The sequence below is a fragment of the Trichomycterus rosablanca genome, chromosome 12 (assembly GCF_030014385.1).
Source record: "Trichomycterus rosablanca isolate fTriRos1 chromosome 12, fTriRos1.hap1, whole genome shotgun sequence".
NCBI classification, from domain to species: Eukaryota; Metazoa; Chordata; class Actinopteri; order Siluriformes; family Trichomycteridae; genus Trichomycterus; species Trichomycterus rosablanca.
Window position 1 is genome coordinate 9043889 of NC_085999.1, and position 144179 is coordinate 9188067.

At 39.3% G+C, this 144179-nt stretch overlaps 3 protein-coding genes across 6 annotated transcripts; 2 read left to right on the forward strand and 1 right to left on the reverse strand.

The window, feature by feature from the left end:
- Positions 1-2010: 2010 nt before the first annotated feature.
- On the forward strand, positions 2011-40374 carry dync1i2a (dynein, cytoplasmic 1, intermediate chain 2a). 3 transcript variants are annotated; one of them, XM_063005532.1, is made up of 17 exons: positions 2011-2090; positions 3859-3970; positions 4796-4910; positions 9508-9598; positions 13383-13436; positions 13827-13942; positions 26156-26242; positions 27005-27167; positions 27254-27353; positions 29369-29494; positions 32176-32322; positions 32576-32689; positions 33310-33443; positions 35845-35989; positions 37195-37335; positions 38114-38239; positions 39327-40374. In XM_063005532.1, exons 2-17 carry the CDS (start codon positions 3863-3865, stop codon positions 39438-39440), a joined length of 1881 nt encoding a protein of 626 aa, XP_062861602.1. In that variant the 5' UTR covers positions 2011-2090; positions 3859-3862; the 3' UTR covers positions 39441-40374. The 3 variants fall into 3 exon arrangements, with proteins under 3 accessions (XP_062861602.1, XP_062861604.1, XP_062861603.1); XM_063005533.1 differs by lacking the exon at positions 2011-2090 and adding an exon at positions 2228-2284; XM_063005534.1 differs by lacking the exon at positions 13383-13436.
- Positions 40375-41208: 834 nt separating this feature from the next.
- LOC134324232 (electrogenic aspartate/glutamate antiporter SLC25A12, mitochondrial-like) lies at positions 41209-81336 on the reverse strand. The gene is made up of 18 exons (XM_063005948.1): positions 81313-81336; positions 79265-79318; positions 73729-73874; positions 72193-72308; positions 71304-71443; positions 70145-70291; positions 69661-69799; positions 68241-68334; positions 66082-66166; positions 63316-63394; positions 60119-60277; positions 54958-55010; positions 54640-54720; positions 47529-47669; positions 44112-44250; positions 43711-43869; positions 43458-43548; positions 41209-42126 (listed from the first exon to the last, which is right to left on the reverse strand). The coding sequence occupies exons 1-18, from the start codon at positions 81322-81324 to the stop codon at positions 41919-41921; spliced, it is 2043 nt and encodes a 680-aa protein (XP_062862018.1). The 5' UTR covers positions 81325-81336; the 3' UTR covers positions 41209-41918.
- Positions 81337-85313: 3977 nt separating this feature from the next.
- On the forward strand, positions 85314-101768 carry hat1 (histone acetyltransferase 1). 2 transcript variants are annotated; one of them, XM_063005822.1, is made up of 11 exons: positions 85314-85381; positions 87893-87964; positions 88260-88335; positions 88552-88672; positions 91080-91259; positions 91484-91605; positions 93614-93718; positions 94281-94387; positions 97866-98017; positions 99788-99904; positions 101250-101768. In XM_063005822.1, the coding sequence occupies exons 1-11, from the start codon at positions 85369-85371 to the stop codon at positions 101415-101417; spliced, it is 1233 nt and encodes a 410-aa protein (XP_062861892.1). In that variant the 5' UTR covers positions 85314-85368; the 3' UTR covers positions 101418-101768. The 2 variants fall into 2 exon arrangements, with proteins under 2 accessions (XP_062861892.1, XP_062861894.1); XM_063005824.1 differs by lacking the exon at positions 85314-85381 and adding an exon at positions 86579-86598.
- Positions 101769-144179: the final 42411 nt, after the last annotated feature.

A 144179-nucleotide genomic window follows, 5' to 3' on the forward strand; every position in this document is an offset into this window, starting at 1 on the left:
AAATGTGTTATAATCAGTAAAGTTAATCTCATGTTTCTCAAAATTTCTATGTGATACAGACAATCAGAAACTACATTTGTGTTCAGATCAAATGGGTCTGTCACAATCACCAAAAAAATTCAAGGTAACAGAACTTTGGCAAAAAATTGTTGTCCAGTGTAATCAGAAGGTCGCTGATCCACTCTCACCACTGCCAGGTTGCTGCTGTTGGGCCCTTGAGAAAGGCCCTTAACCCTCAATTGCTCAGATCGTATACTGTAACTGTACTGTAAGTCGCTTTGGATAAAGGCGTCTGCTAAATGCTGAAAATGTAAATGTAATGATTTCTTATAGATGACCCTCCGCGCCCCTGACCAGGATACAGCAATCGAGAAAAAAAATCTACAAATTACTAAAATACGATTAGAAAATGTATTCCTTTATTCATTAATAAATACATTAACACACACAGACAAGTCTTTACACTTGTCACTGGGCCCACCGCAACCCTGATCAGCATGCTGTGGCTATTAAAGATGCTCCTGTAACTGGGTTTGTTCGCCTCTGTTCACTCTCTTTAGGACGTTTTGAATGTTTACCCCTAGTGTGGGTATGTGTGTGTGTAAGTAATGTTTAAGGTAGTAGTACCCTGTGATAGATTTTACTCTGTCCAGAGTGTCTCCTGCCACGTGGCTGGTGTTTACGGTTGAGGCGGGGACCACGGCGACCCTGATCATAAAGCTGATGTTGCAGGTAAACTGAGCCAATACCAAGCGTTGTCAGAGTCAACCGCAAGAGGGAGCCATAATGCATCAAATTGGAAATATACTAAAGTAGGTAACTTTTTAAGACTACTGACTGTCATATTCTGTGACCAAAAGTATGTGGACACCCTATGTCAGTGGTCCCCAACCACCGGGCCACGGACCAGTACCGGTCCGTGAAGAAAGCTACAAGAGCACTTACATTTTCAATACTCTTTGGGTGTTATTGTCCTCAATCACCACTAGGTGGGAGCAGCGTCTCGTTGCAGTGAAAAAAGCTCAGGATTCACACTGATTTTCCATTCTATAGTTATTCTTTTTTAAAACCACTACAGATACTATTAAACGCTATTTGCCTTAAATATTAAATATACAGTATCAGATTCTGTTTTATATTATTCTTAGATATATATAGAAAATGTTTCTTTATCAGATGGATTCATATTACGTGGAGGGTGGCTCAGTGAGTAGCACTGTCACCCCAAACAAGAAGGTCCTGGGTTAGATCCCCAGGCGGGGCAGTCCGGGTCCTTTCTGTGTGGAGTTTGCATGTTCTCTCCGTGTCTGTGTGGGTTTCCTCTGGGCGCTCCGGTTTCCTCCTACAGTCCAAAGACATGCAAGTGAGGTAAGTTGGAGATACAAAATTGTCCATGACAATGACTTCAACTCCCTCCCAGACCCTGACAAACTGCCCCACCTACTGGGGGAGCACAGAGAGAGCTGCACACTAGCAGCCCTCTATACACATGCCTGCCACCAGGTGAGGGACAGTGGGTGACCATGTCTCATACACACACACACACATACACCCACACAATCAAATTTTCATGACTACCTCATTATTGTAAAATGTAAATGTTTTTTTAATTGTAAATTTAAAGTTTCATTAACATTTTATTCTATTTTAATTTTTGCACCTGTAACTGTTTTGTATAGATTTGTTCTTTCTTATTGTTATTGTTTTTTTTCTCTGTAACTGAGCTTTGGAAATACGAATGTCCTTATTTGCCATGCCAATAAAGCTTCTTTTGAGTCTGAGTTTGAGTTTGACAGTGTTTGATATTAAACTTGTGAACTGATTAATCTTGTGTAAGGAATATTTTTCATTCTTCATGAATATAACTAAAGTGTAAAACATGATGTTAAAATCCTAATAAATAAATAAATGAATAATTAAAATGAACCGTGTTGAGTATTCTGACAGCAGGTCAGGCGCGAAGATGGTTTGTACCTCTGCGGTACCCGTTATTCGTCACCTCTCTCTTCGTGTACCCGGAAGCTTTTTTCTATGGTCCTCGCTAACAACAACAACGGCTTCTATTGAAAATAGAGGAACTTACACAGCAGGTAAAAGTCTGTAAATTAAACTGCTTTTATATTTTAAATACATTGTTAATACAACTCGCTTTATTTTCCACACGTTATTTGTACATTATTTATTAGAAAAATAAGTTTAATGGCTTTTTACATTAATGAATGACGGGACTGTGACATCGGTTGCTAACTTGGCAGCAGTGTAGCAGATAGCAGCTCGGCTAACTGTCAGTACTGCCCTGAGTTAAATTAATACACTGTTAGTATGGTAGCTAAATGTCATTATTTGTAGTTGGACCTCTGCATTATTATATTCATATTTTGTAATTTATTATTTATTTATGTATACAGTGCTCAGTCAATTTGGCTAAAGTGGTTCCACACACACACACACACACACACACACACACACACACACACACACACACACACACACACACACACACACACACACACACACACACACACACACACACACACACACACACCGAGGGCGTGTACAGAGGTATTAATTTATTATGCATAGTTGGTTTAAAGTTAATATTTCTTTAATATTTGCAATTTTAATGCTTTGGCGATACTTGTCACGGTCATGCTAATAATTCTTTGTGAACTGAATAGAATAGACTGAATTTCTGTGATTTCTGCAACTGTTTCCGTGACTGAATTCATACATTTTACTGTGGCTTTTTTAAAAGGACGTTTATTAGGATTTAAACGTCAGGTTTTACACTTTGGTTACATTCATGACAGGATCGGTAGTCACTCATTACACAAGATTCATCAGTTCACAAGGTTATATCAAACAGTCATGGACAATTTAGTGTCTTTGGACTGTGGGAGGAAACCGGAGCACCCGGAGGAAAACCACGCGGACACGGTGAGAACATGCAAGCTCCACACAGGAAGGACCCGGTCCGCCCCACCTGGGGATCGAACCCAGGACCTTCTTGCTGTGAGGCGACAGTGCTACCCACTTAGCCACTGTGCCACCCAAAAGGATGTATGTAACGTGGCTGGGTTCAAAAATATACAAAACACAAATTAGATCATTCATTAGGTGAATTCCAACATCCTAATTTAACTTGTTACTGAGCTTTGTGGCATGTTCGTAAAGTTCCTTGTTAGTGATTGATTGAAGTTACTGACCGGTGCCTATATAGCTGCTTATATAGAGCTAGTTTGGCTACACCCATGAAATTGAGCCACAAGCATCAAAATAGTAGAGTTTGTAAAGCTCTTTACTAATTTTATAAGACGGATCAGCAATTTTAGTTACAGTATTTACTATTTTCTAAGCCACTAAGGATCCCAGTGTCCTCTGTACAAGCAACTGGCAATAACTGAGAAGTACATTGAACAATAGGGCTTCTTTCATGAATGACCACCTCTAATCCCATGGTGATGTAAAGCTTGCTTGACTGTAGACAGTATGACCTGTGAGCATGTTCTAACTAATGGCAGATCGGTATTTTAACAGTTAAATTTCCCTTTTTTATTTGTACACATAGAAGTCACCAGCAGTAGTCAGTTTTAACTGCTTACAGGAAATTAGAAGGGTATTCCACAAGGTTAGGTGACATTATATGACCTAATAATCGTCGCACAAAATCATCACATTTTGAAACCTAATCAGTTATTTTACAGTATATTCGACTACAGAGCCGAATGTACATCAAATTGATGTCGGACCCTTTGAGATGGGGGGAGGAGGGGTCTGTTTGGACAAGGGTTAAATTGAACCAAATGTTTAAGTAAGTGTTAAATGTACATGTGAACTCTTTTTTTTCCTGTTCTGCAGCATCATGTCAGACAAGAGTGAGCTGAAGGCTGAGTTAGAGAGGAAGAAGCAGCGTCTCGCACAGATCCGAGAGGAAAAAAAGAGAAAAGAAGAGGAGCGCAAGAAGAAAGAGGTGAACAAACAGCACTGTTAGCATTAGAGAATTAAAAATACATTTGTTGTTATTGCTGATAGTGCAGGCCTAGAGTGACTCTCTGTACATGATACATCCCTTTGTAAGGGAACCACACACTGGTGATAAGAAGCGGCTGGTCAGTGGGTGTGTATCAGAGGGGGTGTGTGATGGTTTACAGCTCTGCTTGGCCAGAACGGAGGTAGTGCAAGAGGCAACAGAGTTTAAATTGGCAATTAAAAATTACTATGAATATAATGATCATAATTGTAAGTTGCAACATGACGTTAAAATCCTAATAAAACAAACAAAATTGTAAGTTCCTTTGGATAAAAGCATCTCCTAAATACTGTAAATGTTAAGCAATATAAAAACACAAAAGTCTATATAAAGTTCCTGACACTGTGTTACTAAAACAATGTGTTTTTAAAAGCCTTAGCATAATATATTAGTTCCACTATTAAAAATGGCTTTAGGGCGCTCGGGTGGCTCAGTGGTAAAACACGCTAGCCAACCAGTTCTGAAATCTCGAGCTTGTGAGTTTGAATCTCAGCTCTGCTTTTGGCAGGTGCCTGTCGGGTTTGAGTCCACACTTCTTGTTTTTCCATATTGAATGTAAACGTAAGAATATAGTAGTAGCAACAGAGTACTACCTAGCATGTGACACTCTATTAATTCAAGCAGAAGCTTTGTTATACAGATACGACACAGATTGCTGAATGCTGAAATGTGTGTGTTTCGATTGATTGTATAAAGCCTTGATGGATAAAGGTGTGGGGTTTTTTTTGTTAGCACTAATAGAGTAAATGTGTTTTTCTTTGTCAGGCAGTGCAGCTGAAGGAACCTGTGGTACTGCAGGATGACTCTGATTTGGAGAAGAAGAGGAGAGAGGCTGAAGCACTGCTGCAGAGCATGGGAATCACACCGGATGTTCCTGTGGGTAAGACTCTTTAGACCACATCACCTTTGTTCATCTGTACTTTCCATCCGTCAACTCACACTTATTCCGTATCACATACATACCCTGTATACTTGGAGTTAAAAGTTATTCATATACAGTGTGTCACAAAAGTGAGTACACCCCTCACATTTCTGCAAATATTTCATTATATCTTTTCATGGGACAACACTATAGACATGAAACTTGGATATAACTTAGAGTAGTCAGTGTACAACTTGTATAGTAGTGTAGATTTACTGTCTTCTGAAAATAACTCAACACACAGCCATTAATGTCTAAATGGCTGGCAACATAAGTGAGTACACCCCACAGTGAACATGTCCAAATTGTGCCCAAAGTGTCAATATTTTGTGTGACCACCATTATTATCCAGCACTGCCTTAACCCTCCTGGGCATGGAATTCACCAGAGCTGCACAGGTTGCTACTGGAATCCTCTTCCACTCCTCCATGATGACATCACGGAGCTGGTGGATGTTAGACACCTTGAACTCCTCCACCTTCCACTTGAGGATGCGCCACAGGTGCTCAATTGGGTTTAGTCCATCACCTTTACCTTCAGCTTCCTCAGCAAGGCAGTTGTCATCTTGGAGGTTGTGTTTGGGGTCGTTATCCTGTTGGAAAACTGCCATGAGGCCCAGTTTTCGAAGGGAGGGGATCATGCTCTGTTTCAGAATGTCACAGTACATGTTGGAATTCATGTTTCCCTCAATGAACCGCAGCTCCCCAGTGCCAGCAACACTCATGCAGCCCAAGACCATGATGCTACCACCACCATGCTTGACTGTAGGCAAGATACAGTTGTCTTGGTACTTCTCACCAGGGCGCCGCCACACATGCTGGACACCATCTGAGCCAAACAAGTTCATCTTGGTCTCGTCAGACCACAGGGCATTCCAGTAATCCATGTTCTTGGACTGCTTGTCTTCAGTAAACTGTTTGCGGGCTTTCTTGTGCGTCAGCTTCCTTCTGGGATGACGACCATGCAGACCGAGTTGATGCAGTGTGCGGCGTATGGTCTGAGCACTGACAGGCTGACCTCCCACGTCTTCAACCTCTGCAGCAATGCTGGCAGCACTCATGTGTCTATTTTTTAAAGCCAACCTCTGGATATGACGCCGAACACGTGGACTCAACTTCTTTGGTCGACCCTGGCGAAGCCTGTTCCGAGTGGAACCTGTCCTGGAAAACCGCTGTATGACCTTGGCCACCATGCTGTAGCTCAGTTTCAGGGTGTTAGCAATCTTCTTATAGTCCAGGCCATCTTTGTGGAGAGCAACAATTCTATTTCTCACATCCTCAGAGAGTTCTTTGTCATGAGGTGCCATGTTGAATATCCAGTGGCCAGTATGAGAGAATTGTACCCAAAACACCAAATTTAACAGCCCTGCTCCCCATTTACACCTGGGACCTTGACACATGACACCAGGGAGGGACAACGACACATTTGGGCACAATTTGGACTGTGGGGGACACATTTGGGCACAATTTGGACATGTTCACTGTGGGGTGTACTCACTTATGTTGCCAGCTATTTAGACATTAATGGCTGTGTGTTGAGTTATTTTCAGAAGACAGTAAATCTACACTGCTATACAAGCTGTACACTGACTACTCTAAGTTATATCCAAGTTTCATGTCTATAGTGTTGTCCCATGAAAAGATATAATGAAATATTTGCAGAAATGTGAGGGGTGTACTCACTTTTGTGATACACTGTACATACCAACATTAACATTCAACTATGCTTCCAAATACTATTTACACAATGTAGTATTACAATTCCGGCTTATTTAAATATGCGCAAATTGTCCATAGTTTAATGCATTTAACAGTCAATTCTATTAATACACTTGCAATTTAATAGTAACAATTCGGTATCCTAAAAAACATATGCTGGATAAAATGTCTCCCAAATTTAAAGTACAATGGGTCCCTGTTGAGTCTGGTTCCTTTCAGGGGTTTTTTCTTACCACTGTTGCACTTGGCTTGCCCAAGTGGGGGATTTTGATCCTGGATTTTGTAAAGTTGCTTTAAGACTATCTACTGTAAAAAGCACTATATAAATAAATTAGACTTGACGAAGTTAAAATTGAAATCTAGCCAGAATCAGCAGCACATCAGAATCAGCAGTGACCTATGTAATTAATAATTCACTTATACTTTTTCATACTATGCAGTGCATAGAAACCAGAAAGAAATGGTTCAAACAACGTGTTAGTTAACATGTACCGTTGAAGTTGATCTGCAACCACTCATTCTCTGACTTTGGCCAGAAATGAGAAATTAGAGATGGGCCTATAATTGAAAAAGTGTGCAGGGTCAAGTCCTTGTTTTATTTAGTATGGGGGTGACTGCTGCTGCCTTTGAGTGTGATGGAACGTAACCAGAGGAAATGGAGGTGTTCACAATCTTAACAAAGAGGGCACTGAGTTGAGAGGCAGTGGGACAGGAGAGCTGCAAGTAGATTTCAGTTTACTAATAATAGCACCCACTGAGGTCTTAACAACAAGGGCAAATGCACGAAGCGAAACAGCTAGAAAAGCTATTGTAATTCACATTCTGTATTACATAAAGTTGATGTACAGCATGATTAAACAATTGGAAACTTAAAAACGACCCTTCTTGTGATTCAACTATCATATGTTTTATAAACACCAGAGATGTGTTCAAGATGTGTTTCAACCATAGTGAAAGCTAAGGTGAGAGAGAATTTTTGTGCACCACAATGGCAGTTGGAATCAGAGGATTTCTTAGACCTTGTACATTCCTAGAGACCCCATTAGGAGTATTGTCCAGTGTTCCAAACTAATGGTGCAGTTTAGCTAGGGTGACCATATGTCCTCTTTTTCCTGGACATTGTAATGAATTTCCCCTTTCTAACAGCGATAAATATACAGTAGATGTTTGATGAGGTTCACGCTGTAGACACCAGGGGGCAGAAGCACTCTAGGTTGTAGTAAGGGACAGGATAACACTGAATACTTTCTACATGTCTGAGAGAAATACAGATAGATATATTCATAATGTACTTGCAAATACCGTTTTAGAGTTAATACTTTTTCAAAGCATTCTTTGTTTTTGTATTTTTAGTATGTATTAAAGTTTTTGTGAGTTTTATTATGTATTTGCTTTTTCAACTCAAAAACAGGAACTGCATCACACCCAAGTTATACAACAGGCAGAATGCTCTTAATGTCATGCTGATAATTTCTGAAACACTTTTAATAATTTCTCTGACAACATCTATGTTTTAAACAGTGCTTCATAGGGCACAAACTAAAACTAACCTTTAACATGTAGGAAGGACCTGGACAGACTTTTTATTCACCTAATGAGCTGTTTTATTAACCACCTTAAAGTAATGACAATATAATTGCTACCAAAGCTCAATGAAAGTGGCTTTTAATTCTTATTATTGAAAGCTTCAAGTAGGAAACCTCCATCATGAATCATTCATAAATCATTGTAGCCAACTGATTATTTCAAGCAATATTTGATAAAAATATGGCAAAAATAAAAAAACAAATTGTAAGCATAGTAAAAAAAACCTCTTAATTTTGGCTCCCTGTGGTATAACTACGTTGTCATGATTGTGATGTCAGCAAATAATGGCATTTCACTATTTGTTTGTCTTCTTATGATTTTAACAACGCATTTGCCTATATTATGTAATCTTACATCACATAACACTGTAATACATGTGTGTCTAGTAAACAAATTTATCACGTCATGATGTTAAAACGCATCCGATCTTTATTAACACAGTTTGACCGTGCCTGTTACACATTAAAAAAGTGTGTGTGTGTGTATATATATATATATATATATAAATAAAAATATATATTACATAAAACTTGAGTTCTGTATTATATTTATTATTATATTAATTTAAGAAATAAGAAATTACATTCATTAGATTTTATATATCATATTATCCAATTGCATTAACTTATTGTTATTTTTATTATATTAAATTCAATAAATGAATTAATAATAAATAAATTTAATATTATACTATTAATATAATATATATATATATATATATATATATAATATATATTTAATATTAGACTATTAAAAATTAATAAAAACTTGAGTAAATAAAATGATTGAGTAAAGGGAACGGCACTTAGAAAAGCCTTCAGAGCTAGCTGCTCATGTCTTTTTTTACTAACATCATATTACTATAAGCTGATGTCACCTTTCTACTTGATGTACACCAATCAATTCATCAGCACACTGCACAGCAGATGTTTTAAATGTCTGTCAGCTTTATACCACTTCATTGCTTATAGTTCATACTATCTAATGCAAATGTCTGGACTAATTTGTCTAATTTCATGGTTTGTAACACATCCCATACAGTTAACAAGCTTAAAGATGTGGTTGTGTTACAAACAAATTTCATTGTAGAAGTTTATTTATTTGTTAAATTGAACATTGTGAGACTCCACAAACAAAATTGTTTGATGTCATTTAATTGAATGTGATAGCTTTTCTGTATTTTTTAGATACGTTTTGCATATTCCTCAGAGCTACTGTTTTTAATGGCTGTGTTTTTTCATTTCCTTCAGTTTCTGCACCCATGTCTCCTACTGCCAAATCTGCAGGCACCCCGAGTGAGGCAGGTAGCCAAGACTCAGGCGATGGCGCCACGGGACCTAGGTATCACCACCAACGATTTTCCGTCTCGCTTTCTCTTTCTTTCTGTAATTGTACATGCTGGAGACGTGCACGATTGTGGGATTGCACGAGCGACAGACAGTCTGTCTGTGCACCAAAGCCAAAATGTTTATGTTGTTTAAAGGCTTTGTGTGTGTGCTTTTGGGAGCAGGTTTGAACAGGTTGAACTTTTCTTTATGCACACCCATGATATTACCTGCTTTAGGCCTGAACCTTTGCCACGTAGTGAAAGCCCTAGTGTGGAACTTTAACATTACTTGTCTCTAACCTATTTCTCAGTAGACTCCAGCTTTATTTGTTATTTTTTTTATTTCACATAGCTAAATATAAAAAATGAACTCTATTATTCCAGGCTGTATTTGGGTTGATGGATTGATCTTGTACACCTGCCTTAAATTTGGTATATAATATTTTACTGTAGGTGACTCCTGTTAGAAGAAACTTATTTACAATTCTTTCTTTAATTATTTGCACTCATTTTAATATTTGTGAATGAACTATATAAAACATGAAGCAGTGGACAGAGAAGCTAAAAATCCCTTACTGCAACAAGTGCAATGTGTTTATGCTCCAGTTACGGTGTGTGAAAGATGTACAGACACCACGTAAAATAAGTGGCCACATCTCGCTAAACGCAGTTTGGGTGCAGTAAAATGCATGTGACAATGAAAGTGTGCTATGTGTCACATCTGGGGGAGGGGGGGCTTCTCAAATTTTTCAGAAGCGCGTCAGGTTTTTTATTTTTAATGATTGAATTTTAACTATATTACAATTTCAAGCAATATAATAGCTTTTAAAGTGCTTTACAAATATGGTCATTTAAAATTAAAATGGTTCAAATAGCCAATCATTATTGTAAAATCCCAGCTGATTATTCATTTTCAATTGGGAACAAAAAGGTGCCGTTTTTAGTTAATAATAAATAGTTGTGCATAACGTCTGATTAGATATGAGCTGCCTGAGGGACTCTTTAACCTCTAATTAGAGTTTTGGACTTATGTGGAAACTTGAACCCCCCCATGCGCATACACACACATACACAGTGTGCAGCCCCGGGGGGCTTTTCTGCCTGAGGCCTTCCATGTCCACTCATTTCCCTCTGCTGCAACACTGTTTCCTACACACATGGAGGTCATTTTTCTTACCACGTACTTCTATACACACTTACACATCCACAGCGGCTCATGTACACTCTCATGGGGCGTTCTCTTTTGCACATTGCCACACACACTCAGAGATTAAGCTTCTACTCACTTGTGAGTCAATTCCGTGCCGGTGATGCGGCTGGTCAGTAGACATAATGTCTGTGATGCACAGACGTGAATTCTTGGCAGGCGTGATTCACTCATACAGTGCTTTGAAAAAGTATTTAGACCTTTCTGATTTCCTACAATTTCCTCCATGTTTGCTACACGAACTGTTTTTAGTTTCTTATGTAATAGAACACAAGGAAAAGACAATAGAAGACAGTTTAAAAATGATTATTTTGTTTATTTAAACAAAAAATAATACTCTTCAAGCCCTTTTATTATGTACACCCACCAGGTACATGCATTTGTTGATTATTATATAAGCTGATCCTACCATACAGATAAACTTTGTGTCCACAAACTCTGACCAGCGCATCTTTTGCTCTGTACGCGTCGTCATCCCTCTTTTCTTCATTTGGTAATCAAAAGGTACCGCCATACAACCCCCACCAACCAGATGACATTTGGGTGATGGACAATTCTTGCACTGCAATTACACTAACATGGTAATAACATGATAGTGTTTGTTGTTCTGCTATAAGGGTATCAGGTTCAGCTGTGTTGTTGGGATTTATTGAAATGCTTCAGTTTCAATGCTAGGAAGGTATAGTGCTTCAACCAAAAATACAAAGCCAACAGTGTCCTGTAATCAGAAAGTGTCCACTAATAAAAGGCAAGCATACAACTCTAGTCTCTAACTGTCTTCCTAAAATAAGTGATCACTGGATGTGTTCTTAATAAAGATACCAATAAGGTTAAACAGCATTTAAAAAATCCCAACACTGCTACACCAGTTGTCTCACATGTTAGTGTCATTGCAGTCCTGAGAATGGTCCTTCCCCCTAACCATTATCTGGATGGTATGGGTACCTTTACATTGATAAATAGGACACAGGGTAATCTATCGATTGATTATCTGTATTGTTGGTTTAGGTTCTAAATAGGGCCCTACTAAATTTACGGGAAAATTTGCTCAATTTTGCAGACCTCATTTTTCAGACTTTCAAAGAAAAGTGCCACATTTCACAGCAATCATTAAATTACACTCATGAATTAAATGGTAGACGAAAAAGAAGCTACAATACACAGCACAGTGTACCTTATCGGTGAAATGTAAACATAGAACATCCAGTGACTGTCTCAAAGATGAAAATTCTCATCCATGTTTTAACACCCCCCCTCCCCCCGCGTCCACAGAATTGTTTGGGAGTTTTCCAAACGTAGTTACCCAAGTCGTATTTTTAGCTGCTTTCGACTTCGACATCTTGGACATTTTGACTAAGTAATTGCTAACTGAATTGCTAGGACCGCCTCGTAGTGCAAATTAACAAGTAAACGTAAGGCACTTGAACGCTAAGCAAGAGAAAAATGTTAAAGGGCGTGAATTAGGTTGGGCCTTATTGATAAAATAATCAATGAATGTGCATACCATCTAGCTGTGTATATCAACCGTGCGGAAAAGTGACACCCTTCATTTAATAACTGACCTATTTTAGCAGCAGCAACTGCTAATAAATGCTTATGATGACTACAGATCATTCTTTCACATTACGCTTATTCACAGAACTGTCTAAATTTAGCCATACTGAAATATTTTCAAAAGACCTGTCGTAGCATCTCAGAAGGGTTGTATCAGAACTTTGATTAGGACATCGGAAACCTTAATCTGTCTTTTTTTCAGCCAATTTAACTGTGGGCTATTTTATGTGCTTTGCCTTGCTGTCTTGCTTCGTCACCCAATTGCACTTAAGCCTTGGGTCACTGACTGATGACCAGACATTCTCCTTTAGAATGAAAAATATGATGTAGAGAACAGGATGAAGGGTTCCAACAGTTCCACAGGCTCTGAAACATGTTAAACAATATGTTCTGTTCCATCAAGGAACAAGAATAGTTGCAATCCCAAAACTTTTCCGACATCAAGTGCATGTGATTTATTTATTGCGCTGTAATGAAATATGATGATGCTTTTATGACATTCAGTCATACACTGTAGTAGATGCAAATTACACTAATGCTCTAAAATAGCATATATACACTATATGGCCAAAAGTATGTGGACGTGCCACACCTATTGCGAAAAAAAATTTGAATGAAGTTTTATGGTTTCGGCCATGTGACAACAGTTTGGCGAATGTCCTTTACTCAATCCAGAATGACTGTGCTCCTTGAATTTATAATTGAATCTGTTTTTGTGAAGCTCCAACCGCCCCTTGAAGATCCCGGTTATGAATTGACACGTCGATTGCCAGCTGTGTTTTTTGTTTATCATCGAGGCCTGACCTCACAGATACTCTTGATTGAATGGGCATAAAGTTCAACAGACATGCCAAAATGTTGTGGAAAGATTTCTCAAAAAAGTAGAGGCTTTTATAGCCTCTATTTTATAGCCTCCATGGTTAAGTGGCCATATAGTGTAGAGTAACGTTTTTCTAGCCATGCTAATAATCTGTTATAACCTCTTTTATATATTCTTTCTCACAATAACAATGGCTTGCTGCTGTGATACTAACAAGGACTCTCCACTGGGACTCTGATCCTTCTACACTACTGCTTCACTCCGAGCTGGGGTACCACACTCTTTTTTCACTTTGTACCGTTTTTACTCTTTTCACATCTCTCTTTCCTGATTTATTATAATGTCCCATTAATGCTAATTATTTCCCCTCATCTTTCTTTCTTCATCAAATAGACAGCTAATTGTAGTTTTCTTTAGCTGAGGATCGTATTGTGTAGCCATTTGAGCACACGTGTTTCTCACTATTCCCATGTGTTACTTATAAAGAAGCATTCTAAAAGAACAAGGGATGCAGTAGTGCCATTTTGTGATGGTCGTGTGAACGTTTGGCGTCAGCGCCTTGCTCTTACTCATTTTGACTGGCAACTTTCTGATGTCTTCGTTTAGAACAGTTTGTTTATTTGGGTGTGTTTCTATGTGTGCCATTGTTCTCTCCTCACAGACGAGGCCCGATGAAGCTGGGCATGGCGAAGGTGACTCATGTAGACTTCCCCCCTAAAGAGGTAGTGTCCTACACCAAGGAGACTCAGACCCCCTCCATGAGCGAGCAGAAGGAAGGTAGGTACTGACCTTAAACACACTGCCCAATGTCCTTGCTGTTTCTGCATTAAATGTCCTTTAACGCCTCTTGGAGTTTTGTTGTTGCTGTTGACTCTTTGACCTGTTACTCTTGAAACAGGCGTTTTTATTGCTGCCTGTGTTCTGTTTAAATTTTAATGCTGCTCTACGCTTAAAGTATGTTCTTAATACCCCAAAGAAATGAAAAGCAGATTTCCAACCTCATTAAAAATAACAATATCTGGTGCTCGGGTGGTGCAGAAGTCTTACACGCTAGCCCATTACTGCTGAGATTTCAAGCTCAAGAGTTTAAATCCCAGCTGTTTAATCGACTAACCGGGAGCCTACACAGGTGCACGATTGGCTGTGTGTCTATAAGAAGGAGGGACAATACATGAAGCAGGGTTCCTTGTCACTGCTGCAATCAAAACCATTGCTGGCTGTTGAAGATGTCTGCGTGGGGGGCGACTATTCACGGATGGCGGTGCGTGACTCTCTGCACGTGATACTGCGTTCTCTGAGACTTTGTCCCTGGCAGCTGCATGTGTGTCGTAGGGAAGACCATGGCCCTCTTTAATCAGGGGAGGTGGCACAGACGAGAAAGAGAGCGAGGCTTCGATCCTTATATATCATATTTCATATATATATATATATACAGTGTATCACAAAAGTGAGTACACCCCTCACATTTCTGCAGATATTTAAGTATATCTTTTCATGGGACAACACTGACAAAATGACACTTTGACACAATGAAAAGTAGTCTGTGTGCAGCTTATATAACAGTGTAAATTTATTCTTCCCTCAAAATAACTCAATATACAGCCATTAATGTCTAAACCACCGGCAACAAAAGTGAGTACACCCCTTAGTGAAAGTTCCTGAAGTGTCAATATTTTGTGTGGCCACCATTATTTCCCAGAACTGCCTTAACTCTCCTGGGCATGGAGTTTACCAGAGCTTCACAGGTTGCCACTGGAATGCTTTTCCACTCCTCCATGACGACATCACGGAGCTGGCGGATATTCGAGACTTTGCGCTCCTCCACCTTCCGCTTGAGGATGCCCCAAAGATGTTCTATTGGGTTTAGGTCTGGAGACATGCTTGGCCAGTCCATCACCTTTACCCTCAGCCTCTTCAATAAAGCAGTGGTCGTCTTAGAGGTGTGTTTGGGGTCATTATCATGCTGGAACACTGCCCTGCGACCCAGTTTCCGGAGGGAGGGGATCATGCTCTGCTTCAGTATTTCACAGTACATATTGGAGTTCATGTGTCCCTCAATGAAATGTAACTCCCCAACACCTGCTGCACTCATGCAGCCCCAGACCATGGCATTCCCACCACCATGCTTGACTGTAGGCATGACACACTTATCTTTGTACTCCTCACCTGATTGCCGCCACACATGCTTGAGACCATCTGAACCAAACAAATTAATCTTGGTCTCATCAGACCATAGGACATGGTTCCAGTAATCCATGTCCTTTGTTGACATGTCTTCAGCAAACTGTTTGCGGGCTTTCTTGTGTAGAGACTTCAGAAGAGGCTTCCTTCTGGGGTGACAGCCATGCAGACCAATTTGATGTAGTGTGCGGCGTATGGTCTGAGCACTGACAGGCTGACCCCCACCTTTTCAATCTCTGCAGCAATGCTGACAGCACTCCTGCGCCTATCTTTCAAAGACAGCAGTTGGATGTGACGCTGAGCACGTGCACTCAGCTTCTTTGGACGACCAACGCGTCGTCTGTTCTGAGTGGACCCTGCTCTTTTAAAACGCTGGATGATCTTGGCCACTGTGCTGCAGCTCAGTTTCAGGGTGTTGGCAATCTTCTTGTAGCCTTGGCCATCTTCATGTAGCGCAACAATTCGTCTTTTAAGATCCTCAGAGAGTTCTTTGCCATGAGGTGCCATGTTGGAACTTTCAGTGACCAGTATGAGAGAGTGTGAGAGCTGTACTACTAAACTGAACACACCTGCTCCCTATGCACACCTGAGACCTAGTAACACTAACAAATCACATGACATTTTGGAGGGAAAATGACAAGCAGTGCTCAATTTGGACATTTAGGGGTGTAGTCTCTTAGGGGTGTACTCACTTTTGTTGCCGGTGGTTTAGACATTATTGACTGTATATTGAGTTATTTTGAGGGAAGAATAAATTTACACTGTTATATAAGCTGCACACAGACTACTTTTAATTGTGTCAAAGTGTCATTTTGTCAGTGTTGTCCCATGAAAAGATATACTTAAATATCTGCAGAAATGTGAGGGGTGTACTCACTTTTGTGATACACTGTATATATATATACAGTGTATCACAAAAGTGAGTACACCCCTCACATTTCTGCAAATATTTTATTATATCTTTTCATGGGACAACACTATAGACATGAAACTTGGATATAACTTAGAGTAGTCAGTGTACAGCTTGTATAGCAGTGTAGATTTACTGTCTTCTGAAAATAACTCAACACACAGCCATTAATGTCTAAATAGCTGGCAACATAAGTGAGTACACCCCACAGTGAACATGTCCAAATTGTGCCCAAATGTGTCGTCCCTCCCTGGTGTCATGTGTCAAGGTCCCAGGTGTAAATGGGGAGCAGGGCTGTTAAATTTGGTGTTTTGGGTACAATTCTCTCATACTGGCCACTGGATATTCAACATGGCACCTCATGGCAAAGAACTCACTGAGGATGTGAGAAATAAATTGTTGCTCTCCACAAAGATGGCCTGGGCTATAAGAAGATTGCTAACACCCTGAAACTGAGCTACAGCATGGTGGCCAAGGTCATACAGCGGTTTTCCAGGACAGGTTCCACTCGGAACAGGCTTCGCCAGGGTCGACCAAAGAAGTTGAGTCCACGTGTTCGTCGTCATATCCAGAGGTTGGCTTTAAAAAATAGACACATGAGTGCTGCCAGCATTGCTGCAGAGGTTGAAGACGTGGGAGGTCAGCCTGTCAGTGCTCAGACCATACGCCACACACTGCATCAACTCGGTCTGCATGGTCGTCATCCCAGAAGGAAGCTGACGCACAAGAAAGCCAGCAAACAGTTTGCTGAAGACAAGCAGTCCAAGAACATGGATTACTGGAATGCCCTGTGGTCTGACGAGACCAAGATAAACTTGTTTGGCTCAGATGGTGTCCAGCATGTGTGGCCGCGCCCTGGTGAGAAGTACCAAGACAACTGTATCTTGCCTACAGTCAAGCATGGTGGTGGTAGCATCATGGTCTTGGGCTGCATGAGTGTTGCTGGCACTGGGGAGCTGCAGTTCATTGAGGGATACATGAATTCCAACATGTACTGTGACATTCTGAAACAGAGCATGATCCCCTCCCTTTGAAAACTGGGCCTCATGGCAGTTTTCCAACAGGATAACGACCCCAAACACAACCTCCAAGATGACAGCTGCCTTGCTGAGGAAGCTGAAGGTAAAGGTGATGGACTAAACCCAATTGAGCACCTGTGGCGCATCCTCAAGTGGAAGGTGGAGGAGTTCAAGGTGTCTAACATCCACCAGCTCCGTGATGTCATCATGGAGGAGTGGAAGAGGATTCCAGTAGCAACCTGTGCAGCTCTGGTGAATTCCATGCCCAGGAGGGTTAAGGCAGTGCTGGATAATAATGGTGGTCACACAAAATATTGACACTTTGGGCTCAATTTGGACATGTTCACTGTGGGGTGTACTCACTTATGTTGCCAGCCATTTAGACATTAATGGCTGTGTGTTGAGTTATTTTCAGAAGACAGTAAATCTACACTGCTATACAAGTTGTACACTGACTACTCTAAGTTATATCCAAGTTTTATTTCTATAGTGTTGTCCCATGAAAAGATATAATAAAATATTTGCAGAAATGTGAGGGGTGTACTCACTTTTGTGATACACTGTATATATATATATATATATATATATATATATATACAGTGTATCACAAAAGTGAGTACACCCCTCACATTTCTGCAGATATTTAAGTATATCTTTTCATGGGACAACACTGACAAAATGACACTTTGACACAATGAAAAGTAGTCTGTGTGCAGCTTATATAACAGTGTAAATTTATTCTTCCCTCAAAATAACTCAATATACAGCCATTAATGTCTAAACCACCGGCAACAAAAGTGAGTACACCCCTAAGAGACTACACCCCTAAATGTCCAAATTGAGCACTGCTTGTCATTTTCCCTCCAAAATGTCATGTGATTTGTTAGTGTTACTAGGTCTCAGGTGTGCATAGGGAGCAGGTGTGTTCAATTTAGTAGTACAGCTCTCACACTCTCTCATACTGGTCACTGAAAGTTCCAACATGGCACCTCATGGCAAAGAACTCTCTGAGGATCTTAAAAGACGAATTGTTGCGCTACATGAAGATGGCCAAGGCTACAAGAAGATTGCCAACACCCTGAAACTGAGCTGCAGCACAGTGGCCAAGATCATCCAGCGTTTTTAAAGAGCAGGTTCCACTCAGAAAAGACCTCGCGTTGGTCGTCCAAAGAAGCTGAGTGCATGTGCTCAGCGTCACATCCAACTGCTGTCTTTGAAAGATAGGCGCAGGAGTGCTGTCAGCATTGCTGCAGAGATTGAAAAGGTGGGGGGTCAGCCTGTCAGTGCTCAGACCATACGCCGCACACTACATCAAATTGGTCTGCATGGCTGTCACCCCAGAAGGAAGCCTCTTCTGAAGTCTCTACACAAGAAAGCCCGCAAACAGTTTGCTGAAGACATGTCAACAAAGGACATGGATTACTGGAACCATGTCCTATGGTCTGATGAGACCAAGATTAATTTGTTTGGTTCAGATGGTCTCAAGCATGTGTGGCGGCAATCAGGTGAGGAGTACAAAGATAAGTGTGTCATGCCTACAGTCAAGCATGGTGGTGGGAATGCCATGGTCTGGGGCTGCATGAGTGCAGCAGGTGTTGGGGAGTTACATTTCATTGAGGGACACATGAACTCCAATATGTACTGTGAAATACTGAAGCAGAACATGATCCCCTCCCTGGGTGAACTGGGTCGCAGGGCAGTGTTCCAGCATGATAATGACCCCAAACACACCTCTAAGACGACCACTGCTTTATTGAAGAGGCTGAGGGTAAAGGTGATGGACTGGCCAAGCATGTCTCCAGACCTAAACCCAATAGAACATCTTTGGGGCATCCTCAAGCGGAAGGTGGAGGAGCGCAAAGTCTCGAATATCCGCCAGCTCCGTGATGTCGTCATGGAAGAGTGGAAAAGCATTCCAGTGGCAACCTGTGAAGCTCTGGTAAACTCCATGCCCAGGAGAGTTAAGGCAGTTCTGGGAAATAATGGTGGCCACACAAAATATTGACACTTCAGGAACTTTCACTAAGGGGTGTACTCACTTTTGTTGCCGGTGGTTTAGACATTAATGGCTGTATATTGAGTTATTTTGAGGGAAGAATAAATTTACACTGTTATATAAGCTGCACACAGACTACTTTTCATTGTGTCAAAGTGTCATTTTGTCAGTGTTGTCCCATGAAAAGATATACTTAAATATCTGCAGAAATGTGAGGGGTGTACTCACTTTTGTGATACACTGTATATATATATATATATATATATATATATATATATATAAGGATCGAAGCCTCCTATATATACAGTGTATCACAAAAGTGAGTACACCCCTCACATTTCTGCAGATATTTAAGTATATCTTTTCATGGGACAACACTGACAAAATGACACTTTGACACAATGAAAAGTAGTCTGTGTGCAGCTTATATAACAGTGTAAATTTATTCTTCCCTCAAAATAACTCAATATACAGCCATTAATGTCTAAACCACCGGCAACAAAAGTGAGTACACCCCTTAGTGAAAGTTCCTGAAGTGTCAATATTTTGTGTGGCCACCATTATTTCCCAGAACTGCCTTAACTCTCCTGGGCATGGAGTTTACCAGAGCTTCACAGGTTGCCACTGGAATGCTTTTCCACTCCTCCATGACGACATCACGGAGCTGGCGGATATTCGAGACTTTGCGCTCCTCCACCTTCCGCTTGAGGATGCCCCAAAGATGTTCTATTGGGTTTAGGTCTGGAGACATGCTTGGCCAGTCCATCACCTTTACCCTCAGCCTCTTCAATAAAGCAGTGGTCGTCTTAGAGGTGTGTTTGGGGTCATTATCATGCTGGAACACTGCCCTGCGACCCAGTTTCCGGAGGGAGGGGATCATGCTCTGCTTCAGTATTTCACAGTACATATTGGAGTTCATGTGTCCCTCAATGAAATGTAACTCCCCAACACCTGCTGCACTCATGCAGCCCCAGACCATGGCATTCCCACCACCATGCTTGACTGTAGGCATGACACACTTATCTTTGTACTCCTCACCTGATTGCCGCCACACATGCTTGAGACCATCTGAACCAAACAAATTAATCTTGGTCTCATCAGACCATAGGACATGGTTCCAGTAATCCATGTCCTTTGTTGACATGTCTTCAGCAAACTGTTTGCGGGCTTTCTTGTGTAGAGACTTCAGAAGAGGCTTCCTTCTGGGGTGACAGCCATGCAGACCAATTTGATGTAGTGTGCGGCGTATGGTCTGAGCACTGACAGGCTGACCCCCCACCTTTTCAATCTCTGCAGCAATGCTGACAGCACTCCTGCGCCTATCTTTCAAAGACAGCAGTTGGATGTGACGCTGAGCACGTGCACTCAGCTTCTTTGGACGACCAACGCGAGGTCTTTTCTGAGTGGACCCTGCTCTTTAAAAACGCTGGATGATCTTGGCCACTGTGCTGCAGCTCAGTTTCAGGGTGTTGGCAATCTTCTTGTAGCCTTGGCCATCTTCATGTAGCGCAACAATTCGTCTTTAAGATCCTCAGAGAGTTCTTTGCCATGAGGTGCCATGTTGGAACTTTCAGTGACCAGTATGAGAGAGTGTGAGAGCTGTACTACTAAATTGAACACAACTGCTCCCTATGCACACCTGAGACCTAGTAACACTAACAAATCACATGACATTTTGGAGGGAAAATGACAAGCAGTGCTCAATTTGGACATTTAGGGGTGTAGTCTCTTAGGGGTGTACTCACTTTTGTTGCCGGTGGTTTAGACATTAATGGCTGTATATTGAGTTATTTTGAGGGAAGAATAAATTTACACTGTTATATAAGCTGCACACAGACTACTTTTCATTGTGTCAAAGTGTCATTTTGTCAGTGTTGTCCCATGAAAAGATATACTTAAATATCTGCAGAAATGTGAGGGGTGTACTCACTTTTGTGATACACTGTATATATATATATATATATATATATATATATATATATATAGTCATGTTCAATTGGAGCCCCTCTCTCTTGCTCACTTTGCGCCCAGTGATTTTTGGGATAGCCAGGCCCACCGTGACCCTGACTCAGATAGATGGTGGTAAAACATGAAAATGAAATAAAATATGAAGAATGTTACTTTACTCTACAGGGACTAATTTCACCCATAATATAATGTTGAGCATGAGTACCATCCATCATAAGTAACATGCCAGTGATAGGTGTAATATGAGGCTACTGTGTCTGATCTAACATCAGGGCCCCAAACCTTTCTGATCAGAAGAGTGTGTATGTCTGTCTGTGTGTGTTTGAGAGAGGAGAGAACTTTGGAAATGATCTGACTTAGGGATAAAAGAGAAAATTGCCTAGTCTCGAGAAACATAAGTAGCCAAGGAAGATTAAATGCTCGTATGCATGCCTCATGTCTGTCTTACCGAATGCATGTGTCCTTGTAGCCAATTTGCATGTAGAATGAGAAAAGCAGGCATGGCATGTAAGAAAGAGACTCATGAAGAGTGGGTAGGGAAACGGGAGTCTTAGGGAAGATATGATGAAGTGGGCCATGCCTGAATTCCACCATATGTAATTGTAGCTGGTGTCTTTGAGATGCTCTGCATTGGAAAGCTCTAGTCCTGGTTTGCATGTGCTGCTTGACACAAAGACCAATATTTGGTCAAATTAAACTGACTAATATTGTGTCAAATTAATGGAACACTTATTTTACCACATGTATGAATGATTCCTTTCAGCTGCTCCTGTTATGGAATATTTCCAGGGCACCATAAAACTGTTTAACAGGCCTGATATCTACAGACTTCACCACACTAAAATCTCCCTTTACTTCTCCTACTGTTCCCACTTCCACCATGTAATCATTTCATCAACTTTTTTGCTTTCTCATGCAGGCACATAACAAAATGCATTGGGTGACATTGAGAGCTTTCACGCCTCTTGTCCCTGCCACTCAGAGATAGCTTTTTTTTCTCTCTTTCTCTTGCTGATTGATTAATTTGTCCTGGTCTGTTGAGGTGATAAGGGGCTGCTCTCAGTGGGTGGTATGCCACAGAAGCTAAGGGCACTGGACTCTGCTGTGCTGCTCACACAGACTGGTTGGCACACTTGCTGATTAGGGTCCTTGATTTGCACTATTCAGTATAGATTCTGTGTGTTTTCTGTCTGCAGGAGATCTAACTGCACTTCTTTTTCTGTAGAGAGTTGTACATATAACAGAATGTTGCTGATTCCAGTGATGTAGGACACCTGAAAGATCCCAAGTAAAAAGAATCTGAATTTTTTTAGAAAGAAAAAGGGTGCTCGAGTGACGCAGTGGTCGAAGATTTGAACTCTGCTACTAGCAGTGAACCAGCCATCTACACAGACCTGATTGGCCCTGTGATCGATTGCTGCCCTGTCTAGGATATTTCTGCCTTGAAACCAGACCTACCACGACCCTGATGAGGATAACGCTATTGATCAGTGAAAATGAAAAGAAAGAAAGTAAATTTTTCAGAGTGAATGCTTGCCCTTAAATTTCTTTGTGTAAATCAGCCAATATTGCAGTGAATTCAGTAATTTCAGTACCATATTGGATTTCTTAGAGGTGAGGTGAGGTGAGGTGTTTGTTTGTTTGTTTTTTATTAGAATTTTAACGTCATGTTTTACACTTTTGGTTACATTCATGACAGGAACGATAGTTACTCATTACACAAGATTCATCAGTTCACAAGGTTATATCAAACACAGTCCTGGACAATTTTGTATCTCCAGTTCACCTCACTTGCATGTCTTTGGACTGTGGGAGGAAACCGGAGCACCCGGAGGAAACCCAAGCGGACACAGGGAGAACATGCAAACTCCACACAGAAAGGACCCGGACCGCCCCACCTGGGGATCGAACCCAGGACCTTCTTGCTGTGAGGCGACAGTGCTACCCACTTCGCCACCGTGCCACCCCTAGAGGCGAGGTGTATGCAGAAAGCAGGTGCTGGGGAGTAATGTGACCATATCGTTCAGTCGATGGACTTAAAAATGAAAGCTCTGTCTGTTTCATCAGGCTTTAGAACTATTTAAGATTGTGAAACATTTTCCCTGTGAATATGAACATTAATTAAAGGTGATTGTTTTAATAATCCTCTCTCCACACCAGGAGTACTACTCTATTTTAATCACTCGGGCACATGAGAGGCCTCTTATGGAGGGCCTTTCTTTAAACTCAGGCACCCTTAAACCAGCACTCCACTGCCACAACCACAAAACTGCCAGCCTTGCACAATTCAACTTCTTATTTAAATTTGAATATAGTAGATACATTAATTTTATCTTTCTTAAAATAATTGTACGTTGCTTTGAATAAAAGCATCTGCTAAATACTGCAAATGTAAGTGTAGAGTTGGCGGCTACAAAGTTGGGCCAACATTAAGTTTATGACCATGGTTTTGAAATGCAATGTCCAACTAGCTCGTTGTTGTGTGTTTTTCTAATTCTGACCATGTAGTTGTAATGCTTGTAACAATAATTACCTTTATATATATATATATATATTTCGAAATTTAGTTGAATTTAGTCCCAAAGTACTCACAGCCGACTTTATTGTGTTGTTTTGATAGGAAAGTTCATTCTGCCTGAGCACCCCACCATAATCAAAATCCTGAAAGTCCAATTTAGGAAGCCCACATTTACATTTCTTTTGGTATACAGACATGCAGAAGTCATGCAGGTTTTTAGATTCTCTCTGTGTCTGTTTTACCCAAACCCTGTGCACCTGCACTGCAGATCAAAGGACAGTAGACTTGTACTGGAACAACCTCTGAACCCTTGGAGCGTTTGCATTAATATATTGTCCTTTCACAAAAGCTGGTGATTACTCCTTCGGTCCCTCTGCCCTCCCCCTTTTCTCCTCCCAAAAGCTTTTATTCCTTAAATGATACAAAAGCGATAATTGGGTTGCTTTGAGATGAGGTGTCGATGGGGAAGGGGATATGCCATCAGGGTGAATTCTGTTAAACGTTTCAGTACTTCCCCCCCACCTTCTAATCCCCAATCTTGCTTTCTTTCTTTGTACCATTGCTCTCCTTTTTCTCCTGCATGGGGTCATCAGGATCACTAGCTTTTCTCCAAATGGCCATTTTGGCTGGCAGGTGCATTATACTTTTTATTTTTAGATTGTCTTAACGTTGCTAATGCCTGGCAGGTTGATTGCTTGGGCTTGCTTGGCAGAGAAAGGGCTGTGCTATGCACTTGGGCCTTGCACTGAAAGACACTGATTACTGTTTTCGTCTCAGCCTGATTGAGGCCCTTGAAAGAAAAGATTTTAACCTTCTCTCCTCTATCCTTTCCTGACTAAGGGCCCAACGCGTTGAGATGGCTTGTGTCATCAGCGTGACTCTGTAAACTCATCAGAACAATTCCCTGTCTTCTACCCCTCCCCTTTTCTTCGTTTTTTAGTCTTTTTCCTGCTTTCGTTCCCTCCCCTCACTCAAAGCTCTTGTTTCAAAGACCGGGTTGAAGACATTCCTAATGGAAGATCTGACAGATGACATTATCATTTTGATTCTCTCAGGGAAGAAAAAATCTACCCTCTGATGCAGTCTTTATAATCACTCAAAAAATATCCGACTAATTTCGGAAAAAGACGTCTATATAGTAATCTTCTTTTTGTGCTTTTTGCTTCATCCCGTGTATGTTAACAGTCCCCCCATTCGAGTTTACAATAGGTAGTGGATTTGTTTCAGATGATTAGGATGTGTGCATGTGTGTGTTGTAGAAAAGCTTGACCTTTTGTTGAAGCGGTGTGTGGTTTGCCAGCTGGTCAGGGCCACAAGCTGTATTTTGTTGCACATCCTCACGGTCTGAATAGCAGTTGTCGGACCCCCTGGCGTGTCGGTAATTGCACAGGCTTGTGGTTCCGGAGAGAGTCTTCAGAATGGGCAGTCAGGCAGAAAAAAACTCAGTGCCATCTTTATGCCACCTCTCTCTTACACACAATCCCAACAGAGACATCTGCCTCGCACACCCCAGCCGTCAGCTGGTCTAACCAATGGCAGCGGTTTGGGGCACCTGCTGACCGCCCTGCTGCTATGTGTGTGTGGGATGTATGGATGCAAGTGTTCCTGTGTATGTTCATGTATTCAGACGATAGTGAGCATAGCAGTGCTAACAAGTGAACTCCTTTTATAATTGTGTGTCTTATTAACTGTGGTACAGGGAGGGGGGTGGACCCTGGCTGTGTTCTAACGTGGTTTAGTTAGCAATACAAAGAGAAGCAACTTTGAGAGAGAGGTGACGTTGGGATGGAAGCGTGGCTAACTGTGAGAAGCTTTGTTTCATTTTAAAACCAGTGTTTCCACAGTAACAATTCAGACACACTATCTCCATCAAACTCATTGTTTTTTTTTTATTCACTATTAATCCATTTTTTAAATAGTAATAAAATACTACATTTTCGGTATGACTGCTAAGTTTGGTTCTACAACTGCTGTACATTAATCAACACATTTGAAATTATTTGGATAAACGTAAAGTGTTACATTTTTTTTTTTTTTTTTTTTTTTTTTTTTTTATAAATATCAGGAGAAACTGTGTAACTCCAAATCTTTAAATTAAAGATCTTCTTGAAATTCTCATTTTGTATAAATCATCAATGACTGCCAGACTGCGTTTTTACAAACAAATCTCCTGGTTTATGCGACAGCATTACTTCTTGGCAGCATGAACTCTAATATATATATATATATATATATTCTTTTGTGAAACCCGGAAAATAAAATATGGGTTTTGAGGAATGACCTAAAGAAGCATGTCAACTGGTGTCAATTTTGGCAAATATATTTTGTATGTGATTTGTAATAATTAAAGGTTAATCATGTGATTTAATAAACTAATGCCTCGTTATTGTCTCAACAGATGAAGATGATGAGGAAGAGCTGGCTCCTGCAGAACCAGTGACTGAGGTAAAGAAAGAAACACAGGAGGAGAAACAAGAAGAGGAAGGTAAGATTTAAAGAATGCAAGCAGGCAAAATGATTAGGGCTTTTCCTGACTCAGGTCATGGAATTGTTATTATTATTATATCACAACGTTATCTGCTACATGTAATACACATATATCCATATGTAATAACATAACGTTTCTCGATAAGGTGTAAATAAGGGGGCCAACATGAGCAGCCTAAACACCTTCAATGTGTGTTAACATCCTGGAAGTTCACTTGCCATTAGGATGAAAAAGTGGTCCCAAATCATACCAGTAAAATGTCGCCACTATATTAGCATTTGTATTTCTACATACTTTTATTCATGCTTTTTTGTCACCCAGATGTACAAAACAAGACAGGTGAACAAAAACAATGATGTTTTTCCCATTTATCCCCCAGTTTAGTCATTTCCTATTCCCAATTATGAATTTGCTGTTGCTTGCACAATCCCCGATCTGGTCAAGCATAGTGGGCAAACAACCGTTCGACCTTCCTTCCCTCAAATATGGCATAATATGTTTGTATGTTATGTTTTGTCATGTTACTTCTTTTTATTTTAAATATTTAATTATTTGGATTTTTCATTTATTTCATTAATATTTTGAGAGAAGCAAAAAAAGAAGATAGTAATACAGATTGGCATTTATACATTTTGCTGTTCTCCAAAATGACCTTTAAGTTACGTCTTCCTTAATAAAAATGAACAGATTTGAAAACTTAAGTATATTTAGGTAACCAGTATGTCTAGAAAAAATAACCATCACGTTAACATTCTCTAGTGACCCCTCATGAGTTGACTGAGGAGGAGAAGCTGCAGATCCTGCATTCAGAAGAGTTCATGGACTTTTTTGACCACAGCACACGCATCATTGAGAGAGCTCTGTCTGAACATGTGGATGTTTTCTTTGACTACAGTGGCCGTGACCTTGAGGAGAAAGAAGGGTACATTATAAAATTGCCTACAGCTTTAAATACATTGACCAACGTTCTTTAAATGACTGAGCATGTTTATGTTGTGTGTGATGCAGAGAGATGCAGGCTGGATCGAAGCTGTCCCTGAACAGGCAGTTTATGGATGAACGCTGGTCCAAGCACAGAGTGGTCACCTGTCTGGACTGGTCCCCACAGGTAATTGAGCATTAAGCACACCCTTAAAGATTGACTTGAGGCCGCTCAGGTGGCGCAGCGGTAAAAAGGACACGCTGGGTTGGATTCTGAGTACGTAGTATCGAATCCTGCTCTGCTTCACCGGTTCGAAGCTGAGTGGCTGTATGGGCAACGATTGGCCGGTTGCTCAGTTGGGGGGTGGGACAAAGAACCGGATGTGGGTCTCTCTCTGTCAGAATGCGATTACGACCTCTGCCGGCTGATTAGAGGCGCCTGAGATGAGGAAGAGTGCCCTTAGGGTGTGTCTCTCTGCATGCAACGCTAGGTGGCGCCAAACTCATCAATCTGTGGGTGGCAAAAATGCATCTGGCTGCTGTTCATGTTTCGGAGGGGATATGGGTTAGCTTCGATCTCCTCGGTCAGGGCAGGATTCGGCATAGACACAGAGGAAGCACGATGCAAATTGAACGATTGGATGCGATAAAAGGGGGAGAAAAAAGGGGAAAAAGATTGACTTGAGTGTACAGTTTTTTATGGATCCAAATACTCAAACAACTCTTCTATGGTACTGATGTAAAGAACCTTAACTGGCACCTATATTTTTAGATTGTATTCTGGTGCCCTGTTGCTTTTGGTACATGATCAACAGTTCAAAACATTTGTTTGTTGGATTTATGTGTCTGTGGAAATACACAGTCTTTTTGGCTCCCCATGTTTTGGTTTTATTGGCTTTTAAAATAGGGATGCAAATTATGCAAATTTCTTTTATACATTAACCGACGGTTATTAGCTGACGGTTAAATAACTTCCAAGCGTTTAGTATTCCATCCAAATATAAAACACATCACTGAGTTCATATCAACTAGTCTTTGCGCTTTATTTAATAAAAACACTGTGATGTAGTGAAGGTGGCACTGGTGCAGAACAGGATCGTTAAAACAAAGTCTGTAGCAAACAGTTCATTGCCAGCTGGGTGTCTACTCAGACATGATTGGCTATGTTGAGGGTGGGGGTTTATGGCAGAAACTCTGTAATGAATTGGCACCCTGTCCAGGGTATTCCTGCCTTTTGCCCATTGTTTGCACCCTGACCCTGGTCAAGCAGTTGATAAAAATGCAATGAAACATAATAAAAGTCATTTTGTGTTGCTGTTACGAGAAGTCTGCAAGCTCTGTGCTACTCCTTTCACTTATGTATGATCTACTGATTTCATATTTTAACTCCTCAGTCTCAGTGGGATGTATACAGTTTAAACAGACGTGGGTTATTGTTTTAGTTGCCATGATTTTTTTTTTTATAATTGGCTCTGCTTATGTGTTCGTATTTCTTATATTATTATTATAATTATTATTTTACATTAGACAATTTATTCTCCACCCAGAACTTGAGGAAGACACGCATCAAGGCTCTTCTCTGTACTTGCACCCAAGTGGTGGAACGAGCTTCCTGTCTGTCCCTCACTGTCCTAAAAAGATGATTAAAAACCCACCTATTTACTAAGCACTCAAGCTGAGAACTAACATGTATTTACTAACGCTCTTATTTATTTCTTATAAAAAAAACTTTCTTCTATTAGAGTTTCAGCAGATTTGTGTCCTTGGGCTGTTGTCTACTTAGACTATAGTAGGGAAATGTTTACTGTGGAAGCACTTTTGTAAATCGCTCTGGATAAATGCAGAAAATGTAAATTAACAGTTTGGTTTAAACGTTTTACGTTGAAGTGTTTACATTCTAATAGCCTTACAGCAGTATTTGTGCTTAAAACTGGAGCATGTTTCAGTGCAGTAGTCAGTGGCATTACTTCTCAGCACCTCTGATGCAGCGGCTGCAGATCTGTCGCTGGTGTATGTGCTAGCGTTTATTTACCACTGCTGTCACCACTGCTGAGGAAATGTTTCCCTGTAATAAATCTTGTTGAAACAGTGACGTTTTCTGGCACACACTCAGCTTGCACAAGGAAAAGCTCCTATTGGATTGTGTGTTTGTGTGTATCTGTGTGTGTACATTCTGACTGTGTTTTTTGTGTTTATCTACAGTATCCCGAGCTGCTAGTTGCCTCCTATAACAACAACGAGGAGGCTCCTCATGAGCCTGATGGAGTGGCACTGGTCTGGAACATGAAGTATAAAAAATCGACTCCGGAGTATGTCTTTCACTGCCAGGTAGAACAGATAGCACCACCCTGTCAAATCAACACCTCACTAACATTCACACGTGACCTGCTGAACTAAAATGACATCACACCCACACCTACACATGCACGTTGCTGTTTCGACTGACAAACACTGTTTACTGCCTGGTTTGGGTGAACTGGGATTTCACCAACACTTGCATACCCATTTACACACTCACATACGTTCTCACTTAATTACACCCACATAAAGTTTGAAGGAGAGCAGGTTATTAGAACTGTGCTTTCCAAAGCTGTATGCCCTAGCTCGAGATCAGAGTTCATCATCTGCTAAGCTTTGCTAATTCTAAACTGCTTAAACTGACTTTACTGCACTATATTTAGCAAGATTATGTGGTCACAGAGAACAATCACAGATTAAAGAAATTTGGGATTTCAAAATGTTGGATGCAGAATGCGTAATTTGACATTACATTTTCCTCTCCAAGCTTGCTGGTATTTGAGAGGTACTATCGCCCGACAGAGTATCTACACAGTCGTTATTGACTTTTTTTGTTAAGTGGCTGAAGCCCTGTGATGGCTTGGTACCCTTGCGTCCCATGTTTCCCTGTAAAAACTGGACCCGTTGCGACCCTGACCAGGATGATGCAGTTGATGAAAATGAAATAAAAGGCTTTTATGGTGACTATGCAGCATCCATCACACGTCTCATAACCATATGTGTTTAAACACGTCGATCAGGTCAGTCTAAGAAATACCATTCATGACCTGTTTTACTGTGGTATGAATATGAGGTGTCACAGAAACCAAATTCACTTCAAATGTAACAGTATTGAAAAGGATGTAGTATGTTTTCCCTATGTACAATGAGGCAGATGGTTCGAGAGTTACTTTTTCCCAAGGATACTGATTATTAGGTCTTTAAACCTACAATTAGATGCCACGTCACTTCTAATTTGGAATGTGTGGCAGGTATTTGTAATTTACAAATGTGTTAGACTAAATTGAACTGACCTAGTTTTAATGAATATAATGCTTTTTGGCCGCAAGAGTAAAAATAAGGATGGTTATACAGTAAAAAATGACCTTTATTGGAAAGTATGGTGGATGTTCCTTAGAATGAACACCCTGAAAAAAGAATTTGCCTCTTCAAGTAGCTTTGGTTGACATTGGTTTGTAATCTCTCTAAATCCTCTGGCTATCTCAATCTCCTGACCTATACCCTATTAAAAGCTGAAGAGCTGAGAAGAAGAGTCCACTAGATTTAATCATGTGATGAAAATCTAGATTTTGGAGAGCTATCTTGTTCTGAGTCTCATTGAGCTATGTTCTAAATTTTATAGACTTTTCTTTAGGCAAATCTTTTGTTTATGACCCTGTTTATCATATTAATTTTAATCCTTACTTCCTGTTACCCTACTGACACATTCTTATGTTCAAATCTACTGTCTCTTATTTCTCCCAAGTACTTTTCTTCTCCAAACTAATGAAAATGTTTAAATGTATCATTTAGCTGTATATATCTTGTGGGGTGCTCTCGGTCTGCAGTGGTCAGTATCTATCAAAAGTGGTCCAAGGAAGGAACAGTGGTAAACCAGCGACAGGGTGATGGGCGGCCAAGGCTTATTGATGCACATGAGGAGTAAAGGCTGGCCTGTGTAGTCCAATCCAACAGACGAGCTTCTGTAGCTCAAATTGCTGAAGAAGTTACTGCTGGTTCTTATAGAATATTACAGTGATGCATTTTGTGTATCAGAAAAATCCTTAGTGTTGTGAAATATATAATTTACTGTAGTTTAAATGTCCTGTTGCATTCTTCTAAACCTGAATTATTATAGATTATAGAAGTAAAAACCAATTCTAATTAAAAATAATCAGCTGTTGAGCTGAAGTGAAAAAATAGAAACACTTGTTAAGTTGAAATTTCCACATGCTTTACCGTACATGTTTTTGCTTTGTGTGTGTGTGTGTGTGTGTGTGTGTGTGTGTGTGTGTGTGTGTGTGTGTTTGTGTGTGAATGTGTGAGTGAGTGTGTGTGTGTGTGTGTGTGTGCCCTAAGGTGCTGTGCTGTGGACAGGCTGAGTAAAACCACATGTGCTGGCATCCAAAACGGATACATGGCTCACACACACTATATACACTTAGTGAACAGCTCTGCACATACATAAATGCAAACTTTTTCAAGTGTGTGACTGTTAGAGCACAGTGAAGTAAAAAAAATAAGTTTGCCTTCCTCTAAAAGCTATTAAAAAATTGAAACGGTAGTATTAAAATGCAGCTTTTGCTTAGATGACTGATTATTTTGGAAGTAATGGGGGAGAAATCTGAGTAAAATTGCTACTTATTCTGACTCTAAATCTTAAATAGTCAGCTCGACAATTAACTAATAAGACAGAGGAAGCTTAGCAGTGAGGGTCTTGTAATATTAATAATATGTTCTAGTATTGAAACCCCATTACCTCCGGGACCACTTACTACCTCTGATCTTAATTTTAATTTGCTTTGTATACAACTGTCTGCCCAGTGAAGAACTGTAAATGTATAGTTAGGCATGAGTCCATTAGCACTGTGTGAGTGATGATTGGTTACACACACAAAGATATAACAGTCTGGTTTGTTAATGATCCTGCCAAAAGCGTAAATGTGCTATTTTATTACTTGGACTAAACCACTCTCTCTCTCCTTTCTCTGTCTCTCATTATCTCTCTCTAGTCTGCAGTGATGTCAGCAGCATTTGTTAAATTTCATCCTAACCTGGTGATAGGTGGCACATATTCAGGACAAATTGTGCTGTGGGACAATAGAAGTAACAAACGGACTCCAGTGCAGAGGACCCCGCTTTCAGCTGCGGCCCACACGGTAACCCTCCATACATCAAGAAAAGCATGAGCAAAGGCTGCTCTTACTATAGCTGCCTGTTGCTGTTGATTAGTATGTCTGTAGGAATTTGTGCCCATTCAGTCAAAAGAGCATTAATGGCACAGCGGTAAATTATGCTAGCCCACTACTGCTGGAATCCAGGGCTCAAATCGGCCGTCTACATACAGATATGATTGGCTGTGTCTGTGCATGATATTCTAGTATAACTGATGATGTTTTGCTCTCTCTGTAGCATCCAGTGTACTGTGTGAATGTGGTTGGTACACAGAATGCCCACAATCTGATCAGCATCTCCACCGATGGTAAAATGTGTTCCTGGAGTCTGGACATGCTTTCTCAGCCTCAGGTAGCCAACATTTTTATATTATTGTTAAAATACTCTTTGTAGAATTTCTTCTACCACCGTTTGCACTCTTTCTTGCTTCTCCTGTTGAGCCCACTTTGGTACGTCTGGTCCCTAGACAAAAACGATAATCAAATTTAGCACAGGCACTTGGGTACAATACGGGTCACTTGGCAATGCAAACAGCCACTTAATGTGAGATCACGATCGGGTACCATGCAGTAAACAGGGTCATAAGAGAAGACTTGCTGATATAATGGCTGAGGAACAAGCGTTAGTGAAGAATGAGTGTCAGACATGCACTCAAGGGGAAGTGGTTTGGAAATACTTCTTCACTTGGAAAGCAGCTCCCCAACCCTTCAGACTTTGCACATTTAGAGCAAATTTGTTGATCTCATGTCTTAATATATTGTAGGCATGAATATGATTACCTTCACTTATTCGTTCCATAAAGTTTGCCAAACCACCGAGTCAGATGTGAAACATTTACGATGTGCTAGCTGAATTGACATCATCCATATCTAAACTGCCAAGTAAGCTGGAGATTTATTTACCAGAGGACGCTTACTGTGCCAGGAGATTAAGTGTGTTGTGGGTGCTAATGTTGCCCCCTTTTTTTACAGGACAGTATGGAGTTGGTCTTTAAACAGTCCAAGGCAGTGGCAGTCACTTCAATGTCTTTTCCTTTGGGTGACGTCAATAACTTTGTGGTAGGCAGTGAAGATGGATCAGTCTACACGGCCTGTCGACACGGCAGGTAAATTGCACACTTCAGGTTACAGGGTACTGAATTTCTCTGCTGCCATAAATGATACTGCGACTGCTGGTTATCTTCAGTAATAAACACACACACTCACCTACTGGAAACATCTCAATTCACTGCTGTATTTCTCGTTGTTACATAGCTGCACTTTCTTTTCGGAATGCACTTTTAAAGTTGTTTACAAGGGGGGAAGCACACAGTAATCAGCTCCAATAAAAGGATAAAGGAAGTGGGATGAATTTCCCCTGTATGTCAACTGAACTATATTTTGAGGCAGTTGGCGCAGTCAGTCACTAAGCTGTTTATCTGCATGTTTATCTTCAGCAGTGATTAGGAGAGCTGCAGTGTTTCCACTTCATTTATGATGCTATGATTATGATATTCTCATCTCAACCCAGCTAATAGGACAGAAGCACCTCTCACACTGGCACTTTACCCCAGAGTAATAACACACAGTGCATAGTACACACATGCACACATGTCTATTTGAAGGGTTTATTTCTTAATCATTTTACCACAGAATTATGCTGATATCCTTCATTTTTAGAGCGAAAAATGCTTGCTGCATGAAATAACCCATATTTGTATTAATCAAAAATGAAAACAATCTGAAAATGATTTAAAAAATCTATAATTTTACCTTTTGCATTGACATCATAATGTCAATTTTTTAAAGTTTTGTAGTCTCAGATGATGCCATTTGTTCACTGAGGTGCCAGGTACAGCCCTGCACCTATAACAATTAAAAATGCACCCTATATACATGGCCAGTAATAATCCACTAGCACACCAGTGCCGAGATTCCAAACTCCCGGGTTCAAATTTCGGCTCTGCTACCGGTAGACTGGGCACCCTCTAGCAGACAAAATTGTCTTCCAGTCTGCTGGATGGGAAAAGACCAAACTGGGGTTATTAACACGGTGTAAGGATCTTGGTTACCCAGGGCACCTGTACAGAAAGTGGAGGAGTGCAGAGATCGGGGCGTGGCTCTCCGAGTGTGTGTCAGATGAATATACACCCTTCCTGGACACCGTCAGGGACTCCAGCAGCGAATTGGCTGTGCTAAAAATTGGAAGAAAAGCGGGTAAAATGCATTAAAAAATGCACCCAATATGCAGGATGCTTAACCAAGTTAAAAAGCCACAAGCAAAAAGGGTAAAGGAAAAATGAAAATGGTGGCCAAAAGAACAGATAAAAAAGGACACTTAAGTATCTGATGAAATCCAACAAATGACTGTCCGTAAAAGCTTTAAACCTTGGACTTTAAATTCCCAGAATTCTGTTGCCCTGTGGCATTCACACTCCCTGCTGCAGTACCCATATTACCTATTACGTTAGTTTTTATATTTTTGCCTCACGTAAATATCGTCTTAAATAATGTTATCACCAAGTCCTTAATAGTGCTCCTTTTAACTATGCAATACCTGCAGACAACCTTAAATGAATGTACAGGAAATTGGCAGTTCCTATTTAGAGCAAGGACCTGCATTCCACTTGGTGTTAAGTCTGATAGCACTTAGTTTATTCATAGTCGGGTGCTAACAAGCTCTTGAACTGTTAAGAAACCCTCAAACATATTCACTACTAATAACATAATGTACCGTGGCTGGATTTGAAGGAAACCCACATGTACATGGCAAGAAAATACTAAACTCTTCACCAGCAGTGATTGCAAGTCAAGATGAAACCTGTTATGCTGTCGGGCGCTATTAAATGAGTTGAGCTGCCATACTGCTCCTATCCACATTTAAATAATTACAGTTCAGAATTTCTTTATTTTATACCACTTTGTCTTTGTTGGCCTGTTTTTATTTTATTCAGTGCTTTCGACAAAAGTTTAGTCATTTGGAAAATGCTTGTCCAATAAATTAAGTTGAAGCACATTTTACACAACAGGCCGGCTGCTTAGCATTGTCAGAACCCTTGCTGCATTTTTTTGGGAAGACATTTACTTTGAGTGGGTGTTAATTAATGCCTCATTTGCACCTTTCCATCATCATGCTTTAAAATGCAAGGAATATAATTGAGCTGATACAAAAGCAGCAGTCCACTAGCAGTAAGGTCTAGACAGGCAAGTTTGTTTTTTCCCATTTTTTTCCATTGGAGCCTTGTGTTTGGGTCGACTGTTTATATGTCTCATCTCAACTGATGGAAACACACCTAATTCACATTCCGTGTTGTGCATCAGAAACATATGATTGTGGAAAGTAACGATTCTGCCAAATAATCATGCCTGATTTAAATAATCACAATCAGGTGATCACATCAGGTATGTCAGACCTGTGAGCACTTTTTGGAATTCTAGGATGTATTTATTGCATTTCTTATGTAAATTAACAAACCTGAATATAACTGCTGCAATGACTGTGTGTCTGTGTGTGTGCATAAAATGCAGTAAGGCAGGTATCAGTGAGATGTTTGATGGCCACCACGGGCCGATCACAGGAATACACTGCCACACTGCAGCTGGTCCTGTTGATTTCTCCCACCTCTTCCTCACCTCTTCCTTTGACTGGACCATCAAACTCTGGGGTACTAAGGTAGCTAAATTCACAACTTATACATCTGTGTTACATCAGTGAAATACTGATTATTAAAGTCCTTGGCAACAAATTTCATTATCAATTATTATTGTTCATAACACGCCTAAATTTATTACCAATGATGAATTTTCTTGTTTGCACACAGCATAAACTGAACCCCAAATTCACTTCTAATTTTACTTTCTTGCACTGCATTCGACCAAAGATCTCCAAAATATGAGGACACGTCACATTAGACTCCACAAAGTAGCTTGTAAGCTGCAAAACATGCCAAACTATTTATGTACACAAATCCATGCTCAGTATACAGCAGCTGATTTTACAATTTTACTGTATTGCTATTTATTTATATTAATTCTAATGAATATATTATATGGGGTTTGTGGGTGCTCGGGTGGCACAGCGGTATAATATACTAGCCCATTTCTGCTGAGATCTGGTGTTAAAATCTCAGCTGTACTATCGGCTGGTCAGGCATCTATACATACATACATACATACATACATACATACATACATACATACATACATACATGCATATATGCATGGGGGGGGCACGGTGTCTCTGTGGATAGCACTGTTGCCTCACAGCAAGAAGGTTCTGGGTTCGATCCCCAGGCGTGGCGGTCCGGGTCCCTTCTGTGCGGAGTATGCATGTTCTCCCCGTGTCCGAGTGGGTTTCCTCCACGAGCTCCGGTTTCCTCCCACAGTCCAAAAACATGCAGTCAGGTTAAGTAGAGACACTGAATTGCCCTATAGGTGAATGGGTGTGTGTGTGTGTGTGTGTGTGTGTGTATATGTGTCTGTCCTGCGATAGACCGGCGCCCCGTCCAGGGTGATACCCCTGCGCGACCTTAATTGGATAAGCGGTTAAGAAAGGGCGTGAGTGAGTGAGTGAGGTTTTATATTTTTTTGATGTTGGCGAATTCCGTTTATAGAAACATTTTAAAAGCGAAATAACGTGGATGTCTGAATTATTAGCATGCATGCTCAGTGTTTTTTTTTCCAGAAATTCTGAACAGACTTCATGATTTGAAAGATCTTTTTAAGGTCTTTTGGTTTAGTGTGTGTGAATGGAAAATTCACATTCAAATTGTGGAAAACCGTGCTGGTTCTATTTGCATTCTGATTGAAATGTTGTGGCTGTGCAATCCAGTCATCCAGTCTTTCATTTTTGTTTTTTGCTCTTTTTGTGTCGTGCAGAATAACAAGCCGCTGTACTCGTTCGAGGATAACTCGGACTACGTGTATGATGTGATGTGGTCTCCTGTTCACCCTGCTCTCTTTGCCTGTGTGGATGGAGTCGGCCATTTAGACCTGTGGAACCTCAACAATGACACAGAGGTCTCTATAACACACATATACTCTGTCTGTCTATCCTAAATACAGTGGTACCTTGTAACTCAACGTTCCCTAAACTCAATATCTTTGAAACTCAGCGCCCTGCATCAAGAAATTTGTACCCTTAAACTCAACGTTCCCCTTAAACTCAACATGTTCAGTTTTTTTTTAATATATTTATTTAATTTCAAATTAACAATGAGCAGTCTCTTTGTTCAGTGCTCGGTGTGCATATGAGACAGATCTGCATTTGTGTGGAATAACCATCAGATTCACTCTGAAAGCACCACATGTATCTGTGTTTAACTGGATTTTCCTCCTGTTTCACTTTTAAACTTGTGTTATAGCTCAGGGTTATGAGAAATTGTAAGAATCAGCTTTAATTTGAGTGTTTTTATATTATATTTGTGTTATTTTCAGTGTATAAGTGTCAAAAACAACTCCATTATTTTACATTAGCTTAAAATATATGCAAGTCCACAGGACCATGAAACGCATTAACAGGTTTCCCATACATCGTTATGGGATAAAATACCTTAAACTCAATGCCTTTTAAACTCACCACCACTCCCAGAACCAACTGACGTTGAGTTTCAAGGTACCAATGTACATTTACTTCAGTAAAAGGTTGAGTTTTTCTCTTTTTTATGGTAAAATTACTTATTAGTAAACTGCAACACATGCATTTTAGTGCATTGTTAATGCATTTGCGTTAACATATTGTAAAAAGAAAAAACATCAGCCAATTATGGAACATTTGCTTTATTTTGTGTGTTTAAAGGTCCCCACTGCCAGTATTACTGTGGAGGGCAGTCCTGCACTGAACAGGCTGAGGTGGGCACAGTCAGGCAGAGAGATTGCAGTGGGAGACTCTGAAGGGCAGGTCCTCATCTATGACGTTGGAGAGGTAAGAGCCTAGCTTTACATAAAACTGCCAACATTATGGCAACTGTAGGAAAGAAGTTCATAACCTGAAATGGAATGTATTTCTTACTTTATTAAAGCTTGTAACTCTTTGAGTACATGTATTGCAGTATCACCACTCCACCAGGATCGTTAACACTCTTGTAGTCAGTGCAGTTAGTTATGTAGCTGTTCCTTTCTGTTATCAAGGCCAACATTGTAAAACTGCACTCTCTAAGTGTAAGTGTAAGAGACGCAAATGAAGGGTCCCAGAGGACCAGCCCTCTCAGGGCCTTCAGTGTACCCGAAACACACAAATCCAAACATGGAAAAGAATGGAAAAGATTACACGGTTGCTTAAATAATTCATTTCTCAGCAAATCTCATTCTAGTGCATCTGTAATGCATGTGTCACAAGTACATCTATCCCTTACAGAAATATTACAGGCAGAATCCATTTCATTTTCATCAGATGCCTTATCCTGGTCAGGGTGGTGACGAGTCTGGGAAATGATGGGGACCAAGTCAGAAATACCCTGGATAGGGTGCCAGTCCTTTGCTGGTTTATGTGCCATAAACAGAAAACAACTATATTTTAGTTGACATAAAAATAAAGACTGTGCAGTCCAACAAGTTTTCTTTACAACATAACCATGTTGTGTGGGGCGGCATGGTGGCTTGATTTGTAGCACTGTCGCCTAACAGCAAGAAGGTCCTGGGTTCGATCCCCAGGTGAAGCGGTCCAGGTCCTTTCTGTGTGGAGTTTGCATGTTCTCCCTGTGTCTGCATGGGTTTCCTTTAGGAGCTCCGGTTTTCTCCCACAGTCCAAAGACGTGCAAGTGAGGTGAATTGGAGATACAAAATTGTCCATGACTGTTTGACATTAAAAACTTAGACTGATGAATCTTGTGTAACGAGTAACTAACTGTTCTGTCATTAATGTAACCAAAGTGTGTAAAACATGACGTTAAAATCCTAACAAATTAATAAAAAATGAATAAATCTGCTGTGTGTGCTCAGTCGCTGTACTGTTTAGTTCTGTGGTGTTATCTCATACTGCATCTCCACATTTTTCTTTTTTCTCCCCACAGCAGATCGCTGTGCCACGTAATGACGAGTGGACGCGCTTCGTGAGGACGCTGACAGAGATTAACGAGAACCGTGATGATGCAGAGGAGCTCGCTGCCCAGCGCATCCCCTCCTAATTCTCAGAGTACATTCCACAACCAGCTCCCAGGTTTCTTATGCAGCAAAAGCACGTACATCTCAACCAGGCATGATTACTATGCTAATGATTATAAAGGCCTCCTGCTCTAAATAATACAGAATATGATTTTCAATGTTTCCCTTCATCTAGAGTTTGAGTAACAGGTCAGAGTGGTAGAAGGAACTGAACTTGATTTAGTTAGTTCTGTAACAGATAAGGATGTCTCTTCAAGTACTGGAAGCTGTAAAGCTAAAGTGGTCATTTGGAAACTTACTGAAAGGGAGATGTGGTACATTACAGAAGATTTGGCTGGTACTATACCTAAGCTCCATTCCCAATCTACAGAGAGGAAAAACCTCTAGACTGAAGTGCTGTGTACAGTATTTTCTCTTGTTGATTGAGTTTTAAGGGTCTTCATAAATCCAATCCTGTCGTTGTGATACACATTCATCAAATTATTCGTCACATTATACATGGCCACAACCAAAGATTTCACAACATTCGAAAATGCAATACCAGATATCAAACACGGTTTATATTGTACCAGGATTTCATTGTGCGATTCCTTTCTAACAGAGCTCCTTAACAATCAGTGAGCATAAGTGTGACAGAGTGAATTTATGAACCCATGCAGCTAAGGACCCCCACCTCCCCACTATTAGCTGTAAGTCCAACTCCAGTTCCATCTCTGGCACTTGAATGTTAAACTTAGTCTGTCTTGATAATCTGTGCCAAATTTCGAGCACGTATTTATTATACACACTGAGATGCTGGATGATTATCATTGAATTGCTGAGCATTTAAAAGCCATTGTTCTTCAGAACTTGATCCTTTTCTTCCAGCTTTACTACTCTGTTTGTAACCTGAATGAGACTGTAGCTTCCTCTTCTCTGAATGTCTTTGTACATCTCGATAAACTTTCTAAACCCAAACCGTTTCATGTGTTCATTCGAACGTCTGCATTTCATCTATCAGAAAACAAATCCTAATAGGTTAAGCAAAGCTTTACAGTCAATCATTTCAATTTCATCAACCTCTTTATTCTGGTCGAGAACGGGGGGAAAACACTGGGCACATTTCAAGTTGAGCTGGGGCAGTTCAGGGCTTGTAATTAAATACAAAAATTCTCTGAGGAGCAAAGATGAGCAGAGGCTCTCCAGTTTGTCAACAAATGCGTGAGAACCTTATTAAAATGTTTTAAAATAGTGTTCTTGAAAGAAAGATTTGAATGGATTTGATTATTTCTCCATCTACAGTGCATAATGTCAATAAACAATTTCTGGAGGATTTTTTAAATTTGCATTTTCCATACTGTCCCAACTTTTTCTGATTTGACGTGGTATAATATAGAAGAAACACGATCTGATAGGAAGATTATCACACCGTGTCAATTTCCATAGTACTGTAGTATTGCATTTAAACAAATCCAAAATCCGGTTATTTAATTTAAGTAGCACTAAACATGTTTGGACCTAATCACAATGTTCAGTGCAGAAGCACATGGTGCAGAAGTGCAGCCGTTGATATAAAACAGACAGCATAAAGCAATAAGCATTTACCAGTCATGTGAGTCCAGAGCTGCAGTCAGTAACCTTAAAGAACAACCAGAGGGGAAAGAAACTAAAGAAAGTGAAACACAGTAGTGATTATCCAGGCAGCACTGCTGTTCACCCAGTTGATAACAAAGTTTAACTCATTTTAAGCTACTGGTTATAATAAGGCGTGCTAATACCACCTCACTTCCTTTAAGCAGCTCAACAATACTGTTTTTAGAAGAATGAAGAATGCCTTTATTTGTCATATATACAGATACATGAGTACAGCACAATGAAATTCTTTTTCTGCATTTCCCAGCTTGTTGGAAAGCTGAGGTCAGAGTGCAGGGTCAGTCATTGTACGGCGCCCCTGGAGCAGACAGGGTTAAGGGCCTTGCTCAGGGGCCCAACATGTTCCGATTGATAGCCCAAAGCTCTGTCTACTAGGCTACAACTTTACCTCTGGTGAATATACTACAGAAATAAACCCAAGACGCATGTAGAACTGGACTGCTTAATGTTTCAGTTATATAAAGTTAGTTATATCTTAGACATTTAGGAATTTTGTCCTTTGTGTTTCAAATAATACCTAAAAAATGCACACGTTTAAAATAAAACTCAATTTATTTTAAATAAATACAATCAAATGCATAATCATCCCCACACACGTCGTCTGTGTTACATCAGCGTTCGATTCGGTTACTAATGTGTTGCTATAGTTGTAAAGGCGGAACAAAAATCAATTTGCACACGTTACCTTGGCAGTTCTTTTCATTTACCATCATACACCAGTGCAAGCCACACGGTAATAAATAAACAGAGCGCTATTCATGCAGCAGTATGGACAGGGTTGAAATGCATTGCAGTGTCACTGCATATAAACACCCTGAACTGAGTTGAGAGAAAACAGCAGTAGACAGACAGCGAGGGTGAATGGACTTTTATAAGGTCTCGGCCGTGTGCTCTGTAGGAGCCGCTTTTACTGTCACACTGCCTGATGGTTTGAACTTGGGCAGATGCAGACCAAACTTGTTCTCTACACCTGCAAATGTAGCAGCAGCCAGTTGGTAACCTCCGATGTGCTCTTCTCTCAGGGGAGGAAGCTCAGAGATTCGAGATTTCGGCGTGGGCTCCGATCCTGCAGGACGGCTGTTCAGAAAGAGAAGTCAGTTAGACATTGGCGACTAAGGGCTGTGACACACAAAGCCAAACTGGGGATTAATGCCATGGATTAATGAGACAGACAAGCTTAAATAAACACAGTTGGTATGGGCGCTCGGGAGGTGCAGTAGTAAAACATGATAGCCCATCAGTGCTGAAACCTTGAGATCAGCCGGGCGCCTACATAGACAGACGATTGGTTGTGTGTCAGTATGGGGCAGGACAATGCTAAAACGGGGATCCTCATCGCTGGGCAACTATCATGGATGGCAATGCTTTCCACACAGGATACTGTGATCTGTGCGTGTCAGAGTGGGCATGTAAGGTCCATAAAGACATGGTTTAATGACCTTTGGTTGCCAGCATAGCCCTAACCTCAACTCCTGTTTAAAACCCATTGGATGAATTGGAACACTGATTGTGCAGACCTTTCAATCAGACATCAGTGCCAACCTTACCAATGCTTGTTTGACTAAATAGGCACAAGTTTTTACAGACACACTGAAAAAAATCTCATGGAAAGTATTACCAATAGAGTGAATGTGGTTATAGCCATAAAGGGTGGTCCATGTAGCTAGTGTTGTTGTAAGGTGTCAAGGTGTCTGCTTACGCTAAGCCTTATAGTGTGTAGTGTCAAGAGTTAAAATGACCTTTCCGTGGTCATATAACCCCCCCCCCCCCCCCCCCACACACACACACACACACACACACACTTCCCCACACACACAAACATACAAGGGGTAGATTGTCTACTCTAAACTGGTCCTAGATGGTAGTGACAAGGATTAGCGTTGTGTTCATTATGTTTTTCTCTCACTCGTGTGCCCAGTGTTTTCCAGGTTGGGCTCTGGACTCTTTGTGACCCTGATCAAGAGTAATAAACCCAACAACATGCTGCATTTGTGCCAAGAGGACAAGTTAAAATGTCATCAATTTATTAAATATTGTCCAAAGCGACTTACAGTAGTGTGACAGTAAATTGTCTAAGCAATCGAGGGTTAAGGGCCTTGTTCAAGGGCCCAACTGTGGCAATCTGGCAGTGGTGGGGCTTGAACCAGCGACCTTTCGATTACTATTCCAGTACCTTAACAACTAGGCTACAACTGCCCAATACGTCTTGTTGTTGTTAATGATGCCAACATGTAATCTCACTGTTGAAAGTAAACCCCAAGGTAAAGCCAACAGTGCAGGATAGACCAACACAAACTGTAGTGGCCTGATGGCCTCAACAACATGACCACACACACATGGCTTAGTGCATCAGAGCCCTCAAAAAAGGTCAAATAAAAGTGAAACACAGCGCTGAATGCTGCACTTACTGTCCTCCAAAGTCGACATAGAACCACCTCTGCAGGAGCTCGTAGGTGACCAGGGTAACACCGAACTGAGGGGAGGACCTACAAACACGCGCTGAGAGAAGAATAGAAAAGCTGCATGACTACACCTACAAGTATGCAGTGGCCTTCAAGAGCACGATTACAGAAGCTGAGGTGTGCCTCATTCCACAGTCATGAAACCTCTCATTTGGGTCCTGCGTGCACCGTCTGTCTGCATGTGTGTGTGTTTACGTACCTCCTGCTCCTTTCCAAAACGCTCTGAATCCCTCTTCTCTGAGAATTTTCCTAAAGCAGTCGATCACGCCGCTGTATGTGGTCTGTCCCGCTCGGGCTGCCACCTGCAGACGCGTTTTGATCACATCAGCAGGAGTCACCAAAGAGGCAGCAGGGACACCTAAACAAAACGCGTTCAGTTAATCACAGGACAGTGAGAACGACCAGAACGGGAAAAGCTGGCCGGGCTGATCCGAATTTCTTACACTGCAGTGTTACTGAGAGTCGGACGACAAACAAGAACTTTAATGGGACGGATTTCCAGCAGTGTGGTGAAAACATAATGTCACTTCCTGCTAAGCTTGGCAAGCCATTTTACCAGTCCTTGTACATATAGTTATGAGGATATTAGCTGTTGGGTACCTGCAATAGCACCAGCGGTGAGGAGCTGCAATGCCCCAAGTCTGCCCTCATCATCAGCCAGCTTTGTCTTGGCATGAGCGTATACAGGAAAGTAGATGGCAGAGAAAGGAATGTCTCTCAAAAAGCAGGCCTTCGCTCCCTGCCACAAAAACATACAAATGCATAACACAGTAATTAGGTGTGATGGCAGATTTAAGAGGAACACTGTTCACCCTGATCATGGATTCTAACATGTGCCATGAATTCTTTAAAGCTGTGCTATGTAACTTTCTGGCAATTCTTTTGAAACTTGCTGAAGAAAACATTTTCCAACTGGTTTGCCACACATTTCTCTTGTACAGAAACACTAAATGGCCACACTTATGTAGACACCCCTTCTAATAAAGTGTATGCCTCCAATTTTGTAGCAGCAGTTGGTGGAAAGCCATTTCCAGTTCCTGTTCCATCACGAGCAAGCTCCATAAGGAAATGGTATGACTAGTGTGGTGTGGTCTCAATACCACTGAACATCCTTGGGATGAAATGGAGCATTAATTCTGAGCCAGGCCTTCTTGTGCAAACACTCAGCTATGCTCTTTTGACTAAATTGGCAAAAAATTTCCACAGACACACTCCACAATCTAGAAATCTTTTCCAGAGAAGTAAAGGCTGTTATAGCCCTAAAATTTGGCATGTCTGCATGTGTTTCTGCATGTAATCTGAATTCCTTCCATGTCAAAAACATTTGCCAGTAAGTGGATTTGCCTGTCCTGAGTGTAATCCTGCCTTGCACTCAGTTAGGTGGCTCTGGACCTATCACAGTCTTAATCAGGATAAAGCAGTTACTGATAATAGGATGATGTAGACACAGGTGGGAGGGGCAATTGGCTCAAGAAGAAGAGGAACACAAGAGGTTAAAAATAAAAGGTTTTAAAGTTACCCAATGAAAAAAACAGTGTAATTATTTATTCACTGGCTGCACTGTTGAATATTGGCCTGTATGTAGCGCTGTTTATGTCTGTGTGTACCTGAGTATAAGTGTGTGTATGGTTAGTACTACTGGCTCTTTCTGTTTCGACATTGACTGTGACACTGGGTACAAAGTTTCGGGTTTTGGAATGGCACGTCCAACAAGCTTATGGTCAGGTGTCCACAAAATGGGACTGTAGTCCATCTGTTTCTCCACATACATTTTTAGCCTGATTTCATGCTGTTCTTCAATGGTCAGGACCCCCACAGGACCACCACAGAGCAGGTATTATTTAGGTGGTGGATCATTCTCAGCACTGCAGTGACAATGACATGGTGGTGGTGTGTTAGTGTGTGTTGTGCTGGTATGAGTGGATCAGGCACAGCGGCGCTGCTGGAGTTTTTAAATACTGTGTCCACTCACTGTCCACTCTATTAGACACTCCTACCTAGTTGGTCCACCTTGTAAATGTAAAGTCGGAGACGATCACTCATCTATTGCTGCTGTTTGTGTTGGTCATCTTCTAGACCTTCATTATAGTCACAGGATGCTGCCCACGGGGTGCTGTTGGCTGGATATTTTTTTGGTTGGTGGACTATTCTCAGTCCGGCAGTGACGGTGAGGTGTTTAAAAACTCCAGCAGCACTGCTGTGTCTTATCCACTCTACCAGCACAACAGACACTAACACACCACCACCATGTCAGTGTCACTGCAGTGCTGAGAATGATCCACCACCCAAATAATACCTGCTCTGTGGTGGTCCTGGGAGAGTCCTGACCATTGAAGAACAGCATGAAAGGGGGCTAACAAAGCATGCAGAGAAACAGATGGACTCTTTTCACAATATTATGTACAGTAGATGGTGAAAGACCTAAATGATTTGCAATCGTGCTATGGGAAATGTTCTCTTTGAACTAACTGACAATTCTCTTATAAAGATAGACTAAACCATTGATGGATCCTCCTTTTATACCCAATCATGATTCGTTTGCCTGTTACCAATTCACCTGCTTACTGTGGAATGTTTCAAATCAGTGTAACTTTAATATTCCACACACTTTTCTCTCATCCCCCCCCCCCCCCTTTTTTAGTAGGTTTATATTCAAACCTTAGAAATCTTTATGTACCATTTGATTTTTAGACTTTCTCAAAAACGAATTTCTGTTTGAGCCTAAATCCCTTTCCCACGCACGCATATGGTACAATAAGACGTCTCTCAGTTGCAAGCACATCATCCAGCTCAAGGCACTCTGAATCAGAAACAGAGCACAAACAGCTTGTGTTTGTATCTTCTCATGCAGAGAAGAAGTAGTAGGTGTGCTCATTTTAACAAGCTGCACATTGTCTGCTCTTCATTAGAATACGGTGTACGAGAACACTCCAGGAGACCTGAGGTAAAAGCCACAAGAACTTGGAGAGCAGCAGCAGCGTAATCTTTCCACTGGCTGCACTGTTGAATATTAGCCTTTATGTTGCTCTGTTTATGTGTGTGTGTGTGTGTGTGTGTGTGTGTGTGTGTATATGTGTGTATATGGTTGTAAGTGTGAGTGTGTGTAGTACTATTTTATGTTTTATAAGAGTGATACGATTGACATAAATAGTCACAATCGCCAGGTCTGATACGTTCTCGTGTTCTCATGTAGTCATTGAGTATTCAAACGCACATCATCACCAGTTCTGCTGTGTGTCTCCAGACTACACAACCAAACTCCAACAAACTAGGTCCTGACAGAACAGGGAGTCAGGCACCTTTGTGGAAACAGGACAGCAGCATACATACTGTAGATTAACGTAGAAGTACATGGGTCACTGGTAACCAAAAGATATTAATACACATTCAGAACCAGGAATTAGTGGAATTTGGATTTTCCTACTGAATTAAATGATTAATGGAGCACAATTTTTTGTGACATTGGTAACGAAGTGGGTGCTCGGGTGGTGCAACAGGGAATTACGCTAGCCTACTACCTCTGGGATCCAGGGTTTGAATCCAAAGCAGTGTTATCAGCCAGTCAAGCGTCTACATACAGACATGATTGGCTCTGTCTGAGGGGAGAAATAAAGGTTGGCCTAAACCCCATGATGGATTGGCATCGTGTCAGAAGTGTGGGCCAGGTTCATTACTAAAATACAGTGAGGTCTCTTATTTACTTACAAGCCAGTGGGACATTTAACAAACTGTTAACATCATCATAGCGACCACTGGAAAGTAGTAGTAGAAGCCTGTCACTTTTTTTAATGCAACCATGTTTAGATCTATAAGAACGCACTGCTAGATTTACCCGTTATCTGTCCTGTGTGTGCATTTGTGTGTCCCAAACACTTGTGCAATCAGCTGCTGTGTCATTTAATGCCGTTATTTTAGCCGTACAGTGTAGTTGAAATGACTGGTAATAACTACATAATAAATAAATCAGCATTAACGTACAGTTATTAACTATATAATCAATGTTGGAATTGAGCTCACCTTGTAAAGGCCGAAAAATCCGAGATCTCGCATCACATTGAGAGCACTGACCCGCGGTCCTGTTGTTATCTCACCTGCCACCTGCAGACGGATCTTCACAATCTCCAAAGGGTTGGTGAAGATCACCTGAGACCCCCCGGCCTACAGAGGAAAAAAAAAGGATGTTGATTTACCTTTAACTTGTAAATTAAGCTGGATCAACCACACCACTGAAGCATACAGCCACAAATGAACTGTAAAGGCAGAACAAATAACACTTAATGACTTCCAACATGACATCATATAGACAGCATCTTACCAGCAGGGGGATGGAACCACTTCTAGCCATTTAATATACATTGTACAGTATATTTAGACACACGGTCATTTGTGTTTACACTTCTAAATATGAATAAAGAGTATTTCTAATTATATGATTTACAAATGAAAAATTTATTTAGACTCAAATTATTACAGGACCTTATTCCAAAGCAGCTATTTTGATTCTTTGAGACAATTCCATAATAAATAATAGTTTTTGCAGCACTGTGGTTTACACTCAATTTTCAATTACTTTTTTAAAGAAGACTAGCTTGATTTGACTAATGCCCCAGTGCCTTTTTGCTATGAAGCATCTGCATATCATAGTGTATTCACTGTGAGTATGTTGTTCTTGTGATGAAATGCACAATGGAATGCACAATTCCTCTTTTGTCCCTGGCTGTACTAAAAATAATGCTTACATCGGTTGGGAAGATGTCTTGCAACAAGCAGCAGTCAGGTGAAAGAGCTTTGTCACATTAAGTCAAAATAAATCTACACTGGTTTCGAAAATAGAGGTGAAGATGCCTGTATGACCCAGCGGATCTCTTTACTTGTATTCTATTGATAATAACTATAAAATGTTGACATTGCAAGTACAACATAGGGATATTAGTCACCTTGGAAAATTGAAGATAATTAACCATGAGTAAATGGGTCAAACTGATTCCACTATGCTACAAAATGGCTCTATTTTTTAACAACTGGCAACAACCGATTAGCAACAAAGTACTGATGTTATTAATTGATGTTAATGCTTGTAAAAATTTAGGGCACTTGACACTATTTGCATTAATGAGAAAGTCTTATTTCCCTACATTAGTGTCCAAAATGCACGTGATTGTTCATATAGTAAGGATTTGGAACTGACAATTAAACTTATACATTGAAGTGACTTAAACTGTTATTTGAAATGTAATGAGCCCTATGTGTTTGGGCGGGTAACTGAAGGAACAACACTGGTTATGTTTGTTTGTTTGTTTGTTTATTAGGATTTTAACATCATGTTTTACACTTTGGTTACATTCATGACAGGAACGGTAGTTACTCATTACACAAGATTTATCAGTTCACAAGCTTATATCAAACACAGTCATAGACAATTTAGTATCTCCAATTCACCTCACTTGCATGTCTTTGGACTGTGGGAGGAAACCGGAGCTCCCGGAGGAAACCCACGCAGGCACGGGGAGAACAGGCAAACTCCACACAGAAAGGACCCGGACCGCCACACCTGGGGATCGAACCCAGGACCTTCTTGCTGTGAGGCGACAGTGCTACCCACTGAGCCACCTTGCCGCCCGAATAACACTGGTTACCATACAGACAGTTTAAAATCAAAGATGGTAGATTTTATTGTACTTGGGGGTTCAAGTTCATTAATTTAGCTGTAATTAACCAACACATACAGCAGATTCCAGTGCAGTTTTACTTTGCCAAGTATAAAGCACAGCTTTTTAGAACACCCAAGACCACAAAACCAGCAAAAGCAACTCTGGTAGAATGAGTAACCAGAAAGAAAATATTGATACATAGTTCTAACCTCTGTATAACCACCCGCTTTCCATTTCTGGCACAATTTCCTAGGTTCCCTAAGGTCCGTTCACAGCCAGAGATCTTACAACACACACACTAAGTGGGAATGATATAGTTATGAACAAGTAGTGGTTTTTGTACATACTACACAGATTTAATATGATTTAATATTTTTAATATGACTACCCAAACACCACTGCTGGTCACTTGGCTTTCGAAATACAGTTGTCATTTGTCCCCATAACAGAATTGTGTGAATGCTAGGAGATGCAGCACTTTAAACATGAGTGATAACCAGTGTTGAATGGAAGTAAGTCATTACCAGAAAAATGGAGGATGCTAAAGTAGTAAAAGTGTGACTGTAATTGTAAGACACATGATTTTGTGTTGGGTGTCCACAATCTTTTGACCATATTGTGGACCTTTCATTAAATATATAGCAAGTCTGTGTCCTTAGAGCAGCACTTAAAAGCCTGAAAATGTAATCTGCCCCCCAACTGTGTATGAGATTCCTACTGCCTTGCATGGTTATATAACCAAATTATAAAGACATGCTGAGAGTCGCAACATTAAATCAGAGGTCTTTTTGGGTTATCATATATGGGGTCTGTTGAGGTTGACAGTCTGCCCTTCAATTTTGTCCCATCAGCATTCTCCTCCCAATAAGCATTTCTAAATTAGCTACATAAACCTGAAAACAAGGCTCTCTTTAACAGTGTGATGTCACTGTGTCAGGGTGTAGTCTTCATGTCGGCACAACTACACTGGTGTCCATTCACAACAGAAACTTGGGGGTCACATCAGAGCAGCGTTGGTGTGAGACGGAGCCTAGCAGACCTGACCCTAACAGCAGCCCTCTCGCCCCTCTCTGGCCTTTCCCCAAGGCTGCAGCTCCATCCCCTCATCCTCCTCACCCCCTTTCCCATCACTCTCCACGCGCGTGCTGCCCAGCCTCCCCTTCTCCTCCCTGGGGATGGGGTGCTCTGAGCCTCGGGCTTTACGCCCTCTGACTCTGCAGCATCTATCACCCCTGCAGAGCCTAATCAGGGCCAGGGGTGACACCCAGGGTCGGGGCTGATTCTGTAAACATCCGAACTTCTTCCTTAAAAAGCACAGAATTGGTCCGTCATGATCAACAGGGTAAAGACTTCCGCTTCTCTAACTAATTATTTCTAGAGATCAATTGCTTGTCTTTTTTTATCCCGAAACGAATAAATCAACATAAATATATACATTATATTTTTTATGGAAATGGGCTTTTCTGGGCTCAATGGTGCATTTTTGCTGTAGTCCAAGATGACCCTTTAACAGTTACAGAAAGATGACAGTGTTTCATACAGTTAAACTGAAGTTTTAAATTAGTTGACCATAAAATTCAAATGTTTATGTAAGTGCAGTTATGAATGGCTGTTACAATTAAAATGTCAACAGCTGTTTTTGGAGTGCAGTTGTGTGTACTGTTGTTAAGTAACGTTAATATCATGTAATCAAATCTAACGGTCTATTATGTTAGCCCACCACCACTAAGATCTGGGTTCAATCTCAGAGGTGATATCAGTTGGCTGGGCGTCAGAAATGACAGAAATGATTTGTTCCATCTGAAGAGGGTTTGATGGCACAAGCCCGGCAATGGATTGGCGCCCTGTACAAGGTATTCCTGCCTAGCGTCCAGAGATTCCTAATGAAACTGGGCCACCTGGCACCTGATTCGGATAAAGCAGTTGATAAAAATGACTAAAAACCAGAGCTGCCAGTTTGGTAGTCACTACCAGACCATCACAGGGCTTCGACCATCCTTCACCCTTTAGATATATGACTGTGTAGATGCCTGGCCGACAGCATAGCTAAGATTTAAACCCAGACCCTAGTAGTGGTGGGCTAGTGTAATAAACCACTGCGACTACCCACAGGCCATAAAGCTTTATTTTAATCATAAACAAGAACCTTGTTTCAGCTTTAGTTTTGAGAAGAGAGCAGAGTCTCAAAATGTTCACAAGATACACAGAATAGAGACAACTCAAACCAGAAGAGAAAAAGTCGACCTGTGTGTGGGCTTTTCTAATCTGTCATTAATATAGTTTAACCACAGTGGAGTTTTGGGGGCATTTTTCTCCTTTTCTCCCAATCTGATTGCAAAACCTCTGCTGCTTTACCCCTGAGCTGGCCAAGGAGAGCTGCAGATGAGCACTTGCCCCCTCTGACATGCGTGCATTTGCCAGCTGCTTCTTTTTACCTGCCAGTGGCAGATTTTTAAAGAGAGCCATAAAATGTATGGCGAGACGCTACGCCCCAGAATTGGTTGAGGCACCTCAACCAATTCTGACTACTGAATGAATCATGTAGAGTCTGAGGTCTATCAGATTACTTGTGCTTGTAATCCTAAAGCTCAAAGTAAAGCAAAATCTATTATATCAGATCATTTTTGTGCCGGATGCCCTTCCTGATTCAACCGTCCTATTTCTGACAATCATGTCAACAAGTGTGCCTCTCAATGGCTAGGCTGTTTCGGCCACCCCCCGAACATTAGCAGATCATGTCCATGCAGACGCCCGACCAGCCGATAGCACAGCTGAGATTTGAACCCTGGATTGCCATATCTCAGCAGTAGTGAGCTAGTGTACTTTTATATCTGATATATTGCATGTAAATGCACATAATGTCAATGGAACAAGAGCGAGGGCAGTTCAAAAGTGGTTAGCTATACTAACTAAACAGTTCATGTACAAATGTGTACCGTGGGACAACAATCAGCAACTGTGATAAGCATCATTACTGAAACTTACTCTACAGCTATGGGCCACATCATCCTAACAATGCTGTCCATTAGACCATTATAGTTTGGATCATTTTGACAGAAGCTGATTTGAATGATCTCTGTGAAGTTTACATTTTATCAGATCTTAAAATGTAAACACGGGAATGCTACCAAAGCTATTCTATTTTTGCAAGACATCATAAATGTGTGCTCGTCTGTGTACTGGCTGTCCCGTCCGTGCCCGAGGCTTAGGAACAGGTATGCCTGCTGCTGTCAAACTCAATAAGATCGAGCTCCACAGTTTTAGACCCAGTCCTCCGGGGCATCTTTCGCCAATTAGGCCCTGACAGAGGTTGCGACCTTCTAGACCTGACCTTCTTTGTCCAGCTCCAGCCCTTGCCTCTCTCCTCTATCCGGCCAGCCTGGTCTCTGTCAGCAGGAATCATTACACAGAGTACCTGCATCCTCTAGTTCGTACCTACCAGGCAATGTCCGCGTGTGCTAAATTAGAGCGCTGGGTAAAAATAGTACTCTCACAGTCCAGCATCATTTTTCAGATCGTGGTCAATTAGTAGGTTCAGGGTGCAGAGGAAGAGTGGTTAGAACCAGGTCAGAGGTTCCTGATGATGGTTCAATACAAAATCACTCACTCACTCGCTGAGAAGTGCATCGAGCAGGGAAAAAATCATTTACAGGATTATCATTTGTAAGCTTGTGACTGTAGTTTCACGTCTGTCAGAACGAGTTTTTAAAGCAAAGGGAACTCACAAGCCGCTGAAGTTTTCAATTAGCCGTCCTACATTTTCCTCCTCCTTTTGGCCTTGTTTAACGCTCCCAATTTACTCATTTACCAAAGTAAATATTCAGTAAAAAGCAAGAGGAAAATCAGGCATAATGCATGAGTTGAAGAAACAGCATGTTTGACGTCCACCACATCAGAATCAATTATGAGCTGAGCACTGAGAGGGGAGCAGCTGCCTCACTCAGACCTGCTTAACTTGAGGGACAAGAGCTCTTTCAGCTGAGTACTGGCACCACACACACAAAGCCAAGCACCAACGCCACACACTCATAAACCCAGTATTTATATTCTTCCCACCCAAAACTACACTCGCATGGAAATCTTTGTATACCGTGCAGGAAAAATTGTACCCAACCACTGTTGTTTTTGGTATTTTATATACTTCTAGATGCCACTGGTTGGAAAGATCAAACAGTGAGTAGAAATTATAAATGTAAAGCTGCATATAAAAGTTTGAATGTAAACAAAGCTACACAGCGATTGCAAGCACCTTAAACATTCTTGTACGATTGGTTTGATAATCGCCAAGAGGAAAGTTCATGAAGCTGCAAATCATCCCTAGATATGCTCCATCTGACTAATGCCAAGCAAGCTAACAGCAAAGCCAACAGTCACTCAAAATGTGTTGCAGGATGACCTTAAAACATCAGAAGCAACAGTTGCAAAATGACCAACAAACTAAAAAATGTTATCCATTGCATATTTCATTCCAACACCCCATGCAAAACTTCTCTGCTAAAAATGAAGCATGTGCAGTGAAAATCTGCACAACAGCCAATCAAAACTAGAAATAGAAATCTTTGGCAATAATACAGCTCATTATGTTTGGAGAGTATGGATTTAAACCAACCACAGTGAAGTGGAAGCATCATGATATGGGGCTACATCTCTGCAAACAATACTGGGATGTTACATATCATGGAAGAATATAGAGAAGAACTTTATGTCATCAGCCAAGAAACTAAATCTGGATATTTTAAGACAACACCACCAAACACAAAGCCAAAATGATTTGGTCCTTGGTCTGGCCTAGCCAATCGTCTGAATTCGTTCATTAATTAATTGCCTGTTTTGCCACTGCTTTATCCATGCAGTGGGTCTGATTTATTGGGCAAAAGGCAGGAAACACCCCAGACAGGTCGCCAATCCATCACAGGGCAGACAGACACACACTTGGTGCTAGTTTTAGTTGCTCTACTTGCCTGACTGCATGTCTATGGACTGGAGCACCCTGCGGAAACCCACAAGCAGATCCTTGAAAATTTTAAGACAATTTGGGGCAGCACAGTGGCTTGGTGGGTAGCACTGTGGCCTCACAGCAAGAAGGTCCTGGGTTCAATTTCCAGGTGGCTCAGTCTGTGTCCTTTCTGTGTGGAGTTTGCATGTTCTCCCTGTGTCTGCATGGGTTTCTTCCGGGAGCTCCGGTTTCCTCCCACAGTCCAAAAACAAGTGAGGATTGGAGATACAAAATTGTCCATGATTGTTTGACATTAAAGACTTAAACTGATGAATGTTGTGTAACAATAATTACCTGTCCTGTCATGAATGTAACCAAGTGTGTAAAACATGACGTTAAAATCGGAATAAAATAAAATAAATAAGACAATGTGAAGCAGAATTGATGACAAAAACAAACTGGTTAAATACTTGCTTTCCCCTCACTATGTCTGTTCTATTGATACATAGTATAAACAGTGTGTAATCGCACCCATACTCACACAGCCTCCTGCCAGCACCTCTGCAGCCAGTGGAATGGTACCATCTATATCAGTGAATTTATCTCGCACAAAGTCATTAACCTGCAGGCAGGCAGAGATCTTACAGTCAGTGCACTGTGATATAGCTCAGAGAACAAGTCAGTCTTTCTGCTGTTGCTCTGGCACACAAATCTACACACAATCCCTACAGAGAGAACATATTCAGTATGAGGTTTGCTTTAATGAAGTCTATAAAATGAGCCAGAAGTTTGCTTATAAGTGTGTGTAGCTAAAGAATGGGCTGACGAGTGATGAGATGTGAATGCTTTAATGACTTGCAGTGAGTTTGATAGCCTTCTCGGGAGCCACTCCGATTAGCTGTGGTAGAAGACCTGCAGGGAAGCACACACACATGCACACTTAGTTAAAATTTGTATTTAAACCCAACTGATAGAAATCCATTTTATTATTTATTTATATAATCAGAATCAAACTAGCACTGTGAGCAGCCATGTCATCGTGACCACACGTACTATGTCTAGTTTTGTTCACTACATGCTTATTGTGGGTATTTATTAATGATACATTATTACATTGAACCCTTTACTTTAGGTTTGACCAATACATGCTGTACAGTATACAGAGAGTTGACTAATGTATATAGTTTGAATGAAATGATAATTTGAACTATTATTTACCATAATGGCAATGAAAAAACTACTCCAGCATTTTCAACCTGATTGAAATTTGTGTGTAATTATAAATAATTATAATTGCAATATTTAAAGTAACTAAAGAGTGGATGTTGAAGTAAAAAAAACAATGTATACAAAACCAGAACTTACAAATTTTCTTTTTCATTTCCATTGACCACTTATGCTGGTCAGGGTTGTGGAAGTTCCGGTTTAACCAGCAAACACTGGGACAAAGACAGGAATGCCAAGGCGTTCAATCGCAGGGTTTTAACTATCAGACATAGCTCCTCAGATGTAGCCAATCATGTCTGTGCAGATTTCCAGCAGACTGATAGCACGGCTGAGATTCGAACCAGGATCCAAGTGGTGGTAGGCTACAGGTTAGAGTAACAGACCTGGACATGTTTGTGATATGTGGACATGTTTGAATGTCATATAAAATTATAAAAGAGCGGTCTAAGCAATGTCGTCTCTCTTTAACTTTGTCCTTAACTGTTTTAAGCTACATTTTAAGTTTCACTGATTAAAATGACTTATTCAAAGTGTATTATTTATACTCATTATAGTACATACATACAATGAATTCTTATGCAAAATTATCTTATGCCTTTTAATGGTTACAATTAAAAGATTTATTTCACTGTAGACACTTTCAACAGCTTTTTACCAGATACATTTTAGAAATATTTAATTATTCAGAAACATTAGTTACTCATTACTCATCAGTTCACAGGGTTATATCAAACACAGTCATGGACAATTTAGTGTCTCCAATTCACCTCACTTGCGTGTTTTTGGACTGTGGTAGGAAACCGGAGCACCCGGAGGAAACCCACGCGGACACGGGGAGAACATGCAAACTCCACACAGAAAGGACCCGGACCGCCCCACCTGGGGATTGAACCCAGGACCTTCTTGCTGTGAGGCAACAGTGCTACCCACTTAGCCACCGTGCCGCCCTATTTATTACATGTAGCATCTTGCATTTCTTTTTTATTCATAGAACAGAACAACAGCCTTCAGGCATCCATCATATGTTTTAATGGTACAGAAAACATGTTTAATGATGCTGTATTGTTGACTGTTGCAGTTGTTTATTAACCACAGATGCAGTGATAGAGATTAGGTTAAAAGGCTTAAGTATCCATTCAACAAGTGTCCATTTAAATATAACAAACTCGAGAAAACACTTTAAAGCATCTGAAACGTTGGCTGATGGTGGTGTGTAAAAGGAAAAACACAAAAGCGAGCAGGACTGGGAGAGCTGGTTCTCAGTCAGCTGCTCTGATAAAGCGCTAAAGGGCTGCTGAGTTTGTGTGCCAGTGGGTATGTGTGTGTGTGTGTGTGTAACCCTCCATCAACCAGTATGATACGTTGTGAGGGCACCGCTGAGTGAGTGGATGTGGCAGGCTGCCAGGCTACAGAACTGCCAGTCTATCCGTCTCTACAGCACACAACAATAGAGAAGGAAAAAGAGAGAGAGAAAGGAGGAGAAAGGGAGGGATGGAAAAAAGCACACAATAACAGTGTGAACAGATCAGGAGCATTTCCAGCTGAGATGAGGAGCTGGAAAAACAGATCAAGATAAATAAAGGTTGCAATGCCAAAAGCAGCAGCAGATGGCAGTCTTGGACTCCCTTGCTGTCTCTGAGGCTTTTTTTCCTTGTTTGAGGTGTGGACACATAACATCTACATTGGATTAGTCGACTGTGGGAAGCTGCTGCATTAGTTCTGGCAAATCTCTTGTTGTCTGACGTCTGCAGACACACAGGCCTCAGGGGTTTAATTCCATTACAAACTAGTCACTACAGTACAGACCCCGGCCTATTCCACAACCCTGTGGCACACATCTTCTGCTTTTAAATTCAACACATTCAGCCACATCAAGTAAACAACCCGAGTCCCATTTTTATTTTGTCAACAGAAATGAATTCTAAAATCAGTGGTTTTCAGTGGTTATGAACAACCATGTTTATTGTCACTAGATATAACAGACACATATATAAATATACACTATATGACCAAATGTATTTGGACACCTGAGCATGAGTTTGTTGGACAACCCAATTTAAAATAAAATGGTATTAAACAAGAGTCACTTCTGTGATCCTTTTATCTATATCAACAGCCATTCTTCAGAAAAGGCTTTCTTCAAGTATGTCTGTGGGAATGTGTGCCTATTCAGTCAAAAGAGCATTTGAATGGCTGGGCACTGATGTTGGTCAAGAAAGCCCCAATTAATGTTCCAGTTCATTTCAAAGTTGTTTAATGGGGCTGAGTTTTTTTAAACCAAGCTTTTCTTGTTTTCATGTCTTTATAGACCTTGCTTTGTACACAGGGTCACAGTCATGCTGGGACAGGAAAGAGCATTCCCTAAACTGTTGCTGTCAAGTTGAAAGCATATAATTTCCTTTATATAACTGATTTAATATACCTGTTTAATATACCCATGAATTCAATAATTAGAAGTGGTGTGTATACTTTTGTCTATATAGTGTATTATGTACTGTGGTTGTAGGGATGGACAATACGTATGCCAATATTATATGTACTTACACACCACTTTATTCATTGGCCATTTTTTGAGCTACACATACCTAGTGATGCCCTAACCCTAACCCTTTTTTTTTATTAAGCACACATACCTTGTTAGCACTGCAGGTGTACAGTTAGAGACTAGAACCTTTTTCGTAATGCACAGTACGTGTGGCCACCTCTTGCTGTTTATTTATTTCTTGCTGTGGACAGTTTCTGATTACAGGATGCTGTTGGTTTTAGATTTCTGGTTGAAGCTCTGTTGTTTAGGGTGAAATCACAGTAAAACACTACTAAGCCTGGTTCATTCATACCAGTACAAAACATATCACCATGTCATTACCATGTTTGTTTTAAGTTAGTGCTGAGACTCGTTCACTATTTAAATATTATCTAGTCAGTGATGGTGGCGGTTTCTTTTAAAATGGCCAATTAATATACAGTGGTTTTGGTAAGTATTTAGACCCCCTTGATTTTATTTAACTTTATTGAGTTGTGGATTTGATATTGAATAGATGTAACTAATTGGTCATTAATGTTGATTAAGTGTAGACCAATGGGAAAAAATTGCAACAAACAGTGCAAAAACAAAAAGTCTAGGTGTTAGGTAACTCACAAAGTTGCTGATGAGTATAAATATAAACTCTGTAATAGCTTTTAAAGTCTTGTAAACAAAGAGAAGAATCCAGGGCTGATGTCTAAAGCTAAAAGATATGTCAATATATAGTACAGGTAAGTTTTATAAACAGAATGATATATGTGGTTGCCAGGTTTTTCCTAAGTAACCCTTAGTGCATGAGGCAAAGCACTGTCAAAACATCACAGGACCACCAACATGGTTGACTGCTGGTGTAAAGTTCTTATTATTAAAGGTGGGATTTATTGTACCTCTTTTGTTTTCATTTTGATTGTTCTGTTTATAAAGCATTACTCCAAAAATAGGGTATATGCAGGTGTTTTTTTTCCAAATGAGAACAGCCCTTGCTGTGGTTCGGTAAAGTCCGTTTCAGGACAATATATTTCAACAACCGTATTCCCCAGCTCTTACATAATTTCCTTAGATCATGCCACAATTTTTTTATTTTTTTATTTAGATGGCTGATTGATGGAAATGTATAAGATGAGTGTGATTTAAAATCCACAGGGTTTGCTGAAACAAAAACTGGCCATGTACTGTTGGCTAAGCAGGCGTTCCATTTTATTTTCGTCTAACTGGTTGATTCAGTAACCAATAACTCCCTACTATGTATATATAACACATACACCGACCAGGGTAAGTGCACGTGAGCCTCTGAACTGGACCATGGGGCAATGAAAGAAGGTGGCCTGGTCTGATGAATAACATTTTCTTTTACATCACATGGATGGCCGGGTGTGTGTGTGACGCTTACCTGGGGATCACATGGCACCAGGAAGCACTATGGGAAGAAGGCAAGCCGGCGGAGATTGCTTTGGGCAATGTTTTGCTGGGAAACCTTGGGTCCTGCCATCCATGTGGATGTTACTTTGACGCAAACCACCTACCTAAGCATTGGTGCATACCATGTACACCCTTTCATGGAAACGGTATTGCCTGATAGCTGTGGCTTCTTTTAGCAGGATAATGCGCCCTGCCACAGAGTTTGAGGTGTTGACTTGGCCTCAAATTCCCCAAATCTCAATCCAATCGAGCATCTGTGGGATGTGCTGGACAAACAAGTCCAATCCATGGAGGCCCCAACTTACAGGTGTTAAAGGATCTGCTGCTAACATCTTGGTGCCAGATACCACAGCATACCTTCAGTGGTCTAGTGGAGTCCATGCCTCAACGGGTCAGGGCTGTTTTGGCAGCAAAAGGGGGACCAACACAATATTAGGAAAGTGGTCATAATGTTATGCCTCATTGGTGTATACAATACAACCCTAAGTGATCCTGGTGGAAGTTTTATCTCATGAGAACAGCAAAGCAGTAAATCACTTCCACATTATTTATGTCCCATATTTGTTTAATGTTGTAGCAACCACTAAAGAAAAGAACTAAAGCTGTGTGCTTTGGTATTAGCTTGTGTAGTGCCACACATCAGTTACACAGTCCACAGTGAAGTATAATCCACTGGAAACAGAGCTGAACAGGCCATTTTCCTTGAACAAATCTAAATCAGCTACCTCTACATGCTTGTGTTTATTAGGTAACAGTCTAAACCAGGTGACCTTCATTAAACGATGCCATTAGGTCTTTTTAGAAGCTGTTCTTGTCATCTTAACTGCCATGGTTCGGTTTAAATTCTTACCTCTGTAGAAGCCAAAGACTCCCTCATATCGCAGCACCTTCTTGGCACAGTCAAAGCTGTTCTTATACATAAGCTCTCCGACAAAAGAGCCGGTGGATCTCTGGTTCTGCATTCGTGTCTTTACCAGGTCTATGGGGTACACAGCCGTTGCACCCGTCGCTACAAGAAAGCACATAATATGTCAAAGAGATGGACTTTGGACTGTTCTTACAGACACACTTAGTAATAAAGTATGGATACATTTTCTGCATTTCAAAGTGATAGTAAAGATATAACGTATATAGAATAGTGGGACTGTTCCTCTTTCTTCATTCATCTTTCTGCAATGACCTTTCAATACCTCATTTTTTACCCGTTAGGGTGTTTTCCCTATGATACCCTGAATAGACTGTACATGTTGAAAACAGTCATTAGGATCAGACTGAGCTCTTACTCTGTGCTGTCTGCCTACGGGACGGCTGATTCCCACACAAACTTTGTGTATGTGTGTTTACTCAAGCTTGTGGGCATAAGAAAGGGAATGTGGGAGAAAGATCTGTGTGTCTGCACATGTCAGCATGTAAATCTGGGCTCGAGTCTGGTCAGGAAGTGTGTCTGTGTGCATGTGTGTATGTGAGAATTAGGATGGTACTATAATGTGCATTGTGCAAGGCTGTGTGTGTTTGTGTGTGTGTGTGTGTGTGTTTGTGTGTGTGTGTGTGTGTGTGTGTATGTGTGTGTGTGTGTGCAGCAGCAGGTTGCCATCAGTGCTGCTCTTAGCCTTACAAGCTTGTCAGATCTTGTCTAGACTTCAAAGCATGTGTAATGATTGCACCTCTCAAACATGCAGAGTGGGTACGAGACAGGAAGACGATGAGAAAGTCAGTGAGCGATGCCAAAAAAGACAAGGAAAAGTGCCAAACCCTAAGTTAGATAGTATGATCGAAGTTTAGACCCTACTCTAATAATAATAATATCTAACCTTTTCCTACAGCTGTGTTCATCTGTTCAACTGCATGTTCGTTTTTTTTTTTTTTTTCTTTTCCAAAATATGTGGAAGGGGGTTCTCTATATTGCCAGTCAATGTGGATAAATAAGTAAAAATGTGAGAGCATTATGCCCTGTGATAAACTGGCACCCTGTCTACTGTGTATTACTGTCTCATGGCCAACGTTTCTGGGTGGGCTCCGGACCCAGCACAGCTCTGATCAGGATGAAGCGGTTATTAAAATTGAATGAATGTGGTGACTGCAGTAGCAAAACAGTACAAAGAAATTCTGTACTGTACCTGTGTTATTTATGCACACTTAGACCCACACGCCTACACTAGTAATGATGCAACAAAGCTTTTGACTATAGAATTATTAGTTTGTTGTGAGTTTTAGCACATGAAAATAATAAATCCTTTAATGTATTCATTACATATATTGTTTTGAAACTTTATTTTTGTGTAGTACCCATTTCCATGACAATGCACAGTGATACAATCCACTGTAAACAAAAAAGGGTGAGAAAGGTCTTTTACTTATATGATTTCGTTACAGCTGCTGTCTTAGGTGTATTTGCTAACAGGCTAACCAGGCATCGAAACAAGCATAGGAACAATGGTAGCCTAGTAGTTAGAGCTTTGGGCTATTAATTGAAAGGTTGTCGGTTCGAGTACCGGCTCTTGAGCAACAATCTCAGCTCCAGGGTCAGCTGACCCTGTGCTCTGACCCCAGCTTTCAAACTAGCTGGGATACACGGAAAAAAAAAAATCATTTTACTGTATATGTGTATATGTATATATAACAAATAAAGGCATCCTATTATTTCTACATCATGGGTATGCTAATATATCTTTGAAGAAAACAAATAACACAATGGGTGTGTTCAAAAACCTAGGGAGCTCTCTACATAGACAGCATTTTACGTAATCCGACGCACGCTCCCGGGAAAGAGGCTGGTAGAATTCCTAGATGCCTTAACATGCTCACTAGTAAGGTATCTTAAAATTTCACCGCTATTTTGACTCAAGAGTGAGCATCCGATGCTGCCTTAGCGGCGAAGGCAATCCCAGCATTCAGTGTGGCACAAATTTTCAAACGCAAATAAATGATTATTGATTTTTAATTTGTATAAACTTGCACTAGTGTCGTTTATTTGCAAATTCGGGCTTGTCAGCGAATTTAACCGTTTTCGGTACACGGAGGGAGATGTTAGTTGACATGCTAGCACGTTGTGCCACCCCATCCCATTGGTTTGAATGGCATGACGCTAACTGCGCTAGCTTAGTAAGCAAAAACTGATGTAATCTCTGTCTAAGTAGTGCATTTGAATAATCTGCCTTATAAGTAGATGACTTATTAGAATCCTCTCAACTTAGGCAGCTGCCTATGTAGGCAGTAAGCCAGCAAGGCAGCTCACTAGGTTTTCAAACACACCCAATATGTGACTTGAACAATGTTAAGTTTTGATTTACAAATATCTCTGACAAAAGAAAGAGATAAAAATTTATTTATTATATACTTTATTACTATATTAAAATAAAGAAAGTGAAAATATCTGAAGAACAATGAAATTTCAGCAGGTAAAAATGAGGTTAAATATATATAGCACTTAGGGATTTAAATACATCTAACAAGGAACGATCCCTCTTTAAAGTTTAAAATAAAAAATGACCTGCTTTTTTGGGACCAGATGTGCTAACTTTTATCTCATTTAAGCAAAGCTAGCTCATATTTCAGTTATTGTTACAGTTTGACATTTAGCTGCATCACTTTGCTAACTTATTAGAGCGTCAGCTTAAGCAGAAGGGCATAAACACAACCGAGTGACAGTGTGTCTACTAACAGACAGTAAGACCCTTTCAAAGCTCTCGTGAGTCTGTGTGTGTAGTTCATTGTCTGCATGTGTGTACAAGCGTGTGTACATATGTGCACGAGTATGTGCGTGTGTGTGCGGTGTCATTATATCACTGGGCTTCTTGTATCAGTTCCCCTTTGGTAATTATTCTGAGATTCCACCACAATTCCGGTAGATTTGTGTCATTCCGGAACTCCGGCCTCCAAAGACAGCCTGGAGCCATGGATCAGCCGGCCTCTCTCTCTCTCGCTCACCCTCTCTCTCTCTCACCCTCTCTCTCCCTATGGGACAATAACCAGCCTAGGGGCCTCCCTATATGTCAGTGTGGCCAGCTCAGGTTACAACTCTGTCTGTAGAGCTTGGACGTCACTCACCTCCCGCGATGGAGCCCAAAGTGAAGCGGTAGGCAGATTCAGCAGCCTGGAGCCAGACTGGCCTCGAGCTGTCTGTGCGCTACAGCAGAAAGAGAGAAAAGGACCAAATAAGACATTGTGGAAGACTGGAGGGAGGGAATGAATGAATTGAGCTTTATAAAACTATCGTCAACCAGATACTGTGCAGACAGAAAAGCGCTATAGGGTCGCTGACAGGAGAGGAAAGATGTGGAATGTGCTGTATGCGCATTACATCTCACCCTCCTCTTGTTCTGTTTTAGAAATCAATGAATTAATGAATTAATTAATACATCCATTCATTCATTCTTTAGTGTGTTATTGCCAGGGTTGTGGTGAATCTGAGCCTATCCCAGGAATACTGGGTGCAGGGTCAAAATACACCATTAAGAGAGAGTCCATAACAGGGCATCACACACTCACATCTTTGGCATTTTAGTGTAGCCAATCCACTCACTCTCAGATTCTTGGGATGTGAGGAGAAACTAAAGTATCTAGTGAAAAAGACGTGCAAAGAACATAAAATCCACAAATATAGAAACCAGAGTTCTTCCAGGAAACCAGATTAAGGATTATGCATCTGTGCAGCACCAACTCTCAACCGTGCTGCTGGTCAGATGATGGTCAAAATAATAAAGATGTTTATACAGGGTTGGACAAAATAATATAACACCATTTTATAACACATAGTATTTTAAATAGCTGTGTGATTTAATACTCACAGTGGAACTGGTGCTCTACTGAATTCATCAGAACAAAACATTCAGGAATAGTGTAACATATTTACATTGTTTCTAAATGTATTCTGAAAATGAGACAGTAGTAGATACTTGACTACTAATCCAACAATTGCTGGTTCAATCCCTGTTACCACCAAGTTGCCACTGTTGGACCACTGAGCAAGGCCCTTAACCCTGAATTGTCTAAATTGTATTCAGTCATAATTGTAAGTCGCTTTGAATAAAAAGCATCTGCTAAATGTTGCAAATGTAAATTTAAATATGTTACTGAAAAACATTAATCAGAGTATATTTACAATTCAGCCATTAAAACGTCTTATCACAGAATTGTGTCCAACCCTGCTAAACATTCACAAAAATATAAGCTGGCAAACCTGTCTGAGATGTAAAAAAGTCACTTTTTACACTTTCCATTTGCTCACCTTTACTTAGATGTTCTAATATCAATTCAAATCAAGTATTACTATATAGTACATAACACACTAATCCATTGTTAGCTCTTGTTTGATGATAAAAAAAATGAGCCCCACATGCATGCTTAAAGTTGCTCAATTTAAAGTAAATGACCAAATATTTTAGTATGTGAAACTGAAATTGTGGCAGAGTGGGTGGGTGTAAGTTATTAAATTTAATTGTTTAAATCCAATCATGCTTAACATAATTTTACATGTTTACAGTGGATAGTGGTAGCTTAGTGGTTAAGGTACTGGACTAGTAATCTGAAGGTTACAGGCTCAAGCCCCACCACTTCCAGGTTACCACTGTTGGGTCCCTGAGCAAGGCCCTTAACCCTCAACTGCTCAAACAATTGTGTTCATAATAGTAAGTCGCTTTGAATAAAAAGTGTCTACTAAATGCCAAAAATGTCAAATGTTTATAGTCATAATTGTACGATTCATATTTACAGCTGTATTAAAATAGTTTCCTTCCAAAAATGTCTAATAATAAATAAATACTTATTAGAATGTATTTTGGATTAAATGCAGTACTTAATTGTCACTTGAATACTTACTGCTTTACTTCCAGGCCTGTGCTTATGATAAACAGATCTTATACCACACAAATCGAGGTTATGAGACTTTATCAGTCTTTCCTTTTGGGCTTTATGTTAAAAAAAACACCCCTTTTGTCTCCTTTTGATTACTCTTGTAAAATTTTCCATGCTCCGATAAGCATCTACATGAGCTACAAAAGTGCATTGAGTACGTCTAAGTGGTCTATGTCTCTCTGTCATCTGCACTCTCTCTCTATCTCTGCACAGCTGTTTTTACTGTAGGGCAGAATGCTAATGAGGCTGCACTCTGATCAAAGGAGTCTGTGCAATTATCCCGACTTCCACCCAAGAAGGCCTGAGAACACCACAAAACCGTACATGTGTGTGCGAGTGTGTCTGCCTGGTATGGTGTTCCAGACCTCCAGCGGTGGAAGCACAGACCGCAGCACTGACTAGATTAAGCCTCTAGACACGCCCTCAGGTAAACCCGTCCTAAGTCACTAATGCACTCCATCTCCCTGCTTCTTTCTATTGTCTTTTTGCATTTCTTTGATTATGTTTTGTCTGCCTCGTTGGCTTTCTCCATCCCTCGCTCCTTCTTTTCCATGAAGAACCTGACTTTTAGACAAAACAGACCTAGCCTTAGGATCTTCACACAATGAAGCCTCAGAGAGCCCAGCTTTAAGAAAAGCACCTATTAAAGACTCTCAGATGTGAGAGTGCGTGTGTGTGTGTGTGTGTTTGTGATGTGCGTGTCCACGCAAAAAAAGAGCGACAAGCTTTTACTGCGGGAAATTGGGGATAATATGCCTACCAATTAGTTTTACGTAATGCTGGATCACAAAGAAGAAACCCTTTCCCTGCTAATTTAGTTACGCAGACAGCATGTGTAATTTTCACACCAATATGTACGTAGTTACATTATTATCAAATGAAAAAGTCCAAGATCAAAGCATGCTTTGAATCTGCCTCTAAAAGGAAGGGATAAAGGCAGCAGAGATGCAAGGGACCTACCTGTCTTTGCACTTCAGCTAGGTGGTAAGGCAGAGCACCCTCTTCCAGAGGAGCTATCCTCTCAATGTCCAACAAGTTAAGCCGTCTACACACAGCACAGATGATGAGTACACACAATAAAGACAACAGTTAACAGTAGACACATATAACATCAGCGGTTTATTCCACTACACACTCAAAAGCAAGAACTGGAACAACCCACTGAATTTTTCGTTATCAACCCCCTGTAAACCTTATGGTCAGGTTGCTCACTATACTCTCTATTCTGTGCTTTAAAACCATTTAAACCAGTAAGATAAAGTAAAACAACAAAATATTGTTTGTTTGCTAGTGAAAATGTTAGGCTTGGCCTGCTTCCTGTCTGTGACAGAGGAATGTGATGTTAGCAACAACAAATCTCTAAATGCTAAACTGAAAATTCACAGATGGTCTAACTAAAGGCAAATGAGGCAGTGACAAAATTCAAAATAGCTGTTGCAGGATATTGTGGGTTGTGAGACTCCATGTCTAGGAGCAGAATGAAATGTTACAGTGCAGGTAAGTTGGTAGTTTATGGAAATGCCAGCTGTGGGATGAAATTCTGCCTATGTGGAGGGATACAGACCTTTAGCGTGAACTTCTCAATGACTAGTTGCCAACAATATTTAATAGCAAGTTAGGGGGCGGACTGACTCGTCCAAATTGAACAACCGACCAAATCTTTCATTATCAACACCCTGTAAACCTTTTTATGCTTACAGCCAGTCAGGCTGCTCACACCTCTGCCGATTCTGTGCTTTTAAACAATTTTAAACCAGTATTTTAAACTGTGATGCCAACATGTTAGTGATGCCAAAAAGTAGGCAAAGTAGTGCACTACATAGTGCGTATAAACCAAGATATTGCTTTCTAAATAGCGCACGAGTGTAGTGTTATGAAATCATTTAAGATGTGGTTCACTTCACTTAACTATAGCATCAAACATGCTAAAAGTTAGCTTTGACACCTGCCCAAACATTTAAAAAACAAACTGAAAATGTGTGTGACCAAAAAAAACAACAAATTTGAAATGTGTCAGTGTGGATTACATTAATTCAACTTTGTCTTGTTTGTAAAATACCAATTGTGACCCAATTGTGAATAATGTTTTACCACTAAGTAAATAGTATGAGATTTGGGACTTGTCAGCTTGGCGGTAGCAATGGTGTTTCCTATCCACTTTGCATGTGCTTTAGCATAATGCAGTAAGATTTTCAACTTATAGCAAATTTTTAAACTGATGTTTAACATGCACCCTGGCAAAACAGTCCTAACACATCTGTTTCTGTACCCACTTTATAGCTGTTTGGTACTGGAACTGGAACTATATTCGTACCATGCACATGGTCAGGTAGTTGCCGTTTCCAGATGCCAAACATCCCGATATTTTGTGAAGTGGAAAAAGGCCCACAGAGAAAAAGAGAGGAACAGACAGGAAAAGAACGAGGTAGACAAGCAGCAGTACACACAGAGACAGCAGCAGGGTTAGAAGATGCCAGGAAAGCTTCACTTCACTGAAGCCAGAACACCAAATGCGCTGTATTCCTCCAGCAGCATGAAGTCACATTTTCCATAAGCTTTTTACAGTGCCGTAACACCAAGTTACTGCGTGCTTACACACACAGACAGGTAAACAAAGCTGGACATGAGCCTGCAACACACACATACATACACACACTGAGTAAGACTCCTTCAAAAAGTTAGAGAGAGGCACAGAGCGATCTCCACCACATGCCGCAGGCTCCTTCATGCTCTCCCTTTTCTTATAAATCAACCAGTGGAGCCACTGTTGTTACAGAAAACAAGCAATAATGCTACATTTACAAGCTATTAAACATGCCGTAATGTTTTAATGACATTTATGGATTCATTCAGCAGGGGCTGTTTTGGAGAAACGTGTTAGGTAGGAAAGAGCGTGCCAGCGTTCATGCAAAGCACCATGTCGACCGCATACATAGTAGATATTTCTGTCTCAGTGGTATTGAGAATATCCACATTAGATTTACTCTTTTATTAATAATTAAGTGCAGATTGATAGATGGTAAATACAGATTAAAGTAAATTTAAACTATTAAACTATGTTGGAATAATAATGCATGTTAATAGAGTCTTGCTGGAAAACATGCTTTGCACGAACTTACCCTGAGTGAGTGTGAAGGCCAGAGAGCTGGTACAGGATGTCCACCTCTAATGGATTGATCTGACCAAACCTATTGGCAGCAGTAACAAATTCCTCTGTGGAGAGAGACAGTATCAGCATTATCACTAGTATCACTGTCATTCTTATCACTATTGCATTTGAATACTAGATCTAAACAAATAGAATAAAAAATTTTATGAGAAGACAAAAGTTTTAGGACAGGCCTAGAAAATGAAGATAAAAGAGCAATCTCATGGGATACAGTCTCATTTTAAGCTTATAAGTGCTCAGTTGTGATTTCCTACTTTAATCTGACATCAATGAATGAATGATTCCTTTCGGCTGCTCCTGTCAGGGGTCGCCACAGCGGATCACTCGTCTGCATATTTGATTCAGCCCAGTTTTTTTTTTTTTTTTTTTTTTTTTTACACCGGATGCCTTTCCTGATTTAACCCTCCTATTTATCTGGGCCTTCTGTCCCTAACCTGTTTAAACCCCATAACCTGCAGCGTGGCTCTTACTATTAAGCTACATATGCATGCCTGCTCAAATTTGACATGACTTTTTAAAATTTTGCCTAAAGCTGACACTAAAACAAGTCATACCCCTAACTTTATATCCTCCACTCGGCCATCATGAACATTAATTTGGACTGATGTAAATTTGTACAGATTAAATTCTTTGATACTGGATCACAATTCTGAACCAAATGTTAAAGCAGTCCAAAATGGACTTTAAATTCTGATTAGACGTTTTTTTTTATATTCTCTCTGATAAAACAATTCCAATTGCAAATGATTTTTATCTGCAGTATGAACATAGACAAACAAATTGAGGTAGGTAGTGAAGTAGGGGGTTCAAAACTTTGGGGGTGGGGGCATAAATGAGATATTATAAGAGAGTGGTGACCATTATCCTATTTTCCAGAGGTTCTTAACATGCTTTGGCCAGTGACCCTTTGTAAGGGCTCAAGATTTTTGCAGATTTGCCAGATTATTCCAGTGCATTACTGTAGATAAGAATTATAAATAAATGGTATGCTTGTACAAGACATTAATTCGCAATTAAATGTCAACAGGCAAGGGAAGTGTGTGTGTATCGAGGTAGAGATGACACAAGCTTTGCTTAGGAAAGAGGAAGCACAGTCAAAAACTTAAAAACAGGATTTTGTAATGAATGCACAAATCTTTTAGTATGGCAATAACTAGCAAGGGAAGAATATCACTGCTCAATAGTAAAATCATAAATATGAGCAGTGTCTACTGATGCACTTATTACACTGATATACAATTTAAAAATTCTACATTCTTGCCAGTCATATGACCTGTTTTTTGTCTGACAAACAGGAATTGTCTCAGAGTTTGATTAGTACTGTCATTCAGTCTGAAAGCCCTTAAAGGAGAGCTCTGACTGGTGTGTACCTTTGGTGACGAGTGTGTCCTTGTGTGTGCCGGCTAACGTGCTGTAGATCTTCCGAATCAGCTCCATATTGTTAAGGAGGGAGTTGAAGGCATTGAAGTAGGAGAAGCTTACCACATGAGACGTGCCTCCCCCCACAACCTGTAAAGCAAAGGGCCAATACTATGTTCAAAATCTAAATATTAACAGTAAATTAGATTTAAATTCTGATTAGCCAGCTCCATTTGCCTATACAACCCCAACAGTAAGTTGTCTTGCCTCTCTCCCTTTTCATTGATCAAAAGGATTCTGACCACATAATCCTGAACAGACTGTCAGACATAGACGTCTACCACGAACATTCTGCCATATAAGTTGCTTGTCCAAGCATAGATTGTACAGAAAAATAATAAATGTGGCTGCAAAATTAATCATTTAGTAAACAGTTAAAATAGTTTTAAAAATAATAATGTGTGTGAAGGTGTGAAAGTGCAACTAGTGACTCACCGAAACAAGGTTTTCCTCGACAAATGGCGTGAGCATATGATGGCGGATGGTGGCCATGATATCACTGAAATCTAAAGCCGAGATCATCCCACTCTTCCCCTGGTCCTTTTGAGCAAAAGCTTGGCGGGCATGTTCCAACTGCAGCTCCTAAAGAAAGGTAGTAGAAAGGAAATTATGGGCTGTTAATCAAAGACTGAATCTGTCTAGCAAAAAAACAATTGTTTAAATTAAAATCAACAAAGAAACGCTGATCTATCGCAATATATAAGGCTATTTTGTTTGAACAATGGTGGCATTTGTTTTTAAAAACACAGCATAGAGGAAACAAAAGTTAAATGATTTACTATATTTTAAAGGAGATATTGTCTTTGGCAATATAATAATCAATAAGTTCGATCTTGAACCAACAACATGATGTCAGCATGACTCAGCATGATGTCAGCTCGAGTATTTTTCCCTATCATTTTGGGAACTGCGGAACATGCAGTTTTATCAACGACTAACACAAGCTCTGTGTTTGGAGTCCATACATCTTCCATGTGTGTGCGCTTAATGAAAACCACATCAGGTGTAGTCTGATCCTGTGCTGCATGCCCTGTAGAGGAGGCAGGTGTTTCCGGAGCAGGGGGCTGCGATTTCGTCGGACAGGCCTGCAATCAGACACATGAGCTGGACAAGAGAGAGCGGGAGGAGGGGGGGTTACACCCGGAGTCAGCACTGCTGTCAAAACTGATCAGATACAACCAGTCCCTCTGATCTCCATAACTCAACATGCTATTTCACTAAAGCAGCAGTCATCTCCCTCTCATCTCTGCAACACTGTGTATCTAATGAACAGAGATCGGTAAATCTCTAGGCTGGTAGACAAACTGGTCTATTACTTTTTAAGTTGACTTTTTCCAACTCTGAGATTGTTTTGTGTGTGGAGTAAAGTCAGTACAGAGCCTCATGTTTGCTGCAGTAATATGTTAAATATGAAAACGAAATCAGACATGCCTACAGTTTGTGTGAGCGTTTCAGCAGTAATGAATATGTTAATGGCTTATTAATTTGTCTACATGAATCACACATGGAGGTACGTCAGCCTCCACAAGATGGCAGAGTGAAAACAAACTCCTGAAAGCAGATTTGTGGGGGCTGGTAGGTGGGTGTTTCCCACCTGGAGGAACTGGGTGAACTCTAAGTAGTTGAGATGTTTTTTGAGGTCTTGGCCAAAGTGCAGGTGGATGAATTCACAGTTCCAGTTAAAGGGGATATGATGGTGCACGGTCGTCTGGCTGAAGATATCTCGTACATTCTCTACGATACAGAAACAAACCTAGTTACTATGAAACTTCTTCTAATGACTTTTTCTGTATATATAGAGTGGTTATGGGTTAAAATAGAGACTTTCAGACTGATTCCAAAAATCATGAGGGCCTAAACCTACAGTAAAACACCACATTACACAATGTGCTACAATGTTTTACCAATTCTATAGGATATTAAAGATGTAGTACGCCTTGAGAAATGACATGGTTTGCAAGTTGTTGTGATGTGCTGATGCTATCTACATAATCAATAGTTTTCCAAACTGCTCCTGAGCCCATAGTTGCTATATTTACCACAGTAGCATGATGGTTTCTTATGCAGTGACTTCAGAGAGCTCAAAGGTCACACACATTCAGCAGTGGTTTCTAGCCTTGACCTAAACAGACTGGGATTTTGTCATGATTTCCTGAATCTTTTTACAATACTTTGTTCGGCAGACGGTAAAACGTAAGTTATTTGCATTCTTGCACTGGGAAATTCTTCTTGAAGTGTGGCACAAAGTGGTGAGCTATGACCCATCTTGTCTTGCGCATACTGAACCCTATATACTGGTGGACCCTCCTTTTATACCCAATCATGATACCCTCACCGGTTACCAATTCACCAATGCTCGCATTTCCACTTTTTGGAAGTCTTGTAGGCATCAACATAACATGTAACATGTGTTTATATTCACAAATTGCAATAAAAAATTGGATTTGTGAATGAAAACTGTAATTCTCTAGGTGGATACATACCAAAAGATATATCTCCAGTCCCAGTCTTGTCAAATAACTGAAAAGCAACTAGGTTAAGGGCATCTGGTGCACAAAGTACTGATTCAAAGGCTAGAAACTCCTGAAAAGAGATTAGTCTGTTGGGACGAGAGAGAAAGAGTGTTAAGACAGGCAGATCATCAGATTTTTTATCTACAGAAGTCTTTAAAATTGGCATAAAACAGATGAGCCAAAACATTAGGACCACGTGGACTACAAGTTGTCTAAGTAAATCCTGTGGTATCTGGTACCAGGACACTACCAGCAGGTCCAGCATCCTGGTGCCATCTGTTTTGTGGGTACATGATTCATGTGCCCAGCTGTCCTCATAATCAGGGAGACACTAGGATTTTGCTGAACAATCAACCTTCTCCCATTCCTCCAATGTCCAGTTCAAATGCCTGTGTGCCCATTGTGGGTGCGTTTGACAGTGGACAGGAGTTAGAAGGGGCACTCTGACTGGTTTTGTATGAGCTCTGTACACAGTAGGGTTTGACACACTGTGTGTTATGACACATTCCACACATCAGCAGTATTGTAATAACCTGTAATTTAAACCACAGTAGTCGTGGGTTTTTTTTTTAAAACCAAAATTCACTCAGCTCTTTACGCCTGCCCATATCTGCTGTACACTGGTCATTTTTTTGTGGGGTGATCCTAAGGTTTTGGTTGATCTATGTATACTGTATGTATTTATATGATACACCGAGCAGGAGCAGCACCACAGAGCAGGTATTATTTGGGTCAGCAGTCTCAGCACTGCAGTGACACTGACATGGTGGTGGTGTGTTAGTGTGTGTTGTACTGGTATGAGTAGGTAAGACACAGCAATGCTGATGGAGTTTTTAAACACCTCACTGTCACTGCTGGACTGAGAATAGTCCATGGGCAAGCGTCCTGTGACCACTGACGAAGGTCTAGAAGAAGACCAACTCAAACAGCAGCAATAGATGAGTGATCGTCTCTGACTTTACATCTACAAGGTGGACCAACTAGGTAGGAATGTCTAATAGAGTGGACAGTGAGTGGACACGGTATTTAAAAACTCCAACAGCGCTGCTGTGTCTGATCCACTCATACCAGCACAACACACACTAACACACCACCACCATGTCAGTGTCACTGCAGTGATGACCCACCACCCAAATAATACCTACTCTGTGGTGGTCCTGTGGGGGTCCTGACCATTGAAGAACAGGGTGAAAGCAGGCTAAAAAGATCTGTAGATAAATAGATGGACTACAGTCAGTAATTGTAGAACTACAAAATACTTCTATATGGTAAGTGGAGCTGATAAAATGGACAGTGAATGTAGAAACAAGGAGGTGGTTTTAATGTTATGGCTGATCAGTGCATAATAATGTATAATATATAGTACTACAGCACACCTCATAAAAAGGAGCTTGACTAAAAAAATCAGTTAAATGAGTATTACATTTTATATGTAATAGATAACACACAAGATTTATACTTTTATAAATAACAGTACCACCGTTATATCATCTTATTATCTCTTACCCATCTTTAGTGGTGTCTGCAACCCCAGCAATGAGTTGTACAGTGTTGGGATTGTGGTTGGCTTGTGTATGGAGGCCCAAATAATTCTGCACAAAATCAGCAGGGGTCATGTAATGCTCTCCATCCTTATCCACCACACTTGCATGCTGCAGAGGAAAAATATATAAATATGTTAAAGCTACTGTCAGTTTAAGCTCATGCTGTTTAATGTTAATTGTAGAGATTTGAAGTTAATTAAGATCTCAGAATCAATTTAGCAGGGTAGTTTGGGCATAGCATAGTTGGGCATTCTTTTCCTATGTTTTTTTGCAACACAGTTGTATCCTGAGAGAGATCCTGAGAGAAAGATTTGTTTATTAGTTTGTTTGTTTATTAGGATTTTAACATCATGTTTTACACTTTGGTTACATTCATGACAGAAACGGTAGTTACTCAGTACACAAGGTTCATCAGTTCACAAGTTTTAACATCAGACACAGTCATGGACAATTTTGTATCTCCAATTCACCTCACTTGCATGTTTTTGGACTGTGGGAGGAAACCGGAGCACCGGAGGAAACCCACGCAGACACGGGGAGAACATGTTAACTCCACACCGAAAAAGACCCGGATCGCCCCACCTGGGGATCAAACCCAGGACCTTTTTGCTGTGAGGCGACAGTGCTACCCACTGAGCTACCGTGCCGCCCTCCTGAGAGAAAGAAAGTGAGAGAAAAGGCTAACACATGTTTCCTTTGAAACGTGTAAATGATTGTTCTTGGTTATAAATAAACATCCTTTCACTGAAGTTTTTTTGGGGTATTTTTAAAAGCAAACTTTTGTTTGTAAAACATGCAAAAAGTTGATCGTCTCCTGAAACCAATACATCCAGTGTTATTGACAGTAAAGGGAAATTAAATGATCTACAGACACAAATTTGTTTACTCTCTGTATAAATGTTTCAGTGAAAGATGGAGTAAAATCAGCAGCAATCTGTTCTTTGTATCAGTCCTCTCGCAGCTATTATATGTCCACTTTATTTCTCGTTGCAACAGTAATTGCTCAAAGCCAAAGCTGCTTTTCAACCGTGTTTCTTTCTGTAAGAACATCAATGTCGTTGATTTATGGTTCTCCTCTCAACCACGGTGTACATTTTCTTTGAAATGCATCAATAATTTTATATTCTTCATAGATTTCATTGACAGCTGATGAGTTCAGGGAACACAATCAAAAACTTTCTGTTCCATTTTCTCCACCCATTCAACTGAAAGTTTGCATTCAGTGACACACAGCAATCTCTCAGCTACAGTTAAATACAGCCTTCTGTGGAAAAGGGCAATCTTACTTAGGGAAGAAAAGCCATTGCTTCCATTGAGCAGCTAGCAGGTTTTGCAGAATTTCTGACTGAGGGTACGTAAAGCACCTGGAAAAATGCCAATAAAGTATGTGAATAAACATTTTAAAAAGACTGGACATTGTAGCCTAGATCTGTAGACTTTGGAAGCCAAGTCAACACCCTGAACTCACTGTCATGGTCCTTAAATTCTTCCAGAACATTTTTTGCAGATTAAGAAAAAAACGATGTCAGAAAGGGGTGTGCTTGGTCAGCAACAATATTTAGGTAGATTGTACATGTCAAAATAACACCAGCATGAATGCCAGAACCCAAGGTTTTCCTGTGGAACATTGCCCAGAGCATCACACTGCCTCTACTGGATTGCCATCTTCCCATAGTGCATCCTGGTGGTATTTCCTCACCAGGTAAGCAAAGAAAATGTGATTCATCAGACTCTAATTTCTTCCAATGCTCCATACTCCAGTCCTTTTGTAGGCGCTTTCGCAGTGGACAAGGGTCAGCATGGACACTCTAACCAGTCTGCACCTACACAGCCTCATATACAATAGCTCCTTTGTAAGATTGGACAACACAGGTTAGCCTTTGCTCAACATGAGCATTAATGGTTACCAATGACCCTGTTCCGGTTCACTGGTCGTCCTTCCTTGGACCACTTTTAGGAGGTACTAACCACAAAATGTGAACACCTCACAAGACCTGTTGTTCTGAATATGCTGTGACCCAGTTATCTAGCTATTGGGTAACTGGTCCCTAGCAAAGTCACTCAAATCTTTAGGCTTGCCCATTTTTCCTGCTTCCAACACATCAACTCCAAGAACTGACTATTCAATTGCTGTGTAATACATCCCACCTCCTGACAGATGTCATTTTCACCTTCATCTGTTACTTACTTCACAATGAGTGGTAACATAGTAAATTTATCTCATAAAGAGGCCAATAAGTTTAAACAATATTTAAAATCCCAACAACACTATAAGAACAAGAATACACGCTACCATGTCATTACCATGTTAGTGTCATTGCAGTGCTGAGAATGCTCCACTACCCAAACATCACCTGGTCAGTGGGGAAGTCCTTTTCAATTGATACATGGGGTACAGGAGAGTGACAAAGCTAATAATGTAGCTAATAAAATAATCAGTGAATGTACAAATCAGATAGTGTACCAAGACCAAGAACACAAATGCTGAAACTCTGTTAGAACCAAAGGGTTTTTTTTTGCAAGAAATGAATAAGAATAAGAGCGTTAGTAAGTAAGTCAGTAAGTAAGTACAAGTCACCTTAAGTGCTTAGTAAAGAGGTGGGTTTTTAATCGGTTTTTTTTTAAAGACAGCAAGAGACTCAGATGTTCGGACAGACCAGGGAAGTTCGTTCCATCAGTTGGGTGCAAGTACAGAGAAGAGCCTTGATGCTTGTCTTCCTTGAGTCCTGGGTGGAGGATCAAGTCGGGCGAGACTAGTGGCTCAGAGGTTGCGTGATACAGAGCGGGGTTTGATTAGACCTCGAAGGTAACTTGTCATGATTGCATTACATAATTGGTGCAGATTTTTTCAGTTGCACATTGACGCTTCATGCTTATGCTTAAAATTAATTCTAGTAGCAGCAGATTTACCGTCTGAAAAAAAAAAATGTGCAGGACATATGGATACCTTCTGTTTCACACATCAGCTGCAAGCATTTTGGATTTGTATAGTCAAAATGCTAATAAGACCCAAAAATTGTAGTTCAAATAAAAAGCCAGGAATTAGCCTTTGGCTTGTACCGATATTGACACATGCCTCTCTGTCATTTGTGTAAAATACACAATCTCCTTCTTTCTGTCTATCTCCGTCTCTCTGCGTGCACATACACACATTACAGCTAATGCTTGTGGGGGAAAAACATTAATTCCAATCAATTTATTAACAGCATCACCATATAATTGAGCACAAGTTCAGCCATGGTAAGCGTAAAGTACTTCATCATCAAATCAAGCACGTAGTCGGCTGAGTGAAATACTCCTCTTGGTTTCAGTGGCTCCTTTACACATTATAGCAGACTTCATTTCTGAGAGCTACTTAATTATTTCACACGACGAGGGTGGTATTAAAATCATAGCTCCGTCAATTATAGATTTGATCACTGACGAGCAAGGTTAACTGTGCACTGATGTGTGGTGAGAGAGAGAGCAGCTTTTAAAATGTTGCTAGGTTAAAAGGGGAGCCACTCTCTTTGAGAGTTGTCGAAGTGCTTTCGATAACTAGCGACTGACAATGTAATATAACATCAGCTGCCGTGACTGCTATACTGCGCCTTCATAGATACTGAACATAAGCAGTGAATCACTGCCAGCCAAGCCATGCAATCACATGGAAAGTAGTACTTTGGTGCTCTAGGATTTGCAGTCATTTGGACTGAGTTCGCATGCGTGTTGACCACTTGCCTTCTGAGACAGTAGATGAAACAAAGTAAATGTCAGATGTGGGGAGGGGTGCAGAGAGGGCAGATACCAGGGTGAAGGGAAGGGACAGAATTAGTTCAAGAATGTGTGTGACCTTTCCTGTCTGACTCTGAATGTCAGCCGACTCCAACACACAGTATGATCTTTACGTACCCAGATGTATAGATTAGCGTGCCATACTTATATTTCAGCAGATACCATTTTCATTATTTTTTATTTTAAATTACTATTAAATCCATCTGTATATGCTGTGAGCAAAAAGAGTAAAATGACTCATGTTTGGTGTCTGCCTATATTCTTACTGAAAATATTTTGCTTTTGTTTCTAGCATATGCTATTTACTTTAATTAAAAGTATTGTTAGCAGAAGTTAGTTAAGCAAGCTTATTTTACACAGCCCTTTGTTATATTTCCTCCAAAGCAACATTATTATTAATTATTAATAATTACACTATACAAGCTACAAGTATTAAAAGAACTTATGGACGATATTATCCTGTACAGGATAATTATAATAGGAACTGCAATATACACCGATTAACCACAACATTAAAACCACCTCCTTGTTTCTACACTCAATGTCCATTTTATCAGCTCCACTTACCATATAGAAGCACTTTGTACTTCTACAATTACTGACTGTAGTCCATCTGTTTCTCTGCATGCTTTGTTAGCCCCCTTTCATGCTGTTCTTCAATGGTCAGGACTCTCCCAGGACCACTACAGAGCAGGTATTATTTGGGTGTTGGATCATTCTCAGCACTGCAGTGACACTGACATGGTGCTGGTATGAGTGGATCAGACACAGCAGCGCTGATGGAGTTTTTAAACATCTCACTGTCACTGCTGGACTGAGAATAGTCCACCAACCAAAAATATCCAGCCAACAGCGCCCGGTGGGCAGCGTCCTGTGACCACTGATGAAGGTCTAGAAGATGACCAACTCAAACAGCAGCAATAGATGAGCGATCGTCTCTGACTTTACATCTACAAGGTGGACCAACTAGGTAGGAGTGTCTAATAGAGTGGACAGTGAGTGGACACAGTATTTAAAAACTCCAGCAGTGCTGCTGTGTCTGATCCACTCATACCAGCAGGCTAAAAAGTATGTATAGAAACAGATGGACTACAGTCAGTAATTGTAGAACTACAAAGTGCTCCTTCATGGTAAGTGGAGCTGATAAAATGGACAGTGAGTGTAGAAACCAGGAGGTGGTTTTAATGTTATGGTTGATCGGTGTATGTTTCATTACTTAAGCTTCAATCAGTGACCTGAGTTGCAATTTATGAGACTTAGCACTTGGGTGGCACAGCAGTAATTTATCCTAGCCCACTACCACTGGGATCCAGGGTTCAAATCCCCAGCACCACTACTGGCCAGTCGGTAGTCAACATACAGACATGATTGGCTATGTCACTTGTAAGTTATTTTTGGATAAGGATTTAAATTAGTTTTAATGTAATAAAAATATGTCAATTTTTAAACAATGTGCAATGTATATGTAAGCACAACCGGTAGATTTACAAACATCTATTACAACAGGTTAACGTACTAATCTTGCAAACTAGTCAGACAAACAACCAGTTAATATTTGAACCAGCATATACTGTACCAGCAGAACATACAAGATGTGCACTCTTAAGTGAAATGCCCAGCTCTTACTAAGACCATAAACAGAAAAGCTTAAAATAAAACCAAAAAACTGACTATACAGAGACCCCTTAGTTAATAATGAAAAGGTATTTAAGTAGGACACCCACCTTTAGGAATAATTCTTTTAGTTCGGTGGGGTTGGCCCGTTTAGTTGACTGCACCTGCAAACAAATGAAGTCAAAATACAATAAGACCTTTGGGCTTTTTGCATATCTTTTTATTTTGCATTATTGTGTAGTCACAACACTGTTATAAATTATAAGATACAGCTATTCTGTTGTACTAGCTCTTCTTTACAAATCAACTAAAAAGCAAAGCCACATTAGCAAAAATATATTTTTTCAAAAAATTTTTGGAAAAAGTTAAGGAATTAAAACAATTGGTATTAACAATTTGACTTTTTTCTAATTGGTTGTTAAAGTTGCAAAGCCACAAAACCAGATGATGCACATGCTAATTAAAAAAGAGTCTCCTGATATAATTATGCTGTAACATTGATGCCATAGTCATAGTATCCAGCACTTTTTTGTTCCCCAAGAAACAATTTTAACACTACATCAGTTGAAACGATACTTTTGATCAGTTGAAGGATACTTTGTACACGATAAATATTATACCACATTGCAATACCAAGTCTGAATCCATTCATTTAATAATAAAAAATGGGCCAAGAATGTTAAAAAAGTGTTTATTACAGAATCATCTTTACAATATGCAATGTAAAAAAAAAAATCATCAACATCATGTTTTTATTGACGTGTGGTTCTCTAGGCGATGAAACTCATTATACTGTTTAACATAAAGGGATAGTGGGTAAGGCTTTGGACTATCAACTGAAAGGTTGAGAGTTCAAATCCCAGCTCTGCCATGCAGCCACTGTTGGGTCCTTAAGCAAGGCCCTTAAGCCTCTCTGCTCCAGGGGCGCTGCACAAAGGCCGACCCTGCGCTCTGACCCCAGCTTTCAAACGAGCTGGGATATGCAAAGAAATAATTTCGTTGTACTGTACACCTGTATATGTATATATGACAAATAAAGGCATTCTATTCTGTTCTAGAACACACATGCATCTTAAATACTATAAAACAAATATTCATGTTTGAAGAGATTACTAAAGGCAAAAAAAAGGCATTTTTTGCTAATTTTATTAAACATTTTGTTCATTAAATGAAATGTCATTTACTCAGACACAAAGTTCGGTCATTAAGGATCTTATTTAGAGTGGCAACTTGGGAGGTTTTATGGCAATGATGTGGCAACCTTCCGATTACTAGTCCAATACCTTAACCGCTGGGCTACCACCCATAACATGTTTACTAGCCGAGAAAACAAGACCACCACTGAAGTAGTGGACAGGTAGCAAGTCACGCTGTTCTGTACTGTAATTGGAACACACTCACACTGTTGCCCTTTTTTATTACATTTTTAAATATTTACAATGTTTGTGTCATCGTGTGCTAAACTGCCTGTATAGTGTGAGTAAATAGAGATTCGTCTATAAGCAGTTTTTACAGCAACATGAGAGGAATATAGTAGGATGAATGGTTGAAGCAAGATTAACCACTGCTGTATGGGTTCCTGTTAACACTACCAGTATTCCGTACAAGGTGGCAGACAGTCAATAATAGTTTTTATTTATAGTATGACTTGGCAAAATTGAACAAATAGAGCTTTAAAACAATATCCTAGTGTTTAAGACTATCTGCTGCGTTGTCACACTCAGGTGTTCATGAAAAAAAGTGATGTACGGAATACCGTGATCTTGCATTACAGTCCACACACTTTCATTTATTATTGCAGATACGTAAAACCAGTCTGAGTTGCAGGAGTTTGAACAACAGATTTAACGTTATCAACAATGCAAATTAATCTCTTGAAACATGCAGGATGAAGTATGTCACTGAATACACGGAATGTTTAAAAGACAGCATGACAGACAAAAAAACAAACAAGTGCACACAAGTTCCGTTAGTAAACTACAACACTGATTTATCTCTCGCCTGCAACAGCCTTTAAAATAAAGACACAATCTTGACAGCCGAGAAGCAGAAAAAATGGACTAGAACTTTTTTATTATTGTAAAACGTACAAACTCACACAGATTAAACACAACACAAAGTTAGTTTTACTAACAAGCACAAATATTAACAGAGTCACCTTGGCCGCCATGCTGTACGTGACGTCACTGTTTGTCGCTGGTTCAAAACTTTCCTGGAAGCGTTTATAAACATAAACTACCTCACTATATAGTGCGCCTACAAAGTGCACAACCTTAATTACACTGCTCCATAAATAGAACTGTATTGTCACACTATGTAGTAAGATAGTACGACATTTGGGGCGGACACTTTGTATTCCGTTGACATCAGTGATACGAGTTCTTACAGAAGTAAGTTAGAAATATACAGGGGTTGGACAAAATAACTGAAACACCTGTAATTTTAGTGTGGGAGGTTTCATGGCTAAATTGGACCAGTCTGGTGGCCAATCTTCATTAATTGCACATTGCACCAGTAAGAGCAGAGTGTGAAGGTTCAATTAGCAGGGTAAGAGCACAGTTTTGCTCAAAATATTGCAATGCACACAACATTATGGGTGAAATACCAGAGTTCAAAAGAGGACAAATTGTTGGTGCACGTCTTGCTGGCGCATCTGTGACCAAGACAGCAAGTCTTTGTGATGTATCAAGAGCCACGGTATCCAGGGTAATATCAGCATACCACCAAGAAGGACAAACCACATCCAACAGGATTAACTGTGGACGCAAGAGGAAGCTGTCTGAAAGGGATGTTCGGGTGCTAACCCGGATTGTATCCAAAAAACATAAAACCACGGCTGCCCAAATCACGGCAGAATTAAATGTGCACCTCAACTCTCCTGTTTCCACCAGAACTGTCCGTCGGGAGCTCCACAGGGTCAATATACACGGCCGGGCTGCTATAGCCAAACCTTTGGTCACTCGTGCCAATGCCAAACGTCGGTTTCAATGGTGCAAGGAGCGCAAATCTTGGGCTGTGGACAATGTGAAACATGTATTGTTCTCTGATGAGTCCACCTTTACTGTTTTCCCCACATCCGGGAGAGTTACGGTGTGGAGAAGCCCCAAAGAAGCGTACCACCCAGACTGTTGCATGCCCAGAGTGAAGCATGGGGGTGGATCAGTGATGGTTTGGGCTGCCATATCATGGCATTCCCTTGGCCCAATACTTGTGCTAGATGGGCGCGTCACTACCAAGGACTACCGAACCATTCTGGAGGACCATGTGCATCCAATGGCGATGCCGTGTATCAGGATGACAATGCACCAATACACACAGCAAGACTGGTGAAAGATTGGTTTGATGAACATGAAAGTGAAGTTGAACATCTCCCATGGCCTGCACAGTCACCACATCTAAATATTATTGAGCCACTTTGGGGTGTTTTGGAGAAGCGAGTCAGGAAACGTTTTCCTCCACCAGCATCACGTAGTGACCTGGCCACTATCCTGCAAGAAGAATGGCTTAAAATCCCTCTGACCACTGTGCAGGACTTGTATATGTCATTTCCAAGACGAATTGACGCTGTATTGGCCGCAAAAGGAGGCCCTACACCATACTAATAAATTATTGTGGTCTAAAACCAGGTGTTTCAGTTATTTTGTCCAACCCCTGTAAGTTACACAGGTGCACTGTCTGTCATTCAAGTTCTTTGTGTCACAGTGGCTTTGCTAAAGAAAAGATTAATTAAAACCTTATGTCACTGTCTGGAAGTTTGGAATGTCCTCCCTAAACTGACCATATGTACAACTGTACATAACCACATATACCCAGTGTCTCTCAGTCACACATTACCCACAGGACCTGACCAGGATGTACCAGTTCATGAAAATTAAATGATTTATAAAAAAAAGTCTGCAGTGCCAAATACATGAATTCATTATTTAAACTAACCCTATTTCCAGGAAAGTTTGAATATTATGTAAAATGAAATTAAACAAGAATTTGTGATTTCTTTATTCTTTTGAACATTTATTTAACTAAAAGAATTGTATTTTGTAAATATAAACAAATGTTTACCTGTACATTTCATGACCCCTACAGCGGTACCTTGAAACTCAACGTCAGTTGGTTCTAGGAGTGACGCTGAGTTTAAAAGGCATGGAGTTTTAAGGTATTTTTTCCCATAAGGATGTATGGGAAGCCTGTTAATGCGTTCCATGGTACCGTGGAACTGCATATATTTTAGACTAATGTAAAATAATGGTGTTGTTTTTGTCACTTATACACTGAAAAATAAAATACAATGCTTCTTAATTAGTGGAGTGAACTAATAAGCAGTAATAATTAATAGAGGTTAAGTGTGTCTACGTCCATCTTTTAATACATTGATACATTTAATACATACTTTTTTATGATGAGCGTTTTATCGACTGTCTCGGAAAAGCTGATCCTTACAATTTCTCAGAACCCCAACTGTAACACAAGTTTAAAAGTAAAACACACAAAGCACACACATTGCGTTTAAGAAATATGTTGAGTTTAAGGGTACAAATTTCTCGACGAAGGGAGTTGAGTTTTAAAGATTTTGAGTTTAGGAGACGTGGAGTTACAAGGTACCACTGTATTCAGGCACACAACATGGGACACAGAAACCAGGCCTTCTTTATGGAGTTGTTAATTATAATAAAACACATAAGCAGCCTAAAGCCAAGTGTGCAGCAAAAGCTTTCCAAGGTCATAAAACCAATAGATGTACTGTGTGTCTAATTAAATGCACATGGTCGTATTTTTATAATTTGTCTGAAATACAGATAAACAGGGAGATACAAACTTACCCATGTAAGACCAGCAATAGCTCTGACTGAGACGTGAGATATTTTAAACATGATCAGTTGTGGTTATTATTTAATAACCTTTAAAATGGTTACTGTGAAACTGTACTTGTATTTGATTGTATATATTCTATATTCTAAAAAAAAAACCCGCTCTGTATCACGCAACCTCTGAGCCACTAGTCTTGCCCGACTTGATCCTTCAGCCAGAACTCGAGAAAGACAAGTATCAAGGCTCTTTTCTGTACTTGCATTCAAGTGATGGAACGAGCTTCCCTTATGTCTGTCTGAACATCTGAATATCTCACTGTCTTCAGAAGACAATTAAAAACCCACCTCTTTACTAAGCACTTAAGCTGACATACACTTACTAATGCTCTTTATTTCTTGCATATATAAAAAACACCTTTGGTTCTAACAGGGTTTTCAGCAGATTTGTATTCTTGGACTCAGTGGCGGTTCTAGACCATGTGAGGTGGGGGGGCCAGGCAGGGGCCAGAGGCTATGTTAGAGGGGCCAACTACTTTCTGCCCAAATGTGCATTGTGGGCATTAAGAGGAAACAGTCGATATTCAATAGAATTCAACATTTTATTTATGCAGTTTTCAGTCTACATTTTCTTGAGTTAGATGTAAACAGATCAACAAAGAATCATAATTTAAGGCATTTGCTCTGCTTAAATGTCATTTATTCAGTCCTTTTCTTTTTCACATTCAATTTGAGTTACATATACTGTATTCCTAAGGGGGCCAAGCTGGTTGTCACAGAGGCACTGGCCCCCGCTGGGCCCCCCCTAGAACCGCCACTGCTTGGACTGTTGTCTTTTTAAACTAGAGTAAGGTAATGTTCACAAGCACTTTTGTAAGTCGCTCTGGATAAGAGCGTCTGCTAAATGCCGAAAATGTAAATGATTGTTGTTTTAAAGATAGTGCTGCTCACTCAGCAGGTGTGTGGGTGCCACACAGCACCAGGGTCTAGAGTACATGTGTTTGATTCTTGCCTCTTGGGCCAGCCTCTGCCTGTAAATAATTTTGGTATGTTCTCCATATGTCCTTATAGTTTTTCTCTAGCATGCAAAATGTGATTTACTTGCCTTTGTTTAAGTTAGTGGGTTAAGAAATATGTCTTGCCTTGTCCATGGTGAATTCCTACCCTGTACCTGCCTACCTTCCTTGGACACACCGCAAGCCCAACCAGACTAAAGAAGTTTGTTAAAAATAAATGTGTTTATTATAGGATTATATTGAACGTGAAGTTCAGGTTCACTGAAGATGCCAAGGCTGAACTGCTGAGAGGGAAAGGGGAGGGGCTTATGACCACGCGACAACGTCAAACCAACGGAAGCACGTGGGTAAACAGGAAGTGCTTTTGCATTTCGCGGGTTATATGGTGTGGAGTGTATGGAAATGGCGGGTAAGAGTTTTATTGTTTATATTTATATAGAATAATTTCACTAGCATTATATCATATATAATTTAATCTAGTATTAAACCAATGCTACTCCGGTAACTCTAACAGTGCTGCTAACTGAAAATACTGACTACAGTGGTAAACGACAGATGATGTTCTGGTTAGCATGTTAGCTTTGTTTTCTGACAGCTAGCTACGTGGCTAACTGACTGACTAACTGGAATTCTCTGAAGTGATCTGCTTGTAGTGATTATATTTACTCTTGTACACACTAGCGTTACTGAAGCGTGTTAAACAGTGGGTTGTAAAATTCAGCCGGGCAGAATGTTTTAATTTTACATCCCAGTTTAACTACTGGCTAAGCGAGTCAGTATCAGAAGCTATCTGCAAAAAAACTACGCTGCGTGTGGTGTCTGTGTGGGGGTTTCTGGAGATTTAAAAATAACTGTATAAAAGGTATTTTAACATGGGATTTTTGATAAGAGTTAACCGCCAGTGTGTTGGTTTCTCCGTTTTTTTCTTTCTTTAAATAGTCTAAGCTCCGGCGTTGAAGAAAGTTAATTTAACTGCTGTGATATCACTCTTGACTGTAGTTGCAGAAATTTCAGCATTTAGCAGACACTTTTATCCAAAGCGACTTACAGTACTGTGACACTATACAATCTAAGCAATTGAGGGTTAAGGGCCTTGCTCAAGGGCCCAACAGCAACCTGGCAGTGGTGAGGTTTGAACCGGCAACCTTCTGATTACTGGACCAGCACCTTAACCACTAGGCTACAGCTAGGCTACAAAAAATCATTTGTAAAAGAATACTGGTACTAAATACCTGGGTGGTTTGTTTGTTTATTAGGATTTTAACGTCATGTTTTACACTTCGGTTACATTCATGACAGGAACGGTAGTTACTCATTACACAAGATTCATCAGTTCACAAGTTTATATCAAACACAGTCCTGGACAATTTAGTATCTCCAATTCACCTCACTTGCACGTCTTTGGACTGTGGGAGGAAACCGGAGCATCCGGAGGAAACCCACACAGACACGGGAAGAACATGCAAACTCCACGCAGAAAGGACTCGGACCGACCCACCTGGGAATCGAACCCAGGACCTTCTTGCTGTGAGGCGACAGTGCTACCCACTGAGCCACCGTGCTGCCCTACTAAATACTGAGGACTGTCACATTCAGTATTAGCCTGGTATTATTGGTCACACAAAAGTAAGAAGTCATTTGACTGTATTAATAACGGCATGGCCCCTTATAAATGAATACATTAAAAATAAATGGCAATGGAACACACACACACAAACAATAATCTACATAAGATTCACCCCAACATCAGGAACACATCAAAAAAACGTAAATGTAAAACGTACAGATCAAGTAATGTACAGTAGATGCAGAATAGACCATACCAGTTACTGTAAAACAGTAAGCTGGACATAACCACATTAAACTGAACCTGAGCCAGTTCAGCATCATGAATGTAGATTTGAAACAGTAGCTGGTAGCTAACAACTCATTCCAAGTTCTGACTGAATATTTTAAATGGTCAGTGGTTACAGTTAATAGCTTACGGTTCATTGGCAGTGATGTTAGTATTATATACACTGTGTGGGCTTATGCACTTCTAAGTCACCATCTCACAATCATCTCTGTTAATTCACCGTATTGTTTGCTGAGCTGTTAGCTATTACTGTTTTAACAGTGATAGCAAGGTAAGGAAGGCAGAGTGGGTATTTTGTATTTGTGTGTAAACTTTTCTGCCTATGTAACTAGGTAAACTTTTTGTAACTATTTTTATCACCTGCCGATGAGGGGGTCCACACACAGCCATACCCCCATATCTGGGACAAGGAAAACCAATAAATTTGTTTTTTTCTCATTTTTCTTTTGTTTCCAACTTTCAGACAGCAGCTAAATATGATTGTTAATCCTGAAGTGCTGAATCTAAGTATGATCATACTCAGTTCAGTTATTAAACTGTATTTTACAACCAGTGTGACTGCACTTTGTGTAGTCACTCCTGTAGCTGTAGTGGGAATCTGTTTTTGGGTAAATGGAAACCTTATTTTCACTGGTTTGCTTTTTGAAACACAAAATACCAATATCAAAATAATCAAGTTCCTAACACAATTTAGATGGTGTAGCTGACTCTTTAGGCATAGAATTGATAAGAGACATAGTGTAGTTACAAATGTGAAAAGATTAAATTAAGGTTTCCAAAATAATGAAGTAATGAAGTTAAATTTGTATTAAGTGAAAATACCCAGTAGTGGTGATTTATTGCCAGATAAATAGTTGCAGCCCAGATTATATTGCTTAGGTAAGCAATTTTATTTTTAGAGTTTAAGGACCAATATGCATTTTTAGACTTTTAGACAACTAATTAATCTCAAAATGAGCTGCAGCAGCCAGTTTTTAAAATGTCTTTAAGTAACAATAGTCGCACTTTGAGTTGCAGTTTCATTCATATTACTCTTTAACTTCTTTGATATTTTATGTTCTCCAGGTGTAAATGAGATGGAGAAGAAGCTGGCGGAGTATAAATGTGACACCAACGAAGCAATATGCTTAAAATTAGGTAAACTTTAACTTTTAGCTTACACATACAGTCTGAATCAACTGCACCCATAAATGTCATTAGACATCCATGATGAGTGTGTTATGTGGCAACATGTTTTCTGTCCTTTTATTGTTTTAGAAATGTAATAATCTGTTTAATATCACACAAAACATTCCTTCAAATTGTTATTTATATGTAAACACAGATTTTAATGATACCTAATGCTTCCAGATATTTAAGAGGTTTTACATTTTGAATGATAATTGACCCATGCACAATAACAACAATAACGCATTCCTTTTGCTTTTTTCAGTGCGTTTTCCAGAAGATATAGAAGATGAAAGCACAACATTTCACCCGGAGTACAGCCATCAGCTTTTCGGTGATGAGTAAGTAGTTTCTAAAGTTCAAGATTCTACATCTGGGTGACACACTAGATTAGTTTATTAACTTGGATATATGTCAGCTATACAGTTCAGATCAAAACTTTACTTACACTTGTAATGAACATGTATAGTGGATTAGAAAGCTTTGACCTTTTTAAACACTTTGTGTTGTGGATTTGATTACCAGTTACCTAAAAATGTTGTTTTATTTTCTGATAGTGAAGTGGCTTTTGGATACAAAGGACTTCAGATTCAGTTGTACTACACTGCTGGCAATTTAAGCACACTGTTTAAAGTAAAGTATGATTCCAGAGTCACCGAAAAGTTTGACTGTGTGGAGGTAAGACTATACTTTGCTTAACAGAATTAACTTTAATGTCCTCTCTAACTAAAGAGTTGATGCTGAAGCTTATGTTCAGTCTACAGACTAACACTTAAAAAAAAAAAAAACTTTCAATGTGAGAAAAAAATAAGAGATCAGGATGAGAAATGTATTATTAATCTTTTATAAATCCCATATAGAGATTTGTCATTAGCATTTTTTAGAACTATAGTTCATGCAGTGCTGTCTTATACAGACACAAAACAGCTTCAGTTTGTGATGTAATGCGTATTAGTTCAGATTATTTCAATAATATAAGTGCTTAAAAGATTTTTTTCTTCTCAGATTAGAACAGCAGCACACTTTATCTTTAAGAAACTGATGGCTGTGTATTTTGGGTGAGCCCCAAAAGTTCAAATCAAGCGTCAGCTGTTTAAAATGAATCCAGATCACCTTTTAAACTGACATTATTATTCAAACAATGATTTTTTTATTGGTTAACCAATTAATCATTGATATATTTAATTGTATGTTCAGTTTATAAATATATAAATAAGATTCACTGTTGTCTAATGTCACAGTGTAACCAAAAAGTACTGATTCTCTGTAATTGTAATTGTAAGTCACATGTCAAAAACAACCTGAAATCACATTAACTTCTTTGAGTTTGAGTTCATATTGTGGTCTGATGGCATTTTTAATATGGACTTTCATACTTATTTCAACATGAGACCGCCAAGGTACATCCTGCATGTTCCAGTTGCATGGCAGCTTAATCAGAGAGTTGTGGTGCTAGAACATAGGGTAGATTATTAAACAGAAAATAAGACCATGAAAACCCTTGCATAGCCAAACATTTGCATAATAGAAGAATTGCATTTAAAAATGTGTCATCTGGCTCAATTTTAAACAGGTTGAACAAAACTTACAAATTTTAGCATTTAACAAACTGTCCCAACGTTTCTGAAATTAAGATTTGTACATTTGAGATCTAGAATAGTAGGTTTGTGTCTGGCTCTTCTGCAGAAGAGAACTGCTGCTCATGCTGGGGCACTTGATTTCCCCTTTTATTTACAGAACACGATGGTTTTTAATTAAAATGAAACCTTTTATGTAAGAATTAGATCCCACACTGGCGTTTAAGCTCTCGGTTGAAAAGATGACGTACTCTCAAATAGACTAAAAGCTTTGAAGAAGCCCAGTTAGTTAATATAGTGACCTAACAATGCACCCTTTATACAGGAGATTGTGCAATTTGTAAATGTTGTATAGAAGAGAGCAGGGACAATATGACTTGTTTGTACTTTGCTTTTATGTGCATTCCCTGATTCACTTATTCGTCAGAAATGCAGTTGAGCAGCAACAATAGTGAAGTGTTTCTCAGACGCAGGTGCATTGCTTCCTGGCTGATATTAGCTGATGTCTGAAAGAGCAGGAATTAGCGGCGTGTTGCATTAGCCTTTTGTTGCGCACTTTGTCCTTGTCCTTCTTCATTTCCCTGTTTTTAATGTGGAGCAGCGAGAGGCCTGCTACAGAACTAATGCCCATCATGTGTCTAAATGGTGCCAAAGGCCCTGCTTAGCAACTTAATACAAAGTGTTCTCGTGTCAATCCGCATGGAAATGGATACAATGCAAACATCGCAGCTGAAGCCACTGTGCATTCTGCTGAGTAAAAAAATCTCAACAGAGGCTAAAGGAGGGGTCTTTTGTCTGCCCAGGAGGCTCTGAATGGCAAGGGCAAACTCGTTTGATTGAGTTCGCTCACCAGGCTTAGAGGAGAGGGACCTATTATAGATGCCTGTTTTTTTGGTGTGTGTGTGTAGGGTTTTTTTTGTTAAGGTTGAGATCAATTCATTAAATTTTATTGCCCTGTGAGAAGCGGAGATGCATTATTATGTGGAGACTTCATCAAATATTCATGTTTTAAGATAAGTAGTAAATGTATTCAATTAAGTGGTCTTTCACAGAGGATGGAAGAGAGGGGGGTTGACGGCCTACTCAGCTGACAGTACTAATTGCCTAATGGTTCTCGGTTTTGTTCGCCAAAAATATGTATTCTTTCCTTTTTAATTCCACGCGTGTTATGTCAATCAAGGCTGAAGTATAGCCTAATGATGGAACAATAGGGTTTTATTGTGTTGTGGCTCCATTGAGGTTAGACGAAAGGCCAGAGAGCACTGAGAAATACAGAAAAGGACTTGTCACCTACCTACTGTTACTTAATGTATGCAATACAAAGAACACCAGGCCCTGTTAACTAAACTAGATGTTTTAGATCAGAACGCGTACTACCACTCGTACAGTTAAACTTTTGTAAATAAATGTTCCAGTCTTTAAGTTTGTGTATATAATTTTAATAGAAAAGTTTTTTTCTGATCTATTCCAAGTCATCTAATGTGTTTGTCATGTGTTTGTGTTTTCAGCCTGATGATGTCGAAGGGAAGCTCAGAGAGATTATTCCTCCAGGCTTCAGCTGTAATACAGATGACTTTCTCTCGCTTTTGGAGAAAGAGGCCAACTTCAAGCCGTTCGGAAGCCTCCTGCACACCTACAAAGTTCACAATGTGGAAGAGGGAGCAGATCTGACTTACATGATACACAAGGTAATGATGGAAGTTGTTCCTTACTAAGTTTTTGGCTTGGTAGGGCCTATGGGTTGGGGTGTGTTTTGGATTTTTAAAAGTCCACCTAATCCATACTTTTTACTACAATCTATACAGTATAAAACTCTTTCATTTGTTTCATTGCTCTATATGAAGAAATCTTTGGTGCCTGCTTAATGAAACAGTTGTGATGTAAATCTCTTTGTTTGCTTTTTGCTTTGTAGGCAGATGTTTTAAGTCCAGGATTTAGAGAGTACCATGAACGCCTCCAGACTTTCCTCATGTGGTTTATTGAGACAGCCAGCTTCATTGATGTTGATGATGACCACTGGGACTTCTTTCTTGTGTAAGTTCTTTTAGTCTCGATACTTGCATGAAACCAGGCACTAAGAACCCATTGGTCAAAGACGCCTTAGACTTGGTTTTGGATATTCACACATTCATTATCTTTATAAAGCATTTGAAACAAACTCTTATTTTATAATTATATTTTGCCAGGCAGGGAGCTGCAGAGGTCGACTGGGTTTTTAGGACCCTTGTTCAGGTCTCTTGTCTGTACTTAATTTTGCACTTTTTTCTCTCTCTTCAATCCTAAAATGGTAAAAAGGCAAATGTACTAGAACTGGGCAGTAGAGCTCAAATGTTTATCATGGTATGTGTAATATCACTTTAGTCCTGTAGAAATTCACAGTTAAAATAGTGTGTACGTCCCAGTCTACACCTTTTCTGCCGAGCTATTTATGTTTTGAGACATCTGTTAATGAATTTAGTCACTTTATTTCATTTAATGTTTTGATTCAAGATTGTTTAAAACATTGCACACTGTGGAGTTGGTGCACCTTTTAGTTGCAAACTCTGATCAGGATTAGTTAGTACTCTAATCTGCCGTCATGCTTTCTTACTGTTCTCACATGGAAATTAACTTACGTTGACTGAACAGAACTGTTTAAACAGCATTGTTTTGTTGCGGCTCATTAGGGCTTTGCTGTTAGCAGTTTATACCATGGGGAAAAACATTCATGATCATGTGTTTTCTTTTTTGTTTTTTTATTTATTTTCCCTCAATTTTCCTTAGGCGGCTCGGTGGCTAAGTGGGTAGTGCTGACACCTCACAGAGAAAAGGTCCTAGGTTCAATTCCCACTTGGAGCAGTCGTGAGCTCTGGAAAACTCTGGAGTTTTCCTAGTGTCTGCATGGGCTTCCTCCGGGAACTTCGGTTTTCTCCCGTGGTCCATAGACTTGTAGTTTAGGTGAAATGGAGCTACAAAATCATCCGTGATGGTGTTTTATATTGAACTTGAACTGATGAATCATGTGTAACCTGTAATTACCTGTCCCGTCACGAATGAAACCAAATTGTAAAACAAACGAACCAGTTTTGCTCGCAATCTTATAGAAATTGGACCTTTTGCACAAGGGTGTAGATTCTATTTATTTTACAAGTGTGTTTACTTGTTTTTAAGCAGTGCCATAAACAAAAATGTTAGAATCTGTGCATTCTTTTTCACCAGTTAAATGATTCATTTGGTGCTAAATGTGGACAGTGAGTGGATTATTTGGTTGCATGTCAACACACTGTGGTGAAAAAACATTTAAAAGCATACACACAGTTTTTGAGAACTCGGCTCAGACTGCACCAAATGTACAGGACATGAATGGGTATGTTGTTTTTTGTTTTTTCGTTGTTTTTTTTAAATCCTCTTTTTTCTGGTCAGGTGCACACATGTACACACACACGTTCAAGCAGATCCAACTACCACTCATTGTGGTGCTTGCGACCAATTACCAGACTGCTTTAATTATATTTTCACTTGTATAGAGGTGAACTGTTCGTCTTGTAAGAGTTTGCCTTTGTGCTGCTTGTCTCTTTTCTTTGCTGTTCTTATTTTTCTCAGTGCAAGCGGCTTATCTGAATACTCTTGTCTTTTTAAAAACAGTGAATGGCATCTCTGGTGATAGAAAGGGAGACTTTGCTAGTGTTTTCTTTAGTTTGGCACCTATTAAATCTGACAATAGGCAAATGGACTGGAGAGATTTGAAGAGGCTAGATGCCTCCCTCTTGCCGCTGCTCTGTTCTCTAAGTTGCAGTGCGCCAATTAAGTGCATAATGCATTCAATCTCTACAGCAGGTGCACAGACTGCAACCGCTCTGCTCCAGCGTGCTCACACTGACAGCAGGCCATGAGAGGAAATGAGCAGCATGCGAGAGGAGACATGGGGGTGCAAGGATAGACGGTCATAGTAGAGAAGATGTGAAAGACTGATGGAGGGTCTGGTGCATGGGAGCATGCCTATGATTGACCTGGTTGCCTTTGTCTTCTCTCTTGCTCTCTCTCTCTCCCTCTCCTGGTACAGATTCGAGAAATACAATAAGGATGGGGAAACTCTCTACGCTACGGTTGGCTACATGACAGTGTATAATTACTACGTATACCCAGACAAAACCAGACCACGTGTCAGGTAATTACCACGGAAGCACATGCCTTCTCTTGCTTTTATTCTTCAAAAAAAGGGAAAAGAAAATTATACATCTCTGGCTCTCTTGTCCCTAAGTGCCCCAAATTACTGGCTTATATATCCTTTAAGCCAAACCCCATTTGCTTATTATAAGGATGGCAAAACCAGCAGCATCCATCAGAAAGCCCATTTTGAAAATCAACATAATATATTGATTGGCACAACATGGTAACATTTCATTATGTTGGCCAAGAGAATAAACTAAAATAGTCTTTTGGTAGATATTATATCAAGTCTAATAGTTGCTGTCTGGACATGAATTATGTGTATTAAACAATACATATTGTCATATCTGTATCAGGTTATCATTTTGTTCATTGTATCATGTAGAACTCCCATGTAATAGGATGAGATGCTGTGGGTGTGTAGATTATAGCACTATGTGACAAGCAAAGAGCCAGATCCGTGTTAGCTTCTTTAGGTTTTTAGTGTATGTACTTCTGCTGTTCTGCCCATAATCCCCTTAAGTTCTGCCTTTAAACCTCTCTGTCTGAATCTTCTGCAGCCAGATGCTGATCCTGCCACCATTTCAAGGAGAGGGTCACGGAGCTCAATTGTTAGAGACCGTTCACAGGTTCTACTGCAACTCGCCCAAAGTTCAGGACATCACAGGTAGGTTGAGATAGAAGTGACTTTACTTGACCAGGGTCCTTACACAGCGTTTATAACATTTATTGCCTTATTTTTATATTGTACAGCACTTTGGTTGGCTCTTGTAGTCTTTAAATGTGCTTTAAAAATAAACTTGACTTGACCTAAATGGAGCCAGCCAAATATGCTGGTATCCAAATTGCTTGAATCTTTGAAAGGGTATCAGAGGTGGATGGTTCATGCCTCGACATGGTTTTAACCTGTGCTGGCTTTAAAGATAATAGTGGGATTTTAGCTTTTTAGACATTTTATAGAAAGATTGTATAGAAAGATTCATAGCAAACAAAAACAGTTACAGTCAGTAAGAACAGACATCAACATGTGTGTAGGCCTATACTGTGTGTCAAGCCATAAAGTTATGAAATTGTACAAAGTATGAGTCGAATTCTTAGAGGTGCAAAAAATAGCACATGTACCCCAGGTGTACGATACAAACATCCTGATTAATCTTCTTCCTATTTCCAAACATAAGGTCAAAGCCATCTGTTATAATGTGCAGATGTATAACCTGCTGATCCTTTTGTACCTTCATGATTTATTTTACTTATGTTTTTATTTTTTTTAGTCGAAAAACATTCTTAAAACCAATTCTTTGAAAAAATAATAAACATGGCTGGATGTTGTGGGACATGAAAGTGCATTTTGTCTTTACAAATTTTGAGTGAAACTTGCTGATCACCCTGTCTTTTCTCACTAGGTGTAAGGTGTGATAATCAAAACTTGTAGTAATTGTAGCATGGGGCCAACAGATGCTTTCACAGAGCAATGGGATGGGCTGAGATTGGAGCTAAAATAAAGATAACCTGACATTAGGACAAAAACTTTCCCAAGTAAAAGCAACCCATGTTTTATATTTAATATCCATCAGACTTAAAGAGCCAGCTATTACTGCAAGTAATGTTATTGCTATGTTAACTAGTCTTGTTAGCAAAATGAAAATTAAATAAAAGTACTTTTTCCAAGGTTTGGCCAATATTCTCATTTTAAACAAAAATTTTTCTCTATCAGTGATCTTGAAAAATGTTTTTGCTTAAGTAAATGTTTTCCAAAGCCAGCACTGCTGTATTCACTTTTTTATTACGTGATACTATTCAATTTAAGCCCACATACAGAGAATCAGAAGTCCTCCTTTGTCAGCATTTATTAATCTGGAAACCCCAAATGTGATATTTGAAAACAACACAAGAACAACTATAATTTGATAAGTCATGTCCAATCCTACCTAAACAGCTGACTAGCTGAAATTGTAATATGTGTAATGATCGGCCTTGGAATTAGTGCTGTCTCAATTTGGTTGTCATACTGAACTTGTTAGTGGTTTTCAGGTGAACCAGTGTTGCCCTTGAGGCTTGTAAAAACAAAATGCGTCTTCTATTTTCCTCATGCAAATGGAACATAATAGTTTATAGGTAGTTTTTTAAAACTTCCTGTGTGAGCTTCCTTATCAAGGCTGCGGGCTGAATTTAAATTCTGCCATGGCTGTGTACAGCGCACTCTGGTCCAGCGTGTGGTAAGGTGGGAGGGATGTATGTAAATTGCAGGCAGTATGCTGCTGAAATGTGCTGGCCACATGCTGCTGCTCTGGCTCTCTCACACAATGGCATAATTATTGAGCTGTGTAGGGAGAGAGAGATTAGCTTTCATTCAAACTGAATGCGCAGCTCCACTCTACCATGGTAGACCTGCAGCCACCATTTGTACAGCCTTTTGTTCTTTTTTTCCTCCTGTTATTTTGTTCTCTTTTTGTACTTTTTTGTCTCAGTTGCTGTCTTCTGTTCATTACTCTACATATCGAAAAAATTTCTTTTTTCGTCTCCGTATGTGGCTTTCTCCCTGTCCAGGCATTACAGTGCACATAGTGAAGCAATAACTCTGTTCTTCAGCATATATGATTTGAAAGGGAACTGACTGGAGTTAAAACAGAATATCAGATTTAATAAAACTCCTTTTTGGAATTGCTGTGTATTTGTCACACTGAATGAATTCAGATCATAAAACCAATTGTGTTACACATAAGCAAACTTGCATAAAACAACATTTGCCAAGAATAATAAAAAACAGACTACAAAAACATGGAAATTAAAATAACACACTGAAAATAGTTACTATCATATTGTATATTTTACATTATTATATTGCACAATGAGACTGGTGCAAAATATTTATTATATTATATATTTATAGTAGGTGTTCGGGTGGGGCAGCGGTCCATTGCGTTAGCTCACCACCTCTGAGATCCAGTTTCAGATCTCATCTGTGCATTTGGCCAGCCAGGCTTCTACACAGACATGGTTGGCTATGTCTAGCTGAAGCCCTGTCATAGATTGGCGCTTTGTCCTTGTCCAGTGTACTCCTACCCTGAGCCTGGTGTTAATAATTTTTAAATATGTATTAATTGTATTGTTTTTAAAACTTGCATCTGACTTAATTTAGAATGCTTTTATTTCTAGGCTTGTTTCTAGTCCCTCTGTAATCCCAAAATGACTGTATTCATTGATGTATGCTAAATAGTTACTCTTCAGTTAATCTGTCTTGGGCGAGGGCAGGACAACACACTTGCATTTACTTACACACTAACACCTGGGCAGTTTGGATTGGCCAGTTCACATTCTGCATGCTTTTGAGGGGTAGGAGAAAACCAAAGAGCGTGGAGGAAATCAGTGCAGATGTAGGTGTTAACAGCAGTGGCCAAAAACAAGGCTTGAACCCAATACCTGTACTGTGTGGCATCCACATCCATCAGCTACACTGTCCAAAATTTCTTGGTGTGTTATTTTTTACTGCTCAAAGATCAATTTTAGTTTTACTTTTAATCAGTTGTTGGTAATGACTGTGTGCATCCACCACTTACAACAGCAGCTGGCTTGACCACAGTGCAACATGAGCAGATTACAGCAGAGGGCATCGCCTCACATTTGAACACATTGGGTGGGCATTTTATGGCCCAGCTTATCAAGTCAAACCTACTGGAAAAGCAAGAAGGAAATCTGTAAATGCTAGAAGCTGTAAAGGCCATTGAGAATAGTGGCAGATAAACAGGTCAATGTAGTCACCATAAACTTGACATACTTGATTTCATGTTTTAAACCTTAAAAATGGGAATAATGTAAAATAGTGTCATGTTCTTCACTTGTCTGCGTTGGTTTCCTCTGTTAACCTTCCTTGCTGCTCAAATTGTTTCTGTATGTATATGTGTAATGTCCTAAGGTATTTCCCCTATGTCCAGTGTTCCTGAATAGCTCTGTACCCACCATGACCCTGATCAGATGAAGTGGTTACTAATAAATAAATGATTAAAAGCAGAATCTGTAAATTCTGATTTCCCTATACTTTTTGTGGAAGAACTCATTTATGGTTAGACTGTTTCCATTTGTTGACGACATCCTGATGACGGGGTACCTAATGTCTAACTGTTTGTTTGTTTTTTAAATTGTTGCAGCGGAGGACCCATCTGAGAACTACGTGAAGCTGAGGGACTTTGTGCTGGTAAAGCTGTGTATGGCTCTGCCCTCTTTCTCAACAGAGAAATTGGCTCTGGGCTTCAGTGAGGAGATGGCCACAGAAGCTCGTGAGAAACTGAAGATAAACAAGGTTCAGTTCACATAACTTATACAGCATACAGTGTGTTTACGAGAAAGGGATCTCTGGTACAAATTAGAAACCAAAACTTCAGCCCGCCAACTACGTTGAATCAGTGCTTTCTTTCTACTCTGAACTCTGATAATGTACAGGTTGTATGTTGTACCTTTTTGGGAAGTTCTGAGGTGCAGACTATGACAGTAATATTTTCTTTTAATCTCTTAAAGAACTAGAACCTTTCTTCTTGAGGATGCTCTAACATGCTACTACAAACCAGTCAAGGCTTCTGTAAAGATTACAGCTGTTCTGTAGGAAATGAATGACTCTTATTAGGTGGGTAAAATACTAGACTAGTAATCTGAAGGTTGCCAGTTCAAGCCCCACCACTGCCAAGCCTTTACTGTTGCATTGTATTTGGTCACTTTGGATAAACGTGTCTGATAAATGTTAATGTTACCATATGAGTTAACATTAGTTTTATATCCATAGTTTGTATGTGAGCATGGGGGAGGAACAAGTTTTGTAACCGCTTTTTATCTTTTAGATGTATTTGCTCAGCTGTGTGCATTATTACTGCTAGAGTGTTTGCAGGTTGAGATCACACTTAGCTTGAACACTTAAAGTTAATTCTTTCTTTGATTCTTGTTTTGCATTTTTCTCATGCAAAAATTTTTGGTGTGAAAATTTCCACCATTGTTCTCTGTCTTGGCAACCACAATAGCAGGTTTACTTGAGCCTTTTGTTTCCTTTGCATATAAAAACAAGTTTGTGGTTTTAGTTATTTTTTATTTTTTTTATTTTTTGTGGATTTGCTTTTGGGATCTGCAATTGTTTGCAAGTAGACATATCTCTCAGATGTGAAGGACCACATGTAATGTACATGTCAAGCAGGAAGCTAAACGATTTAAGATAGAGCAATATTTATGTTTATAATTTGTTATACAGCACATTTAGCCTCAGTTAAATTCCAGCCATGAAAAGGCATTAGTCACTATTAGTCAACAAAACAGTGGGGGTCAAGGTCCAGTGGTAATGTTAAACAAGCATTAATGGAAAATGTACAAGCAGTACAGATGCGGTGGGGGAATCAAACATTTGAAAAACAAATATAACAGTAATATTCTTAAAAAAAACATTATTATAGATTATTTTGCCATGTTACAGAAGTATTGAAATGTGTGGTATTCTTAGAAAGTTTGAAGTAATGCACTATTAATATCACATTGTCATATAACCCACCGTCACAAATGGTTTGCTTTTTAGCTTGGAGAGTGTCAGCTTTTTTTTTCTTTGAAGTTCCTGATGGCCTTTTACTACACACCTACATACACACAGTCCGGTGAAAGCTTGCCATTAACTGTGAATAGGTGGGAGTTCACCTCAGTGTGGCCCCGGTATGACTTCTTTCTCTCTGCACTTAGGCCACTATTTAACTGGACCGATTACATCCACGCACCCCCTTTTATTTCCCACAATCTCACTTTTGGCCATATTGTTTAGGAGTGATTATCACAGTCTGGTGCCTGTGCCATGACCAGAAAAAATGATCGACCCTGATCCAGTCTATGTGAAGCTTAGTGCTTTGATTCTTTAACTAGGTGCTGACTCTCTCATAATACTTGTGGTTAATTAAAATATGTTGTTGTTAAACCTTTTTAATAGATATACTTTGGTAAAGAGCCAGTGAGATGATGACCACACATGTTGAGATCTTCTTGTGTTTACTTTTGTGTTACTGCTTTTGACCTGTTTACCAACGTTTTATTTTCACCATGTGTGCAGAAACATGCCAGGCGGGTATATGAGATTCTCCGTCTTAGAAACACAGACATGAGTGATGAGGAGAAGGCAAGAGAGTTTCGGCTGGAAGTAAAGAAAAGACTTTTTGGACCGTACAGAGTATGTGTCAACCTTTTAGCCATTTGATTGCAGAGGTGAAGTTAATTTGCCTTCTTTAATTATGCTCGAGTAAAAATATTATTTACATAGCAGTTTTGGGAAGTATTTATTTGTCCATATTAATATAAATTATAGCAATAAGTAAGTAATAAAGATGCATTATTTAAAGCTGTGCCATATCAGGAGTTTCACAGTATAAATAATATTATATTTAATATTACAAGGAATATTGCATTTGTATGTGTTTACCAAGATTAAATGTATGTTCTTAGAGTTTGCTATTAAAAAAAAAAATTTAATGTGACATTTATACTTATTGTGGATTTTCAGCTTGATTTCAAGTGATTATTAAACAGTAACTGTAGAAACAACAAAAAAGTTGCAACCATGGTAAAAACAAGAAGCTGATTAAGGAGATCATTTAAAACTCCTGATAAGAAGCAGCTGCAGATCAGACATGTGTTAAAGGGGGTGTGTGGTGATCCGGCTCTCCTTGATCAGATCGCGGGCTGTTCAAGCGGCATCGGATTCACAATTAGGAATTGAAAATGACTAGAGACAAAGAGGGGAGAATAGAAAATAAACATATTAACTTGTTAGCAGTTACAAAACATGCTGTCCAGTGGAACAGAAGTTGTAACACAACAGTGCTTTGTTTTGCCACCTCAGCTCTTAGGTGAAATATTGTATATGACTCAAGGGCAGCACGGTGGCTAAGTGGGTAGCAGTGTCGCCTCACAGCAAGAAGGTCCTGGGTTTGATCCCCAGATGGGGCGGTCCGGGTCGTTTCTGTGTAGTTTGCATGTTCTCCCCGTGTCTGTGTGGGTTTCCTCCGGGTGCTCTGGTTTCCTCCCACAGTCCAAAGACCTGCAAGTGAGGTGAATTGGAGATACAGAATTGTCCAAGACTGTGTTCGATATAGCCTTGTGAACTGATGAATCTTGTGTAATGAGTGGCTACCGTTTCCTGACATGAATGTAACCAAAGTGTAAAACATGACGTTAAAATCCTAATAAACAAATAAACATATGACTCAATGTAAATATTATTTTAAAATGCAAGCATTTCTGCTGGCTCTGTCCCTACAAAACCAGTTTTTACATAAATAGCCAATGAGTTGATTTGTATATCTGTTTTGATCAATGCCCATCAAATTGTATGCTTATCTCTACTTAAAAACTAGGTATATTTTAAACATTTGTTCCTTTAATTACTTTAGTCTATTAAACCTTTTCTAACTTTGAAATGCATTGTATAGTATCATTTTATTCAGTCATGTCATTAACAATAACTTAATGTCTCTTTCAACCTGTTAATACCATGTGTTGTAAAATGTTTTGCGCAGAAGAACCAACGTGAGCTGGCGAAGATGCGCAAGTGTTTGCGCCCGGAGGAGCTGGCATCTCACATCAATCAGATAGACACAAAGTTACAGCATGAAGAACTTGAGAAGAGCTACCAGGAAGTTGTGGGAGAGTATCGCAGAGTGCTTGAAAGACTGGCTCAGGCATGAACACACACACATACACCCCGCACACAGACCATGGGGGGTAATTGGAAAACCCTTGCATCTTTTAGCAACCTGACTGCTTTAGGGACAAGATGGAAAAAATAAGTAGTTACATTGATCACCACATGTCATTTTTGTTTTAAACACCGTATCTTTGTGGGTGGTTTTGATCTGCGAAGGTTTTGGGTCCTGTTTATTAACGTTAGTTTATTTCATTACTGATAATGTTTCAGAAAGATCGTGTGGCAGGTTTGTTTTTTACGTCTTTTTTTCCTTCCCTTTAATCCAGTAAAAAGATGTGTAGGTTTTGAAGCACTTCCTATGGAGAAAGAAAAATAAATGTTTTGTATATTGCTCCAACGGGTCCTGGTTTTGTTCAAGCCTTAAACATTAGAATCTTCTGATTCCACTTTACACATGCACATCTTGGACCCTGTTTACACCTGGTCATTTCATTCAGGTTTGAAATCCAGTTTCATCACTGTGCTTAATCTGCATTTTTCCTTGCATTTGTTTGTTTGTGGTTCAGTGTTAAAAATTGTCTTCTAATCTAATAGTGGTGGTTTAATGCCACATGGCCTTCAATGCATATTTTGTGTCTTGTGTGAGGTTAATAGGATTTAAGCTACCCCTGATTGCACAATTAAGAATGAATACATACATTGTCATTTAACTGTTTCCAGTTAGTCAAGACTTGCCTTAAAGGAGAGAAAAAACCCTTTTGATTATACTGCACAATGGGTGACCGGTGTACCAGCTTGTAAATGTGTGACTTCACAATTTTCAATGGCCTATTAGGAAAAATAACCCACAGAATATTCCTTTGTCAGTGTGAAAATACAGTCTGTGTAGAGTTTACAGTAAAATGAATAGAAAATTAAATGTCCATTTATTTGAAATGACTTGTCAAATCAATTTGTGCCATACTTTCTTTCTGAACCCACCTAACATTACAACTGATTGTGTGTGCTATTGTCTCTCTCATGATGGTTATGCTTTTCCATTTAAAACCTCTTACCCACTGCATAGTCCACTTATGCAGATCATGCTTATGAATAACCATCCGCTTCTAGATCTTGACTGTCTTGAGATATTAAATAATCTCATGCTTTTCTAATGAATGAATGGCTAAATTGATTTTTTTTTATTGCAAGAAGAACCTTCATCCCATGTCATGTCAAAGCATCTCCACTGGGTAAAGATCTGCACTCTACAAGAGATTTGATTTTTTTTACTTTAAACCATTTTATTAATGATTTACTTGTGTTGTTTGGGGTCATTGTCTTCTTGCACCATGACTTTAGGTTATGAACCTCTGAAATGCTTCCATCAGCATACTTCACTCATCTTTCAGAAATGTCTTAGGAATTGTTGTAATGTCCTAAGAATTTTTTCCATTGGCTTCGGTTCAAATTGTCTCATTAATTAAACACTTAGTTATTAGTAAATGTTTTTATTTCTTCAGACTGGACAGTGTGTTAGTATAATAACCTGACAAGGATAATTAAATGCTAGGCAATTGATGCAGAAATCCAGGCAATTTCAAATGGTTTTGTTATGTTTCTTGCAAAAATTACATTGTTTTGGTATTATGACACGGATTGTGTAAAGTAATTAGAAATTTAAACATTTTCTTGTAACTACACTCATCTTTGCCTTGAGTTTTGTGTGCTCAGAAAATTTTAAACTCAACATACCTGTACTTCCAGACAGGGTTTTATTTTTATTTTATTTTTTTTACAAGTGCAATACCATAAAGCGTGTATGAGTGAGTGATGGAAAATAACCATGTTTTGGGGAGGAATCATTCAAAGTGCTGCGTAAACTGTAATATTGCCAGTCGTCTATTGTAGGGTTCTCACCCCCTACAATCTCTCTGCCAGTAAAGCTCCAGTGTGAGTGAAGAGAGGGAGCGTAGCCATGGCATAACTGGACCTGCTCAATACTTATCCAGAGATCAGAGACTGGCCTTAGGTCTTCTCCTTTCTTATTCTAAAAGAATAGTGGTCACCGCTGTCTGTCCATCATACAAGTCTGAACTTTGTAGAGAAGCTAGAGGTTGAGTTACAAAGGCTTCAGTCAATTTATCTCCCTTTTAACTGACAGCATCATGATTATAGTGGCAGACAAGTGTAAATGATCCTCTTGGGTTTAATCAAATTATGCATTCCAAATAGGCTTATCATAATTATTACACAGTCACTGGCATACATGAGGTTATTGTGATAAGGATGATCACAGTTCATTGTCAGGTTTTAATAATAATACATCAACAAACACCAAGTTCTTTATTTAATAATTTTATTACTATAATGCATAGTCCACTTATGCAGATCATGCTTATTAATAACCATCCGCTCCTCTGCCGTCTTAAGGTGTTAAATAAGCTTATGATTTTCCAATAAATGGATGGCTTGCTGGATTTTTTTTTTCAGCAAGAAGAACTCTCGGTCCATGTCATGTCAAAGCATCTCCATTGGGTATAGATCTTATTTATTTACTTTAAACAATTTTATTAATGATTAACTTGTGTTGTTTGCGGTCATTGTCTTCTTGCACCATGCCTTTGGGAAAGCTTGGAACCTGTAAAATGCACCCATCAGCATGCTTCACACATCTTTAGAAATGTTTTCAATTCTTGTAATGTCCTATGATTATTTTTTCCATTGGCTTTGGTTCAAACTTGTTTCATTAATTGAGTCCTCAGTTATTAGGCTATGATCAACTTCTTGCACTTCATTTAAGCAATTGTTTACATTGATTAAAGTCTGTTTATAAAGTGTATGTACTACATTTTACTCTTACAGTACGTATTCAATACAGTACAACTCATTACAGCCAAGTTGACCAATTGGTGGTGGTTGTTTGGATATTGACATATTTGGATTGTGCACCTCTACATCAACAAATATATACAGTGGGGCCAAAAAGTATTTAGTCAGCCACTGATTGTGCAGGTTCTCCTACTTAGAAAGATGAGAGAGGTCTGTAATTTTCATCATAGGTACACTTCAACTATGAGAGACAAAATGAGAAAAAAAAAATCCAGGAAATCACATTGTAGGATTTTTAAAGAATTTATTTGTAAATTATGGTGGAAAATAAGTATTTGGTCAATAACAAAAGTTCAACTCAATACTTTGTAACATAACCTTTGTTGGCAATGACAGAGGTCAAATGTTTCCTGTAAGTCTTCACCAGGTTTGCACACACTGTAGCTGGTATTTTGGCCCATTCCTCCATGCAGATCTCCTCTAGAGCAGTGATGTTTTGGGGCTGTCGCTGGGCAACACGGACTCCACAAATTTTCTATGGGGTTGAGGTCTGGTAACTGGCAAGGCAACTCCAGGACCTTGAAATGCTTTTTACGGAGCCACTCCTTCGTTGCCCGAGCGGTGTGTTTGGGATCATTGTCATGCTGGAAGACCCAGCCACGTTCCATCTTCAATGCTCTCACTGATGGAAGGAGGTTTTGGCTTAAAATCTCACGATACATGGCCCCGTTCATTCTTCCCTTAACACGGATCAGTCGCCCTGTCCCCTTTGCAGAAAAACAGCCCCAAAGCATGATGTTTCCACCCCCATGCTTCACAGTAGGTATGGTGTTCTTGGGTTTTTCTTCTTCCTCCAAACACGACGAGTTGAGTTTTTACCAAAAAGTTCCATTTTGGTATCATCTGACCACATGATATTCTCCCAATCCTCTTCTTGATCATCCATATGCTCTCTGGCAAACTTCAGACGGGCCTGGACATGTACTGGCTTAAGCAGGGGGACACGCCTGGCACTGCAGGATTTGAGTCCCTCTCGGCGTAGTGTGTTACTGATGGTAGCCTTTGTTACTTTGGTCCCAGCTCTCTGCAGGTCATTCATCAGGTCCCTCCGTGTAGTTCTGGGATTTTTGCTCACCGTTCTCATGATCATTTTGACCCCACGGGATGAGATCTTGACCCTCAATGGTCTTGTATGTCTTCCATTTTCTTACAATTGCTCCCACAGTTGATTTATTCACACCAACCTGCTTGCCTATTGTAGATTCACTCTTCCCAGCCTGGTGCAGGTCTACAATTTTCTTCCTGGTGTCCTTCGACAGCTCTTTGGTCTTGGCCATGGTTGAGTTTGGAGTCTGACTGTTTGAGGCTGTGGACAGGTGTCTTTTATACAGATAACGAGGTCAAACAGGTGCCATTAATACAGGTAACGAGTGGAGGACAGAAGAGCTTCTTAAATAATAAGTTACAGGTCTGTGAGAGCCAGAAATCTTGCTTGTTTGTTATTGACCAAATACTTATTTTCCACCATAATTTATGAATAAATTCTTTAAAAATCCTACAATGTGATTTCCTGGATTTTTTTTTTCTCATTTTGTCTCTCATAGTTGAAGTGTACCTATGATGAAAATTACAGACCTCTCTCATCTTTCTAAGTAGGAGAACCTGCACAATCAGTGGCTGACTAAATACTTTTTGACCCCACTGTATATACACTTTGTGGCTACAAGTGTGTGGACACCTGACCATGAACCACACTCTCTTGCTGCTGTAGCAGCCTCCGCTCTTCTGGTAATTATTTCTACAAGAACGGCCTTGTGTCTGTGCCTATTCAGTTCAATAAGCTTTTGTAAGTATGTTCAAATCTCTCTCTAAAGATGTTTAATGGGATCGAGGGGCTTGTAAGCCCAAATTGATGAAGTTCCTCACAAGCAGATGTGTTACTGTTGTTTGCAGAAGTTTTTGTAACTCAGCTGTGAGCACCTGGGGATGGAGGATTTTTGTATATGCATTTTCAATTTCCGCTTGTGTGAGCAACTCGGGTTGTGCCTGAGCTGTTACTCCTGAGCATTTCCATTTCTCCCTTAAATAAGCTTTAGTGGGGTGGATATTTATGGGTTCTTGGAACGGTGTCATCCACGGCAGTGATATGTTGGATGTTGCTGAGTTTTTAGTGTGGGTCATTGTTTTTTATGGAGATTACGTGTGTGTATAACTTGATTTTGTGTGTCTGTTTTGTGCAATTTTAGGAAACAATCATCTTAAATTGGCTTCAAAGGTGCAGGTAAGTGTTTATGTTCACATTCTGCATCGTGAGCATATATTTCAGTGTATTGTGGTATTATGTGTGACTTTTGTGTGAACATTAATTACCTTGATTATATTTCTATACACTTGAATAAGTGTGTAGTGTACTACTGCCAGACAGGACCATCTTTGCCTCTCATCTGTCTGGATTAATGATTGGAAGCTTCAAGTCTGGAACTTTAAATCTCTGGTTTCACTTGTCAAACACAGCAATCCTCGTACTCTCGATACCTGCTGGCGCCTCTGTAGCCCCGGCCTTAAACAGAGGCTCCTCTTGGAACGCGTCCCAACCGCACTTCGGAAAGCCCGTAAACATGATACACTAAATCCCCACCCCCCAAATCTCAGGGTCTTGGTCTGAGAAGGGTGAGAGACATGGACTTTGGCTCTCGCTGCTCCTGATTAGATTCCCACAGCATTGTCCACATTTTGCTCTATCACATAGTTGAGGGAATCGGCCCCCTCGATCTCGCTGAACCAGACCTTTTCCTTTTCTTTTTTAATTGAGGCCTCTCTTAGGTACCATTTGATGTGCTGACAAGCCAAACCTAAACACTATTTAAAAGAAACAACGTTTGACATCTTTTCATTGGGGTGCCAGTGGAAGACTGATACTAAACCTGTGCAGGGAGGCTGAGGTGAGATCAGGTGGAGCGATAGGGTGGCCTAGTAAACTCAGGCAGGGGAGTATGGTGAAAGTAAATGTGTTGACAGGAGAGTGGACTCTCCAGGGACTGCTTGTAATGCTACACAGTGTGGAAACACATTTGGTGGTGTATAATCCTGGTGTTTCATTCCTTCACATAGGATATAGACATCTGTATATACACACATTTTTGTATGTGTATATATATAAATATATATATGAAAGGGGGCTAACAAAGCATGCAGAGAAACAGATGGACAACAGTCAGTAATTGTAGAAGTACAAAGTGCTTTTATATGGTAAGTGGAGCTGATAAAATGGACAGTGTAGAAGCAAGGAGGTGGTCATAATGTTATAGCTTATCAGTATATATAGAAAAGTTGGTACATTTGTTAAAAACAATAAAAACAAGAATGTATGATTTGTTAATTCTTTTGTATGTTTATTTAACTGGCCAAAAGTACAAAGACAAGTTTTCCAATGTTTTCATTGATCTGCTTCATTGTAGGTTGCAAATATAAACAGTTTGGTACCTGCAGCACACTTCAACAAAAGTTGGGACAGATGCAAAATAAGCCTAAAACGATAGAATACTGAAACATTTCACAACAAGCAAGTAAAGTTTCTGGTACTGGGGTTTGTATTTGCAGAAGTGTTTTTGCCAATATTATTGGTGTATTTGTAATAGATTAACGTATTTAGAGTACTGTAGAAGCCACTTGTTCTTTGTCCATCTGGTTTCCTGATTGACACTGATAGAACAGTTTCTCTGCTGTGCTTGTTATTTTTTGTCAGCTGTGATGTATGTATGTAGTGCTGAAAATACAAACAAACCCATCCTGGATCTTGACTTCTACGGTGAAGTTATTAACTGCAATGAAAACTATATTTAAGTTTAGTGGAATATTTTGAAATAAAATATTCTCATCCCATCAGCTTGGCTAATTTTTTAGTCTAGCTCCTGTTGACCAGATGTTTAAAAACTTAAAACGTGTTCTTACCTTTTGGCCTCGCTGTAATATTGGATGTACATGTTTTGTATTTGTTTTGTTCCTTATTTCAAACATGATTAGGATGTGGTGGTAAATGTTGGTAATATGTTTCTCTGTTTTTATTTAGGAAGACAGTGGGCCAAATATCCCTACTATGTGTCATCTTATAACAAGGCAAACATTATTGTGCACATTTTCGAGTTGTCTTTCCCCCTCCTCTCTAAATCCTAATTGCATTTTGTCTGTAGCACAAAAAGGAAACATTTAATCTCCTTTATCTAGGGTTGGGACGTGCGTCAGTCTGGTGCAGTGCAATCAACCCAGCAAAATCAGACTGTGATGGAGTATGGGGTGGAGGTTGGGTAACGAGGGGAAATCATGGCCTAACCAAATGTTGGTCATGGTAGGAAGAGAATGAGGGGGGAATATAGAAGGGATAGTCGTTTGGTGAGATGTTATCTTTGGAAGTAAACAGGATGTCTTTCTGTGATGTCAGGGGAAGGATCTTTGCAGACCTTCCTCTGTTAATTATGCAGCACATCAGTCAGAGTTATTTGAGTTTAAATTTGTTGTCATAAAGTTGCTATGTTATTATAAACATAGTAGGTACTAGGAACATGTTACATTAGCCTTTTATTATTATTTATGAATATTTATTATTATTATTATTTATTAATTAATTTGTTTATTTTAGTTGTATTAATTCATAAAGAAATGTTGATAATACAGAAATAGCTACAAGAGTGAAAAAGACTTATATAATCAGAAACCAAGCACACTTTAGTACAACTGGCTCAAACATATGTTCTTGTTATAAGTCATTTTTTCCAACTTCTGTAACAACGGAAACATCTTTTTTCAATTAAATATATTAAAGAAAAATTATCTCCCACCCTTCATTTTAATTGGAAATGAAAAAACATGTGTGCTTCATATGTGTTCAAAAACATTGTATTGTTGTGGCTTTCATAAAAATTGAGATACATTTACATTTTCAGCATTTAGCAGACGCCTTTATCCAAAGCAACTTACGGTACTCTGACAGTATACAGTCTGAGCCATTGAGAGTTAAGGGCCTTGCTCAAGGGCCCAACAGTGACAACCTGGCAATAGTGGGGCTTGAACCAGCGACCCTCTGATTACTAGTCCAGTACCTTAACCACTAGGCTACAACTTGCCCTACAGATACATGTCACTATTAATATTGATATCGCAGAAAGGCTGGACCAAATTGCTTGACTGTTTTATGCTGTGTGAGACAACACCTGTAACCATTCAAAACCCAATGCTGTTGCTGTACCTGTCCTGAAAATCATGCATTCCCATTGGTGCCAAACTGTACTAAAATCTTGGGTAGCTAGTGGAAAAAATATATTTTTATACAATACATAAAGTCCATATTGGATACTTCGTTACATGTATGAAAAGTTAGAAAGAATTAAACGTTTAAAAAAAGAAGAAGAATGAGGTGTGGAAAAACACAGAATTTAATAGACTTTGGTAATATTGACCAAAGTGCCCTGAACTTAGGAAAATGGTTTGCTGGTTTGGAGAGAAGCCCAGCATCAGATGCACATTAATCTCTTCCATGTGCTTCTGTTGGAGGTTATAAGTGTATTGTGTTATTTAGGCCAATTTGCTTCTGTTTGGGTTTGCTACAGTAGAATTTCTGGAATGTTAACAGTCATTAAATAACAACAAATGTAGTTGTTGAATATTTGTAAATGATTTTTGCATATTGACAGAGTGGTTGGTAATGTGCTTAACATTACAGCAAGCTTTTAATAATGCAGTCCAGATTTACAAACTTCTAACATTACAGTTGCTTTTGGATTTTGTATCTGATAAAATGCTGTCATAATTAAATGGTCCTGTTCACAAATTCAATCTTTACTGGTAAATATTTAAAAAGACTTTTAAAAGTGTTTAAATCTACTCTTCTTTCACTTTTTTCACCACTGGTATTACCAGTGTTCTCCTGATTTCCATGGTAACCCAGTCTTACACATGTGTCTGTTATAATATTGCTTTTTCATTTGCCTTTTTGCCTGTGTACAACTGAGTTGTAAACACACACACAATCACATCACAACATATGCTGCATGATTATTATTTTTTTTTTTTCTTTTTCTTTTTTCTTTTTTCTTTTTCTTTTTTCATGTCCAATTGCCCGATTGCGTCACGCTTTCTCTCCACCATTGCGACCCCCGCTCTGATTTGAGGAGAACAAAGCTAACCCACGCCCCCTCCGACATGTGGGCAGCAGCCGTATGCATTTTTTCACCCACACTAGGTGAGTGCATTATGCGAATCAGCCCTTTGTATGGAGAGACACACCCTGATCTGCACTTTTTTCCCACTCAATCAGCCAGCAGAGGTCACAGTTGCATCAGTCATGAGGAGTCCCTATTCGGCTTATTACCCCACCCCTATATGAACAACAGGCCAATCGTTGTTCATGTGGTCGCTCAGCCCAGCCGAATGGCAGAGCTGAGATTCGTTACGATGTATTCGAGATCCCATCTCTGGTGTGCTAGCATGTGTTTTTACCGCTGCACCACCTTTTTTTTAAAAATTCTATATCTTATTTCAAATCAAGCTAATCTTGTGTGTATACATTATTTGGGCAAAAGTATTGGGACGCTCTTTCTAATTATTGAATTCATGGGTTTTAGCAACAATTGCTAACAGGTGTTTTGTGAAACAGATGAATTATATGCTTCAAACTTTGCAGCAGCATTTTAGGGAAGGGCCTTTCCTGTTCCAGCATGACTGTGCCCTTGTGCACAAAGCAAGCTCTATAACGACATGTAGAAAACCTCAGTTTAAAGAAAGTCCAGTGGCCTTCACAGAGCCTTGAACTCAGCCCCAACTAAACAGCTTTGGAATGAACAGGAACATTAATTGAGACTTTCTTGACCAACATCAGTGTCCAATTATACAAATACTCTTTTGACTAATTGGGCACAAATTGCCACAGACATAATTCAAAGTCTTGTGAGATGCCTTTTCAAAAGAGCAGCTGTTGTTAGAGCACATAGAGGTCACTCTATTTTAATATCATTTGTTTTTAAAATGGGATGTCCAACAAGCTCATGTTCAAGTGTCCAAATAATGAAGAGGTAAAAGAAATGTTTGCTTGTGCTGTATATTTTGCTGCTCAAAGTAAGATGTATTTGGGGAAAAAAACTCACACGACAGATCTGCCGTGCCTTTTAATTACAAACTCTGATCATGTTCATTTAGGTTTATTGTTTGTGAAATTTCACTTTTCTTTGCTGTGTCATCCCATTCCACTCAAATAAGAAATATGTAATTTACTTCTGCCTGCTTGATTTGAGAAAATTAATTTGGATAGTTTGCTTAGCTTAGAGCTTAAATTCCGACATGCAAAAAACCCTTGCTTTAAAATTGGCATCTTAAATCCCAGTACCATGCAAAGCTTGCTTGGCTATGGACATTGTCATCATCATTTCATTTATGGCAGATCTGTTATTGGATTATACTTGACCAAGAGTAATTTTCCCTTGCCATTGGATAACCGTCTGGGTTTTTTTCTGACCTTGACAAGAAGCCATTTTTCCATGTACTTTTTTAATGAGTGCAGTTAATCTAGCCCCGTTTGTATAGGTTGTCACCAACTGTAGTTAATTAGAGGTAATGATATTGATGATGATATTACTATTACTAATGATATTACAGAGCTTTGTTCACCACAATATTAATGTGATATATGTATATTTTTGACTTGACAACCCACATATTTAAAACAACATATATTCCTATTTTAAGCCTGTCTGGAGGCATCTGAATTTTTTTATTTTCATTTTGCAGATGCTTGTACATGCATGTAAAGGATTAAGGGTTTTGCTTAGAGGCCCAACAGTGGCAATCCCGTGGTGGTGGTGGGGCTTAAATCAGCTACATTCTGATCACCAGTACCTGAACCACAGAACCATTTATCATTATTTATCATTTATCAATGTATCCAATTCCCAAAAATGTTGAGCATTAAATAAGTAATATGGGTAACATTAGATTTTTAATAGAAACTGCCCCTGATTTCCTAGGTGTTTTACCAATATCTAGCCAAAATCTAAGTTAGGAGGCAGTTTAATAACAGATGTAAATGTGGTTTCAGTGTACACTAAATAAATAAGAATGTTGCTTTTGCGGAAAAGAGACTGACATTTCCCAGATGCAGGGAGCTAATTAGCCAAGAGTATTCCCTTGATACAGAGTGTGTGAGAAACCAGTTGTGTGTGTGTGAGAGAGAGAGAAAGAGAGAGAGAGAGGGAGACAAAGACTAACCACCACTGCACCACACTGCTCCAACTTTTGGACCTACTGTGGAGGGTCCTGCAGTGTTTATTAAAGCGTGTAGTGTTATTCCAGAGAGGAGAGACAGAGAAGAGGGGGTCTGTCCATTTTTGATTGACAGTTGTAAAACTCCAATGTGATCTGTGTTTTGGGTTTTATCACTGCTCTCTATGGTCATACACTGGGTTATTTATCTTTATTTCTCTGATAGGGTGGGACTTCAATTTACATTTTCAGCATTTAGCAGACGCTTTTATCCAAAGCGACTTACACAATGATCAGAACACGATGAGCAATTGAGGGTTAAGGGCCTTGCTCAGGGACCCAACAGTGGCAACTTGGTGGTGGTGGTAGGGCTTGAACCGGCAACCTTCTGTTTACTAGTCCAGTACCTTAACCACTGAGCTATCACTGGGACTTCTGATGAAAGGCCATTATTTTGCTTCCTCTCTTAGCTTCTTTTTCTCACTGCAGTCAGTGTATTATATAAACCCCATTTTTAGAAAAGTTGGAATGCTGCACCTTACTGAAAATGTAGAAGACAAATATAGGATCTGGGCTGCAGGCAGGCCGTTCAAGCAAACGCATTCTGTGTCTACAAGTCCATACTGAATAAGGCCTGGAATTATCATCATGATGGCATGATGTGTCTCTCTAAAATCCCAAATATACGCCTTTGGGTCACACAAATTTAAGTCATCCATGCCATGGGTACTGATGCACCCCAGATTTTGGCTTTTGCACCTTTCACTGATATGTCTGGATGGTCTTTTTCATCTTTGCCACTGAGAACTTAACATCCTTTTTTCCATATAACTACCTGAACCATGGACCTATGTGACCCTAGCACACATTTCCACCATCTTCCAGACCATCTGAGATGAGCTTGGGCCCAAACTTGGAGGTGTTTCTGCATAGAATTGATGTACAGCTTTTTCTTTGTGTATTAGAGTTTCGGGTTGCAAACCAGGTTGTTCTGGACTTTATTGGTACTGGTTATTGGAAATGAATTAATTGTTCTATGTTTGAATTGTTCTTGGTTTCTTCTTGCTATTAGTGTATTATCTTACATTTTAGGACATGTGGATTGGCTATTAATTGCTCATAAGGGAAACTGTTCGTACTGTATAAAAGATGACTAAAAGTGTGTGGACACCTGAACATGAACTTGTTGTACATCCTGTTCCCATCCAATTCCCAGAAGAGTTGTTTTTTTTCTTTTCTTGCAGCACTATGGTTTAATTTTCTTTAGTTCCCTATTGCTTCAGTGGTCTCTCTGATTTTAAAATCCTTAATAAAAATTTTAATTAGATTCAGGTCAGTAGATTGGCTAGGCAATGCACACACCTTGTGCACACAATTTTACAAAAAAAAAAAAATCTAATTATAATATAAAGACATTACTGTGACTTTTGGTTTAGGATTGTTGTGCTGAAACAGTTTTTGGTTGATGACTAATTCATCCTGGTACATGATTCATCCTGCTTCATTAGTGTTTCATCTAATGATTTATTGCTTCAGTACCCTTACCCAAAAAGTAGTCCCATATCGTGATGCTTCCACTTTGATTCTTCCTCTTGTGTATGGTGTTGGGATCATATGCGCAACTCTAATTTTGTCATACTTAGCAAGATATATTACTATTTTGTATTTGTGATGTATATTTGTTGAATTTGGACATTTTCTAAATAATTTAAATGCTTGTTTGGTAATTTTATGTATGCATCTGTGTTTCCTTCTTAGCTGAGGAGCTTTGCATCAGGTGTAGAACAGAGATTGTGGTGCAGTTCAATGCTTTTGTTCTATATGTCTGTATTCCTGTTGTTTTGAAGTCACCCTGCAGCTCTTCCTCTGACTATTTGCTTCTTGTTTACCTTCCTTAACATCAGTCTGAGAGGATATTTTGAAATCTTGTTGCACTTTGATCGAATTTACTACTTATTGTATGCAATCTTTTCAAAAAATGGCAACATTTGTAATGAAATAGGACCAATTTGCATGAAACCATATTTGCAGTAACAATTTTCTTTCTCTAATAAGTGGTTAAATACTCTGTTCCCCCACTGTGATGTGTAATTTTCCATTTTGTAACAAAAAGTAATGTTCATTCATTACTTCAATAATTATCCTCTGTATTATTTAAAACAAGAACAGCGGGACACTTTATCAGTCATTTTAGAAGAACAGTTAAAAGCAAGACATGCAAAATGACCTTACAGAAAACAAACCCAATCTGTGCGGCAAAGCAAATCTCTGTGGGAACGATGTTTCCTAGCAACAGCCAAGTCAGCTTATGCCGTTAGACCACCGTTCAGACTCTGATCCTCTGCGTTAGTGCTGCTATACTGTATTTACTCAGGGATTTGCTATATTATGTTGTTGGCTTACACTTATCAGACTCATGTTTACATATGAAAAGCTGCAATTATTGACTCAGCAATATAAACATATCTTTAATCTACAGAATTATCTGGGGAGGTCAATGGGACTGTTTGTATGTCCTTGGCACCTTGCCCAAAAAACCTGGTTTGCCAGACTGATCACAGGTTGTTTGAGTGTGGTGTAGGTCTCTGCCCTGACCTGTTAGATCTAGAAGGACACTGCACAGGGGAGGAAGTGATCTGAACCAGCGTATTCCGGTACCGTACAGCCTGCCAGGGCTGTGAAAATAGTCCTTGTTTTTTCCTCATACACACACACACACACACACACACACACACACACACATTCCCCTGGCAGTTGTGTGCACTGGCTCTTATCCAGACATCAGCGCTGTGATGGGAGGTCAGGGGAGGGCAGGAGTGACCTGGTTTCTGCATGCAGAATGTTGTTATTATTAGCATGTTGTGCCCCCTGGCCAGGTTGTCGTCTCTTTGTGGGGAGGAAACACAGAGGGCCTTTGGATCCTGGTGCTGGCCAACAGCTGTGCTGCTTTGCAGACCTGGGAGGCCTCCACCACATAGAAATTCCAATGTGGAGCTTGAGCCTTTACACATCTGTATAATGATCACGATGTAATTCGCAGCATGATAACCCTCGGACATGAACCTGAAACATAGAGCATGGTTCTGTGTAAAGTCTCTGTTAAGTTCAGTGTCAAGATTAAAATTCTATGCATTAATTTTTAAACAGAATTGACTAACACACAGAAAACTGAGACTTGGGTTTAAACCCTCACCCCCTTTATTTATATGTGAAGAGTTTGGCATGTTGTCACCATATCTGCATCTCCTGGTATTTTTGATTTTAGCATCTCGTTTACTGTAACTAAAGTGTTAAAATTAATGCCTTTTTCACAAATTTAACTTTCATAACTTTATTATTATCTGTACAAAACGCCTACATTAAGACGTTTTTGGAACTCCAAGTTCTTTTTAGTTTCTTTTTTGCATTGCCGCCCCTAAGCTATGTAAAGCTGGCGTGATTGTGAACAGTGGCACCGATGTACAAGCAGCCTGCATTTTATGGCAGACCTGTTTTTGGTTTGTGGATAACATTCTGATCATCATACATCCACCCCAACACAGCTACTCATGTCTGTATGAAGACGCCCAACCAGGCAACAGCACTGCTGGGAATTTTAACATCGGATCCCAGCGGGCTAGTGCTACAATCATTGTAATCATTTTAAATGTTATAAAAGTAGAGCTTTAACACCAGTTAACACAGGTATACACAGTTAAGGTTTAGTAGAATTAAATATAGTACAAGCTGTTCAAAGGCAAAATACTGAATGTTGAACTATGTGCATTAAAAAACTAGGTTCTTTACTTCTCTGATCTCGGATTATGCATCAGTTAGGAAAACATATACAGTATGTGTTTAACTCGTGCCTATTAAACCTTATCTGACTAAATGAACCTGAAATGTTTCTTCATCATTCTTGCCAGAAAGACTTCATGCTATCTCAGAACAGGATTATCTGGCTGGCAGAGGAGGGAATTGGTTGAGGAGGTTAGAGAGAGGCCTTTCACCATTGTGTAAATAGGACTGGAAATTGCGCATGCCCTTTGACTGAAGCTGTAATTGCACGCTTCTTGGAGTATTTAGCTTGTCTGAAAGAGAAGTTAACCCTTGAAGTCTACAGGCGCACTCGGATGATGCCAGGTCTCATCCAAACCCCCAAAACCTTTCTCGTTTGTTCAGTCCTGTGAGCTGAAACAGCCCAGGCAGTTCTCTATCCTCAGACAGCCTAGTCAGTTACTTACTTCTTGGTTTTGTCTTTAGCTGACCGAACACATGAATCACTGAATTTACCCCAGCTCTGTAGCAATACTAATGCAAAGCCTTATGGGAGTTACTCTTCACATGGTTCAGTCAGCCAGGGTCAAGACTGGCTCTCCCATTACTGTGTGAAAGAAAGAAGCACGCTCTTAGCGTACAAAGGGGCAAAACAAAAACGCCACCCCTTATGCACTACTAAAGCTTTCTTCCCTTTTATCTTCAGCTCAAGTGCTTTACTGATCTCTATTTCTCTTTTCTCTTTTCAATTGTGATTGAGGCTGCTGTCTTACATGCAGAACAGCAAGAGGTGATGTCTCATTAAAGTTCCTTTTGCATTTGTGGTATGTATATACAAATTAAACAAATAAGTCAAAATATTATACATTTTTATTGCATGTGAAGCATTGCTTTTAGTAACTTTGGTCAATCATTAGGGAATTTCACACCGACCAGGCATCACCATATGACAACTGACAGGCGAAGTAAATAACACTGATCATTTCTTCATCACAGCACCTGTTAGTGGGTGGGATATATTAGGCAGCAAGTGAACATTTTATCCTCAAAGCTGATGTTAGAAGCAGGAAAAATGGGCAAGAGTAAGGATTTGAGTGAGTTTGTGGCTAGACGACTGCGTCAGAGCATCTCCAAAACTGCAGCTCTTGTGGGGTGTTCCCGGTCTGCAGTGGTCAGTATCTATCAAATTCATTGATGAACGTGGGGAGTGAAGGCTGGCCCGTGTGGTCCAATCCAACAGATGAGCTACTGTAGTTCAAATTGCTGAAGAAGTTAATGCTGGTTCTGATAGAAAGGTGTCAGACTCCATGCCTCGACGGGTCAGGGCTGTTTTGGCAGCAAAAGGGGGACCAATGTTATGCCTGATTGGTGTAGTTTGTTGCTCTTTATACAGCATCTTTAACTCTGGGATGCTGGTGGGTTTCTTTACATTAACTGCTTGCTTAAAGTCCTTTCACAGCATTTCTATAGAATAAAGTTCAGGACTTTTACTTGGTCCTTCCAAAATAATAACTTTATTTGTTTAACCATTTTTGGCAGAATGACATGTGCTTAAGGTTTTTTGTCTTTCTGCATCACTCGTATTCTATTGTGATTCAGTTTATGGGCAGATTTTCTGAAATGTTCCTTTAGAATTTGCTGGTATAATCGATAATGGCGAGCCGTCCTCCACATCCTGTCCTTTCTTCAGACATAACAGCACTCAATTAAACAAACAAAAAGTTCTGTTTTGGCCTCATCTGTCCACAAAATATTTTTTTCAGTAGCTTTCTGGCTTGTCCATGTGATCTTTATCAAAATGCAGCCAGGCAACAACATTTTTGGAAAGCAGTGTTTTTTTTTCTGCAACCCTACCATGCACACCATTGTCATTCAGTGCTCTCCTGATGGTGGACTCAGAAACATTAGCCAATGTGAAAGAGGCCTTTAGTTGTTTTGAAGTTACACTGGTTTCCTTTGTAACCTCTTAGACTATTAAACTCTTTGCTCTTGGAGTGATCTTTATTGATCGATCACTCCTGGGGAGGGTAACAATGGTCTTGAATTGTACGCAATCTGTCTGACTCTGGATTGGTGGAGCCCACCTCTTTAGAGATGATTTTATAACCCTTTCCATCCTGATGTCCATCAACAACTCTTTTTCTGATGTTCGTGCCCTCCTCTTTAAATACAACACCCACTCATACCCATCATCCTACTGATTGAAAAAACTTGACACTAATTTTCCCTTGAGATCTTTTTTGATGGCAGTGGTGGCCTCATGGTTAAGGTACATCACTGGTTCAAACATTACCACCACCAAGTTGTCGCTGTTGGACCCCTAAGCAAAGGCCTTAACCTTCAGTTACTTGCATTATATGTGGTAAACATTGTAAGTCACTTTGAATAAAAGTATGTGCTAAATGCCATTCATGTAAATGGGAAATTTGCACCATGTACATCCCCCCGAGTGTGTCCCCCACACACTAGAACTCCTACCACACAATGACCCAGGGAGGGAATGAACGACAGACCAAGTTTGATGGAAGAACGGCAGACTTTTTGTGCAAAATAAGTGAGGGTTGCAGAAGGTGATGTGGTCAGATCTGCTATGATTATGATAATGGTGTAATCTAAGAAAATAGTTTATTTCAGAGCAGCTATGTTGGGATTTCTGTTTTGTTTTCATATATTTCTCTCCTAATGATCCCGTGGTTCAGTGACCCATTCAACAAAAAAGGAATTTCCCTGCCCTAACATTATTCTCATTTAAAATTGTCTGTAAAACTGATTCATACACCGGAGTCACAATAACAACACTGGACAGTGCATAATTTCAAGTTTTCTTTAATATTTTTCTAAACCATATTCCGGAATTGTTCACACATGCTAACACATACTCTGTACTAGCAACAATGGCACAGGTTTAGGAACTCTCTGTAGCCTATTGTGCGGTATTTATCTCTGGAAACTTCTTAATGAAAACACTATCATGTATTCCATGCTTGAAGGAGGGTAGACTTAACATGTAAGCAGAGGAATAATGAATTCCTTATTAGGACTACAGGACTGTGTTGCTGAGAGGGCAAAAGAATTTATTTGTGAGTAATCGTCAGTAAGTGCATGTGTTGTCAATTTTTTCATTAAAAACCTTGTTGCCAGTTCTTAACTTTGCAAAATGTGCAGCCGATAGCTTGTAAAATATTATTTAAAAATAAATATTACCTGATCTGCACTTTATATTAACAATATGTGGAATATTCCCTATGCATATTTCTTTATCTAGGATAGAACATCTGGAAGAAGGTTTTCAAATACACTGATCAGCCATAACATTAAAACCACCTCCTTGTTTCTACACTCACTGTCCATTTTATCACTTTATCACTTACCATATACAGTAGAAGCACTTATTATTATTATTACTCTACATACTTTTTCAGCCTGCTTTCACCCTGTTCTTCAATGGTCAGGACCCCCACAGGACCACCACAGAGCAGGTATTATTTAGGTGGTGGATCATTCTCAGCACTGCAGTGACACTGACATGGTGGTGGTGTGTTAGTGTGTGTTGTGCTGGTATGAGTGGATAAGACACAGCAATGCTGATGGAGTTTTAAAATGCCATGTCCACTCACTGTCCACTCTATTAGACACTCCTACCTATTTGGTAGATGTCTTGTAATAAGCCTTCTCCAAAGAGTGGCTGTTGATATAGCTGAAAAGATCACATAGAGGTCACTTTATTTAAATGCCATTGTTTTTTAAATACTGTAGAATGTCCAAGAAGCTAATGGTCAGGTGGCCAAATACTTTTGGCTATATAGTGTAGTTTTGACCATGTAGTTCTGGCATGCAACCAATGATCTACACACTTACACTGAGGAATATGATTTCATAGCAATACTCTAGATACACAGCTAGGTAATTGTAACTCCTCCAACCAGAAATTTTGGACAAACAGCTATCTACTGACAGTTATTTTAGGGGTGATTTTGGACATGGTGCAGTTTGAGTGTCCAATCCATCTTTTACTTGGAAATACTTTTTGCAAACCCATGCAGACATGAAAAGAACATACAAAACTCAGTGAGTGACCAGAGATAAGTATTGATCTCAGCTCTGAAGAACAGAATAATGAGAAACAAATATAAACCTAGTTCTGTTTCAGCTACTGAACCTGTGCCCATGATGGTCTGTTACGCTGGCCCACCATCACTGAGATCCAGTCTTAAATTAAATTAGTGCTATTGGCAGGCCAGGTGTCTACACAGATATGATTGGCTATATCCTGGGTGGCTAAAGCCCTGTGATTGATTGGCACCCTGTCCAGGTTATTCCCAAGTATTTCCCGGTGAAGCTGGACCAGCTGTGACCCTGTCCAGAATAATGAGGTTGATGACAAATCCGTATATTTGCAGTTGTTTATGTTCATGTTCAACTTAATCAGCTAAAAAAAAGGTTTTAATGATTCTTAGGAAAATATGGCACTAAATGGAGTGCAATTCCAAGGTTCTAGTGTCTACACTTTGCTGAGAACCTTTTGTGATCTCTCACCCTCTCCTTGCCAGTAAAGAAAACACTCTATACTTAAGGGAACCTTCAGCTTTTAACATTGACCAGAAGTCTCTAAAACAAGTAGTGAGCACTACGGAGCTATTTCGGATTTGTACCACGGCCATTACTAAATGCCATCAGCATCAGCAAAGATCCAACCTGCTTCAGCCTGTTTACCCCCCAACCATCTGGCAGAAACAGCTTTGTCCCCAGAGCCATGACCCAACTGAACCTTGTTTCCCACAGCTTGCACTTGGACCCAACCCTGAACCCTGAGGTCCTACACCACCCCCTACCATGATTGCTGTAGAACCCAAACACTACTTGTACATTCTCTGTGTTACCTCGGCCAAATGTGGCCCCAAAATCCCCAATGCATCTCTAACACTATACGTTCATACAAGGTAAACTTAATTTCATCTCTAAATAACCAGTGTGGCAGCAGGTTTTAATGCCAACCAAGCAAATACTTTATCTGGTTTAGGTCTTTAAATGGCTGATTGGTTGTGTATGGTGTAGCTTTGACCTAGTTAGCTAGAAAATCTAGCCAAAGATTCTGCTAATAATCAACACCTGAACATTACAATTAAGTTCACAAGCATTAATATGACTGCAGGAATTCAATTGCATTGTATTAGTAATGTTGTACACTAATGTTGAGAGATAATGCCTTTAAGGTAAGGGCTCAATTTCTCTTTGGGCTATAAATCAAAAAGTTGTAGGTTTGAGTCCCATCTCTGCCAAGCAGCCACTGTTGGGACCTTTCAGCTTCAGGGAAGCTGTACAATCCAATCTGTAAAGCTCCTGACATAGTTTTATGCTGACAATGTGGGGGCAGCATGGTGGCTCAGTGGGTAGCACTGTCACCTCACAGCAAGAAGGTCCTGGGTCTGGGTCCTTTCTGTGTGGAGTTTGCATGTTCTCCCCGTGTCTGCATAGGTTTCCTCTGGGAGCTCCGGTTTCCTCCCACAGCAAGTAAGGTTAATTGGAGATACAAAATTGCCCATGACTGTGTGTGCCTTAAACATGTAAGCTGATGAATCTTGTGTAACGAGTAACTACCTGTTCTGTCATGAATGTAACACAAGTGTGTAAAATATGACGTTAAAATCCTAATAAATTAATAAATATGCTGACATGTTCTCAGAGGTTGCTGGGAACTCCATAGTGACTGTTGTATCTGAGGACAGGTGTTTTTTTTTTTTACATAATACATCCTTCAGCACTCAGTATTGCTGTTTTTAAGTTTGTAGCATACTATTTTGCCATTTAGCTATTGTTGCTCCTACAAGCCCACATTCAGGCCTTACAAAAGCAGCACTTACAGTTTACTTGGGCAGCTTGTTGGAAAGGTGGCATCCCAACAAACTGCTATGTTAAAAGTCACTGTTCCTTTCAGTTTAACCCATTCTACTGCTATTATTTGTCTGCAGCAATTGCATGATTGTATGTTTGCTTGTATGCATCTGTTGTTAAAGGTATAATAGTAGTTTAATACAAAATCCACTATTAAAAATTGTCTCTCATAGCTATGTAGCATCAGTGCAAAACTTTTTGTCATACCTATTCATTACATCTCTAGCCTCATATTTTAACAAATTTTGTATAGTTTTATTTTGTACAGTTTGTGCTATTGGACAATAAATACTTACACACTGACATATACACTGAGACAGCCCTGATATTTCCTACCCATTGGTGGACATATGGAGTCCCAAAATTAGTTTCTATTGGCACAGCTGTGTAATCAAGGAACCAGTCCTAAATCTAAGGACGTTTCCTTCTCTGCATCAGCTCAGTGTATGTGTATCTGTGAAGAGAATGAGAGGGGTATTTAGATGGTAAAATACTGATGAACTGCCATCGTTTGGTTCATTTATTTAAGAACCACTGGTGAACAAGGCTGGACAGATTTTAAACATGTGCTCTACAGGTCTGTGTGCACATCTGGGGTTTTTGCTATATTTAGTTTAGTGCTGGTTGATTTTGCTGTAATTAGTGACTGATATTTGTATTTGACTAACCTGAGAGTTTGAATGTGGCACTGTTGAACTGCTTAGGTTATTACTTTTCTAATAGCAACTTTCAGATCTGAGTCAGATAATATTTAAGCTGCCCTTGATTTAAGTGTTGCCTCAGGTCCTTTTCGGTTGGAGTAGTTTCTTTGGTAGGGTGGCATCTGTTATTATTTTTCTCGTCTTCTGTGAAATAAACTCTTGCAGTGAGACTACAGTGAAATTATTGCAGGGAGAACAGTTTTAGCAGGGTTTTCAATCTATTCATAGTGTTAACATAATGTGATACTGTTAACATAATGTACATAGTAACATAATTTAAATAACATAATTTAAAGGTATTTGAAAGGTATTTATACCCCTTGTAATTGTAATCTTTGTAACTTTCCTAGTTTGTTAACTGTTAACTCCTGGGTTTAAAAAAGGGTATAACTTGTTTTCTTACTTAATGACATTTTGTAAAATTTTCAGTTCAGTTCACAATACAGTGGAGAAATTGACACTGTAAATATAATCAACTGTGTGAAAGAGGAATTGGTCACATTTGTCAATGTAATTATTTGTTTGGGAACAGTATTGAAGCTCGTGGTGCAATGGTCTAATACCCTAGCCCACCATCACTGAGATCTAGGTTGCTATCGGCCAGCTAGGCTGCTACACAGACATGATATGTCTGTAATAGATTTGTACCCAGGGTATTACTGCCTTGTGCCCAGTGTTTCCCAGTGAAACTGGACCTGTTGTGACCCTGATCGGGATAATGAGGTTAATGAAAATGAAATGAGAAAAGAGTGCCATTTGTATTACATGATTTTGTTGTTTTATATGATATAAGCGTATATGTATTACAGTGGCGATTTCTCTAAGACTGCAAGGGAAGCTCAGCTTCCCCAAAAATGTCAAAAATTAAATGGTCAAATATGTACAGTTGTGTTAACATTTCATTGACTACAAATGCGTTAGAACACGTTCATCTCGAAGACGAGTTCGTTCAGAATCAGCTACTTATCACAAATCGACTGACTCGAACTTCTCATACATTCCCGTAGCGTTAATGCATTTGCCCGCAGAAGCTGAGTGTCTATTCACTTCAACGGGACTGCATGGAACGTTTTTTTTTTCATTGCTTCGAAACTCGCCGGTCATTGGATAAATGCCACGATTTTGTCCCGCCCCCGGACGCTGAGCGTCTCTGGGGGTGAATGGAGCTGTGGGCGGGTCTGGACGCTGAGCTTCTGCAAGATGATTGGAGGATCAGTCGAAAGGCTGAATCCCGTTTTGATTGACAGCTATTTTGATCTCTACACCTTCACTTAATCACTGGGAGCTTCAGTCCCAATCGCGGATTTTGCGAGTGAAGTCGAAAGACAAACTGCAACCCATTTCAGGCCATTTTCTTGAAAAGGAACGGAGGGCAGAATTTATGTATAAATAAATTGACAAATTTTATGATGTAAGCCGACAATGAGCTTCCCCTCTTTGAAAGACCAGCAGCCGCCACTGATGTATTAATATGCATGTTTTAAGTTTTCTAACAAAATCTGCTGGGTTAAAAATATACATTAATTTATTAAACAGAATGCTTTCATCTAACCTCGAAAATATTTTGGCAGAATGTTTTACCTGTATCCACTTAATTATTAACAAAAATGAAATTGAGCCTTGAGATCCCCCTAAGACATCTCTTTACAGAGGAGCTCTTTACTGTTTGGACATGCATGTCCCCTACGTGCGCATGTACACTATTGGAGCACTGCAGAATGGGTTGGATAGAATTTTTCAGGTCTGCTCTACAGGTCTAACAGATTGCACCCATTCCAAAATTTTAATATATACCCATATTTCTTCAGGAGGCTCTTGAGATTAGGGACACGTCTTTAAATGTGGCTAATCAGTGAAAATATGAAGAGTACCCTGGTGAACAGCGTCGTTAGCCAGACAGAAGAAATGTGTTTTGCTGATCTGAAAGCACCTCTCATCATTGATTCTGTAGGCTGCCTGATGTGAGTAAAGACCACTACAGATGGGAGAAGTGGCATCCCTTTGGGTGAGTGAGTAAATGTATTAGGAAAGACTTTCCACTGTATGAGTGCACTATGGCTAGTGTGAAGAGAGATCCTGCTGATACCGCTCTCTGTGTGCGCATGTCCGCGTCCGCGTGCATGGCTGGAACATGGTGGTATCTACTTGCCAGTATGAATATCAAAGCCCTGTTAGAGAGGGCTTTGTGAAAATATGTTTAGTGTGAGTGTATTTAGAAACCCTGCTGTGGGAAACTGCTGTGTGTCTTGAGGTTCAGAATGATTTCTATAGTGCTTGTCAGATAAAGAGTTAAGTCCAAGACACTCTTGTTGGTAGAGCAGTTTGGGCGCCTCAGGAATCCACTCTGGACCTGATTGGGCTGTGAGATCACAGATACCCCCAGCCTTCCTCCTAGCACAGACACACATTCACATACACACTTCATACACGTTCTGATTGCAGCTGGAGTAACTCTGAAGTCTGTCCTGGTGCTGATTTAGGTTTCAGAAAGTGTGTGTGTGTGTGCACATCAACCTGCTCGGGTAAAACTGGGGTTTAGTTCTTACAACTACAAATAAATTTAAAACTGTAGATCTCTCTTTTTTACCTGTTTATCCACAAAAAAAACCCACATTTTGAGTTTGATTGCCAAAGTAAAGAACATTTGAACAAAAAAAAGTTTTTGTGTTTGTGTTAATAAAAGTAAACATAGCTTTTGTATGTGCTGTCAGTGTTCTAATTTTATAACAAATACAGTGTGCCCCCCCTTCATGCATTTTGCATGATTCTTTATCATTTATTGTTTTGTTCTTTTTAGAAGATTCTTCTTTTTTTTTCTTTAAAAATTACTTTTGGTACCAACACTGCCAGCTGCCTTTGTTGTTGTACTTAAATGTTAGGTATTTTTTAGCATTTGGATGGTGCAGCAGCCTTATACTCTAGCCCAGCGGTCCCCAACCTTTTTGCACTACGGACCGGTTTCATATAAAAAAAATTATACAGACCTGTGGGGGGAGGGATTTAAAATAGAATAACTATACTGCTCACAAATGAGCTTATTTCGCTGCAACGTGACGCTGCTTCCACCTGGGGGTGATATGAGATGATAAACATCTGTGTGTTGGAAATGGAAGCAGTGTTTCATTGCTGATGTAGTGACCTCTAATTATTTATTCGTTCTGTGCGGCCCGGCAATAAATGATCCACGGACCGGTACCGGCCCGCGGCCCGGTTGTTGGGGACCACTGCTCTAGCCCACCATCAGGTTAGAATCTCAGCTGTGTTATCGGCCAGCTGGGCATCTTCACAGTCCAGTTGGATATGCCTGAGTAGGGGGTGGAATTATCAAAGCCCTGCGGTGGATTGGCACCCAGTCCATTGGTGCACTGTTGATATTGTCCAGGGTACTCGGGGTGGAACTAAAACCAACTGTGACCCTGACGAGGATAAACCGAATGATTGTAATTAAATAAAAATTAAAACAAAATAAATTAACCATTAATCTGTTCATTAGTTACATAAAATAAACTAGAAAAGTATATCTGAACCCTGGAAATGTAAACTCTGGGGGAAAAACGCATTAGCTTTAAAGCTAATAAAGCAAGGCTGCATGGTGAACCCTAAATTATTGTATATTGGCTACATGCATTGTACATTGCAGTAAATTTCTCCATGACTGAACCCACAACTGACAGCTTATAAGATTAATGCTTTGCCAAGAATGCCTTTCAATAAAAGTACTAACTTATTTACTTATTTACTTTATTTATTTACTTATTCCTGAAAGTTTATTCATGACCCTTTTAAAGATAGAGAACAATAATGGATTATTATTACAATTATATTTAAGAATTTGGCAACGTTGGCAGTTTAAGGAATTGTGATTAATAGAGATTACCATTTAAATGTATGGCATATATAAATATGAAGTAACAACTCTATATAAATGCCCTGGGTTTTGGAAAAGAAAGTCCAACTTCCAGCTGGTCAGGTGTCCACATTCCTTTGTCCACATATTATATCCACCTCGTCAGCTCTTTGTCTTAACAAATTTAGTTATTTTAAAACATGCAACTGCAGCGTTGATTCTTCTTTGCTTGTTCTACATGTTGAGCTGCAGTCAGCAATCTGTAAATGTTTGGATTTTAATACTACATTTTCTACTGACTGTGAATGTAAAAAACATAGTACTGATAAACAGGGTTTCCTGTTTTCTTTTAATAAAATGTCTTTAATAATAAAAACACAGCAGAGAGTTGTTGTCTCAGTGGATTTCTATTCACGAGAAAGAAAGTGAGGTGAAAGCTGAACATTAAGTGAGATTGTAAAAGCTTGATTGTTCTAGTATAATATTCTGGGTGGGAGCTTTAGTAGTGGGTGGCTCCTACAGGAAGATATATCGACTGTCTGCACATTATGGTCTGTCAACGGCTGTGGTGCTATACTATATCCGTATGTTAACAGCAGCTAGTCAACACTTTCATCTAACGGAAGCAAAAGGACATGTACTGTAGCCAACCGTTTTAGATTGGCAGTGGTTTGAGTGTAGGTCACTTCAAAAAAACAAACATTTTTGACCAGTTAACCCACCAATGTTGTCTCTTTAATGTATCCAGAGTTTTGGTGTGCTGGTGTGTGGTTGATATATAGTGATGGTGTAGGCTGTAAGTCCCCAGGGCAGAAGACTCTTCCCGTGGTAGGACTGAAAGACAGACAGGCCAGCAGCCTCTGTGCCTAAAAGTCTCAGCTCACTAAATGAGGGCATTGTGAGTGTCGACCCGGTCTCATCTTCATGTACAATCTCCTTTTCTATCCACTCTCAGCACATTAAAGAGCCAGACTATGTGACGACAAGCATTGTGTCCACTGCGGGGGGACAGACAGACACTATGAAAAAGACTGGAATCGGATTTTGGTGCCACAGAGGGATTGCTAGACGGAATGAGAAGAAGATGAGAAATTGGCCATTTATTCACTTTCTGTCTAGTATTTCGTTTAAAGGTGATATCAGTCCGACATATTTTCTTAAATGTTTGGACAGTCCATTTCTTTAAACTGGGCATGAATGTATATCAAATGTTCATAATAATAGATAGCAGATAATGTGGTGCAAATTGGTAGAACTATATGACCCAGTGCTTTTGTGGGTGATATAGTTATTACATAAAAGCTGGAGTGACAACACAGTGTCTGTGAAATCTAATGCTTTTAAAATGAGCCTTAAATGTTCAGTTAAATATACAGTAGTTATTTAAAGGAGATAACATAGATTTTATTCAGAAGAACATGAACTGGAGCAGCAACCGAAGAGAGTGATTACACATGGCTGAGTTCATTTGCTCAAATAGGAGGATAATTCCCAGACAGACCATTTGAATCTTTGTGCGATTGGTACTTTTCTTATATGTAACTCTAGACACACAACACCACATTATACTGAAATTCAACTTATATCACATTTAACAGAAAAAATAAGCCTAAATCCCTGTAAAGATTGCTAAAACATCTATGTATGTTTTTATAATGTTTTTTTTATTTTATTACCTCTAAGATCCAGGTTCTAATCTCTCCTGTGCTATCTGCTGGCCGGGCGTCTACACAGACAGTCACAGATGTTTGACTAATTTACAAAACATTCTCAGTTGGACATGAAAAAAGTGTTTTATTGAACTGTTTTACAATTTAACAAACTAACTCACAAGTTGGTACAACTATTTTTGTAGCAAATTATTTGTATAAATAAGAATCAGTAGTCGTTATTGAAAGTGCTTTAATCCCTAATCATACCTGTTGCTGTCGGTGGATTAAGGTTATCAGGGGTCACATGGGTGGCACGGTCACCTCACAGCAAGAAGGTCCTGTGTTTGATCCCCAGGTGGGGAGTTTCGGGTCCTTTCTGTGTGGAGTTTGCATGTTCTCCCTGTGTCTGCATGGGTTTCCTCCGGGAGTTCCGGTTTCCTACCACAGTCCAAAGACATGCAAGTGAGATGAATTAGAGACACTAAATTGTCCATGACTGTTCAATATTACCTTGTGAACTGATGAACCTTGTGTAATGAGTAAATATGGTTCCTGTCATGAATGTAACCAAAGTTTAAAACATGAAGTTAAAATCCTAATAAACAAACAAACAAACAAACAGACACACCAATCAACTGAGGGTTAAGGGCCTTGTTCATGGACCCAACACTGGCAACTTGGCAGCGACTCTCCGATCACTTGTCCAGCACCTTAACCACTAAACTATCAATGCTTTGTATGTTTGTTTGATTAGGTCCTAATCACAAACCTACTTCTTTTAAATGTACAAACACAGTGATAGGTTTTAGGAATAGAGTCCAGGTCGTGTTATACAGCCTGTGTGGAGTTTAGCAGTTTGTCTGCATACGTTTCCTGCAAGTATTGTGGTTTTTCCTACTTTCTGTGAGTTGTTTTTCTCTACTTTTTAAGTGTGAGTGGGTATAAATATGTCTTTATAATAGCTTGTCGTAGACATGCACCTACACTATATGACCAAAAGTATTTGGACACCTGACCATAGGCTTGTTGGACATCCCATTTCAAAAACCAATGGTAAATTAAAATAACATGACCTCTATTTGAACTTTTCAGCTATAACAACAACAACTTTTCTAAGAAGACTTTCCACAAGTTGAAGTTCGAAACATGTTTGTGTGAATTTGAGCCTTTTCTGTCAAAAAAGCATTTGTATGAGTGGGCACTGAGGTCGATCAAGACAGCCTCAATTGATGTTCCAGTTTATTCCAAAGCTGCTCTAGAAAGACATGACAAAAATCTTGGATTAAAGAAACTCCAGTAGCCTGCACAGAGCCCTGACCTCTACAGAGCCCTGGGCTCTGTGCAGGCTACTGGAGTCTCTTTAATCCAAGATTTTTGTCATGTCTTTCTAGAGCTTGCTTTATGCACAGACATGAATTAAAATAATTTTCAATACTTTTGTCTGTATTGCGTTTGTTCTGATGGTATTGCTACCTTGCATTGTTGTTTAGATTCTCTGACCAGGATAAAGTAGTTACTGAAGATAAATAAATGAATAAACATATCAAATAAGAGCAGTTAGGCCTGCCTGTTGGCACATACCAGCTAATGGTAATATGAGTCACTGTGTTATTAATATTATATATTTTTAGATCAGGTTATGTACACGATTTTGTAATAATACAATCTCATACTGATGTTTTAGAACGGTTTCTTTCATTTGCACAAACACTTCTTATTTTTACTCAATGGCTTCTGGTAAATGGGAGATTTACAGATTAACTCTCCTCCCAAAGGACAATTAAATAGAAATTAGCCCAAATTGCTGCTAAATTTATGTTGTCTGCTTTTTTTTCTATGTTTATCCTTAGCTAGTTTTCTCAGAGCCACCCTCTTTTTAAATTGCTACCAATGTTTTTGTTTGTTACGCCTCTCGATTTGCAGTGGTCCTCTTCAGGAGAGACACGTTATCGATTCTGATCTCAGTATGAGCATTTCTCTCACAAACAGACCTACATAAATAAGCTACCATACTCCATGTATATGTAAATTTAGCAGAGACTGTCGGCCAAGCTATTTGATGTGCTTTGATGGGCTTTTTGCATGGCTAGTAGCACAGGAAAAACAGTAGATTGAGAAAGAGGAATGCTGTTTATTTCTGCTCTGCCTGCTGGTTAGTAACTCCCTCTCTGATTTTATTTCCCTTCCTTCATTCCCCTGCTTTTCAATTCTTTCTAAACCCTGGGTGATTTTAAAACTGGCTGTGAGCTGGGATATTGTGCTGTGAGATCAGGGCTGCAGGGAAAGTGCAGTCAGCCGAAAGACCAAGACAGCCAGAGAGGGAGGAGGAGGAGATAGAGTTGTCAGTAGAGGCCACAGCATGTCACACTAACATGGAGTGGTAATGGCTATTGATCCGCTGTGTTTTTAATTTAAAGCTGGTCAAACACTGCAAGGGCCGGCTGCAATGCCTGACAAAAGTGGTGGCAGAGGAGAGAGAAAAACAACGCGGGAACAGAGGAAAAAGAGGCAGCAAGCCAAGCTAACAAGGAGCAAGAGTGTAATAGAAAATCACACTGTCACGTCTCTCTTTCCCTTCTTCACGCTCCTCCTCCTCATTCATCCCTTCATCTCTGGGTGCAGATTGATCTTCCTGTTCCCGCTGCTAGGGAGCGGGCTCTGTCATTACCTCGCTCTGTCATTAGAGAGGAGCCATCGGCACTGCTGGCCCTGCCTGTGTCACTCTACAGAGACAGCTACACTTTTCTCTCACACTGCTCCCTGTATTTATAAAAGCTACTGACAGCCCGCTGCCTTGCAGACACATTAGCAACCCTTTAACCCCTGACTGCAGCAGGGGATGCTGGGTTATTGAAATGCTCAGGCTGCTAAAGATCACCAGAATAACTTTTTTTCTAGACTGTTATCTCTGGTCCAGGTCATCTTTTTTTTTTACATGAAATAGAGACTGGGTGTCAGCTAGAACAAGGGGCGCCTGAATGAATAGTGCGCATTTGTCCACCTGTCCATGTTATTATTTTGTTTTTTATTCTATATATTACTTCATATTGTGCATGTGCTGTCATTACATTTAAAGCTAACATTAAAAGTGTTGATACCCTTCCTTTTAGAGCAAGTGTGCCATAGCAGTTTTGGGATTTTAATGACTTCTGCAACAGTTTTTTTTTTTTCTTTGACTAAATGATTAAAACTTGCATCATTGTAAAAAGTTCTGAAAATGTATTTGGTGTTGTAGAAAGTTATGTAATGTCAATGTGGCATGGCTGCTGACTTCTCTGTACACATAACATAATGCTACCACCACCATATTTTACAGTGGGAGTGGTGTTACATGGCTGTTATGATTTTTGACACACCTGCTGTTCAAGCCAAGAATGACACTTTAGTCTCAGAAGTACGAAGAGAATTTTATTGCATTTATAGTAATGATAAATTTATTACAGATCTACTGTTATACCTATAAAGCTGTTATATCAATATACAGTGACACTGTAGACATCGAAAACATTCAGTTGTTTAAATAGCTGCTATATTTGGCATGGGAATTAGCATTGTGTTACTGTTGTATGAAATAACAGTTCACAAACCAGTGCTAAATGGAAATGACTCATGACTGATGAAAGTTACTGTTTTGCTAGTTGCGTGGTAACAATATAGCTTCCACATCTAAACATCTAAATGTCACAGTTATAAATCCAAGCTCATTTGTTCATCAAAGGTCCATACAGGATTAGAAGCATCAATACAGCTTAATACTTTATTATGATTGTTTTTTTAAATATCAGTCAAATACAGTTTAAATGTCTCATCCAATCATAGATGATACTTTGAGTGTCAGGCTTCAATCCTGGAGTGCCATTGTACTGCAGTTTAGCTTTCTAGCTCATTTAAACACAAAATTCTGGTTGTGTTGAGTAAAACTTGACAAAATGATAATAGTTAAATAATAACTTTATTGGTCAGAAACCTTATCTTTTAACCTTAGTACTTTAAAGGTTTCTTACATAAAATCATTCTTATTGTTTGTATTCTTGCATACTTTCTAAATTAAGATCAAGGCTTTTGTCACCTTTTTGTAGGCTTTTGTCACCTCATATTTATACCTCAGGAAGTCATGAATAATCACACAAGTTTCTCAACACTCATGTGAACTTTAAACTAAGAAATACATATGGAAACATGTTTTAGCTATATTTTACTCATTTTGCCTGGCAGGGGTCTCAATAATTGACACAAGCATTTTAAATATGTTAGTTTATCTCAAATAAAGCTATAATTTGTGACATGTTTCCACTGTAATATTAAGCTGAAGTACTACAGACATTTGCATACCAATTCAGAATAATCGATTGTATATACTAACTAAATGTTAGCGATTTTAACATAATGAAACATAGTGTACTTGAACATACACATTATGTAACTGACCCTTGTACTACGTTGTATTAGTAGGTCATGATCTGTGGGGTTTGTTTTTACGTCATCTAAGCGTTGTTGTTTACTCTTAGGGTTTCACCAAGTGCTTTCTGTTGTTTAAGTGCCTTTGGTGGGATTATGGCTATGATTGGGCTGGAAACAGTCAATCCAACATGGCAATATTGCAGAGAGTTATCATCAGTCCATCAGCCTGTCAACTGATGGCTATTAGTATGCGGCTGATTTTTGTTTGAGGTCTGGCTCTGATTTCTACCACTCCTCTTTCTCAGGCTCTGGTGTTACAACTCTTGTGTCACATCCAGCTTTTTCCCTGGTGCCACTGATTGACCTTACAAACATTTCTGGTTTTGAATTGTATTTGAAATCACATCAGCTGTCCTTATGTGTTTTGTGATTGATAGAGCTTTTAGAAGTACCATCCAGCTAGTCTTGTGCAACTGCTTTCTTTGGAACAGAGTATTCCTTCACACACAGTTATGGAGCCTCTGCCCAATGAAGCAGAAGTGATGGCGCTTGGGGGTCACAGCTGATGACATGGTGGCCAACAGTGAATCATCATATGAGTCTGATCTGAGAATTTGAGCGGCCAGGCTGTGATATGGCTGTCTCAGCTTGGAGAGATTTACCCAGATTGCCTTGGACCCCCACTCTGAGAAGGTCACACTTCATACATGTGGGAACACTTAAAAGGATAGAGGGAAAGAAAGAGCAGGAGGAGAAAGGAAAAGAGTGTTTATGGCATTTGAAACTACCCTTCTGTTTCTTTACATCAGGTGTTCATTCCCAAGTGTGAAGCAGGTTAAAACTTTAGGAGGCAATATTTGCCGTAAAATATGTATTTATGTATTTATAGGTCATAAAACTGATGGCAGGTTTTTTTTTTAGCATTTGTTAATATTGCAGAGCGGAAATATTTTTTATTTTATTTTATTATAATGTATTTATAAAGATTGGTAAACAGATGTATATTTAACCCTTAATCATGACTAATAATAAAACACATCCTATCAAATGCATGTAGCACCATTTATAAATGAATAGACAGTTGCAAATCAGTCTTAAACAATGGATATTTTATTAGAAGCCAAATATTTATAAACATAATTTACAATTGTATGATTAACAAAAACAGAAATTAGAAGTTTAGAAAAGACTAATATGACAAATATGTTCCGTATTTACATATGCATATTATTATGAATTTCTTTGCAGTCCAAATACTTGAATGCATATAGAATATGTGGTCTTACTAGGGCTGGGCGTAATAATTATATGTTCACTACTGGCTGAAAAAGATGTGTCTTTCAGTCAAGATTTGGCCCTACTTTTAATACAACAATATAATAAGAGTCATGCTGTACACTGGCACAAATCAGGGCTAATTGTTTCTCATTGACTTGACAAAACTAATTTATTAACTGTTTTGCAAGTAAAAAGATGGAAAAGAAAGCATTGCGGGAGAGGTTTTATTAATGCAGGACTTGTAAATTTGTTGTGGCAGGAGGTCTTGGTTTTAAAAATCTTACACTATCAGAAAATATATGTAAAGGAAAGCATCTTTTCTAGAAATATATAGTAATATGTACTGTTACTGATATATAACTACTTTTATACTTTATTTTTAAAGGATCTATATTGAGCCTTAATAACATATTTGCTGTCCTAATATAAATAAATAAAAAGAAATCATGTATTATGTAGCAAGTCTAGAGTATTTATTAAGTATTTGCACAATTTCTGTGCAGTATCTCACATAACATTCATTTATTCATTCTAATAACAAACAGACTAAGGTTGGGGATTGCATAAATCATCTATTACACATGTACCAGCTACATTTTTAATTTTGGTGATCATATTAACATGCATAAGGCTGCACTATAGTTTTCATGTGTAGTGTCAATGTAACTAATGATTTTATGCCCCTAAGTGAGAGTGACAAGCTGTTGTTTAACAGTTTATCGGTGTTCCAAATTACACAGTTCTCAGATAAAAGCATCATGTTTTTTAATTAAACAAACCACGTTACCAACCCTGTACAGCCAAAAATAATTAAATTCTAATTACTATACAGTATAAACATCATGGGGAAAAAAATTACTAGTCCTGTAGCATTACTTCACATGTTATTTATGTAATGTTTACAACTTTGTTATAAGGGCCTAATGTAGCTATCCTTTAAACAATGACCTACCAAAATAAATAAGCTATGATTGAGGATTTTGACTATTTTGCAATTAACCAGACATGATGTGAGGTACATGAGAAACGTAAAATTGATACATATTGTCAGGGAAGTATATTTATCACTTTGCACAGATCTCTTCTTAAAAAGAGATTAAATGTGTAGCTCTGTTTTGGGTCTTTTTTGCCAAGAGGAATCCAGAATTTGCTTCTTGTTGTGAGGAAAATCCAGCTCCCGCTGAGAAACAGAAACCCTAATGCATATCTCACTGGCATTGCTGTCTGCAGGGAGAATAGAAGAGACATTTTAATGCATTTAAGAGTTTTTCTCAAGGTAGCGGTTGATAGACAGAGGAACCTTATATTTGCGAACACCTAGGGTTTAATGCACTCAGAGGTGCTCTCTGCCTTGTCTTCCGCCCAACAAAACATATTCTGCAGAATAAAGGAAAAAGCAAAGCACAAAATTATTCCTCCTGCCTTCTATCAAGCCCCTGCATTCATGGCAGCGTCTTAAGGGCGCGTCAGTCCGCCTGCCTCTCTTGGAGACGTAATTATCCTTTTTCCTGTCACAGGGCTCCAAATGATCTCTAACCACTGGGGTGCTTTTGCAGGAGCTCAGCTTTGTCAATAGGAACCAAAAAGAGGTTTAATTTTCAGACAGCTGCACATCTACTTTTATCATACTATTATTTGCTCTCTGGTCATCCATCTCATCCTCGCTGTTTCTGTGTGATTATTTGCATGTCTGTTTGGGATGTTTGGCTGCATATATGCGTGCCCATTAACATATTTATTTATAGTCTTACGCTTTTCTTACAGTCATTTTTGTGTGTGCACTCCATATTGTTCGTGTAATTTGCCTTTCAGCATCTCTTTGCCCCCCCCCCCCCCTTTTTTTTTCTTTCCTTTCAGAAAGGGCCATGAATGGAAGGAAAATTATCACAATTACTCATATAATTGAGCCATCTTTGTAGCAAGTGAAGCTCTAGTAGCCTTTTTTCCATCAGCTAAAATGGTTTCATTATATGGGTTTTCATATTCCCTGACACAGGGTATTGGAAGAGGAGAGGACCCTGAGAGAAGAGGGGCCCGGAGCCCAGCGGCTGGTTGCATGCAAGAGGTGCAGGCCGAGCTTGGAGGATCATTAAGGTCGCAGTGGGGATAATTATCCCAGTGATGGAAAGAGCATCCAAGCGCCTTTTCTACCTAGTGCCACAAATGCGCTGTCCCTGGCTTTTAGGCAAAAACGAACTTTGTAATAAATGGAGCTTCCACCTACTACTTATACAAAAGAGTGAGAGAGAAGAGAGGAAGAGAGTGTGTGCTATACAGGGGCAGAAAGAAAGAGAGAGACATCAACATGACAATTTTCCATCATTAAGACTAATGACAGGCTGGCTGTAGGGATCAAGGGGAAGAGAAAAGTGCGAGAGCATTCAGGTGTCGCTGAGGACTGACCTCTTTCAGTCTTTGTTCAAGGCTTTACCTCATAACAAAGCCTGAAAAGGGCCATGCCACCGCAGCCCCCGCAGCTGAACGTCCTGCAACATCCTCAGATGCAGCAAATTATTTAATTGGAAAATTTGCATGTTTCCCCATTTACAGGGCCATTAATTGAACAAAAAAACACTTCTTTTTGGCCATCAAACCTTGTTTTAGTATGCACCAGAGAAAAGACAAACAAATAGCTTAGCCAGGCGTTTTATGGTGTGTATGTTTGTTCAGGCCTTGTTTCTGTCCCCAAACCCAGCTGGTTAAAATCACAGTCAGGCCACAGCTACACTGCATAAAAGACCGAATGGTTTTGTTTTACCAGGGAATGATTTCATGGATTTTAATTTACTGCCTAGTTTGAAGATTTGATGACTGCCTGTCTCAACACTTTAAGCCTGTGGACACAACAAGGAAAAATATGACAAGTGACAATTTTACAGCAATTTTATTTTGCTGTTGTTGAGGCATTAAGTAGCCACCATCTATTGAGATTTTACTACCAGTAGCACCTAACTCAGGTAATTGTTCATTTTAGAAGATAATTTTGGGACAGGTAGGAGGCTGGGCAGGTTACTCTGACCCCTGCTGCTATGATGGTGGTGACGGCTGCTGGGTTGCAATGAAAAATGTCTAAGATGTGTGTACAGTGTGTGTAGAACTGGCCAGTTTCTGTCTGCTTCATGCTGGATCTTCCCCAGCTGACTTGTTCTAGGATTCATGCATGGTAATACCAGTTAAATGTAGAAGATGATTCCAACATTAGCCCTCAGCAGACATTTAATTTAGTCACCTATTTAGATCATCCTTTCAATATCAAGCTTATTTTAGCAATGGTGTTACATGTCCACCTTTCAGTTTACACAAGATTTAAAGTTTCATGTTTTAAAACAAATTATTTTGGGATTCATGATTTTAGAAGGTTACATTTCAATGTGTTAACATTTCTAGTACAATATTATTGTATGCAATTGTAAAAACATTTAGTAATGTCATCTGTGGTGTGAATTTGTTCTGTCTGACAGCTGTTAATGGGAAGTTACACATTTAATATGATAAAATCTGGTTTTAATTTGATAATCATTAAAAACTTTTTAAGTCTTGCTGGACATTTTACAAAGACTTGAGCTGTTCCACAACATATGGCAGTTTTAGCCTAGTGGTTATGGTGCTGGACTATTAATTGATAGGTTGCTGGTTCAAGACCCACCACTGCCAAGTTGTCACTGTTGGGTCCTTGAGCAAGGCCCTTAACCCTCATATCTCTAGAAAGTATACTATTAATGGGTAAAAGCATCTGCTAAATACCAGAGTTGTAATGTAATGTAATGTAAATGTTAGTTTTCCTACTTAATATATAGTCACTGTATGTAAGCTGCAAAACAATTTTACATAATTATACACACAATATTTATAATAAAATGTTCTTCTTTTAACCAAAGAACTTATTTTCAGTATTCATGATTTGTGGGAATTTTACAAATTGTTATAATTATTCTTTAATATATGTTTTACATATTTAAATAAAAAGCACTTATAATATTTGGACATATTATTTTTATAATCATTTTGCTCTGACTATCTACAATCTAAATCTTTTGCCAAATCTCGCCCAACATCTTTGAATCAGTGTGTAATTTTTTGTGTAGTGATTACTTTAAAACTGCAGTAACGTCTTTAGTCTGGCAATAGTGTTGTTTGGATTAAATTGTTGATTAAAAAATATATCAAATGTCTCAATGTGCTTCTCTTGCTTGTTTTACTCTTTAGTATCGAATTAGTAATAGTGGCTAGAGGAAGTGCTGGCACTGGGAGATGTCAGTGTTAGCATTATGTTTGTGTGAGTGTGTTTCTGATCTGTTTCTGTTTGCAGGTGTGAACCACTGGCCAGGCCTGGAGACAATTATTTCTGTCTGCTCTCCCAGAGGACCCATGAGGTAGGGCTCCCCTTTAATTTTCTTCCACTGTGGCCTGAGTGTGTGCAGCTGGGCAAAAGAACCCAGCAAAGATGGGGCAAAGAGGCCCAGAGCTCTGCATTAATCCATACATCCTATTTGGACTATACAAACTCGGCAGTTGTGTAAACACATCATAAGTTTTTGAGATGTTATTGTGATTTGTGGTAGGTATTAACTTAAAGAAAAAATGTCATTAAAAATATTTGACCATAGTTGGTTATATTAGGTAGTTTATCATTTTTTTGATAAAAAAACAAAACGTTTTGTATAACCATAATGTCTTAAGACAGATTTTATTGAGAAAACGGGTATTGGCTGGTCACTTTTGGTGTAGTATGCAGCTAATCCCTTAGTCTTTTTCACCCTGAGATTTTTTTTTTTATTTGGAAAAAAGTCTCAGAATTAAAAAAAGATTAATTTTCTATTAATTTGAAATTTACAAGAAGTTTTTTAAAATTTGTTTCCAGTGTTCAGTTGTGAGGATGTTTATTAATTAGTATTTTGAATAGCTTTTGTGAAGAAAAACAATATTTTTTAATAGACTTATTTTAAATCAGTGCAACTGAGGTTTTACATTACTTTATTATTCCATATTAATTGACATTGTGTTTCTTTTTTTCATTGTTCAGATATTGTTTTAAATGTGAATGATCACCTCTACACTGCCTCCTCTCTCTGTTTATTATAGTTCACTGGAGCAAAAAATTGAAGGTATGCCCTGCTTAAACCATCCAATAGCGATGCAGTAAACCCGGTGCAGTAAAGTACCAGTTCCCCCACATTGTTAACTGAATACATTGAATTTGGATCATAACTTCTCAGAAAATTGTGTCCTTTTTGGGCACCATGCCATAAAAACAAGAATAAATTCATATTAGCAAGTGTGTAGCTGTTTTGCAAATAAGGTGTAATTGCAAATCTCTGGCTAAATACTGGGCCACATTTCCAACGGACAGCAGGGTTGTTATTCACTCAGCTGAGCTGTTTATGTTAATGTGGAGTTAATGCTTTTTTAAAACCACTGTACTTATGGGCAATTTGTTTAATCCAAACATCTGAGGGAGCACAATTTGTTTATAAGTCTTGTTTCCCCACTGTTATTCTGTAAGTCTGTATATGTCCAGTGTGTTGTGTCTGTGTATGTTTACTTTTGCTTATTATAAACCTTACTCAATAGCTTCTTTGCATTTTTACAACAGAAATAGCTTATTTACTTTAACCTGCAAGACTTTGTAATAAAGGGCATTACTTGAATAAAAAGGACCAAAAAATAGAAACTTCCCTTTAAATGACTGACATGACAAAAAAGTGAAAAATGAATCTCAGTATTTACCAGGCGTATGGTCTTAAGAACTTGTCTTCTTGATTTATCATGTTCTCTGGTAATGCAGGGTCCACAGATTCAGAACCTTTGGTAAATTTTATTGGCCCTTTAATTGGTTTTTACAAGCTATTTTACTTTCAGAAAAATGAAGGATAACCTTGAAAGCATATCTGTGTTATGTATATATATATATATATATATATATATATATATATATATGTATATATATAAAATGTATAAATAATTTAATGGTTGTGAAGATTCTCACTGCAGTTTCATTATGGAAATAGATTACAAGTCCTGATAGCACTGTGCCATGTTGCATTTTGTTATGCAGATTGATCTTTTTACCACTTTGCACAAATAATTGAATCCCTGAATGTATAAATTAGTAATTTTTTAGCTCAAACTAATTAAAAGGCTTTTACCTCACTGTTTGTGTAAGCTGGTCTCTACTATAAAGTAACTATTAACTAAAAGTAGTTATTTTTTTTAAACTGATGGTGCATTAGTCTTGTTAGTCAAAATATCTTAAAAATTTACATGATCTGTGTTTGTATTGATCAGTTTAAGCTGGTTTAAACAATACGTTAATTGTAATTTTGTTGCATTTTTGCAGTGGTGTGAACAAAATACTAATATTTGAAAGTATGTTACTTTCTGTTAAAGAGAAGCAGTGACATTTGGCTGTTTTAAAGTCAGAAAAGGCTAATTTTTTTATCTTCTCAAAAACATACTTGGCACATACTTGGGTGATAATGAAAATCATGACTCAATAAATCAGTTAAATTCAGTCAAGGAAACAGGCTATAAAGTAATTCCACTGCTTTGTTCAGACACTGATGTCACTGGTCTATTTTTCTTTATCTTTTTAAAACATAAAAATATTGTTAACAGTGTTAACATCAATTGATGGTTTATACAAACCATTTCTGGTTTCTGTGCTTCATTTGTCACATGGATATCTCAGGGGTCAGACTAACCATTGAAGGAAGTAAGGCTGCTTCATACTGAAGCAATTAAATCTCCCAGACAATTGTACCACCAATAACAGAAACTAATCAGTGACCTTGATTTAAATTTACTCTGGCCCTGCAGTCGGAAGTCCCTTTACAGTCGGATCGGGTTCTGCTGAAAGGACGGATGTCTGTGCTTGATTTCAGGCCGGAGACCATCAGTAAGTCAGCTGTCTGTTGCTGAAACGTAGTTTTGTCAGGGAGGAATTTCCCCATCTGAGAGTCTAGATAGTATTTGTCTCTAACCTAGAACCCCTTGACACACGCATACACAGGTCTGACATGCTGGATCATTGCAGCATAGCAGGTGTTTAAAAGAACCTGGAAAATCTCTTTTCCTGGCTGCTGTTGTTTTCTTTCCTTCAGCTCAACATCTCGTCCAGCGCTTTATTTCAAGCATCGTTAGGACGTGGGCATATTTCCTGTACGTTATAATTGATGAGACACACCCCGTTCATTTAGTTTCTGCTGAAACTATTGGATCATGTTAAGCTACTTCCATGATAAGATGCTTTATTTACATATATTTTTACTATTAATATGCATTCGAATGTGGGTCTTTGAGCCTCTAAATATGTATATGATTTTTTGCTTTAATCGACACGAAAATTGATTGGTTTAATTGGAAGTGACCAGATGCCTTTATTTAATTATATATGTATTTAAGCCTATTTATTTTTAAAATGTCATTAATAAACATGCAGTGTCTGTCTAGGTGCAGAGTGGTGGTACAAACGAAACGCAACATTGGATTAGGTATATGGACCTTAAAGAGAACCTCAAAGATGCACCGTGTGTAGTAACATTTATTTATATATTTATTTTCGTTTACTACTGTGTCTGATAAAACTAACAGCAGCAGTAAGAAAAACGATAGAATTTAAAACTATGGCAACTTCACTAAATACATTTTGTCTTTACATTTGTAAGCTCAACCTTTTAACAAAAAATAAATAAAGGTTATTTTTTAATTTAGTTTTAGCTTCTGATTAAGTAATTCTGTATCTATCAGACGTGTGGGCTTTAACATGTTCATATTCTTTAAGTCTTATGCTAACGTTAACAACTCTTTAGGGGACACATTTGACTGAAGTCTTTTTTAATATATAATAAGTTTCTACTAATGTTTATAAATGTATTTGTAATTTGTAATTATAGTAAACACTGTATAAGGTTAAATACATTTAAAGGTGTATATTTAAACTGCCTTGCCAATCTCTTGTTATTTTTTCTTTTCTTTTCTTGTCTTAGCTGTCTTTATATTTCCCTCCTGGTGTTTCTTGTTGTTATTTTTGGTGGTTAATATTTTAGCTTTTAGATAGCGTTTTGAGAGCAAATGTGCATGAAAAAAGAAATGGGCTTATAAAATAAATATAAAATTTGGCATATTTTACTGAAAACAAACGTAAAAAAAAAAAAACATTCACAACTAAACCATTGGGAGCTGTTATAACTCAAAAATATTTTACTCAGCTTGGATTTTTTACAATACACTGAGACTGCTCTTCCTGTTGTAATTTCTAAAATTAAATACATGCTATGGCCTAAATCCAATTTGTTTGGTAAACACACAAATACAACTGTTTTAGTACATATGGGTCCAGTTCTTGGTTTCCACATGGACACAAATTAGATTATAGTTTAGCATGTTCAGAGTGTGTATACAGCCAAGACTCACTTAGGCTATTAGGTTTGATTCCACAATGTGTCTGTTGATGTACTTTCTACTTTGAGTAAATGTGAACAATAACTAAACTAGTCACCACTGTTTTACTTGTCTTCATGTGGTCATTGTTGTCATTTTACGAATAATACTCTTGTGATAAATATTGGATTGTTTTATCATCTCTTGTTTGTGAAATTGCCTGTAGGTGGCATGTCCCTTCATTAAAAAGTAGGGTGCATATGTAGGCTACATCTAATTTTAGCCTTAGATCGCATAACTGGCTGCAATAATCACAGTTATCAGTCTGAGCCACCCTACATGTAAAAATCTTCCCTCAGCTTTGAATGATGATAATTGTTGGTTGTAATGCCGTTATTATTTTCGTCATTGATAAGAAATCTTTGTGAGGTAGTTTGTGAATGTAATTTCAAATACAAATTGCTTTAAATTGGACAATTTTCCGAGCAGATTTTGGGGGGTACCACACAAAAAATGCTGAATGTGATCGTCAGTACAGAGTCGCTCCTGTAACGCTGCAGTTCATTGCTCTGCCTCACACATGTGATACTTTTTTAACGTTTTTGTTAATAATGGAATTTAACCTGGAACAATTTGTAAACCGTTTGGAGATTTGGAGTAAGAGCTGACTGAGGGGTCTGGTCGTGTTCCATCGTCCCCGTTGCAGGAGACCGACAGTAAAAAAATAAGATGTGGGGGTGTGTGATCCGCTTCCTTTGCCTTCACCGGGAATGAGCGAAGCAAACTGGTATGATCAGCTTTCATTCTCACCTGTTTACCGCTGGCTGCTACACCTGCTAACCTACTTCCATGCATATTTTACCATATCTGACCTCTGTTTATATGGTAATTAACTAAATACGGCATGCAAAATTAAATAATATGAATTGAATGAATATGAATATAATATAATATGATTGGGCCTTTTTGCACAGAAATGGACAGTTAAATTAGAAACACGTGCTTCTGCACAATGACAGTCTTGTTGGGTAAAACAATCAAGATTAGAATATTTCATATTACGCTAAAGTAATGAAAAATAAGATTTATATTTCTTAAAACAATTTTAAGTCAACCGCCCACAAATCTTAAGATAAAAGCTTGTCACCTTAAATATCATCGAATAATAATAACTGTATATTTTACAGGTTTGCTCTTAGGGTTAGGTAGGCTATACAAACTGGCAACGTTAAAATCGTTTAGCAACATTTTTATGATAAAATTAAATTAGATCTGTTTGTGTAAACACTGTAAATGGGGTCATATCGTGCTTCAGTGGCTTTAGTCAAATAGCTTAGAACTCAAGAAAGTATTTAAGCACAAATTGAACACTGGAGAATTTTCCTTACTTAAATATTTAAATCACGTTATTAAGAAACAAGTTTGACAGTAAGTGTTTGCCGTTTAGTAAAAATTAATCAACCACTGTGACTAAAACATCTTTAGTGCTCTCTGACAAAAAAATCTCAATAAATGCTAATGCTGATTACTTTTATTAGTAGGAAAATTGCTGACATCAAATCGAATACACTGTTAATTTTTGATGATCTGAAATGAGAATTATTAGTTCATTTAAAAGATAATTTTTATTTCAAACGCGTGCATCATTTTCTAAATAATAACCCGAATTACATCAGTACATTCATTATCAAATGTTTTACAAATGTAAAATGATGTACACTTTTGAGTAAAACAAAAACCCTGTATTGTCAGTATTAGAACATTTCTATATTTAATTCATTCGTAACTGCTTAACATGTGGTCAAGAAACTGACCAAATTGCTGTTGCTTCTGTTAGC

Bases quoted from the DNA above. Each gene is read 5' to 3' on its own strand.
- dync1i2a (XM_063005532.1), top strand. From the start codon at position 3,863: ATGTCAGACAAGAGTGAGCTGAAGGCTGAGTTAGAGAGGAAGAAGCAG. The intron at 26,243-27,004 runs GTAAGATTTAAA...AACATTCTCTAG, and splicing joins GGAGAAACAAGAAGAGGAAG to TGACCCCTCATGAGTTGACT. The intron at 35,990-37,194 runs GTAGCTAAATTC...TGTGTCGTGCAG, and splicing joins TCAAACTCTGGGGTACTAAG to AATAACAAGCCGCTGTACTC.
- LOC134324232 (XM_063005948.1), bottom strand. The intron at 72,309-73,728 runs GTAAGAGATAAT...TCGTCCCAACAG, and splicing joins GCAGACACCACTAAAGATGG to ACTAATCTCTTTTCAGGAGT. The intron at 54,721-54,957 runs GCAAGTCATTAA...GCCTGCCTGCAG, and splicing joins AGAAGGCTATCAAACTCACT to GTTAATGACTTTGTGCGAGA.
- hat1 (XM_063005822.1), top strand. The intron at 88,336-88,551 runs GTAAGTAGTTTC...ATTTTCTGATAG, and splicing joins CATCAGCTTTTCGGTGATGA to TGAAGTGGCTTTTGGATACA. The intron at 93,719-94,280 runs GTAATTACCACG...AATCTTCTGCAG, and splicing joins AAAACCAGACCACGTGTCAG to CCAGATGCTGATCCTGCCAC.